Source organism: Suncus etruscus, chromosome 6, assembly GCF_024139225.1.
Source record: "Suncus etruscus isolate mSunEtr1 chromosome 6, mSunEtr1.pri.cur, whole genome shotgun sequence".
Lineage (NCBI taxonomy): Eukaryota > Metazoa > Chordata > Mammalia > Eulipotyphla > Soricidae > Suncus > Suncus etruscus.
This window is the reverse complement of record NC_064853.1, coordinates 13143044-13286649: the sequence shown is the minus strand read 5'-3', so window position 1 is coordinate 13286649 and position 143606 is coordinate 13143044. Positions and strand designations below refer to the sequence as shown.

The 143606-nt window shown below is 45.5% G+C and overlaps 1 protein-coding gene and 1 pseudogene across 1 annotated transcript; both read left to right on the top strand.

Annotated features, from left to right (window-relative positions):
- The first annotated feature begins 60811 nt into the window (after positions 1-60811).
- AK4 (adenylate kinase 4) lies at positions 60812-139789 on the top strand. The gene is made up of 6 exons (XM_049774418.1): positions 60812-60903; positions 61332-61558; positions 112396-112515; positions 135144-135316; positions 138307-138425; positions 139187-139789. Exons 2-6 carry the CDS (start codon positions 61414-61416, stop codon positions 139299-139301), a joined length of 672 nt encoding a protein of 223 aa, XP_049630375.1. The 5' UTR covers positions 60812-60903; positions 61332-61413; the 3' UTR covers positions 139302-139789.
- LOC126012470 (uncharacterized) lies at positions 96977-97186 on the top strand (annotated as a pseudogene).
- Positions 139790-143606: the final 3817 nt, after the last annotated feature.

Genomic DNA, 143606 nt, shown 5'->3' with positions numbered 1-143606 from the left:
CTAGGCAAATGCCCTATTGCTGTGCTCTCACTCTGGCCCAAGACATACATTTCTATTTCTCTTTGTTAGATGCACAGAAGTTCAATTCCCCAGGAACCAGAGCGATAGCACAGGGGGTAGAGTGTTTTCTTTGTATGCAGCTAACCCAGGTTTGATCCCTGACATTCCATATAGTCTCTGAGCATCACCAGAAGTTATTTCTGAATGCAGAGCCTGTCGGAGTTCCCAAGCATCGAGCGTAAACCCCAAACAAAACAAAACAAACCTTAAATTTCTACCTACCAGTTGTGATTCCTAAGCGTTGAGCTAGGAATAAGCCTTGAGTACCACCAAATGAAGACCCTACCTGATCAAGAATTATTTAGACTTTTTCATTTTTAGACTTAAATCCTTGATGTGATATTTTGGCGATGAAAAAAAAATTTTCTTGAGGTCAGAGTGATAGCACAGTGGGTAGGGCATTTGCCTTGCATGCAGCTGACCCAGGTTTGATACCTGGCATCTCGTATGGTCCCCTGAGCCCTGTAGAAGTAATTTCTTTTTTTTTTTTTTTTTGGTTTTTGGGCCACACCCGGTAACGCTCAGGGGTTACTCCTGGCTATGCGCTCAGAAGTCGCTCCTGGCTTGGGGGACCATATGGGACACCGGGGGATCGAACCGCGGTCCGTCTCCTAGGCTAGCGCAGGTAAGGCAGGCACCTTACCTCCAGCGCCACCGCCCGGCCCCAGGAGTAATTTCTGAGCACAGAGCCAGGAGTAATCCCTGAGTAGCCCCAAAACAAACAAACAAAAAACACCAAAAATGTTCTCAGTGGTGTCATTTGAAGAACCAAAGCTTTAAATTTGATAAAATTCAGTGTATTGATGTTGCTTTTGGTTGTTCATGTATCTTACTATCTAAGAATACACATAGTCAAACCCAAGTAGCCTGTAGTGGTCTCATGACAGTATGCTTCAAGGGTGGAGACACCATGTATTTCTTAGGCCAAGGGAATTTCCCTTCTATTTTCCCCAATACTTACTGTACGTATGCAAAACAAAAACAAAAAACTTGCCACATCAGCCTCCCCTTTTTCTTTTTCTGTTTTTCTTCTTTTTTCTTCTTTATAGCTTCTTTTTTTTTTTTTTTTTTGGATTGGCTTTATAGCTTCTAGACAGGGTCTCCCACCTGCTTTTTTTTTTTAAACAGAACCATAGAACATCTTGTTCTGCCTCATATTTCTTTCTTTTTTTAAAATAAATTTTATTTTGTTTGTTTGTTTTGTTTTTGGGCCACATCCGGTGACGCTCAGGGGTTACTCCTGGCTATGCACTCAGAAGTTGCTCCTGGCTTGGGGGACCATATGGGACTCCGGGGGATAGAACCGTGGTCCGTCCTAAGCTAGTGCTGGCAAGGCAGACACCTTACCTCTAGTGCCACCATGCTGGCCCCAATAAATTTTATTTTGACCAAAGTGAATTACAAAAATTTCACAGTAATATTTTAGGTACATAGTGACATTGAATCAGGGGCATTCCCACCACCAGTGTTGTCTTCCCTCCATCCCTATTCCCAGCATACATCCTATACCCCACTTCTGTGCCCCCCCGGACTGTAGAATAAGTGGTCCCCTCTGTATTTAGCTTGTTGTAGATTGAGTATCAATTGTTGTTGTTGGCTTTGGATTTGGTGTTTAAGTCTGATTATTTTTTTATATTTACTCAATATTCATATGCCTGTTTGGTCTTGGTACCATCCATTATTTCCCCCTCAATTTATGAGGTAGAACAAGATGGTTCAAGTTATGTGGTTCTGTTTGAAGGAAGGGAAAAAAGAGGGGGCAAAAATCCAACAAACAAAAAACTGGGAGGTTTTTTCCTAGAGGTTATACATAACAATTTAAGAGAAGAGAGAGAAAAAAGAAAAACATAACAAAAATACAAAAAAATACCCCAGACAAACAAAAAAACAAAAACAGCAACAACAACAATAACAGAAATAAATCAAACAAACAAAAAAGCACCACAGCAATAAAGACAGCAACCAAACAATAACCACAATCCCAAAATAAGAACAAAACTAAAAACAACAACAACAACAAAACAAACAAAAAATTGCTTGTTTTTTTTTCCCACATAGGCACAAATATTAGGGAGTTTAGAAAGGGAATTCCCTTGGCCTAAGAGATGCCTCATGTTTCTATGGCTTTCTACAAATGAGAAAAAAAAAAAAAGTGAATGGTACCAGGGGCAAAGTGGTGTCATGAGCATTGAATGGAAATAAAAATGATCAGACCTAAATACCCAACCCAAAGTTAATAGCAATAGAATCAAGAGACCCAAACTTCAACAAGCTATACACAAAAGGGACCTGTTACATTAGCAGTCCAGGGGCTAAGGGTGGAGGTACGGGATGCATGCTGGGAACAGTGGCAGAGGGAGGTCAACACTGGTGGTGGGAATTGCCTACTTCATTGTCACTATGTACCTTAAATATAACTGTGAAAGACTTGTGATGCACATTGATCTCAATAAAAATTATTCAAAAAAAAAAGAAAAGAACACACACACACACACACACACACACACACACACACACACACCTTTCCCCAACCCAAGACTGCATGGATGCAGCCCTGCATGTTCTCTATGTGGTTAGCTAAGGTCTTTGATCAAGGTTCATGTGTTTCAACTTCACCTTTCTCAGGTGCTTATTCTACTGCTCCTTTCTGTTGTGAGAACCACCTTTCCCCCACCGTGATCCTGGGCACCTTTCTTGAAAATTACTTGACCATGCGAAGGCCATATTGGACTGTCCTTTTTCATCAATCTCCATTATTTTGTGGTTCTTACAGCATTATACTAAGTTTTCAAATCAAGAAAAGTCCTCTACTTTGTCTTCCTATATAAAATAGTATTTGCTACTCTAGGTTCTTTGTTCCTTCGTATACATTTTCTTTTCTTTTTTTTTTTCTTTTTTGGTTTTTGGGTCACACCTGGCGGTGCTCAGGGGTTACTTCTGGCTTTGCACTCATAAATCATTCCTCGCAGGCATGAGGGACCATATAGGATGCTGGGATTCGAACTGATGCCCATCCTGGGTCAACTGCATGCAAGGCAAACACCCTACTGTTCTACTATCTCTCTGGCCCCCTTTTGTATACGTTTTAAAACAGCTTCAAGTCAGAGAGATCGACCAGGGGGTAAGGTGCTTGCCTTGTATACAGTATTCCCTGAACAATATCAGACATTATTTTTCACCCCACTCCAATAAATCAAAATATTTTGTTTCTAAGCATTCACAAAAAGTCTAAGATTTTTTATAAATATTACACTGAATCAATACATCAATTTTTAAAATTACTATTTGATTAAGGAGGTGGCACCTGTTCACTGCTTGGGAACTTATCCTGGTGATACATTGGGGACCTTGAAGTGCTGGGAATTGAACCAGGGGCTCCTGCATAAGAACCAAGTGTTCCAGTGTCATCTTCCTGGCACAAGAAATTTTTACCAGGGCCAGAGCAGGTAGAGCACTTGCATTACACATGGCTGACTGAGGTTCAACCCCCAGCATCCCATATGGTCCCCTAAGCACTACCAGGAGTAATTCCTGAGTGTAGAGCCAGGAGTAACCCCTGAGTACCATTGGGTGTCGACTAATACAAGCAAACAATCAGGGACCGAAGAGTAGCTCAGCAGTAGGGCGTTTGCCTTGCACGCAGCAGATCCAGGACTGACGGTGGTTCAAATTCTGGCATCCCATATGGTTCCCTGAACCTGTCATGGGCAATATCTGATTGCAGAGCCAGGAGTAACCCCTGAACACTGCCGGGTGTGACCCAACCCACCCCCCAAAATGGATTGGTTGGTGAAGGGGGGTGTATTTTTATGACTGAAATTTAAATACAAATATATTTGTAATCATGGTGCTTAAATAAACATATTAATAAAAAAAAAGAAAGAAATGGATTGTGAGGCCAGAGCCATAGCATAACAAACGGTAGGGTGTTTACCTTGCACATGGCTGACCTGGACCAACCCAGGTTCTATCAGTATTCAATTCTGGGCATCCTATATGATCCCCTGAGCCTGTCAGAAGTGAGCCCCTGAGCATCACTGGGTGTGGCCCAAAAACAAAAACAATAAAAAGGACTGGAAGACAAAGCAGTGATTTGAAGGTCAGGTAGGGATTATACCTAATGATGATTGGAGGGTGACCCTCAGCCCAGGGCTTATGATTTACTTTCAGGGGTGCTTGGAGGACCATGAGGAGAAAACATCAAACCAGGGGTTCCCACATGCAAAGCATATCTACCTTGGAGCCATCTCTCTCCTCCACAATATTGTTAAAATATTTCAGTCCTAGTTTGAGTTGCACCTTTAAAAGATGAAAATAGGGTCAGAGCGATAGCACAGTGGTACAGCGTTTTTACCTTGCACGTAGCCAATCCAGGATGAATGGTGGTTCGAATCCCAGTATCCCATATGGTCCCTAAGCCTGCCAAAAGTGATTTCTGAGCGCAGAACCAGGAGTAACCCCTGAATGCCGCCAGATGTGAGCCCAAAACAAGCAAACAAAAAATAAAATGTAGGGCACTTGCCTTGCATGTGGCTGATCTGAGTTTGATCACCGGCTTCCCATAAGGTCCCCAGGAGGGATTCCTGAGTACAGAGCCAAGAGTGAGTCATCTCTGGATGGTCCCTTCTCAAAACAGTACAAACAAAAGATTTTTTTTTTTTACTTATGAATGGAAAAAGCTAAAGTGAAGAATTTAGTTGTGAAAGTTTGAAATACTCACTAAAGAGCTTTAAATTTTTTCTAAACTGGAAAGACAGCTGAAAGGGCTGGATGATGGATTGGAGAAATAGCACAGCAGAAAATACGGGCTGACCCGTATATGAACCTTGGCATCCATATGGTCCCGAAAGCACCTACAGGTGTGACCAGGAGTAACCCCTGAGTCAGGTGTGCCTCTCTTCAAAAGTTGGGCGGGGGGGGGGGGGGCTTGCTCACATATTTTGTATTTGGGAGGCATGGATTTACTCTCCAGCAGCATCAAGAGTGGCCCCTGAGCAAGACCAGAGTTGATCCCCAAAGTTAAAAGCTGGTACCTAGGGGATTGGAGTGATAGCACAGTGGGTAGGGAGTTTGTCTTGCATGTGACCAATCTAGGTTCTATTCCCGACATCCTATATGGTCCCCTAAGCCTGCCAGGAGCAATTTCTGAATGAAGAGTCAGGAGTAACCTCTGAGCATTGCTGAGTGTGGCTCCAAAACCAAAAAATAAAGTAACGGGGCTGGAAAGATAGCACAGCGGAAGGGCATTTGCCTTGCATGCAACCGATTCAGGACAGAAAATGGTTCAAATCTCGGCATCTCACATGGTCCTCATTGCCTGCCAGGAGCGATTGCTGAGCACAGAATTCCTGAGCACCAATGGGTGTGATCCAAAAAGCCAATAAACAATAAAATAAGGGGCTGGAGAGATACCATAGTGGTGTTTGCCTTGCAAGCAGCCGATCCAGGACCTAAGGTGGTTGGTTCAAATCCCGGCGTCCCATATGGTCCCCCGTGCCTGCCAGGAGCTATTTCTGAGCAGATAGCCAGGAGCAACCCCTGAGCACTGCTGGGTGTGGCCCAAAACAAAAAAAATAAATAAATAAAATAAAAATAATAAAATAAAATTCAGCCATTTTGGCTGGTGAAAAATTCTGTCTCCTGGTTACAGCTGACGTTTGATTAATAAATGAGGTACTTGGAAGAACCATATAGTATTTATACTAATACTATTTAATTTGCTTGTTTTGAGGACATACCTGGTGGTGCTTAGATGTTATCCTGGCTCTGTGCTCAGGAATCACTCCTGGAAAACTCGGCCACCATCTGGGATGCCAGAAATTGAACCTGGCAAGGCAAGTACCTTACTCTTACTGTCTCTCTGGCCTTTAAACTAATACTGTTGCTTATAGTATCATGTACCTGATTTGAAATGTCTGTTTTGAAATCAAGTGTTTTCTTCATAAAAACATAACCAGGACGGAGAGATAGCACAGCGGTGTTTGCCTTGCAAGCAGCCGATCCAGGACCAAAGGTGGTTGGTTCGAATCCCGGTGTCCCATATGGTCCCCTGTGCCTGACAGGAGCTATTTCTGAGCAGACAGCCAGGAGTAACCACTGAGCCGGGTGTGGCCCAGAAACCAAAAAAAAAAAAAAAAAAAAAAAAAAAAAACACATAACCAGGGGCCAGTGTAATAGCACAGCAGTAGGACATTGGTCTTGCACGTGGCTGACCCAGGACAAAAACCTGGCTTCGATCCCTGGCATCCCATATGGTCCCTCAAGCCAGGAGTGATTTCTGAGCACATAGCCAGGAGTAACCCCTGAGCATCACTGGGTGTGGCCTAAGAAACAAAAAATAACAGAGCAAAACAAAAACAAAACAAATGACCCCCCCACACACACACAAGACCCCACACAACCAAAATGGGCTGGAGTGATAGCACAGTAGGCTGAGTGTTTGTTTGCCTTGTATGTGGCCAACCCAGGTTCCATTCCTGCCATTCCATATGGTCAGCCAGTAGTAATTTCTGAGCACAGAGCCAGGGGCAACCTCTGAGTGCCACTGGGTATGATCCAAAGACAAAACAAAACACAGAGTTGGTAGCTGGAGAGGTAGATCTGCCTTACTTATCCCTGGCATTCCCTGGAGTTTGCCAGGAGTGATTTCTGAGTACAGAGTCAGAAGTGACCTCTGAGGGCTGCTGGTTGTGTCCCCCAAAAGAAAAACAGGACTAGACACACACACACACACACACACACACACACACACACACACACACACACACACACACCACCACCACCACCACCACCACCACCACCACCCCTGGAGAGAGAAGCAGTAGCAGCAGCATCTATTAGCAAGCTGGGTATGCAGAAGGCTGAACCATCCCCAGCACCAAATAGGATCCCTGAACCCTGATGGGAGGGACCAGTTGCTACCTTGCTTTCGTCAAGCCTTTGTGAGCATCACAAGGAAGCCAAAGCCCATTAGAAATAATGTAGAAAAACATTCCTCTATTTAGATCACACAAAACTGGATATTATTACACAAAAATGAAGATACCAGAGGCTGAGACACTTGAGGGCTATCTGTCACAGACACAGCCTGCCTTTTTCTAAGCAGGTCAGAGAACTCATCAATGCTCCCCCTTCTCCCTTGCTGAGAACCCACCACAGGTGGCAGTGAATCTTTTTTAGAATCTCTTAGAACAGAGGAAATCCAGCTGTGCTGCCATGGAACACCAGCCCACTTGTTCCTGGTTCCCCTCAGCAGTCTTTGCTGCAGTTTCTTTATTTTATTTTATTTTTATTTTGCTTTTTATTGGGCCACACCCAGTGATGCTCAGGGGTTACTTTTGGCTATGCGCTCAGAAATCGCTCCTGGCTTGGGGGACTATATGGGATGCTGGGGGATCAAACCACGGTCCGTCCTAGGTCAGCCGCATGCAAGGCAAATGCCCTATCACTTGCTCCACTGCTCCGGCCCTTCTGCTGCATTTCTTAGGTTACAGATACAATAAGTGAACAAGGGCTGGACTGTAGGGGTTGAGGCATGTATGGCTTAAGTCTTATTATTTTGGGATCCCAGTCACTGCTATCATGAACAGATCTGCTGATCCTCAGATCCTGCACGGTCAAAAGCAATGAAAACCCAGCAACTCGAATCCTCTAGGCTACGTAACCAAAGCTGTCTGTTCCTTGGGGGACACAATTGAAACCCCAATTTAAAATTTATCAACTGCCTGTGCGCTCAAGGGTAATTCAGGCCTGTCAAATAGTCTTTTGCAAAGCAAAATGATAAACAAGTTTGCAGGAGGAATTTCACCCCACTGAAGAAAACAGTAAGATGAGAGCTTGGGGGAGATCACGAGAGGTTTCCGGTTTCTTCCATAATGGGCCTCAGGCATGAAAATACAAGTCTGGCAAAGTGTGTTTTGCTGGTCTCTTTCTCCTCATTAGAAGGGGAAGGAGGGTGGAGGGGGTTGGGGGTGGGGGGTGGGCTGTGGAGAGCAGAGCAGAACTAGCTTTTATGAAGTAGACCCTGAGGACCTATTAGCTAACTGGATAGAGCAAGCACTTACCTTGCAAGTGTTGACCCAGGTTCAATCCTGGGGACAGCTATAGTGCAAGGTCGCTGATGGTACCAGGGATGCCAGGCGACAGAATTGTCAGGTGTGTGGGGGCATTGAAGAGTCAAAATCATTAAACTCGCGGGTTTATAACATCCTTCCTTTCTTCTTTCTTTCCTTCCCCTGCACCTTCCCTCCCTCCCTCCTTTCCTCCCTCCCTTCCTTCCTTTTCTTTTTCTTTCTTCTTTCTTTTTCCTTTCCTTCCTTCCTTCCTTCTTCCTCTTCCTTCTTTCTTTCTTCCCTCTTTCTCTTCCTTCTTCCTTTCTCTTTCTTTCATTTCTTTTTCTTTCTTCTTTCTTTTTCCTTTTTTTCCATCCTTCCTTCTCTTTCTTCCTTTCTTTCCCTTCCTTCCTTGCTTTTTTCTTTTTCTTTCTTTTTCTTTCTTCTTTCTTTTTCCTTTCTTTCCTTCCTTTCTCTTTCTTCCTCTTTCTTTCTCTTCCTTCTTTCTTTCATTTCTTTCTCTTCTTTCTTTCCCTTTCCTCTTTCTTTTCTTCCTTCCTTTCTCTTTCTCCTTCCTTCCTTCCTTTCTTCCTTCCTTCCTTCCTTCCTCCCGTCCTTCCTTCCTTCCGTCCTTCCTTTCTTCCTTCCCTTTCAGGTTAGGGCTGTATCTGGGGATATTTGGGGCTTTTCTCAATTCCATACTTGTGTGACTATCTGTGTTCCTGGGGATCACCCCATGATCAGCCACATTCAAGGATAGAGCCTTCATTCCTGTCCTATATCTCAATGTAATCTCTTGTTTGCTTGTTTTGGTCACACTCCACAGTGCACAGGACTTACTACTGGCTCTGTGCTCAGGAATACTCCTGACAGCTTGGAGTACTGTATGGGATTCTGGAATTTGAAGCCAGGCCAGCAATGTGCAAAGCAAGTCCCTACCCTCTGTACTCTTGCCCTCTGTTATATTAAAATTACAGTTTTAAAATATTTGATGTAACCTCTTTTTCTTTTTTGTTTCTTTTTTTTTTTTTTTTTTTGCTTTGGTTTTGGGGCCACATCTGGTGGTGCTCAGGGGTTACTCCTTGCTCTGCAGTCCGGAATTACTTCTGGAGCTGCTCCAGGGACTATGTGGGATACTGAGGATTGAACCCTGGTAAACCACTGCCTTCCCTACTATACTGTCACTCATTTTTGTTGGTTTGTTTTGGGGCCACACCTGCTAGTGCTTATGGACTGAATTGTGTGGGCATCCCCCTTCACCCCACCATTCATATATTGAAAGTGCAATTCTCAGCCCTATTACATTTAAATAGGCCTTATGCAATCTAACCTAGTGTCCTAAAGAGGAGAAAATCAGACCCATAGAGAAACGGGGGGGGGGGGGGGCAGCATACACAGAGGCGCCCAAAAGAGAGAGGCAATGGAAAGCTAGCAACACCACCTCAGGATGATAGAGAGGAAAAGGCAGTGGAGCACAAAAGGATCCCCAGGATTGTGGGCACCCAAGGACCATTTTCTCAACAGTGGTGGATACAAAGACTTCCCAAGTAACGCCTAGAATCCAATTTGAGAGGTAAGTGAAGATACAGATCAGAAACAGCCCAGAGACTAGGGAATGTGGAGCCAAGTGTCTCTGAATGTGACCCCCCAACCCTACCCAAATAGATCAAATGGGGCCAGAGGTATAGTACGTGGGGAAGCTTGACAGCCAGCCTACCTGGATTCAGTCCCTAGCATCATATGGGACCCCAACAGTGTTGACTGAGACAGAACCAGGAGTAAGCCCTGAGCACTGCCAGGCATGGTCCCTAAACAAACAAGCAAAATTAGTGTACATCAAATGTTTTAAAATATTGGGGAGTGGGTGGAGAGATAGCACAGCAGGTAGGGCATTTGCCTTATACCCAGTCAACTCTGGTTTGATCCCTGACATCCTATTTGGTTCCCAAGCCTGCCAGGAGTGATTTCTGATCAAAGAGCCAGGAGTAACCCCTGAACATTATTGGGTGAAACCACAGGGGCTGGGACTGGGGCACTATTACAACAGGTAGGGCACTTGCCTTGGACACAGACAACTGAGTTTGATTTCTGGCAACCCATATGGTTTCCTGAATCTGCCAGGAATGATTCCTAAGCACAGAGCCATGAACAACCCCTGAACACTAAAAACTAACAAATAAAAATAACAGCAACAAATCACATTAGGGGCTAGAATTTTAGTATAAAGAGTAGGACAGTTACTTTGCATGTGGGTTTGAATTCCAGCATCCCATATGATTCCCCAAGCTGTCAGAAGTGACCCCTGAGCACAGAGCCACAGGAGTAGCTGGGAAGGGAACCATGAATGAGGCATGCTCACTTCTAACAGATACCACCAAGAATGAGCTCCTCTGGAGCCAGGATCACTGCTCGCTTGCCTTATCAGGCCTGTCATTATTCCAGGACCCTCTACCCTTATGGCCTTTGGATCCCTCCAGAATGGTGTCCATGGCCAGATAGCCCCTCGGGTTATAAAGGTTGAAGGAGAATAAGCCCCCAAATGCTCCATACATGCAAGGCTGTGCTCTGATCTGCTTTGAAACCCAGACCAAGAAAAGAAAAATTCTGGGGTGGGAGTTATAGCCCAATGGTAAAGCATTTGCCTTGCACACTGCCAACCCAGGATGGACCCGGGTTCACTCTCCTGCATCCTATATGGTCCTCTGAGCTTGCCAGGGGTGACTTCTGAGCACAGAGCCAGAAGTAATCCCTGAGTGCCATAGGGTGTGACCCAAAAACTAAAAAAAAAAAAAAAGAAAAGATACCCAGAAGTCCCAGATCCACCAGATTTTAGATTATAACCCATATACACACATACCTGCTCAATCCAAGTGTGTGTCCCCACCTTCACCCCATCACCCCATTATCACAACCACAAAAGGGAGATGAAGAAAGAAGATTTTAGGATGAGGATGGTAATTTTAGCAAACCATAGAATCTCTAATATGGTCTCCATGAGGGGCACATCCCTGAGTACTGCCAAGAATGATTCCTAAATGCAGAGCTAGGAGTAACCCCTAAGCATCACTGAGTGTAGCCCCCATACAACAACAACAACACAACAGCCCCACCCAAACAAACAAGCAAAAAAAAAAAAACCAGTTGTACAAGAATAGATGACTAGTGGGCTGGAGAGATAGCATAGCTGTAGGTCGTTTGCCTTGCACATGGCTGACCCTGGATAGACCAGGGTTTGATTTCTGGCATCCCATATGGTCCCCTGAGCCAGCCAGGAGTGATTTCTGAGTGCAGAGCCAGGAGTAACTCCTGAGCGCTGCTGGGTATGGCCTCCCAAAACATAAACAAATAAAAAAAGAATAGATGACTAAAAACTGTGGTACATATGCACAATAAAATATTACTTGAATATGAAAAGACCAAATCATAAAATCTGCTGCTGTATGGACATATCTGGAGAGTATTATGCTGAAGGAAGTTAGCAGGAGAGGAATAGACACAGAATTATCTCTCATGTACGATATAAAGAAACACCATAGGAGAGTAACAAATGCCCAAAGGCAATAGAAATGAAAACTGGTCTCTAGTAGGAAGTTCCCCAATCCTGGGGAATTGATGGATGGAGGAGGCAGAACAATGGTGGAGCAAAGTGGCACTCTGAGGGAGAGGGTGTAGGAGTGTGTTATGTGAAAAACCCTACATTAACAGTATTGAAAGCCATAGTGTATATTGTCATCTATAAAATTCTAGACACCTTGGGCTGGAGCGGTGGTGCCAGTGGTAGGGCGTTTGCCTTGCACGTACTAACCTAGGACAGACTGCAGTTTGATCCTCCTGCCTCCCATGTGGTCTCACAAGTCAGGAGCAATTTCTGAGCACATAGCCAGGAGTAGCCCCTGAGTGTCACTGGGTGTGCCCCCTCAAAATAACCCCCCCAAAATTATAGACACCTGTAAAATCACTTTTTCCTTTCACTTTTTCTGATTTAATTAGCACAAGTACCCTTAATTACATCAACCCTGTTCCTTTGGTGATTTATGTTAAATTCTGACTAAGAAAAACAGCTCAGGGGAGAAGCAGAGGTAGAACAGCAACAGTAAGCAAGAAGAAGACAGCTAGATCCTAGAGGCTGTTCAACCCCCTGGACCTTTTTGCACCTTCTCTTGTGACTCGATTTATATTTTTCTCGTGCAACGCTGCTTGCTGCTGACCCATCTGTCTCAGGGTCAGCATGAACACAAACAGAAAAAAATACCATGAAATGTTACTTGAAGGCAGCCATCACCTGTTACCCACAGGAAGCCAGTGAGTCCAAATTCTCCATAGTGCATAACATACAATCTGAAAATAGGAAAGATTAAAAAAATTTTTTGGGAAGCAGGCAGACAGATGAGTGTCTAGAGAAGAAAGTCCAGGATGGTGAGAAATTAAAGAGGGGATTTTAAAAGAACTGAGGACAAATGACAGGAGACCTAAAATTCAGATGCTTTCTGAATGATGCCTAAAGGTGCAAACCCAGCCAACTGTGAGAGGGCCAATGCATAGAAAAGGAAGACTGGGGCCAGAAAGATAGAGCAATGGGTAGGATGTCCATCTAAGTTCGATTACACCCCATATGGTCCCCTGAGCCCTGCCTGGAGTGATTCAGACAGAGAGCCTGAAGAAATATCTGAGCATTGCTGAGTATGGCTCCAAAAGCAAGCAAACAAAAAGAAATGATACAGGGGATAAGGGGTTTGCATTGCAGGCTGCTGACCTGGGTTTAATTCCCAGCAGCCTAAATGGTTCCTTAAGCCTGCCAGGAGAAATCCCTGTGTGTAAAGCCAGGAATAAAAGAAGGCCTTCTGAGTGTGGCTTCAAATAGGTAGGTAGGTAGGTAGGTAGGTAGGTAGGTAGGTAGGTAGGTAGGTAGGTAGGCAGATAGGCATATTAGATAGATGATATAGATGGATAGACTAAAAGACTGATAGATAGGCAGATTAACTAGATAGAAGATAGATAGAGAGCCGGCACGGGTGGGCAGCTGGCAGGCCTCCGCATGTGCCAGCGGCCTGTTGGCCCGGCCCAGGGTAGGGGGGCCCGGACATGGGTCACCCGACCCCCCTCTCCCCCATTCCTCCAGATCTCCAGGTGGGTTCCTGGAAAGAGTTGACGGGGCACCCTGGGTTTTCCCCACTCCCAGGCCGGGTCTGTCCGGAGACTGGCCTAGGGTGTGGCTGAGGGGGTAGAGTTTGATCTGGTGGGTGGCAGATAGCTGCTCAGCTATACTCAGGCTGTCACTGGCAATTTCATACCAGTCTACATTTTGCAAAGCCCCCGCGTGAACATATGGTCCTCCCAACCATCAGTACCCCAGATTTACCCTTCTTAACTTCAGTAACACACAGTTCTAATCTCTGACCTAAGACATACAGTAGATCTAACAAATCCTAGAACTATTTACAAGGACACAAATTGAACACATTTTGAACTCATATATCTTTTGTATGTTTTATGGGTATTTTCTTTAACTGATATAACTCTCTATATATTCTTCTACCATGATGTTTCTATCCACTTTTCATCTTGTCTTTTCTTTGTAAGCTGTTCAGTAAGGATTGTTGTTGGAACTGTCCCTCAGTTTGATGCCTATGATTGAACTATGTCATGGAAATTGCTGGTCTTGTTCCTATTGATTTCAGATGCACCAATAATGCTTCATGGCATTGATCCTTGTTTGCATAGACACATTAAAATGGGAAAACACCATACATACAGATAAGTTCTTATCTAATAAATCTCAGTACAATGTACCTTACACCCTGAACATTGATATAATGACCTGGCACAGGCCTCAGAAGAATGGGCATCCTCCATTCACGCCAGAACCAGGCAAGCTATCTACGAAACATCCAAGGTCTTATATAGCAACAGCCGGAAGCAGTCCTCTACCAGGAAAGACACTACCAAGGGTCTGAGATCGACCTCCTAAAAAAAGACTTCCGTTTACACTGAGAAGACTTGACAACAACAATGACCTGCTCTACAGGACATGGTTCTCTCTAGTGCCCCTTAAGTGTGAGGGGAAACGAGAGGATGCTCTGCACCATCCTGACTGCAATATGGGATATGCAGACTCCAGGATCTTTAATACAGAAGCATGATACCAACAACAGAGACTATGTGAGGAATGGAGGTGTATTGCCACTACAGACGATGACTTGAATTGGACAAACTAGTTTGCCTGGAGCCTAGAGTCAGTCCTGTGCCAGGAAACTTCAGGGGTAGGGTCTCCTTGTATTTAGACCATAATTTGTCTTTCCATGTCCCTTATGTTTTGGTGGGCCTATGCAAACAAATGCCACTTTAATACCGTTTTTTTACTATGTTCCCTTGACTCCAATCCTTAAGAAAAACAACCCACTAAAACTTTTGAGGTTAACTTAAACTAGTAAGCATGTGCATGGAACTAGAGAAATGTACTTTGCCCTCAATGTTTAAGGAGTTACATAAATCTAATGTCTTTAGATTATATTGTGTGCTGCTAAGAATTAGTATGTACTACATCTGGGGATTTGAGGGACAAAGTAATTGTATTGTACATGGGTTCAGTTTTGTTTTTCTTAATGTTCTTTGGCTGAAAGTTCAAGGCTGGGATATCATCGATGGGACTACCGAGAATTCTGTTTATGGGTGATTGGGCTTCCACTGTAACTTTACCCTGTCCTCTTTCTTTGCATCTTTGTTGTCATAATTAAAGTAAAATAAAAAAAATGTAAAAAAGAAAAAAGATAGATAGACAGATAGATAGGTAGGTAGGTAGGTAGGTAGACAGGCAGGCAGACAAATAGGCAGATTAGATAGACTGATAGATAGGCAGATTTGATGAGAGAGAGAGAGAAAGAGGGAGAAAGAAAGAGAAAGAGAGAGGAGAGAGAGAGAAAGAGAGAGAGAGAGAGAGAGAGAGAGAGAGAGAGAGAGAGAGAGAGAGAGAGAGAGAGAGAGAGAGAGAGAGAGACTCAAGGGACTAGAGAGGTAGCACAGGAATAAGGCACTTACAAGCAGCTGCAGTGGCTACTAGCTGAGTTTGAATTCCTGGCACCAACTCTCTATGCACCTCCAGGAGTGACTCCTGAGCACAGAGCACAGGTGACTCTGAGCAGCACTGGGTGGAGGTAAAAATTAAAAGGAAAAGGAAAAGAACAAAAATCTGTTCCATTGGCTGGAGCAATAGCACAGTAGATACGGCATTTGCCTTGCACACGGCCGACCTGGGTTCAATCCCTGGCATCCCATCTGATCCCCTCAGCACCTCCAGGGGTGATTTCTGAGTGCAGAGTCAAGAGTAACCCCTGAGCTTTTCTGGGTGTGGCCCAAATAAACAAACAGATAAACAAAAACATGTTCCTGCAGGGCCCTCAACAAGATGGGGTGAAGCAGGAGGCCCAAGTTTCCTGACTGTGTGGTCCCAAGAGCACTGAACCAGGAGTAGCCACTAAATACTGCAGGGTGTGACCTAAACAACAAAGAACTTCCTAATAGGGAGGGGGGGGGACTATTACAGAGATTAAGATCATTTGCCCTGCATGCAGCCGCTTTCTCTATGACCCTGGTTCAAACCTTGAGGATTACATAAGATCCCTGTTGATGTGGCCCCCCAAACAAAACAAAAATAATGGAAAACTGCCCCTGAAGCTATCCAAGGGGCTGTCTGTGAGGATAAAAAGAGAAATGCAAATCTATAATATTTCATCTTTGTTTTGTTGTGATTCATGTCTGTACTGAATCAAATGATGGCTCTGCATGCCATTTCTCTTGGATGGGTGTTGTTTATTTTGTTTTTGTTTTGGGGATATACCCAGCAGTGCTCAGGGCTTACTCCTGGTTCTACATTCTGAAATCACTCCTTCATGTCCGGGACTGGGGGCCATATGGGATGCTTGAGCTAGACCCCTGCTTGGTCACTCTCTTACTATACCAATCTATACTATCTCTTTACTATATCGATCCTTAATTTATTAATATTTTTTGCTGTTTTGTTTGTTTGTTTGGAGGCCATCCAGAGGGTGCCCAGGGCTTATTTCTGGCTCTGTGCTCAGGGGTCACTCCTGGCAGAGTTTGGGTACCATCAATATTAGAGATTGAACCTAGGGTCTGCTGCATGAAAGGCAAAAAATGCCCTATCCACTGTGTTATAGCTCCAGTTCTTAAATTTATTTTTTATGGGGCCACATCCTGCAGTGCTCAGGGGCCTGTGGGTCTGTGATGCTCAGATTTATAATGTTGGAGGTTTAGGTCATCATGTGGTTTTGGGGGTCAAATCTGGCCTGGCCGACGCCTAGTCCTTTGAGTTCTCTCATATCCCTCACCTCCATGCCTTTTAGGCAGAAAGACTTTCAGGATTGATGGTGGAAAAAAAGGGGGTGAGTGAGAGAAAAAAAAAGAGGATTTCTCTGGGAAAAGGTAGAGCCAAAGCCAGCAAACATGCTTCTGTTATGAACCCAAAGGGCTTGAGAGCAACCTGGATAAATAGGCTTTGCCCATAGGAAATGTGAGCCTCTGTTTCCTCTTCCTCTGCCATGGAAAATTCCACTCCCACTGAGCCAGACCTCGGCTTCTTCTAGCTGCAGGGCTTTCCTGCTGCCTTTGCTGCTTTGCTCCCTTTGCAGACTTCTGGGCGCTATTTTTGTTGTTGTTGTTCTTTTATTTTTCCTTTTTTTTTTTTAGGGGGGGGCGCTATTTCTGAGCCCGGCTTTCCTCTCCCCAACCTCTTAGGCTCTCCCCAGCAAGCAGTTGCTTTCAGGAGGCTCCTGGGAGGCCAGCCAGAGAGAACTGTCTCTGTGTTCCCCTTTCTTCCTTCCCCAGTTTCCACTTTATAAGGACCTCACCAGGCCCCTTCAGGAGCTCTCTAAAGGTTGGTACCTGTCAGAGGGGTCTGAAGACTGATAGCAGCGAGCACTCTTCTCCTTAAAGCATGTGCACAAACTTTTAAAATCTAGATCTGGGGACCGGAGAGATAGCACAGCAGTAGGGCGTTGGCCTTGCACGCAGCCGATCCAGAACATACAGTGGTTCAAATCCTGACATCCTATATAGTCTCCGGTGCTAACCAAAAGAGATTTTTGAGCGCAGAGCACAGGAGCCCTCAACTCCTCCAGGTGTGACTCAAACCCCTCCCCAAATAAATAAATAAATAAATAATAAAAGAAAACCTGAATATTGGAGGTCTGTGTCAAGATGTGGACATCTGTCTCTGTTCCTCAGAAAGGGGCTTGTGAAAGTCATCAAGAATAAGGCAGGGGCTGGAGAGATAGCTCAGCAGTAGGGCGTTTGCCTTGCACGCGGCTGATCTAGGACAGATAGTGGTTCGAGTCCCGGCATCCCATATGGTCCCCTGTGTCTGCCAAGAGCAACTTCTTAGTTTGGAGCCAGGAAAAATTCCTGAGTGCAGCCGGATGTGACAAAATACGTAAATAAATAGATAAAGAAATAAATAAAATTAAGCATTCTTTGAAGTCAGAGAGATATTTCAATGGGTAGGGAGGCTTGCTTTGCACAGCTGACTTTGTTCCATTCCTGGCAACTCATATAATCTCCTGAGCCCCCAGGAGTGATACCTGAGTGCAGAGCCAGGAGTTACACCTCTACACAGATGGGTGCGGCCTAAACAAACAAAGCATAAGGCATACTTCAGGGCCAGAGAGATAATATAGAGGTAGAACATTTGCCATGCAGGCAGTTGACCTGAGTTCAATTTCCAAAACCCCATGTGGTCCCCTGAGCCCTGCCAGGAGTGATGAAGCTTCAATCCCTGAGTGCAGCACCAGGAGTAACTGCTGAGCATTGGCAGGTGTCATTCAGAAACAAACAAACAAACAAACAAAATCAAAACAAAGCCCCTCCAAATCACTAAGTCTTATTTCAAGAGATATCAAGTGAAATTTAGAAGAAAAAATGGATGACTATATCAGAAAAGTTGGGTGAACCATGATAACAACAAACACAGCAAACCCCAAAACAGGAGAATAATTCACAGAATCAACAGAGGCATCAGTAGTCAGACTGTTTATGCCAACGTAGGAGATGGAATCACTGGTGCAGCGAATGTTCCTTATCTTCCGAGGGAGAGTGTGAAGTTTGGCTTCTCAGACGATGCTGCAGCTCACTGCACTGACCTGCTGCTGGCTTGGAGCCTTTCCAATGGATCTAGCATGGACAAGATTGATAAAGGCCAAGTGGAGGTTGTTGGAGGTGAGTCTGATGGGGAAAGCATTGATGATGGACAAGCTGCTGTCTTCACCCGCTATTTGGATGCAGGACTTGTCAGTGCTGCTACTGGAAACAAAGTTTTGGGGACCCCGAAAAGGGCCCTGGAGGGAGTCCTATCAATCCCCCACAATACCATATGGTTCCCTGCTTATGACTCGGAGAGTAAGAAATTTAATGCTGGCTTATATGCAAAACACATTAGGGGCAGTGTGGGGAGCCTAGCTGATGAAACCTGGGACATAGGACACCTCAGTAATTCCTAATCTGGTCACCCACATGACCAAAAGGCCCATGCCTTGAGAACAAAGGAAATAGACAAAAATAAAGTAATTCAGAGCAGCCCAATATATCCAGCCAGAAAGAAAAATATAGAGTTTGCCTTTGTGTTAGCAAACATTATTAAGAACTCTGTTTGAATCTTATGCCTTTTAGTAAAACGTGCTCAGGTCTACCTCTTTGCCCCTCCCTACTACCTGCCCCAGTTTATGCTAATGAATGCTTGTAACTGTGATTGGTGTAAAACTTGTAACACCCCTGACGTGTTTCAGCCCTTAAAAGCTGATCCCCCAACAATAAACTTCCCTTTTTGAACAGCATGCGTTGTCTTGAAGGCTTCTGTTACTAATTTCTCTAGTTCTTCTTTACAGGTCGGTTCTGCTCGAGTGAACCCACTAATAACTAGCAACTTTCATCTCCACACCCCCGCGGGTCGGGGGACTCCCACGGAAGTTGCAGGGCAGGACATTGCAGACTGTATGAGTGGCCTAAAGGAAGAAGATGGAATTATATAAGAAATAATGTTCTCAGGACATAAAAAACAACATGGAACCAAAGTGACAGCACAGCAGGTAGGGCTTTTGCTTTGTACGTAGCCGACCAGGATTCAATCCCCTGCATCCTACATGGTCCTTCGAGCCTGCCAGGAGCAATCTGTGAGTGGAGAGCCAGGAGTATCCCCTGAAATCTGCCGGGTGTGGCCCCAAAACAAAACAAGACAAAAAAAGAACAACATAGGGTTGGAATGATTGTACAGAGGGGAGGGGGCTTGCTTGATATTATCTCACTGGATCCTAAATTATACTTATACATGCACTTTAAAAAAAATAATCTAAAAAAATTTAGTTTTCATGGGATCTGAGTGGTAGCACAGTGGGTAGGGTGTGTGTGTGTGTGTTTGTTTTTTTTTTTGTATGTGGTCAACCCAGGTTTGATTCCTGGCATCCCATATGGACCCCTGAGCACCTCCAGGAGTGGTTCCTGGGTGCAGAGCCAGGAGTAACTCCTGGGCACTGCTGGGTGTACCCCCCAAAAAAAAAACACATAATTGGGGCTGAAGGGATAGCACAGCAGTTGGGGGTTCACATCCAACCTGGTTCAATTTCCATCATCCCATATTGTCCCCCGAAAACTGCCAGGAACAATTTCTGAATGCAGAGCCAGGAGTAACTCCTGAGCGCTACTGGGTATGACCCAAAGAAAACAAAGAAGGGGCTGGAGAGATAGCACAGCGGCGTTTGCCTTGCAAGCAGCCGATCCAGGACCAAAGGTGGTTGGTTCGAATCCCGGTGTCCCATGTGGTTCCCCGTGCCTGCCAGGAGCTATTTCTGAGCAGACAGCCAGGAGTAACCCCTGAACACCGCCGGGTGTGGCCCAAAAACCAAAAAAAAAGAAAAAAAAGAAAGAAAGAAAAACCTAGGAGAGGAGCTAAAAAGACATGAAACTGTTTTAAAATATCTATTGTCCCTCCAAAAATAATAAAAATAAATGTCTCTTGCTCAGTAGAAAGATTGACTCACCCAGATGAAAACAAGTTTCCCCAGAACTCAAGAGAGAGAGAGAGAGGGGGGAGAGAGAGAGAGAGAGAGAGAGAGAGAGAGAGAGAGAGAGAGAGAGAGAGAGAGAGAGAGAGAGAGAGAGAGAGAGAGAAAGAGAGAGAGAGAGATAGAGCTGCTGGGATCGCAACTCAAATCAGGGCTTTTTATGGGGAATTTTTCAAAGTCAGTAATAAACTTATTGACCAAATAGTGATTTCTGTGTAAAGCTCTTGTTCATGAAGTGCTAGGGGAAAAGACTGAAAAAAATAAAATGGGAATTGCTGATGTCTCTTTTTCTCAGGGGAAAACATTAAAAATAAGATAAAATCTAGAGTTCTGGATCTGGAGAGAGAGTATACTGGGTAAGGAAGGCAGACCCAGATTTGATCCCAGTTATCCCATATGGTCCTCCAAGACCACCAGGAGTGATTTCATACTAGGAGTAAGTCCTGAGCATCATTGGGTGTGGCCAAAATATAAAATAAATTAAAAATTGGAACTTCCTTTAGAAGTTCAAAAGTAGGGGCTGGAGCAAGAGCACAGTGGTAGGGTATTTGCCTTGCATGCAACCTACCTAGGTTCGATCCCCAGCATCCATATGGTCCCCGGAGTCTGCCAGGAGTGATTTCTGATCACAGAGCCAGGAGTAGCCCTTGAGCCCCACCCAATGTGACCCTCCCCCCTAAAAGAGGTAATGTCAGCTCAAGTAATGACCCCAATGCCGTTGTATAAAAGTCAACTATAGGGCCCGGAGAGATAGCACAGCGGCGTTTGCCTTGCAATCAGCCGATCCAGGACCTAAGGTGGTTGGTTCGAATCCCGGTGTCCCATATGGTCCCCCGTGCCTACCAGGAGCTATTTCTGAGCAGACAGCCAGGAGTAACCCCTGAGCACCGCCGGGTGTGGCCCAAAAAAAAAAAAAAAAAAAAGTGAACTATAGGCATTCTTCTTACTCTGCCCTGCACCTCCAAAAAACTACTGTGAGGGACTGGAGAGATAGCACAATGGGTAGGGCACTTGCTTAGCATTAAATGCAGCTAACCTGGTTTTGATCTCCAGCATCCAATATGGTCCCCTGCGCACCACCATGGGGGTAATACCTGAGTGTAGTGCTAGGAATAACTCTGAGCATTGCCAGAATGTGACCCAAAACATAGAAAACAGCCCAAACAAACGTGAATATTTGAACTTCAGAGTGGGAGTTACGTCACACACAGCAGTGCTGGGAACAATTCCAGGCTCTGTGCTCGAAAGTTGCTGGGGAACTGTATATCTATATGCTGGGGATTAAAGCTAGGTCAACTAGGTTTGACTGACCTAGGTCAGTCCTTCCCCACTGCATAAGCTCTGCAGCCCACAATGATGAACATCTGGGCCTAAAATCTCATGCCCTTACTTTACATCCATGTATAGTCTCTTGTTTAGAGATATTTTTGGCATATATTTTATTTTATTTTATTGTTTGTTTGGTTTTTGTTTGTTTGTTTGGGGGCCACACCCTGCGACGCTCAGGGGTTACTCCTGGCTCTTCACTCAGAAATAGATCCTGGCAGGCTTGGGGAACCATATGGGATGCCGGGGATCGAACCTTGGCCCATCTCACAAGGCAAACGCCCTATACCACTATACTATCACTCCAGCCCTGTTTGGAGATTTTTGTTATATTCTGAAACTGAGACTGCATAAACTCAAAAAACTTGCTCTTTTTACCTATATTCCTCTCCATTCCCTGCAAGCAAAGACATCTGTTTCTTATTTTTCTGCACAATGTCCATATCTTGGGATGAATCATACTTCATAGAATCCCTCAAAAATAATCATCTATCATATCTAGCTTTTTGTGCTCTGCTACCTCAACTAATTTTTTTCTAAGCGAGGCATGTCTCCGTGTCCTCATTTATTTACACATTAGGCTGAGTTGAAGAGATTTCCAAAGGTACATTTCTGAATTCCCTGAGGATTTTCGATGTCACAAGGGAGAGAGAGCTCGGGCGAGCGAAAAACACAGACCGCTTTGGCGGCAGCTTTTACTTCTTTGTTCAGAAAGAAACCTGGAAGAATAATAATATCCTTTCCTCCCTCTCTCCCCTCACCTATTATTCTCCCGCAGAAGAACAGGCAGGGATAATATGTCCTTTGTAATTCAGCAAGGAAGAAGAAAGATCAGTTTGCTGGGTTATTAGAGGCGACAAGAGAGGCCCTAAATTAAACAAGCACCACTTCCCTCCTGCCACCCTTTTGTTCCTTTTTCTATTTTCCTGCATGAAAAGGCAGATGGGAAGGAAAAGAAGGCCAAAGAGATTGGGGGGTCTGGGGGGTGACTTCTGCCCATTGCTGGGCTCCTAATAGGGAAAATGGCAAATGATGGCCCTGCAGTCTCTGGGTTTCTCCTTCCTTCAGTGCCTGTATGCATCTTTCTTCTCCTGTGGATCAGAGCAGGGGCGAGATGAAAGAGATGAATCACAGCCACAGTGCTCTTTCATGATTTCTTTGGTGCTTTCCCTTCAGCACCTCAGCAGTGCTCAAGGCTGGAGGGTCGCCAGGTCACAGGTCTGCTCTGTCTGTCACACGTGTCTGTCTCTTCTAGACTCTCTTTTCTGGGTTTTTCCTTCACACGATTGGGTTTGGTGATTTCTTGCTCCATGCTGCACCTCCAAACAAACAATAGAGTCAGAGTGAGAGGGGACAGACATAGAGTGATCACACTCATTAGTGGAATTAAAAATAAAATGTTAGGGGCCCAGAGTGGTGCCACAGACAGTAGGGCTTTTGCCTTGCAAGCGCCTAACCATAGGACGGACCATGTTCGAAGCCCCTGTGTCTTATATGCGTCCCCAAGTCAGGATGTGATTTCTGAGCGCATAGCCAGGATTAATCCCCTGAGCATCACTGGATGTGGCCAAAATAAATAAAATAAAATAAAATAAACCAAGCAAATAAAAATAATAATAAAAATAAAAAGTACATAATACTCAAAGACAATAGAGATGAAGGCCAGGAGGACCAATTCATGGTAGGAAGCTTACCACAAAGAGTGGGGAGCGCCAGTCAGGACAGAGAAGGGGCCACTATGACAATGAGAGATGGAAATGATCACTCTGGACAAGAACTGTGTGCTGGGTGGAGCGATAGCGCAATAGTAGGGTATTTGCCTTGCACATGGACAATTCAGGACTGAGCTGGGTTTGAACCCAGCATCCCCATATGGTCTCCCCAGAGCCTTGCCAGGGAGTGATTTCTGAGTGCAGAGCCAGGAGTAACCCCTGAGTACTGCTGGGTATGACCCAAAATCGCTCCCAAATTATGTTAAAGAAAACAAAACCAAAAATATCCCATGACGTAAGTTACTTAGTGTGAGGATAAAATAAAATGGAAGCAAAGGACCGGAGGGATAGCATGGAAGGTAGGGCATTTGCCTTGCATGCAGAAGGACAGTGGCACCCCTTATGGTCCCCCGAGCCTGCCAGGAGTGACTTCTTTTTTTTTATTTGTTTTTTTGGGTCACACCTGGCAGCACTCAGGGGTTACTCCTGGCTCTACGCTCAGAAATCACCTCTGGCAGGCACGGAGGACCATATGGAATGTAGGGATACGAACCACTGTCGTTCTGCTATGCAAGGCAAATCGCTTTACCTCCATGCTATCTCTCTGGCACCCCAGGAGTGACTTCTGAGCGTAGAGCCAAAAGTAATCCCTGAGCACAGCCAGGAATCACCCCAAAAAACAAAACAGCAAACAAACAAACAAACAAAAAAAGGAAGCAAAGGGGAAGACAATATCCTGGTATACATCTATACAGCTGTAGGGCATTTACCTTGCACGATGAACGACCGGGATGGACCCAGGTTCAATCCCTGGCGTCCCAGGGATGCTTAGGGATGTTCCCTTGAGCTTGCCAGGAGCGCTTTCTGAGTGCAGAGCCAGGAGTAAACCCTGAGTACTGCTGAGTGTGACCCCCTCAAAAAAAAAAAAAAAAGAGTTATCAGGGTTAGTGTGATTGTATCAAGCAGATAGAGCATTTGCCTTGCACATTGCTGACCTGGGTTCTATCATTGGTACCCCATATGATTCCCTCAGCCCACCAGAAGTGATCCCTAAGTAGAGAGCTAGAAGTGAGCCGTGACTATTTCCAAGTATGACTCCTGCCTCTGTGTTCAGGGACCATTTCTGATGGGGTTCAGGGTATTATTATATGGGGTCCCTGGGAATCAAATTAGGGTAGAATACACACAAGGCAAGTGCCTTAGTCCCTATACAATCTCTCCAGCCCCAGGAAAAATGAATCTGAGGGGCTCAGAAACTACAGATGGAGCTAGTTTATGGGATCACACGTATGAACATAGCTGGGAGAAGAAACTTCTCACTGAACAAATGAAAAGGGCTCATTAGGGAAAGGTGGAATCAACGTACTCTTCATCATTATTCTACAATTCACAGACTTAAATCCTCACACATTTTGCCCATCAGACCTTTATAGCAATCGATAGAATCAAAGAAAAAATTAGGTCAAGGATGAACCACTCCTTGGCAAGTGAGAAATGGAAGAAGAGACAGGGAAAAAGCAGGGAGACTAGGAAACCACAGGTTTGAAGTCAACGGCGAAAGCATTTTCCAGAAGGAGGGAGACACCAACAGCTGGCCAGAGTTGCAGAGCCAATTAAGGGTAAGACTGAGAAATGACCTTTTAATTGGGTTTGAACAACTTGAGAGGCATTTTCTTTCATCACTTAGTTCTTGGTTCCAAGACCTTTGTTCTCTTTCTACAATCCCTCCCTCTTAGAAAGCTACATGTTTTCTTTCCTAACTTTTTCCAGGTACCCCACCACCTTTACCCTTCTTCTTCTTTTTATTTTATTTGTTGTTGTTGTTGTTTTTGGGTCACATCCGGCAGCACTCAGGGGTTACTCCTGGCTCCGAGCTCAGAAATCGCTCCTGGCAGGGGATGCCGGCATTCGAACCAATGACCTTCTGCATGAAAGGCAAACGCCTTACCTCCATGCTATCTCTCTGACCCCAACTTCTCCTTTCTTACCTGGTGGGACATCTGTCTTCAAAGCCTGAGCTCTCGTCCTGATATGGCCTGATATTTGTGATCACATTTTGCGGCAGGACCTGATTTCTTCTCTTCATGTCTGTGTGGGCCCCTTCCACTGACAGGCCATATTCCTGCTTCAATTCCCTGCTGCCTGGCCTGTGGAACTGGATTATTATTGGAGAGGGGAGGTACACTTGGTGGTGATTAAGGCTTATTCCTGCCTCTGTGCTCAGGGAATCATTCCTGGCAAGGCTCAGAGGACCATAGTCAGTGCCAAACTGAAGTTCATATTTATGTGCAAGCCATATTCAAGCCAAACCAGAGTTTGTTCATGCAAAACACATACCTAAACACCTGTACTCATCTCTTTAGTCTGGAATTGAATTATTTATTTATTTATTTATTTATTTAGGTTTTTTGTTTGGGGATCACACTCTGCTGCGCTCAGGGGTTACTCCTGGCTCTGTGCTCAGAAATCGCCTCCAGAGGCCGGAGAGATAGCACAGCGGTGTTTGCCTTGCAAGCAGCCCACCTAAGGTGGTTGGTTCAAATCCCAGCATTCCAAATGGTCCCCCGTGCCTGCCAAGAGCTATTTCTGAGCAGATAGTCAGGAGTAACCCCTGAGCACAGCCGGGTGTGGTCCAAAAACAAAAACAAAACAAAACAAACAAAAAATAAATAAATAGCCTCTAGCAGGCTCGGGGGATCATATGGAATGCCAAGAATTGAACCCAGGTCTGTTCTGGGTTGGCTGAATGCAAGGCAAATGCCCTACCACTGTGCTATCGCTCTGCCCCCCTGAATTTTTTTTTTTTTTTTTTTGGATTTTGGGTCACACTTGGCAGTGCTCAGGAGTTACTCTTGAGCTTTACAATCTGGCTCTACGATCAGAAATCACTCCTGGGGTGATCCGGGCTCCGGGGATCATATGGGATGCCGGGATTCGAACCACCATCCTTCCGCATGCAAGGCAAACGCTTTACTTCCATGCTATCTCTCTGGCCCCCTGAATTATTTTTTTTTAATGAGAGAAATAATAACTATGATAGTGCGTTTATTTATGCACTAAACTTTTTGTTTTAGAGGGGGGTTTGGGGGCCTCACCTTGAGGTACCCAAGGCTTATTCCTGGCTCTGTGTTCAGGGACCACTTGTGGAGGGACCATATGAGTGGGTGCCAAGGATCAAACCAGGGGTGGCTAAGTGCTAGACAAAGCATCCTATCGGCTCTATTATTGCTCTGACTCCAATACTTAACATCTATGATATGATTGCAGTTGAGAGAAGTGGGGATCTGGCTTTGAAGTGACTGAGGATAGTTTTCCAGAGAACATTTTAAGAATGTGGAGCACAGGGGCTGGAGAGATAGGATGGAGGTGGTGCATTTGCCTTGCATGCAGAAGGACGGTGGTTCGAATCCCAGCATCCCATATGGTCCCAAGCCTGCCAGGAGCGGTTTCTGAGCATAGAGCCAGGAAGTAACCCACTGAGCACTGCCAGGGTGATCCAAAAACCAAAAACAACAACAACAACAACAACAAAAGAATGTGGAGCACAGGGCCTGGAGCAGTGGCACAAGTGGTAGGGCATTTGCCTTGCATGTCCTAACCTAGGACAGACTGCTGTTTGATCCTCTGGAATCCCATATGATCCCCCAAGCCAGGAGCGATTTCTGAGCACATAGCCAGGAGTAACCTCTAAACATCACTGGGTGTGGGGCCCCTTTCCCCCCAAAAAAAGAATGTGGAACACAGGGAAATTTGGGATAGTTAAGAGATCCCAGGAGCAGGTTTAAGGACTGTGACTGCTTTTTACAAGTATATTGGAAACAGTGGTGATGGTGTCTGGTTAGGCCAGGTGAAGGGACATGCAGTATAACCCACAAGCTGCTTTAGAAGGGATTTCTCACCTCAAAGGACATAGTGCCCAGGATACAAGAGCCACCCCTGAGTGGGAGAGAAACTATTCACCCCAATACCCCCCATCGATAAGGGGCTAATATCCAAAATATACAAGGCACTGATGGAACTTTACAAGAAAAAAAAACCTAATCTCATAAAAAAAAATGGGGAGAAGAAATGAACAGACACTTTGTCAAAGAAGAAATACAAATGACCTAAAGGCACATAAAAATGTTCCACATCACTAATCATCAGGGAGATGCAAATCAAAACAACTATGATGGTACCATCTCACACTACAGAGATTGGCGCACACATCATGAAGAATGAGAACAAGCAGAGCAGGCAGGGATGTAAAGAAAAAGGAACTCTTATTCACTGCTGGTGGGAATGCCATCTAGTCCAACTTTTATGGAAAGCGATATGGAGATTCCTCCAAATACTGGAAATTGAGCTCCCATACAATCCAGCAGCTATACCATTCCTAGGGTGTATACCGTTGGAACACAAAAATACAATACAAAAACCCTTCATCACACCTGTATTCATTGCAGTGCTATTTACAATAGCCAGACTCTGGAAACAAGCAAGATGCCCTTCAACAGATGAATGGCTAAAAAAAACTGTGGTACATATACACAATGGAATATTATGTATCCATCAGGAGAGATGAAGTCATGAAATTTTCCTATACATGGATGTGCATGGAATCTATTATGCTGAGCGAAATAAGCCAGAGGAGAGAGATAGACTGAGAATAGTCTTACTCATCTATGGATTTTAAGAAAAATAAAAGACATTTTTGCAATAATTCTCAGAGACAAAAGAGAGGAGGGCTGGAAGCTCATGACATGAAGCTCACCACAAAGAGTGATGAGTGCAGTTAGAGAAATAACTACATTGAGAACTATCATAACAAAGTAAATGAATGAGGGAAGTAGAAAGCCTGTCTAGAGTACAGGTGCGGGGGACAGGGAGGAGGGAGATTTGGGACTTGGTGGTGGGAATGTTGCACTGGTGAAGGGGGCTGTTCTTTACATGACTGAAACCCAACTACAATCATATTTGTAATCAAGGTGTTTAAATAAAGATAGTAGTAAAAATAATCATAAAAGTAAAAAAAATTTATCCCAGAAAAAAAAAAGAAAGGATTTCTTGTTTTCTCCATTCCTTTTATATATTTATTTATTTTTATTTTGGGCCATACCCTGTGGCAGTCAAGGGTTATTCCTGGCTCTTCACTCAGAAATTGCTCCTGGCGGGCTCAGGAGACCATATGGGATGCCAGGTATTGAACCTAGGTCCATCCAGGGTCGGCCACGTGCAAGGCAAATGCCTTACTGCTGTGCTATCTCCCTGGCCCTTGCCCATTCCTTTTTATGAATCTGTTAAATAGGAAATTCTAGTAGATAATTTTCTCTTGGGTTCTGAGTTCATGTTAGAACCAGATTATAGGGATTGTTTAGCTTATTATTTTTACCCCAATATGTACCAATAGTATCATGTAGCATTTTCTCTTTTTCTCCTAGGCACATTAAAATGGGGGAAATCTTTAAAAAAACAAAAAGAGGGGGCCCGGAGAGATAGCACAGGGGCATTTGCCTTGCAAGCAGCCGACTCAGGACCTAAGGTGGTTGGTTCGAATCCCGGCATCCCATATGGTCCCCTGTGCTTGCCAGGTGCTATTTTTGAGCAGATAGCCGAGAGTAACCCCTGAGCACTGCTGGGTGTGGCCCAAACACCAAAAAAAAAAAAAAAAAAAAAAAAAGGATTTCTTGGAGCTGGAGCAATAGCATAGTAGGTAGAGTGTTTCCTTGCACGCGGCCAACTTGGGTTCAATCCCTGGCAACCCATATGGTTCCTCGAGCCTGCCAGGAGTGATTTCTGAGTGCAGAGCCGGAAATAACCTCTGAGCATTGCCAGGTGTGGTAAAAAAAAAAAGGATTTCTCAAAGCCTGGTGCCTATCAAGAATGAAGAAAAGGGGTAGAGCAATAGCACAGTGAGTAGGGTGTTTGCCTCTGCCAGATCTCAATTCCCAACAATCCCAAATAGTTCTTCTTGGAGCCTGCCACGGGGTGATTCCTGAGTGCAGAGCCAGGAGGAGAAGTAATCCTTGAGCAACACTTGGGTATGGCACCCAAAATCCCCACACACAAAAAAAAAAAAAAAATGAATGAAGACAAGTAGGGAGGGCTAGGTATTAAAAAAAATGCTTCAATAGGAAATCTTGTTCAGAAACTACCATAGGTACACTTTGCAAAAATAAAAAAAAATAGAATCTACTATTGATGCACAAACAATAAATAATGTGTCAGTAAAACGAGATAGTCATTCCTGAGATCTTTTATCACTGCAGCTTTGTTTTTTGTTTTGTTTTGTTTTTATTTCACTGGAAGGCATGTTGTACTGAGTTGTCAGTGGGGGCAATTATATCCGAAAATACAAAGTTCAGGAATTAACTGTCCTTTCCATCTCCCCCCAAAAATGATGCAACATTGTGACCGTGTCAATAGTCACCGCACTTGGGAATACTAACCTTTGTGAGGGAATTAATGATTAGATGTTCCAGAAGTCGATGTAAAAGGCAAATATGTGGGGAGGAAACTAGTTCCCTAGGCCAGTGCACGGGCTGGAGTGAAAAGGTTTAGAGGCTGTGGACAGGCATGCATCATAACATCCCTGGGCAAGCCACTTCCTCTTTAGTCTGGGTTTCTCCTCTGTGAGTGCTCTCATATAATGGAGCCCACTTTACAAGGAGGATTATGGCAGAGAGAAGAAATATAGGAGCCGGAAACATGATGGGTCCTCAGGAAATATTGCCTCCTTTCTCCTTCCATTCTTGCTGAAAATAAGTTCTCAATGACCTCCTTTCCTGGTTACACCCTCTACCCATCACTTAACTGACACCAGAAGCTGAAAATAAGGCAATCAAGGGTCCTAGGCATGGCTGAAAGCAAACCTTTTGGGGCAGGTTTCTGGGTTTGAACTCTACTCTTTACCTAGCTGTGTAAGTCATCGAACACTTACTTAAGGTGTCTCTGGGGGACGGAGAAAACAGTGATAATAATAGTCCATTGAGACATTGAGGGTCCCAAGTGGTGGCGCAGCGGTAGGGTGTTTGCCTTGCACACTGTTGACCTAGGACAGACTGTGGTTTGATCCCCTGGAGTCCAATATGGTCCCCTAAGCCAGGAGTGATTTCTGAGGAAATAGCCAGGAGTAACCCCTGAGTGTCACTGGGTGTGCCCCCCCCCAAAAAAAAAATTTGTACCTTGAAGTAAGCTGTTGAATGTTGAACTGTTGGCAAGAGTTAGCAGCAGAGATGCCGGTCAGTCACTGCTTGTTAATAATGTCCTTCCGGAAGTTTGCAGTGTCCAATGGAAAAGAGGGGTGAGTATATTTACCTGCTTTTAACAAGTAAAGAAACTGAGGTTCATGGAGGTTAAACAAACCTCCTAAGTCAACAGGCAAGAGCAGAGGGGAAGTGCCTTTGTTCTTTTTCTACTGTTTCCATACTTTTCTTCAAACTGGGCAGAGTTCATCCTTCTGACCCTTTCATCCAGGACATCCTTCAGGACAAATTCAGTTGATGGAAGGGATTGTGATTTTTTTCTAGTTGGGAACCTTAGGAGGAACAAGAGTTCCTGGATCCTACTCTTCCTGATCTCTACACCCTGCAGATTACAGCTTTCTCTCTGTGGGAACCACCCCAGCATCCTTCACAGGGGCAAAGAACCTCTTGGAAGGACTCAGCATGAGTCTCAGGGAGGATTCAATCTCGCTCTCCATTAGGATACCCACAGACCTGGTATTTGTTTCCAATTTGGAAATGGTCTCATATTCCAGATCCTGTTCCACAAAATGAGGTTATGAGGTCACAGGAAAGAGTAAGTGTCCTCACCCTTGGCATAGTACAACACAGGAAGAAAGGACAGTTCCCCAACCCCAAAAAAATGTCACGTGAGACTCTCCTAAAAACAGCCGACCTGGGTTCAATCCTCAGCATCCCATAATGTTTCCCGATTCTGCCAGGAGTAACTTCTGAGTGCAGAGCCAGGAGTAACTCCTTGAGCATCGCTGGGCGTGGCCCCCCAAATAAACAAATAAACAACAACAACAACAACAAACTACCCCTGAGACCTATCATAGTGGAGGAGGTCTCTAGTCAGAAAAGTGGGAAGAAGAATCAGATAGAATTAGATAGAAGGGGCTTGAATTTCCCTTGTAGGAAGGGATTCTGTGGTGAACGAGAGAATATAGATACACGAAGGGAAGGATTTTCCCTGATTCATATGGTCTGAGGCCTACATGCCAGGGACACCTTTGGTTCTGAGTCCTCAATGTTTTGCTAACTTAATGCTACAATCCTGTATCTAGGGACTGAGATAGTATAAAAGGGAAGGTTTGCCTGTAACCTGCCAGCCCCTCTTTATAATCCCTGGTATTGCCAGGGGTCACTTCTGAGAGCAGAGCCTGGAATAGTTTCGGGGCACCACTGGGTGTGGCCCAAACATACCTCCCTTTTTTTTTTTTTTTTTTTTGGTTTTTGGGCCACACCCGGTAATGCTCAGGGGTTACTTCTGGCTATGCACTAAGAAGTTGCTCCTGGCTTGGGGGACCATATGGGACGCCGGGGGATCGAACCGCGGTCTGTCCAAGGCTAGCGCAGGCAAGGCAGGCACCTTACCTCTAGCGCCACCGCCCCGCCCCATACCTCCCCTTTTTATGATCGCAACAAGGATGGAACTTGAGGTGATTATGTGAACTAAGGACATGAAATCAGTTGATTTTATCCATATGTGTGATAGAAGTAACTAAAAGCAAATGAACTGGTATTACCTGCCAAGACAAACTGACAAAAATAATAGAAGTGGAGGCTGAGCCATTGCACAATGGGATGTTTGCCTCAAGTGTGTGTTCTATTCCCAGCATCCCATATTGTCTTCTGGACCAGTAGGAGTGATTTCTGAGCGCAGAGCCAGGAGTCACCCCTGAGCGCTGCTGGATGTGTCCCCCCAAAAAAACAAAACAAAAAAGTAACTCCTAAATTTAGGGAAAACTGGGATAAGGAACTGGTCAAGGAATCTCTTGATGATGAGATGAAGCAGCAGTGGACATGGTGACAATGTGAAATATGAATGTAAAGCCTTACAGATCTCTGAACTTTGACAGCATACCAAACCTGTGCTGAATCAATAGAGAATCACACAAACATGGACACACAGCATGGCCTCAGAGAAATCCTTTCTAGCTTTCATATGTGAAACTCAGACATTAGGAACTGGGACCAAGGAATTGGCTCCAATCATTGCAGTGTATGCTCTGTTGCTAGTGCGCAGAGTTTGATCCATAGCACTGCATGATCCCCTAGGCACCCTGGGTGTGACCCAAAGCAAAACAAACAAAACCCAACCAGAAACAGACTTCCTGTGGCTGGAGAGATAGCACAGTGATAGGGCATTTGCCTTGCAAGCGGCCAACTTGGGATGGAGCCGGGTTCGATCCCTGGCATCTCATATAATCCCCTGAGCTTGCCAGTAGCAATTTCTGCGTGCAGAGCCAGGAGCAACTCCTGAGCACTGCCGGATGTTACCCAAGCCCCCCCCCCCAAAAAAAAGAAAAGAAACTGATTTCCTTAAAATTCTCTGTGCCCTGGAAGCTGGAGCAATAGTAAGCAGGTAGGACAATTGCCTGGTATGCGGCAGCTTGGGTTCTGCTCCTGCCTAGTTCCCTAAACTCTGTCAGAAGTTCTAAGCACAGAGCCAGGAGTAAGCCCTGAGTACTGCCAACTGTAGCCCCCAAACCAAACAAGCCAGTATCATCTGTGTCATTTTTTCTCTTTAGAAAGTCTTTGTATTGTTAGAATCCAGAATTCAGGATCCACCACTCTCAAGACCACTCGGGAGTCAGGCAGCAATGTAATTGCAAGGGAGTTTATTTCAGCATGCTGGGGTCCAACATCTCCTAAGAAATGAGGACCCCGAGAATGGCTCACATATCAAATTTAAAGGGGCACCTAGGCCAGATCCAGGGTATGGCATCATCTGGCCATCTGGCCATTGCTGTCTATCCTTAGATGGATGTATTTCCTAGCATTTAGCCCTAGAGCCTCCAGGGACTGGCTGTTTTTCTGGGCCTAGTTCTTTTGCCTTAAAAGTGCAGCCTGGGGCCGGAGGTAAGGTGTTTGCTTTTCATGCAGAAGGATGGTGGTTCAAATCCCGGCATTCCATATGGTCCCCTGTGCCTGCCAGGGGCGATTTCTGAGTGTAGAGCCAGGAGTAACCCCTGAGTGCTGCCGGGTATGACCCAAAAACCAAAAAAAAAAAAAAAAGTGCAATCTGTCAGGGGCCGGAGAGATAGCATGGAGGTAGGGCATTTGCCTTGCATGCAGAAGGACAGTGGTTCGAATCTCTGCATCCCGTATGGTCCCCCATATGGTCCTTTGAGCCTGCCAGGAGCGATTTCTTTTTTTTTTTTTTTTTGGTTTTTGGGTCACACCCGGGGGTGCTCAGGGGTTACTCCTGGCTGTCTGCTCAGAAATAGCTCCTGGCAGGCACAGGGGACCATATGGGACACCGGGATTCGAACCAACCACCTTTGGTGCTAGATCGGCTGCTTGCAAGGCAAACGCCGTTGTGCTATCTCTCCGGGCCCCAGGAGCGATTTCTGAGCATAGAGCCAGGAGTAATCCCTGAGCGATGCTGGATGTGACCCCCCAAAAACAAACAAACAAACAAAAAGTAAGGCTCATAGCAAAGCCAGGTTTACAGCAGTTAACTTCCTCAAGCAAGCAAAGTACAGAAGCCAAGACAATGTTTTTCTAAGCAAAGGGACACCATATTCTATCCTCCACATTTAAGTTATAGTTAATTCTAAATCTTGGATTCTAACATGATTCAGATGATTGATAATCCTCCCACCAGCATTGAAGGTTTGGACTGTAAAACACCTGTTTAGATGTCTCTTTTCTCATGGGTGAGAGACCAAGACACAGACATCACCCTGGTCACTCAGGAACACTTGTGTCCAGTTGATAGACCATCTGGCCTTTTCTGCTCAGCTCCAGCAATTCAACCACTTCACCCAGCACTATTTGCCTTTCTACTCAGAAGGCTGCTGGACTAAATGACACTTTCTCTCAGTTTCTCATGGGCACTCTGGCAGTTCTCTCTGGGGCTCAAGCCAGTTTTCCCTCAACATTTGATTCAGAGGAAAAAATTAAATACATCTAAGTTGGGGCTGGAGAGATAGCATGGAGGTAAGGCGTTTGCCTTTCATGCAAGAGGTCATCGGTTCGAATCCCAGCGTCCCATATGGTCCCCCGTGCCTGCCAGGAGCAATTTCTGAGCATGGAGCCAGGAGTAACCCCTGAGCACTGCCGGGTGTGACCCAAAAACCACAAAAAAAAAAAAAATACATCTAAGTTGAAAATAAAAAAGAAGGAGCTGGAGCAATAACACAGCGGGTAGGGCATTTGCTTTACACGCAGTGTACCTGGATTTGATCCCCGACATCCCAGAAGGTCCCCCAAGCCTGCCAGGTGTGATTTTTGAGTGCAGAGCCAAGAGTAACCCCTGAGCACCACTGAATGTGGTCCAAAAACCAATAATATATAAAGCAATAAATAAAACTGTTTTCTTTAAAAAAAAAAAAAAGAGAGAATCAACCCACTTATAGACACCTCTTGATTCTATTAATATTTTAGGTGTTTATAAACCCACCTGTCAGATTTATTTTGAAGCAAATCTTCAGCAGCTTCCTTCTTTGGAAAACAAAATATTATTGAGCTTTCTCTCTTCATCTCTCTCTCTCTCTCTCTCTCTCTCTCTCTCTCTCTCTCTCTCTCTCTCTCCCTCTCTCTTGCTCTCTCAACTCTTAAGTGACTTGGTTGTCATGGGGATGTGTCTTAACATGTTTATGTGAATAGCAAAATATATTAGATCTTTCCAACAGAGAAAAATATCTGATTTGAGGCCCAGGTACTTACCTGGCACATGGTCAACCTGGGTTTAATCCCCAGCACCGTGTATGGTACCTGAAGCCCACTAGGAGTGATTTCTGAGCATAGAACCAGGAGTAAACCCTGAGCACTGCCAGGTGTGTATCAAAAAATGAAAAAATAAATCTGGTTTGGGCAGTTAGGTGAAGATGAAACCTGATTTGACCAGATAGGTGTTATATCCATAATCAATTGAGCTAAAAATATAGCACCAAGATCTTTGCATAAAATAAAATCACATGATGATTTGAGAGGAAAAATAACCTCTTTTCAAGGTTTTTATGACTAGTTTAATATTGAATGCAGTTTTCGTTTTCAAATCCTTTCTGAATATAGCAAGTTAATCAAAATGCCTCTAGGTAAAAAAGTAACAGGTATGATTTAATGAGCATTTGATCATTTGGAGCAAGCCTTTCTGATCGACCTTCCAGAAATCCATAAAGGAAATAATTCTCTCGACTGAATAACAAACCTGTCTTCAAAGCAAGTGTTTTCTAATTCTTTGTCCATAACAGAATTGAGCAAAAAAAAGCAATTTTCAGCTAATAGATGATTTTTAAGGGTATTTTAATGATAGATTGCTCTGTGATTTTTGGAATATGACTTGAAAGGAGTTCAAAGGGGCCCGGAGAGATAGCACAGCGATGTTTGCCTTGCAAGCAGCCCATCCAGGACCAAAGGTGGTTGGTTCTAATCCCGGTGTCCCATATGGTCCCCCATGCCTGCCAGGAGCTATTTCTGAGCAGACAGCCAGGAGTAACCCCTGAGCAACATTGGGTGTGGCCCAAAAAACAAAAACAAAAAAAAAAAGGAGTTCAAAGAATTGAATGAGGGGGCCAGAACAATTGCACCATGGATAGAAAGGGCCTTTGCTTTGCAAACGGCCAACCTAGGTTGGATTACCCAGCATCCCATATGGTTCAGCTCACCCTGCCAGGAGTAGCTCCTGATCTCAAAGCCAGAAGAATCCCCAGAGAACTTCCAGGTGTAGCCCCAAAACCAAATATAAATACTAAAGAATTGAATGATATTGCTATAGGAAAAAACTCTACTTCCACCTTCAGATTTGTGTCATCAGGTGTAATGAGACATTCTTTGGGAGTTGGGTTGAGGTCTGGTTATTCTACAGTTCCCAAAAGGGACAGGGATATCCCATACTCCTATCCAGAGAGGACAAGAGAAGATGGTTCGCTAACAATTCTCTGCAATAAGTAATCCACACAGATATGTAGAATATAGCAGGCAAGAAAACTCACACTGCAAGCTGTTTGTAGGGTTCTGGAGCCCCTGGCAGGCTCAGCAGACCACATGAGATGCTGGGAATTGACAGAAGGTGGTCTGTCCTGGGTTGGCTGCATGCAAGGCAAACATCCTACTGGTGTGCTATCTTTCTGGCCTCCTAAATCACATTTTCTGTATCATCCCTTCCCCTGTTATTTCTGTTTTATTTATTTATTTGTTTTGGGGCCACTCCTGGCAGTGTCCAGGGGTTATTCCTGGCTCTGCATTCAGGGATCACTCCTGACAGGCTCAGGGGACCATTTGTGAAGCCTGGGTAGCAATGGAAGTGTAGGGTTCTGGCACCAGGGTCCCCCGACGAGGCTGATGCAAGGGTGGGTAAGGGTCTCTTCCAGCCCATGGCCTCCAAGCCGGACTCAGGAAAGAGTGGGAAAGCTGTGAGCCACAGACCTCTCACAGCGAAGCATTGTCAGAGCAATGGACTTTGTTTATTGAAGGTAGCAACAAGCTTTTAAGGGTAAACTTTAGGAGGGAAACAGAATATGGGTAATACAATTTAGACATTACAACATAAAGATGGTATGCAGAGACAACAGTTACAAGGTACATGGCATCATTGATTTGGATGGTATGCAAAGATAGCAGTTACATTGCCTATGGCATCATCAAATTAGGAAGCATGTAAAGATAGCAGTTGCAATGTTTGTGGCACTATCAGCCTAGACAGGTTGTTTGACCTGGAGACTTTCTCCTGTACTCAAAACTCAGGGACACAGTCTCTAAACAGAGACTTTCTTTTATATTCAAGGCCAGCTTGGAGTCCTTATTTCCCAGTCTCTCTTCCCACACTGTTCATCCACAAGTCAGTTGCTCCAACACAAGGAACCACAAGCCTAGGTGACAGCCCCAGCTAAGCTCTCCTGCCTTCCCTTTATTGAAATCCAATGCAAGCCCCTTCCCAAAGGGAAGGGGAAAGCCAGATGAAAGGCAATGGGGAAACAAAATCAACAGAAAATAGTTGAAAATAATTGAGATACAGGGACAGAACGGTGGCACAGTGGTAGGGCGTTTCTTTTACATGGCTGTTCCAGGACAGGTCTTGGTTCGATTTCCCAAGCCAGGAGTAATTTCTGAGTGCATAGCCAGGAATAACCCCTAAGTGAAACAAAAAAAAAAAAAAAAAAAAAGAAAGAAAGAAAAAAGAAAATAATTGAGATACAAATGAGAAATATTTGATACAAATGGGAACTATTCCAAAGGTCTCAATTTATCTCTTACTCAGGCATTCTCAGCACTTACATCTAGAAGCCAGAGAGGCAGAACAGAGGTTAAGGTCCTTGCCTTGTGTACTGCCAACCAGGTTTCACTTAGTTTTTGGGGAACCATACTTAGGGTCAGAAATTCGAATTGGAGCAAATGGGATGCAAGGCCCATGTATTATCTAATCCTTTATTATCTTTCAACTCCGAATTAATTAATTATTTGTTTATTTATTGAGTTTTGAATGTTAGGGTCATGGTTAATATTAGGGTAATGTTTAGGCTTAGGGCTTGCTTGGCTTAGGGCTAGGTTTAAGGTTAGGGTTTTATTTATTTATTTATTTATTTATTTATTTTGGTTTAAGGGCCACACCCAGCAGTATTCAGGAGTTATTTTTGGCTCTGCACTCAGAAATCATTCCTGGCAGGCTCAGGGGACCATATGGGATGCCAGGAATTTAACCCAGCTCAGTCCTGGGTTGAATGCATGTAAGGCAAACGCCCTACTGCTTGCTATCTCTCTGGCCCCCATAGAGTTTTATTTCTTTAATTTTTTTTTATTTAATCACCGTGTTTACAAACATTTTCATACTGGGGTTTCAGTCATAGAATGTACACCACCTTTCAACAGTACATTCTTCCCACCACCAATGTCCCCCCATTTTCTTGCTCCACCCCAATCCCTGCCTGTCTCTCAGACAGGCATTATGCCTCTCTCCCTCACTATTATTGTCATGGTAATTGTCACTGAGGTTAGTTTTCTAGCTGATTTAACCGCTCTTTATGGCAAGCTCTATGTCATGAGCTGGTCCTCTATTCAGCTCTATTGTCTCTGGATGATGATGATGATGATGATGATTGCCATTCTGTCTTATTTTTCTTATATTCCACAAATGAGTGAGACTTTTTTTTGTTTTTGTTTTTGGGCCACACCCATCAGTGTTCAGGGGTTCCTCCTGGCTCTGTGCTCAGAAATTGCGGCAGTCACAGGGACCATATGGGATGCCAGGATTCGAACCACAGTTGGTCCTGGGTGGGCCGCTTGCAAGACAAACGCCCTACCTCTGTGCTATCTCTCCGGCCCCAAATGAGACTATTTTATGTCTCCCCCCACTCCCTGTGACTCATTTCACTCAGCATAATAGTCTCTATGTCCAGGTCCATCCATGTATAGGAAAAATTTTATGACTTCATTTTTCCTAATAGCTGCATAGTATTCCATTGTGTCCATGTACCACAGTTTCTTTAGCCACTCATCTTCAACCCTGAATATTTTTAAAAAAATTTATTTTTTGACAACAATGCCCTCTTGCTGCTGGTTGTGCTTTTGGTGTGTTAAATTGCACCCGTAAGCCCATGTCGTGCCTTTGGAACTGGGTTCCTCCTGGAGGTTCACATACCACGATGCGGTGCTTGCACACTAGGTGGCGCTCTCTGAGCTTGGCGCTCCTTAGCGCCAGCATCTGCACTTGCCCGCCAGAGGGCGCTCTCCTAGACCGAGGCACAGGTCACAGTGGCGATGCTCACCAATGGTCCCTGCGGTGCTCATACAAGGGCCTGCCCACAGTTGCATAACCTGGTTGTGGTACTCACATATCTTTCAGATTGTGGGGCCCACACCCGCTTTTGGTGGTACTTACTCACCTGGCTGGTGCAACTGGGAATCACTAGTGAACCCCTGGAGCACAGGTATTAAAATTTTCAGGATCATGCTCAGTGCACGTGGGACACTGGGGATTTGAACTTAAAACATGTGCCCCAAGCCATGGCGCTATCCCTCAGGGTCAGTATTGTTACTTCTCTTCTGAGGAAAGGAACAAATACAAATTAACTATCGGATCCACATCGTCTATTTATAAATGCTAATTAAGGCCCCTTGACAAAAGCTCATTCTTTAATGATTTTGATTTCTTCTTCATTTTTTTTTTTGTTGGTTTTTGGGTCACACCTGGCAGGGTGTTAACTCAGGGGTTACTCCTGGCTCTGCGCTCAGAAATCGCTCCTGGCAGGCTCAGGGGACCATATGGAATGCCAGGGTTCAATCACCGTTCTTCTGTGTGCAAGGCAAATGCCTTAAGGCTGTGCTATCTCTCTGGCCCCAATGATTTTGATTTTATTTAGTTTTATACTTGTCTTTTTTGGGGGGGGGTGTCACACTCTGTGATGCTCAGGACATATTCCTGGTTCTGTGTTCAGGAGTCACTTCTGATCTCCAGAGACCACATGGGACGCCACAGATGGAACCCACGTTGGCTGAATGCAAGGCAAACACTCTATCTGCTGTACCGTTGTGAAACCAGGTAGGTGGCTCAATTTGAATGGTACTACTCAGATCCTGTGGTGTTGGGGACACCAGACCCTCCCACCAGGGATTCCAGGGTAATACCAGTGTCGTGATCAGAGGACCATGTGGTTCAGGGACTGAACTAGGTTAGGTGAATATTAGGCATGTACTATCTCTGTACCTGTTCCTAAAGCCTGGAAATCAGAGGATGTAGGGTATTTGTCTTGCATGAGGTCTTCAATCTTTAGTGCCACAAAATATAGAAATGATAAATAATAGTAATCTGGATACTTCATTTATGTCCTTCCACTTCGGATTTTTGTTGGGGGGGGGCATTCCTGGCTCTGTGCTCAGAAATTATTCCTGCCAGGTTCAGAGGATCATATGGAATACCAGGGATTGAACTTGTATGGCCTTGTGCAAGACAAACGCCGTACCCACTGTGCTATGGCTCTGGAGAGGACATGCTTGCATTTAGGAACTCAGGTTTGATCCTTACCAAACCATGGTTCCCCAAGCACTGTTGGGAGTGACCCCAGAGAACCAACTGGAGAGTAGCCCTAAATTCTTCTCACTTTGGCTCAAACATGCATATGTACGCATGCACACACACGGAATAAATAGTCTATAAAACATACATCTGGCTTTGAAATTAGGGAACACTCAAAAATGTATTTAATTTTGGCCAGTGACTAGGGTCCACTCCTCATTCTGGGGTCAGGAGCCGCCTCCTGGTAGTGCTGGGGTGAATCTAACTGGGTCTCCAGCATTCAAGAAATTGCTTAATTCCTTCTTGGCCCCTAAAAATAATCATCCTTTTCTTTTTTTTTTTTTTTTCTTTTTATTTGTGTCCTATCTGGTAGGTTTAAGGCTTAATACTGGCTCTGTGCTTAGGGAATATTCCTAGTGGGCTTCAGGAATCCATATGGAGTGTCTGAGATAGAACTGTGTGCCAGCTGTCCTATCTCTCCATCTAAAGATCTTAATCTTTATAATTGCCTCTACATTGATGTATCAGAGTTCTAGAACTTTCCAGCACAGTGCTTTCTTCACACGTGTTTTGTTGTTGTTATTTTGGAGTCACACCTGGTATTACTCAGGGTTTACTCCTGGTTCTGCCCTGAGGAATCACTCCTGGCCGGGCATATGGGATGCTCAGGATCAAACCTAGGTCAGCTGAGTGCAAGCAAGTGCCTTATCTACTGTACTACCACTCTGGCCCTTTTCATGCATGCTAAGGACACTCAACAAAAAATCCATTTGTTGGGGCTAGAGTGAGAAAGGTACTTGACTTGCATGTGGCTGATTTCAGCATCCTATATGATCCCTAGAGCCTACCAGGAGTGATCATGCCAGGCCAGTGCCTTGCCCACTTGCCCACTCTGTTCCTGATTTACGGGGCCTTTCTTCTCACTGAAAGAAGAAAAAAAAAACTCCCATAAGGGGCAAAAAAACAACTTCATTCATTCATTCATTCTTCTATAACATTTGATTATTTGGGGATTTTAGGTTTATACTCCATGTGCTCAGGGAATATTTCTGGCTCTGTGCTCATGAGTGAATCTTAGTAGTACTTGATAAATCATAGGCAAGGCAATGTTGTCTCTGTATGAGAGAAAGGGAGAGAAAAGGAAGGAAGGAAAGAAGGAAGAAAGAATAAAAGAAGTGGGGCAGTAATGATAGCACAGTTGGTAGGACATTTGCCTTGCATGCAGCAGACCCAGGTTTGATCCCCCAGCATCCCATATGGTTCCGTGAACCTGCCAGGAGTGATTTCTTAGCGAAGAGCCAGGAGTAACCCCTGAACACTGCTGGGTGTGGTCCAAAAAGTCAAACAAACAAACAAACGAACAAAAAGAATGAAAGAGGAAAGGATAGAAAAAAAAAGAGAAAAAGAAAGATTGTGACCAAATCCAACATGGCGTCACTTATGCCAAACCCCATAAACCTGACTACCTAATTTTACTGCTTTTTCAACCTCTCCCAAAGGTAGATTTTTAAAGGAAACAATCTGGAATTTCCTGGTCAGCCCCTCAGAAAATCATCTGCATGATAAGCACCCCAGCCTTCCTAAACCAAGAGGGCCTCCCTCGAAACAATTGCTCTTTTTCTCTTGCTAATAGCCTTGTCCTACCCCCCTGACTTCCATCTTATCCAACTCCCCGGACCACCCTTTGGCTCGCTCCTTAGATGAGATCCAGCCCGATTCATGAATCCGTGAATGGAGCCAATTAGATCTTCACATTTACTCAGCTGGACATTGTTTGGAACAATACCGAGCTGTATGGAAGCTAAGATGAATAAGATGAAGCAGCAGTGTTCAAGGAGCCTATAGTTTTCATCAAATACTACTCAAGTCAGCCCGATAGCTGGGCAGAAAGACAGAGGGAGAGAGGGGAGTGAAAGAATGAGGGGTTCAGCGTTTGAAGAGGGATCAGTAGTAGTCCCTCTGTGAACTGCAGTTGGGGTGATCACTTCATTAAAAAAAAGGCCTGGTGAGTTATAGCAAATTCCATTTCAAAGGTGAGTTGTGAGGTCCTTGAAGTCCTTGTGACAAGCATCCCGAAAGAGGCCGGACTTGGTGCTCAGGAGATGGCGGTGGAAGTGGCTTAGAGAACATAAAACTGAATATTAAAGTATTCTCAGTCTCCCCATCTAATTCTGTTTTGATTTATGTGATGACAGTTGGAGAGAAAATTGCATTTAGAGGCTGTCTTGGACACTGCGGGAATACTTGGTAAACAAACCCCCTTCCTCCTGGCTTTGACTTTTATTTCAAGATTAAACTTAGGGCCTCAGGGCCTTTTATCTATCCTGGGCTCTTGATTTTTTTTTCCCCAAGCACCACTGGGTCATATCCTGCCGCCCCTCCACACCCCATACTGTCCCCCCCAAAGCGTAAACTCAGGATCAACGCTTAAGAGACTTGTGCTAAAATTTTGTAGTCTTATTTTTTTTCTACATGCCTCCTTTTCTTTTTTTATTTAAAGAAAAAGCATCAAAGAATTGACATAGTGAACTATAATACATTTGTGTCCAGATAAGTGAAAGCAAGGCTGTTGAAAAAAAAAAAAAAGAAAGAAAGAAAGAAAAAGGAAGAGAAGGGGCCAGAGAGATAGCATGAAGGTATTGTGTTTGCCTTGCAAGCAGAAGGTTGGTGGTTCGAATCCTGGCATCCCATATGGTCCCCTGTGCCTGCCAGGGGTGACTTCTGAGCATAGAGCCAGGAGTAAGCCCTGAGTGCTGCCGGGTATGACGAAAGGAAGGAAGGAAGGAAGGAAGGAAGGAAGGAAGGAAGGAAGGAAGGAAGGAAGGAAGGAAGGAAGGAAGGAAGGAAGGAAGGAAGGAAGGAAGGAAGGAAGGAAGGAAGGAAGGAAGGGGGAAGGAGGGAAGGAGGGAAGGAGGGAGGAGGGAGGGAGGGAGGGAGGGAGGGAGGGGAGGGAGGGAGGAGGGAAGGGAGGAAGAAAGGAGGGAGGGAGGGAGGAAGGAAGGAAGGAAGGAAGGAGGAGGGAAGAAGAAGAAGAAGAAGAAGAAGAAGAAGAAGAAGAAGAAGAAGAAGAAGAAGAAGAAGAAGAAGAAGAAGAAGAAGAAGAAAACAAAGTGGTTTTTTTGTTTGTTTGTTTGTTTGTTTTTAATTTGGGGCAGAGCGATAGCACAGTGTTAGGGAGTTTGCCTTGCACACGGCCGGCCATCCTGGGACAGACCTGGGTTCAATTCCAGCATCCCATATAGTTCCCCAAGCCTGCCAAGAGCAACTTCTGACCGCAGAGTCAGAAGTAACCCCTGAGCACCTCCAGATGTGCCCCAAAACCCAAAAATAAATAAATAAAATTAAAAAAAAATAGAGGGGCAGGAGAGATAGCATGGAGGTAAGGCATTTGCCTTTTATGCAGAAGGACAGTGGTTCAAATCCCAGCATCCCATATGGTTCCCCGTGCCTGTCAGGGGCGATTTCTGAGCATAATGCCAGGAGTAACCCCTAAGTGCTGCTGGGTGTGACCCCAAAACAAAAAAAAAAAATAGAAGATCCAGAACTATAACATAGCAAGTAGGATATTTGCCTTATGGTTCTCCAAGCCTGCCAGGAGCAATTTCTGAGCACAGAGCCAGGAACACTGCCAGTGTGGTTCCAAAACCAATATATATATATATATATATATATATATATATATATATATATATATATATATATATATATATATATACATATATATATGTATATATATAAAGCAAAAACAACTTAAAATGAAGGAAATAAATGATAAGAAAAAAGAAAAAGTACAGTAGCAAGCACATTTGTGGAAATTAATGTATTTCCAATGAAGTCATTAATACAATGGCAGAAGGTTTAGTAAGTTTTTATTGTCAGCTGTCCATTCTGTTAAATTCGGGTGTTCCTCTAGAGATGACAAATGAAGTTGTCCAGAGATTCACAGCACTATGACAGATACTGTGGCTTTTAAGGGTATGTTCTCAGAAGCCAGGCCTCCTAGAAGGAAAAGGGGGGGGGAGGTTTATGCTCATCCCCTTTTATTTATAGTTGGTGAGCTATAGGCAGTTTCTTGGTTGAATAAATTATTCAAGTGAATTGAGTCGATGTAAAGAAACAGAAGCAAGTCAGAGCCAAGGTGGGCCAAGGTTGTGGCCAGAGGTGAGGGTTCTCTGGGGCTCTCTCCTATGCTGGGCTCAGAAGAAACCCAGACAATTTGCCCTAGCTGAGAATCTGGGTCTGGGTCTGTGTTCTTTTTTTTTTTTTTTTTTTTTTTGGATTTTGGGCCACACCCGGCAGTGCTCAGGGGTTACTCCTGGCTGTCTGCTCAGAAATAGCTCCTGGCAGGCACGGGGGACCATATGGGACACCGGGATTCAAACCAACCACCTTAGGTCCTGGATTGGCTGCTTGCAAGGCAAACACCGCTGTGCTATCTCTCCAGGCCCTGGGTCTGTGTTCTTTAGGTCAGGGCCCCATCCCAGGAACTTATTCTCTTTGTGACTTTAGTGGGTTTTAGTTGGCTACTGGGCCCAGTTTCTCACTCTCAGCTTGAGGATTGTTCTAGCTTTGTTTTTGGGCCACACCTGGAGGCCCTCAGGAGTTGCTCCTGGCTCTGTGCTCAGAAATCACTCCTGGCAGGCTCAGGGATGTGATGCTGATATGGAACCAGGGTCGACTGCCTGTAAGGCAAATGCCTACCCGTGGTGCTATCACTCTGGCCCTGCTTGAGGGTTGTTTTTGGCAGTGCTTGGGGTACGGTGGGGTGCTAGGATCATAGCCAGTTCTCAATGCCAAGCCTGTCTCCACCCATTTGAGTTCTTTCTGTTCCTCAGAGCCTTTGTTTTCTCATCCATAAACTAAGACGATGAACCTCTACACTACTTGTCTAGAACTGTTGTTTTGTTTGTTTTATTTTTTTTTCTGATTGCTTCTTTTGGTTTGGGGGGCACACCTGGCAGCACTCCTGACTCTATGCTTAGGAATCACTCCTGGCAGGCTTGGGGGACAATATGGATCAAACTCAGGTCAGCTGTGTGCAAGGTAAACATCCTACCCACTGTGCTATCACTTCAGTTCAGAATTTTTTTTAAATACATTAAAGTTTTTTTTTGGGGGGGGGGGTCACACCTGGTGGCACTCAATGTACTCAGAAATCACTCCTGGCAGGTTCGGGGGACAATATGAGATGCCAGAGATTGAACCCAGGTGGGCTGTGTGCAAGGCAAATGCCCACCCGCTGTACTATCGTTCCAGTTCCTACAGTAAAGTTTTTTTGTTTTTGTTTTGTTTTTGGGCCACACCCGGAGATGCTCAGGGGTTACTCCTGGCTGTCTGCTCAGAAATAGCTCCTGGCAGGCACGGGGGACCATATGGGACACTGGGATTTGAACCAACCACCTTAGGTCCTAGATTGGCTGCTTGCAAGGCAAACACCGCTGTGCTATCTCTCCGGGCCCTACAGTAAAGATTTAATAAGAGTAGTTAAGTAAGAAACACGAAAATAGGGGGAACAGTAAATAGAACCAAAACTATGAGAAAAATATGTGAAATAGTATTTTCTTCCTAGTTAAAATGCAGGGTTTTTTTTTTTGTTTGTTTTTGGTTTTTGGTTTTGGGGTTACACCCGGCAGCACTCAGGAGCTACTCCTGGCACTATGCTGGGAAATCGGTCCTGGCAGGCCCGGGGGACCATATGGGATGCTGGGATTCGAACCACCGACCTTCTGCATGCAAGGTAAACACCTTAACTCCATGCTATCTCTACAGCCCCTTAAAATGCAGTTTTGAGGGAGATGTCTTTTCATTCATATTATACTTAACACAGGGGCCAGAGAGATATCTGGAGGTAGGGCATTTGCCTTGCATGCAGAAGTATGGTGATTCGAATCCCAGCATCCCATATGGTTCCCTGAGCCTGCCAGGAACGATTTCTGAGCATAGAGCCAGGAGTAACCCCTGAGGGCTGCCAGGTATGACCCAAAACAAAACAAAAAACACTTAACACTGAGGCTCTGAGCAATAGCACAGCGAGTAGGAAATTTGCCTTGCATATGGCCAACCTGGGATTCACCCAGGTTTGATCCCTGGCATCCCATATTGTCCCCTCGACTCTGCCAGGAGCAATTCTGAGCACAGATCTAAGAGTAACCACTAAGCACCATGGTGTGGCCCCCCCCAAATACCAAAAACAAACAAAAATCTCTAACACTGTACATAAAGATTTTAATGCCATAAAAATGGGTTCTCCTATGAAATTCTTTATTTTTTTATTGTTTTTGTTTTTAAGTCATGCCCAGCGGTACTCAGGGGTTACTCCTGGCTTTGCTCTCAGAAAATACTCCTGGCGGGGCCGGAGAGATAGCATGGAGGTAAGGTGGTTTGCCTTGCATGCAGAAGGTAGGTGGTTCGAATCCCGACATCCCATATGGTCCCCTGAGACTGCCAAGAGTGATTTCAAAGCATAGTGCCAGGAGTAACCTCTGAGTGCTGCCAGGTGTGACCCAAAAACAAACAAAATAAAAAAATAACTCCTGGCAGGCTCAGGGTATTTATGAGATGCTAAGAATTGAGCCCTGGTCTGCCACATGCAAGGCAAACTGGCTGTGCCACATGCAAGGCAAACAGCCCTACATTTGTAAAATTCTTTTTTTTTTTGGGGGGGGCCACACCCGGCGGTGCTCAGGGGTTACTCCTGGCTGTCTGCTCAGAAATAGCTCCTGCAGGCACAGGGGACCATATGGGACATCGGGATTCAAACCAACCACCTTTGGTCCTGGATTGGCTGCTTGCAAGGCAAACACCGCTGTGCTATCTCTCCAGACATTTGTAAAATTCTTGATAGCATTTTCTCTTTTTTTCATCTTTGGGTCACACCTGGCAGCACTCTGGGGTTACTCCTGGCTCTACACTCAGAAATTGCTCCCTGCAGGCTCAGGGTACCATATGGGATGCTGGGATTTGAACCACCATGCTTCTGCATGCAAGGCAAATGCCTTACCTCCATGCTATCTCTCCAGCCCCTTGATAACATTTTCAAAGCAGACATAACTGTGAATGAAAACAGCCAACAGGGGTCGGAGAGATAGCATAAAGGTAGAGCGTTTGACTTTCATGCAGAAGGTCATTGGTTCGAATCCCGGCATCCCATATGGTCCCCTGAGCCTGCCAGGAGCGATTTTTGAGCATGGAGCCAGGAGTGAACCCTGAGTGCTGTCGGTGTGACCCAAAAACTAAAAAAAAGAAAGAAGGAGGGGCCGGGCGGTGGCGCTAAAGGTAAGGTGCCTGCCTTGCCTGCGCTATCCTTGGACGGACCGCGGTTCGATCCCCCGGTGTCCCATATGGTCCCCCAAGCCAGGAGCAACTTTTGAGCGCATAGCCAGGAGTAACCCCTGAGCGTTACCGGGTGTGGCCCAAAAAAAAAACAAACAAGGGGCCGGGAAGGTGGCGCTAGAGGTAAGGTGTCTGCCTTACAAGCGCTAGCCAAGGAACGGACCGCGGTTCGATCCCCCGGCGTCCCATATGGTCCCCCCAAGCCAGGGGCGATTTCTGAGCACATAGCCAGGAGTAACCCCTGAGCGTCAAACGGGTGTGGCCCAAAAACCAAAAAAAAAAAAAAAAAAAAAAAACAAACAAAAAAAAAATCAAAACAGAAAGAAAGAAAGAAAGAAGAAAGAAAGAAAGAAAGAAAGAAAGAAAAAGAAAGAAAGAAAAAAGAAAGAAAGAAAGAAAGAAAGAAAGAAAAGGAGAAGAAAGAAAGAAGGAAAGAAAGAAAGAAGAAAGAAAGAAAGAAAGAAAGAAAGAAAGAAAGAAAGAAGAAAGAAAGAAGAAAAGAAAGAAAGAAAAAGAGAAAGAAAAAAGAAAGAAGAAAGAAGAAAGAAGAAAGAAAGAGAAGAAAGAAAGAAAGAAAAAAGAAAGAATAAAGAAAGAAAAAGAAGAAAGAAAGAAAGAGAAAAGAAAGAAGAAAAGAAAGAAAGAAAAAGAAAGAAGAAAGAAAGAAGAAAAGAAAAGAGAAGAAAGAAGAAAGAAAGAAAAAAGAAAGAAAAGAAAGAAAGAAGAAAGAAGAAAGAAAGAAAGAAAAGAAAGAAAGAAGAAGAAAGAAGAAGGAAAGAAAGAAGAAAGAAGAAAGGAAAGAAAGAAGAGAGAAAGAAAGAAAGAAAGAAGAAGGAAAGAAAGAAAGAAAGAAAAAAGAAGAAAGAAAGAAAAAAAAGAAAAGAAAGAAAGAAAGAAAGAAAGAAAGAAAGAAAGAAAGAAAGAAAGAAAGAAGAAAAAGAAAGAAAGAAAGAAAGAAAGAAGAAAGAAAGAAAGAAAGAAAGAAAGAAGAAGAAGGAAGGAAAGAAGGAAGAAGAAGGAAAGAAAGAAAGAGAAAGAAAGAAAGAAGGAAAGAAAGAAAGAAGGAAGGAAGGAAAGAAAGAAAGAAGAAGAAAGAAAGAGAAAGAAAGAAAGAAAGAAAAGAAAGAAAGAAGAAGAAAGAAAGAAGAAAGAAGAAAGAAAGAAAGAAAGAAAGAAAGAAAGAAAGAAAGGAAGGAAGAAGGAAAGAAAGAAAGAAGAAGAAAGAAAGAAAGAAAGAAAGAAAGAAAGAAAGAAAGAAAGAAAGAGAAGAAAGAAAGAAGAAAGAGGAAAGAAAGAAAGAAGGAAAGAAAGAGAGAGAGATAAGAAAGAAAGAAGAAAGGAAGGAAGGAAGGAAAGAAGGAAGGAAGGAAGAAGGAAAGAAGGAAAGAAGGAAAGAAAGAAAGAAAGAAGGAAGGAAGGAAAGAAGGAAAAAGAAAGAAAGAAAGAAAGAAAGAAAGAAAGAAAAGAAAAGAAAAAGAAGAAGAAAGAAAGAAAGAAAAAGAAAGAAAGAAAGAAGAAGGAAGGAAGGAATGAAGGAAGGAAGGAAGTAAAGAAGGAAAGAAGGAAGAAAGAAAGAAGGAAGGAAGGAAAGAAAGAAGGAAGGAAAGAAAGAAAGAAAGAAAGAAAGAAAAGAAAGAAAGAAGGAAGAAAGAAAGAAGAAAGAAGAAAGAAAGAAGGAAGGAAGGAAAGAAAGGAAGAAAGAAAGAAGGAAAAGAAAGAAAGAAAGAAGAGAGAAGAAAAGAAAGAAAGAAGGAAGGAAAGAAGGAAAGAAAGAATGAAGAAAGAAAGAAAGAAAGAAAGAAAGAAAGAAAGAAAGAAGAAAGAAAGAAAGAAAGAAAGAGAGAGAGAAAGAAAGAAAGAAAGAAAGAAGGAAGGAAAAGAAAGAAGGAAGGAGGAAGGAAGGAAAGAAGGAAAGAAGGAAAGAAAGAAAGAAGGAAGGAAGGAAAGAAAGAAGGAAAGAAAGAAAGAAAGAAAGAAAGAAAGAAAGAAAGAAAGAAAGAAAGAAAGAAAGAAAGAAAAGAAAGAAGGAAGGAAGAAGGAAGGAAGAAGGAAGGAGGAAGAAGAGAAGAAGGAAAGAAAAAGAAAGGAAAGAAAGAAAGAGGAAGGAAGGAAAGAAAAAGAAGAAAGAAAAAGAAAGAAAGAAAGAAAGAAAGAAAGAAAGAAGAAGAAAAGAAAGAAAGAAAAGAAAGAAGAAAGAAAGAAGAAAGAAGAAAGAAAGAAAGAAAGAAAGGAAGAGAAAGAAGAAAAGAAAGAAGAAAGAAGGAAGGAAAGAAAGAAGAAGAAGAAAGAAAGAAAGGAAAAGAGAAAGAAAGAAAGAAAAGATAAGAAAGAAAGAAAGAAAGAAAGAAAGAAAAAAGAAGAAGAAGAAAGAAAAGAAAGAAAGAAGAAAGAAGAAAGAAGAAGAAAGAAAGAAAGAGAAAGAAAAGAAGAAAGAAAGAAAAGAAAGAAAGAAAGAAGGAAGAAGGAAGGAAGGAAGGAAGAAAAGGAAGAAAGAAGAAAGAAAGAAAGAAAGAAAGAAAGAAAGAAAGAAAAAAAGAAGAAGAAAGAAAGAAAGAAAGAAAGAAAGAAAGAAAGAAAGAAAGAAGGAAGGAAGGAAGGAAAGAAGGAAAGAAAGAAAGAAAGAAGGAAGGAAGGAAAGAAGGAAAGAAGGAAGGAAGGAAAGAAAGAAAGAAGAAAGAAAGAAGGAAGAAAGAAAGAAGAAAGAAAAGAAAGAAAGAAGAAAGAAAGAAAGAAGGAAAGAAGGAAGGAAGGAAAGAATGAAGAAAGAAAGAAAGAAAGAAAGAAAGAAGAAAGAAAGAAAGAAAGAAAGAAAGAAAGAAAGAAAGAAAGAAGGAAGGAAGGAAGGAAGGAAGGAAAGAAGGAAAAAAAGAAAGAAGGAAGGAAGGAAAGAAAGAAGGAAGGAAAGAAAGAAAGAAAGAAAGAAAGAAAGAAAGAAAGAAAGAAAGAAAGAAAGAAAGAAAGAAAGAAAGAAAGAAAGAAAGAAGAAAGAAGAAAGAAAGAAAGAAAGAAGAAAGAAAGAAAGAAAGAAAGAAAGAAGAAAGAAAGAAGGAAAGAAAAGAAGAAAGAAGAAGAGAAAGAAGAAAGAAAGAAGATGAAAGAAGAAAGAAAGAAAGAAAGAAGAAAGAAAGAAGAAGAAGAAAGAAGAAAGAAAGAAAGAAAGAAGAAAGAAAGAAAGAAGAAAGAAGAAGAAAGAAAGAAAGAAGAAAGAAAAGAAAGAAGAAAGGAAAGAAAGAAGAAGAAAGAAAGAAAGAAGAAAGAGAAGAAAGAAAGAAAGAAAAGAGAGAAAAGAAAAAGAAAGAAAGAAAGAAAGAAAGAAAAGAAAGAAGAAAGAAAGAAGAGAAGAAAGAAAGAATGAAAGAAAGAAAGAAGGAAAGAAAGAAAGAATAAGAAAGAAAGAAAGTGAGAAAAAAGAGAAAGAAACAGACAAAGAAAGAAAGAAAGAAGGAAAGAAAGAAAGAATGAAGAAAGAAAGAAAGAAAGAAAGAAAGAAAGAAAGAAAGAAAGAAAGAAAGAAAGAAAAAGAAAAAAGAAAGAAAAGAAAGAAAGAAAGAAAGAAAGAAAGAAAGAAAGAAAGAAAGAAAGAAAAGAAGAAAGAAAAGAAAGAAAGAAGAAAGAAAGAAAGAAAAGAAAGAGAAAGAAAGAAAGAAAGAAAGAAAGAAAGAAAAAGAAAGAAAGAAGAAAAAAGAAAGAAAGAAAGATAGAAAGAAGAAAGAAAGAAAGAAAAGAAAAGAAAAAAGAAAACAGCCAACAAATTGCCTATAACTATAACCATAACTATAAACGAAGACTCCAACCTCTATGCCACCTGCCTAGAGTTCTCAACTAGAGCTTCTATGCTACCTGCTTGCAGGCTGGTAAAAATCTCAAGTAGGATTGTGTAAAGTGTGTTCAAAGGCCAGGGCTGGAGCAATAATGCTGCAGGTAAGGTGACACATTGCATGCTGTGGATTTGGATTTAATCCCCTGAATGCCGTATGGTCCCCTAAACCTTATGGGATTAATCCTTGAGTACAGTGCCAGGAGTAGACCCTGAGCACCATTGACGGTGGCTAAAAACCAAACCCCGGAGAGATAGCACAGCAGCATTTGCCTCGCAAGCAGCCGATCCAGGACCAAAGGTGGTTGGTTCGAATCCCGGTGTCCCATATGGTCCGCCGTGCCTGCCAGGAGTTATTTCTTAGCAGACAGCCAGGTGTAACCCCTGAGCAATGCTGGGTGTGGCCCCAAAACAGAAACAAACAAACAAACAAAAAACCCAACCCAACCAAAAGAAGTGTATTCATCAAAGACATAGACTTTGGGCTGGAGAGATAACCGCAACCATAGGGCATTGGCCTTGCACGCATTCGAACCAGGACATATGGTTCGAATCCCGGCATCCCATATGGTCCCTCGTGCCTACCAGGGGTGATTTCTGAGTGCAGAGCCAGGAGTAAGCCCCGAGCACCGCTGGGTGTGACCCAAAAACTGAAAGAAAAAAAAAAAGAAAAAAAAGAAAAAGAAAAAGAAAAAAGAATGTAGACTTTGATTTACCTACTGGTTAAGCTACAGTGTGTGTGTGTGTGTGTGTGTGTGTGTGTGTGTGTGTGTGTGTGTGTGTGTGTGTGTGTGTGTGTGTGTGTATGTGTCTGTCTGTCTGTCTGTCTTAGGAAAAGGAAGTTTTTTTTCCTTAGTTTTTAGGCCACGCATGGCAGTGCTCAGGGGTTACCCCTGGCTTTGCACTCAGAAATCACTCCTGGCAGGTTGGGGGAACCATATAGGATGCCAGAGAATGAACCTGGGTTGGCCTTGTGCAAGGCAAATGTCCTACCTGTTATACTATCTATCACTCCGAACCTAGGGAAGGAGATTTGCAAACATTAAGTCCTTAATAAGCGCCAGGTTGCTGGCTGTTTTGTTTTTGTTTTGGTGCTCAGGGGAGACTCCCAGCTCTGTGCTCCTGTTATTCCCAGCGATGAGAGCAAAGCCTGAGGTGCTGAGGTTGAACTCAGGCCTCCTTCCTGCAGAGAATGCACTCTGCCCAGTGAGTTATCTCTGGATCAATACAAGGCTGGAAAGATAAGTGAAATGTGGCCTCTGGCCCTCAGAATTTTAGTCTACCAGGAGACAAGTGCATAGACATATATTATTTTCTACATGATAAATAATATAAAAGGTTTCAGACTCTTAAACAAGGGTTGGAGAAACAGTACAGTAGGCACGTGCTTCCTTTGAATGTGGCCAACATGGAGGGTCTAGACCTAGGAGCAGTCTCTTACTATCTCCTGGCATGGTTCCCAAATCTTTCTCCTTCATTATGACACTGTCATTCCTGCCCTTTCAGAGTGTCTTCTAAGGACCAGTGTACTGTGGATAGGGTGGTTGCCTTGCACACAGCTGCCCTGGGTTTGAGTCCCTGGTGTCCTATCTAGTTCCTAGAAACCATCAAGATTAATGCCTGGGCCCGGAGAGATAGCACAGCGGTGTTTGCCTTGCAAGCAGCCGATCCAGGACCAAAGGTGGTTGGTTCGAATCCCGGTGTCCCATATGGTCCCCCGTGCCTGCCAGGAGCTATTTCTGAGCAGACAGCCAGGAGTAACCCCTGAGCACCGCCGGGTGTGGCCCAAAAAACAAAAAAACAAAAAAGAAGATTAATTCCTGATGGGCCGGAGAGATAGCACAGTGGTAGGGCATCTACCTTGCATGCAGCCAATCCAGAGCAGACAGTGGTTCGAATTTTGTCATTCCATATGCTCTCCTGAGCTTGCCAGGAGTGATTTCTGAGCACAGAGCAGGAGTAACCCCTGAGTGCTGTGCTGTATGGCCTCAAAAACAAAACAGAAAAAAAGGAAGATTAATTCTTCAGTGCAGAGTCAAGAGTTGAGCCTGAGTAATGTCAGGTGTGCCCCCAAAATGTAAAAGACAAATGTAAAAGAGCTGGAACCTGAGAGAAAAACAGCTAAATAATTGAGCCACAGTTTGGAATGGTGAAGAGGGACCAGAGTGATACTGTATCGGGGAGGGCATCTGCCTTAAGAATGCTGAAAGAGGGGCCGGGCGGTGGCGCTAGAGGTAAGGTGCCTGCCTTGCCTGCGCTAACCTTGGACGGACTGCGGTTCGATCCCCCGGTGTCCCATATGGTCCCCCAAGCCAGGAGCGACTTCTGAGCACATAGCCAGGAGTAACCCTGAGCGTCACTGGGTGTGACCCAAAAACCAAAAAAAAAAAAAAAGAATGCTGAAAGAGGGGCCAGAGAGATAGCATGGAGGTAAGGCGTTTGCCTTTCATGCAGGAGGTCATCGGTTCGAATCCCAGGGTCCCATATGGTCCCCCGTGCCTGCCAGGAGCAATTTCTGAGCCTGGAGCCAGGAATAACCCCCGAGCACTGCCGGATGTGACCCAAAAACCACAAAAAAAAAAAAAAAAACACAAAAAAAATTACAAAAAAGAATGCTGAAAAGAGGGGCGGAGGAATAGCACATGGTAATTGCTTTGCATACAGCCATCCTGGGTCGGACGTGGGTTCGATTCCCAGCATCCCATATGGTCCCCCGAGCTTGCCAGGAGCGATTTTTGAGCACAGAGCCAGGAGTAATCCCTGAACACCACCAGGTGTGGCCCAAAATCCAAAAATAAATAAATATTATTTAAAAAATAAAGAATGCTAAAGAGGAGCCATAGTGATAGCACTGTGGCAGGGCATTTGCCTTGCACACTGCCTTTTTTATTCTTCTTCCATTTTGGGGGGCTTTTGGGCCACACCTGGTAGTGCTCAGGGGTTATTCCTGACTCTGTGCTCAGAAATCCTTCCTGGCAGGTTCAGGGGACCATATGGGATGCCAGGGATGGAACCTGGGTCTGTCTCTGGTGTCTGCATGCAAGGCAAATGCTCTACCGCTGTGCTATTGCTCTGGACCTCCAGGAGTGATTTCTGAGCACAGGGCCAGGAGTAAACCTGAGTACTGCTGGGTGTGGCCCCAAAACAAAACAAAAGAAAACAAAAAAAGGAATGCTGATGAAGTTCGTGATTGAATCCTTAGCAGGTATCTCCAGCATAACTCTGGATCCTCTGATAAGGGTTATCTGTTATAGATAAGCAAAGAGGCTCTCAGAGCTGCAAAGGCTGGCTGAGTCCTGAATAGTGGAGCTAAAAGTGGGTGCCCCTTTCTTCACCTCCAACCTTCCCTGGGCTTTTTTATGTTCACCCAAGAGAAACTTCCTGATGAATTCACATGAAATAGCTGGAGCCTACAAAGGCACCAGCTGTGCTCTAGGATACTTGATGGTGACATTGGTACAGACCATTCAAAAGCAAGCCCCAGTGGGCTGGAGTAACAGTACCTAGGCTAGGGCACTTACTGTTCAATCCTCTGCCCTCTTGGGACCCCTGGAGCCTGCCAGGAATGATTTCTTTTTTTTTTTTTTAATATATTTTTTATTTTAATCATAGTGGCCTACATATCATTGACAATAATATTTTAGGTACATATTAACATAAAATCAGGGGAATTCCCATCACCTAATTTTCCTCCCTCCACCTCCGTTCCAGTCCTACCTCCCATATCCTCCTCCCTCACTCCTGGGGCTGCCAGAATAAGTGGTCCCCTCTGTGCCTAGCTGACTACTTAGTGGTCCTACACCTGTTTGGTCTTGGTACCTCCCTTATTTCCCACTCTAGTTGGAAGGCGGGACTAGATAGTTCAAGTTATGTGGTTTTGTTTGAAGAAGAGAAAAGTAATAAACTGGAGGAAAAAAATCAAATACGCCGAAAATGGGCGGAGTCCTTCTGGAAGTTCTCATCCTAGTTTTGAGAGACGAAGGGGAAAAAGGAGGTGAACACCACAACAGTACAAAAAGAGATGTCAAATAAAACATCCAGTGAACACTCTAACAATAAAGATAAGCACCACATAATGGCCATGGTCTTGAGATAAAAAAAACATGGCAGAGCACATAAAGGAAGAAAAGAAGAAAAAAAACTAAATATGAATGGAGACAACAACTGCAGTAACCACACCAAAACAAATAAATTGGCAAAAACTAGATAAAAAAAAATTAGTGCTTTTTGCCTTCTTTCTTTTCTTTTCTTTTTTCTTCCCTCCTGCACAGGCACAGTAAATATTGGGGTCATTCGAAAAGGAATTCCCTTGGCCTAAGAAAAATAGGGTTTCTCCACCCTTGAAGTATATTGTCATGGGATTAACTATAGACTCCTTTCAGGTTCATTTACTCTCCCCTTGGTGCTTTTGTAGTGAATGGAAGACTTCTGCTCTGTCCTGAGTGATAAAATCAGACCTCTGTATCTAGAGATCTCGGTATCTGCACAGGTCAGGGAGTGGAACTTATGATGAAGTCTTTCTTTGTGGTTCAAGAAGTTCTGTTCCGTCTGTGTCCTTTTAATCCATTTTCTGTGGTTCGTGGTCTTAGTTTTTGCGCTGATCCTAGGACGGGGCCTGGGATAGCATCTTTCTTTATGTTTCAGAAGACCCATTCCGTTGCAATTGTCTCAGACAGACCTCTGGAACTAGAGATCATGGTTGTTGTGCAGGTCGTAGCTCAAACCCTAGACTAGGGCTTTTTTATTGGTCCCAGGATACATACAGTTCAGTCATGGTTCTTTCAGCCATTCATCTGTAAATCGAGATCTTGGCATTTGGACAGACCGAAGGGTGACAAGTCTTCTGATTTTGTCTTATCGTTAGCTGATGAGGTAGGATAACCTGCTCTTAGGTCAAGTTGTTCCCAGTTTCCTCGTTGTCAGGATATCTATTGGAGCTGGGCCATGTTGGTGTCTGAGCAGTATTGAGGATGTCCCGATGGGATTTGTTTCCTGTGGCTGTTGTGAAGAGCTGTGTCATTTCTATGTCTAGGATCCAGCGTTCAAGGCTGGACGGTTGGTGTCTAATCACCTGGAGTCTAAGATGGGTCCATGTGACATATTTTCAAGGTAGGAGATGCCCCTGTATTGTAAAGAAGTATGAGTTCTTATCTCTAGCAGGTAAGATCTCGTTTTTATACATTAGATTTCCCCTTTTTTTAGTGAGCCTTTGCAGGAAGAAATGGTGCTACATTATATTGCCAGTGCATTTGAGGGTGAAAAGAGAAGAAAACAGAAATAGGTCACATACCCAAAAAAGATAAAAATAGAAATAAAAATATATGTGCTCATATATATATATATATATATATATATATACATAAAGAAAAATATTTAAAAAATGAAATAAAAAAGTGATTAAAGGGACAGAGTGATGCAAGAGACTACCTTACATTTTGGGGAAAAGCAGGTAAAGAGGTGGTGTAATACAGGTCTTATACTTATGATGGAAGTATAGGTTTCCCCATTGTCTTTTGAGATTTTCTTGTGGTGTGTGGGTTCCCGGGCACCTTTTCATCATACAACCTAACCCTCTTGAGAACGGCAAAAGATTTGCTGCAGGGAGGTCTTGGGAAGGGTTTTTGCACTGGGGCCAGGAATGATTTCTAAGCACAGAGCAAAGAGAAAGCCCTGAGTACTATCAAATGTGGGCCCAAACCTAAAAACTAACAAAACAAAAACAAAAGTAGGCCCAGAAACCATACAGTGGGCAATGCGCTTGCCTTGCACAGGGCTGACTGGGGCTGGTCCCCCAAAGTACTCTGTAGGGTCCTTCAAGTCTTCCAGAAGTGACTTCTTTTTGTGGGGGAGTCACACCCGGCGGTGCTTAAGTGTTACTCCTGGCTTTGCATTCAGAGATTCCTTCTGGCAGGCGCGAGGGTACCATTTGAGATTTGAACTGCCTCATGTCCTGTGTTGGCTTCGTGCAAGGCAAATGCCCTACAGCTGTGCTATCACTCTGGCCCCAGAAGTGACTTCTGAGTGCAGAGCAGAAACAGGGGAAATAGCATTTGCCTTGCACGCAGCCAATCCCGGACAGATGATGGTTTGAATCCCAGCATGAACCGTTGTTCCATCCCGTGTGTTCCATATGGTCCCCCAAGCCTGCCAGGAGCAATTTTTGTTTTTGTTTTTGTTTTTTGTTTTTTTGGGCCACACCTGGCGGTGCTCAGGGGTTACTCCTGGCTGTCTGCTCAGAAATAGCTCCTGGCAGGCACGGGGGACCATATGGGACGGGATTCGAACCAACCACCTTTGGTCCTGGATCGGCTGCTTGCAAGGCAAATGCCACTGTGCTATCTCTCCGGGCCCCCAGGAGCAATTTTTAAGCATAGAGCCGGGAGTAACCCCTGAGCACTGCCAGGTGTGACCCAAAAAACCAATAAAGCTAGGTGATCAGGGAACTAGACAAAGGATGTTTTTTAAAAAATTTTTCTGGGTGGGGGGCACATACCTAGTGGTGCTCACGGCTGACTCTGACTCTTGGCTCTGCACTCAGGGCTCACTCCTGGAGGTGCTTGGGGGACCCTCTAAAATGCCAGAGATCAACCTGGGTTAGCTATGAGCACAACCTGTGGCCTGCCCACCACTAGACCCTCTTTCTGGTGCTCACAAAGGATGTTCTTTTTTTGGGGGGGCACACCCAGTGATGCTTAGAAATTGCTCCTGGCTTGGGGGACCATATGGAACACGTGGGATGGAACAACGGTTCATCCTAGGTTAGTGCATGCAAGGCAAAAAACGCCCTACCGATTGCACCACCACTCCGGTCCCAAAGATGTTCTTTTTGTTTTGTCTTGTTTTTGTTTGTTTGTTTTTTTGGGTCACACCCAGTGATGCTTAGAAATTGCTCCTGGCTTGGGGGACTATATGGGATGCGGAGGGTTTGAACAACGGTTCATCCTAGGCTAATGCACACAAAGCAAATGCCCTACCACTTGCACCACCTTTCTGGCCCTAAAGATGTTCTTTTTGTTTTGTCTTTGTTGTTGTTTTCTTGTTTTTGTTTTTATTTTGTTTTGTTTTCTTGGTCACAACCGGCAGTGCTCAGGGGTTACTCCTGGCTCTACACTCAGAAATCGCTCCTGGCAGGCTCTGGGGACCATATGGGATGCCGGGATATAAATCACCGTCCTTTTGCATGCAAGGCAGACACCCTACCTTTATGCTATCTCTCTGGCCCCTGGTTTTGGTTTCTGGACCACACCTACTGGTGCTCAGGATTTCCTCCTGGCAAGCTTGGGGGACCATATGGGATGTTGGGGATTCTGAGTTGGTCATGTACCAGGCAAAGGCCTTATTGCCATCAAAGAACGCTCTAAGCTCTGAGGATCACACAGCAGCTAGCATGAGCAGCTAGACATGAGATTGCAATTATGCCTGAGATGTGGGGCTACATGCTCCCTAGTTGGGTGGGTGACTGGGTGCATGTCTCCAGGACTGCACTCAGATGCTGGGGGGCCATGTGGTACCAGGGAGCTAACTGGGTCTACCTCCCGCATATAAGCCATGAAATATAACTCTGTACAGTCTCTCCTTTCCCCAGCCCACTTTGCTCCTCAGCCTGCTGTTCATTTTGGGGTCAGGCCACCAGCTATGCTCAATTCTTTTTTGTTTTTGTTTTTTTGACCATCGCTGATGAAATTTAGAGGTTACTTCTGGCTATGCGCTCAGAAATGTCTCCTGGCTTGGGGGGCCATATGGGATGCCGGGGGATCGAACAATGGTCTGTCCTAGGTTAGCGTATGTAAGGCCAACGTCCTACCGCTTGTGCCACTGCTCTGGCCCTCACACACACACACACACACACACACACACACACACACACACACACACCATAACCCTCCCATAGAAGTTTATTCTAGTTTTTTTTTTTTTTTGCAGGTGAAAAACTCAGTTTAGCTGTCTCTGTGCCCTAAGCATACGCTGGCACTTTCCACTCAGGCAGGACGCAAAGGAACAAATTGTGCGTGTGTGTGTGTGTGTGTGTGTGTGTGTGTGTGTGTGTGTGTGTGGTGTAGTGTAGTGTAGTGTGAGTGACTGGGTATGTAGTGTGATCCTGGGAAACCTCTCAGCTTCCAGATCTCCTTTGCTAGCCTTCCTTAGAACCAAAGGCCAGAGCCAGGGCACGCTACAGACTACTTAAAGCATATGGAATACTAAGAAGTGCTTTGGGAGTTTCTACCGTCGAACTCCAAGCAGTCTCCGTGCACACACAACGCTCTCCCCATTGAGCTCCAACCACGTCCCTGCAGGAAAAACAAAAACAAAAACAAAAAAACTTTCCCCAGGGGCCGGGCGGTGGCGCTAAAGGTAAGGTGCCTGCCTTGCCTACGCTAGCCTAGGACGGACCGCGGTTCGATCCCCCGGCGTCCCATATGGTCCCCCAAGCCAGGAGCGACTTCTGAGCGCATAGCCAGGAGTAACCCCTGAGCGTCACCGGGTGTGGCCCAAAAACCAAAAAAAAAAAAAAAAAAAAAAAAAAAAAAAAAAAAAAAACTTTCCCCAACTAGAGTGGAAAGGGATTTGGAGGAGCTCGATCAGTATCTGCCACAGTTGTGTACAGGAAGGGCCTGCAGGGGGGGGGGGGTGACCCTAGGGAAAATGCCGGGCGAGGTGGGTACAGATTTTAGAGCTGCGTTTGGGGGCCTGCGGGGAGGACAAGTTACCTCCATTGGTGCCAGTTGAGCGCAGGTAGACATCCTGATCCCAGGCCAGCAACCAGCTGGCTGGAAGGTCTTGGCTGCATACAGGTGAATGAGTGGCCAAGCGCTCCAGCCGGCAAGCGGGGTTCAAAGCTCTAGCAGGACTGTCACCTTCTCAATTCCCAGCCCTTTCCCTAGTGCCCACCGCAGTGCCAGGTTGGTACCTGGATGGGCACTCTGCAAACCCCCCTGGATGAATGAATGAATGCATGTATACAGGAATGAATAAATGCAAGAATGCATGTTCCAAATCCTTTTTTTCCAGGCCCAAAGGGATTGGGGTGAGAAGAAAACCTCTTCACCTTGCACTTGGGGGGCTCAACAAGTTGCAATTGGCCTTCCCCAATTCCCCATCCCCGGGGACCTGGGGCGACCCTGGATCAGGGGTGGTGTCCATCCCTGGGGAGGGGGGGATCTCCTCCATCTTCGCCCGAGGATGCAGCGACGGGGAGAGAAGAGGGGGAGCCCGGGGGCTGGCATGAGCCGGGCTCCCCGCTTACGTAAGGCTGAGTGAGTCCCCGCGCGGCCGGTCGGCCGGGGCTGGGGTGGAGGCGGGCGCGGGCGCAGGCGGCGCCGCCCAGCGCGCAAGGGGCCGGAGCCTTCTCCGGAGCGCTTCCCCCGGCCGGCCGCGGTGTGTGTGCTCGGGGGGCGCGGGGCCGAGGGGGTGCCAGTCGGCCGGGAGAGAGAAAAAGGGGGGCCGAGGATCTCAGCCCCGCGCAAGGCCCGTCCGGTGCCTGGGGAGCACTGGAGAGCGCGCCCGGATCCCCCCAACCGTGCGCCCCAGCTCCGTGCCCAGGGGCGCGCGGGGAGATGCCGCACGCAGCAGCTGGGGGAGCGATCGGGAGACAGTCTGGAGGTGGAAGAGGGCCGGGAGGATCTCAGATCGCCCCCGCAGAGGCTGAGCCAGCTCGGGGCGGGGGTTCGGGGCTGGACTGGGCTGGACTGGCCGGCGTGGCACCTCCCTCCACCTTCCAAGCGGGCTGCGGGTGTGCATGTGGAGGCGGGGTTTTGGGTGGCCTGAAAAGTCTCTTCTTCACCTCCCCACCCCAAACCCCCTGCAGAGGCGCGATCCAGAGGTCATCTTGGAGAAACAAAGTTCCAGGAGCTCCTTGGGCCCCCCCTTGGACCTCGCCAACCCTCCCCATGGCTTCCAAACTCCTGCGCGCGGTCATCCTGGGGCCCCCCGGCTCGGGCAAGGGCACCGTGTGCCAGAGGATTGCCCAGAACTTTGGCCTCCAGCATCTCTCCAGCGGCCACTTTCTGCGCGAGAACATCAAGGCCCGCTCGGGTGAGAGGCTGCGGGTGCGGGGGACGAACCGGGGTAGTGGGGGCCCCGAGTGGGGAGAGCGGTTCTCGAACCCCTGGCCTTTCCTTTCCCTCTCCACCTCCTCCCCAAGCCGGCTTGTACGTGCCGGGGCGCATGCAACCCCGCGACCCGCCTATCGTGCGGTTTAACCGCGCCCCGGGACGGGCCGGCGGCTCCTGGGTGCTCGCTGTGGCTTTAGCTCGCCACCCCCGGCTCCTCCTGTTTTTTTTTTTGGGGGGGGACCAGCTTGCAGAATCCCCCCCTGGAATTCTGGGGTGCTTTGCCCCCTCCATTCACCCTCTAGTGCCCGGCCCGGTGCTATCCCGCCCACCTGTGGGATTCGAACCTCTTTGCGCACCCAGGAACCGTGGAGCCTCGGGGTTCGCACTCAGCCGTGCTCCCCGACTCCAGTGACTCTCTCCGGGCACGCTGTCCTCTGGATCGCTTCTTCCAGGCCGAGGGAGTCTTGCTCCCCAAGCTCGGGGGACACGCTGAGTCGTGACAGTTTGCATCCAGACTGTGGCCAACTCGAAAAGGCCTCCCTGAGCTGGCTTGGAGAGTTTGGGGGTCTCCAGGTCTTGCATTCTTCCTGAAACGGCTCGATTCTTCTTCTGCACCCCTTCACCTCTCCTTCCAAGGCCCCAGGGCCACCTTGGAAGAAGAGTTCGAAGGCCAGAGGGCAGCAGCCTTCTTGCACGGTCAGGCAGCCAGACAGCAAACACCCTTAGGAAATCTTGCTAGTTTGCAAACGGGCTGCCTGTCTGCCTGCCTCTGCCTTCTCTTTTGGGGGGCGTGGGGGTGGTTTGAAGTGTTTTTCATCCACCGTGGGTTTGTTGATGTAGGATCTTTCCAGAAGCCCAGGTCAGTTTGAGAAAGTGGAGGATTGTTCTGGAAGACAAGAGGGAAGCTTCAAGTCTGGATTTAACAATTGGGATTTAGGGATTCTCTCCCCCTCCCCCCCCTTTCTTTTGGGCCACACCTGGTGGTGCTCAGGGATTCCTCGTTCTGTAATTCAAATTACTCAAGGCCGGCTGGGGGTAGGGGCGGATCCTCTGGGATGCTGGGGATCAAACTTAGGTGGGCTACATGCAAGGCAAACACACAAAACTATCCACTGTACTTTTCCTCTAGTTCCACTTCTTTTGAGTTTCAAGAGGATTGAACTCTCCCAGCCTCTGTGGGAAGAGTTCTAAGTACCAGATTGAATCTCTGATTTTTATTTGGGCAATTTAATCTCCAGTGAGACTATTGTAATTTTAATCAACTGAATTTGGATGCAGGTGTTTTTCTCCCCCTTTCCTGGGCGTGCGTGCAGCTTTGGGGGTTGGTGGGGAAGAAGAGACAGCATGGGCTGGTATTGAGTTGGTATTGAGTTAGGGTTCAAGCTTGAGGGTTGGAATCCCTATTTTTTTTTTTTTTGGTTTTATTTTATTTTGGGGCCACACCTGGTAGTGCTCAAATGAGTGATATGGGATGCCAGGGATCAAACCCAGGTCAGCAGCTTGTAAGGCAAGCGCTCCTACCGCTGTGCTATCTCTCCAGCCCCTTGAGCCCTATTTGAACATCGGCATACTTCACAGGTGTTTTGATAGGAAGGGCTTCACATAGTCTGCCCTGGCTGGATTAATAGTACTTTGCAAAATTTTTTTTTTTTTGGGTTTTTGGGCCACACCCGGTGATGCTGGGGGGGGGGGGTGACTCCTGGCTGTCTGCTCAGAAATAGCTCCTGGCAGGCACGGGGGACCATATGGGACACCGGGATTCGAACCAACCACCTTTGGTCCTGGATCGGCTGCTTGCAAGGCAAATGCCGCTGTGCTATCTCCCCGGGCCCCTCTTTGCAAAAGTTTTTGGGGATGGCACACACCATGCTGTGCTCAGGCCTTGTTCCTGGGGACCCTGAACCAAGACATCCCCATTTTATCTCTATCTGGCCTGGAGTTTATAATTTGGGGGGGCACACCTGACCTTGCTCAGGATCCTGACAAGCTCAGGGGACCATATCAAATGCTGGGGATGGAACCCCAGGTAGATCACTTGTAAGGGAAACGCCCTACCTGTTGTGCTCCGGCACCATGGACTTTGTAATTTTAAGAATGTGAGGGGGAGCATATTTCTGTTCTTTTTGGAGGCTTTAAAACTTTCCGCTTCCTGTTTTCTCTTAATCTCATTATAATAATTTTTGCTCTGAATTTTTTGTTAGTATTCTTTCAAATGCCATCATTTTGAGGGTCGGGGCACTGAGCTAGTAGAGGGACTGTAAGGCACTTGCTTTATGCAGTTGACCCCAGTTCAAATCCTGGCATCAGGCATGGTTCCTTGAGCACCTCCAGGAGTGAGCACAGAGCCTGGAGAAGAAGCCCTGAGAACCTCTAGCTGTAGCTCAAAAGCCCTAGAAAAAATAAAAACAAACTCCAAAACAAGTCTCTTCATTTTCCTGCTGGTGTTTCCCCAGAAGATACAGTGAAAATGTCTAATTTTGGGCCAGAGTGGTGGCACCGACGGTAGGGCGTTCGCCTTACACATGCTAACCTAGGATGGAATGTGGTTCGATCCCCGGCATCCCATATAGTCCCCCAAGCCAGGAACGATTTCTGAACACATAGCCAGGAGTAACCCCTGAGTGTCACCAGGTATGCTCCCCCCCCCAAAAAAAAAAAAAAGGAGAAAATGTCTAATTTCTGGGTAATAAACTGGCCTGGTTCCCACCTGGTATCTTCAGAGCTGGTAAATGAGACATTATTAGTCTCATTATGTGATCAGGGAGATATTTGAGGTGCTTTTCTGTTATCTGCTACTGGCTTTGAGCTTCCCAGAGAAGCGCAGTCATGGCACTGGGGACCCTTCTAGAGTTGAAGGTTTGGAGGTGACCAGGTGGCACCAGAAGTCCAGGAACAAGGCCCTGGGCAGGAAGTGCAGTAGGGAAGTGTTTCTGACCATCTGTTCTGCCTGGATTCCAGGCCTTGGCGTCTACGTGACCTGAGTGGCGAAGGGGCTGCTCCCTGCCTCTGCCAAGTCCTTGCTGACACCACCTTGCTGTCACATCCACTTAGTTCACAGGGAAGCAAATGTCTGTTGGATTCAGCCAAAGGGAAGTGCTGACTTATCTGCAGGGCTGTGTTCCTGAGCCTTGCAAAGAACTCCAAACTGGATAACCCATCTGGCTCCTGTTTGCCTCAGGTCAGGGGTCTGGCAAAGTGCTGATAAGGGAGTTCAGGAATCTGTTGAAGACTCTGGTCTCAGATTGCACAAGGTCTAGGGAGGTGGCTCAGGGGTCTCCACCTGTTGTTCTACTGGAAGGAAACTCAGGGCATCTCCATACTCAGACTAACGGCTTCCAGGGTGGTGGGAGGCTGCCCAGCCTCCTAGCTGTGATTTACGGTGAAAGTTTGTACTTCCTGTGGATCTGCGATTAGCCCTGATGTCTCTCCATTCACTCCTCCCTGGCTGCCTGGGGCAATGCAGGTTGAGACTTAGCAAAGGTTTATTTGAAAACCCACTCCCAGATCTTTGGCTTGCAGTTTGTTTAGAACTTGGCTCACTTCGGGGACTGAGTGATAGTAATGCTGGTAGGGCATGAGAGGAGGGGCTTGATGATTGGTATCCCGGCAAGACCCCATATCATCCTGAGTGCAACGGCAGTGATCCCTGAACCCAGAGCCAGGAGTAAGCCCTGAGCATTGCCAGCTGTGGCTCCAAGATCAAAACAAACAAATAACCAAAGAAACAACTTTGAGTAAATAGGAAGAGTTTGCTCGGGGATGCAAAAAAAGTTGGGACTCAATGTACTTTTTACCTGGGCCCTAAAGTGGTTTATATGTTTGGCTTATTTATTTATTTGGTTTTTGGGCCACACCCAGCAGCGCTCAGGGGTTACCCCTGGCTCAGCACTCAGAAATAGCTCCTGACAATTGCAGGGGGACCATATGAGATGCTGGGGATCAAACCCGGGTTCATTCTGGGTTGGTAGCATGCAAAGCAAACAGTGCTGTGCTGTTGCTCTGGTCCCTGGTTGTTTTTTTTTTTTTGTTGTTTGTTTGTTTTTTTAATTTGTTTTTGAGCCATAAATGCCCGCTGATGCTCAGGGGTTACTCCTGGCTTTACACTCAGAAATCACCCCTGGCAGACTCAGGGGACCATATGGGATGCTGGAGATAGAACCCGGGTCTGGCTTGAGTCGGCCATGTGCAAGCCAAATGCCCTGCCACTATGCTATTGCTCTGGCCCCTATTTATTGCTTCTTTATATTTATGTACATATATATATATATATATATATAATATTTCTGTGTATGTGTTGAGAAGAACCAGACCCTGCATTATTTAGTGTTTAGTGCTCAGGACTTTTTCCTGTCTCTGCTCAGGGGTCACTCCTGGTGAGTGCTCAGGGAAACTTACATAGTGCTCTGTGATTGAATAAGGGTCAGCTGCATGCAAAGTGAGGTCTTTAAGCCCTGTATTATCTCTAGCTATTTTTTTTTTTTTGATATGTTTGTTTTCTTTTTGGAGGGGGGCACACCTGGCAATGTTCTCTTGGTTCTATGCTCAGAAATCACTCCTGGCAGGCTGGGGGACCATATGGGATGCCAGGGATCGAACCAGGGTCAGCCACAGGCAAGGCAAACACCCTATGCAATTGCTCCGACCCTTATTTCTCTATTTTGGGGGCCACTCCTTAGGGAGACTCTATCCACATCTGTCAAACCCAGGTTGGTTGTGTGCAAGGCAGCGCCTGACCTGTGCCTACATGCAGTAGCTACTGTTGTGAGTTTCCAGTAGCGTTTTTTCTCTTCAGTGATATGAGTGATAGGTGATCTAGGAATGTGAGAATCCAGTTCTTGAGGTGAAACTAGCAGCCAGAGTGTTGTAAACTGCATTATCCTGTATTGAATCTCCCATGGCAAGTGCGGGGAAGCTGGCAGCTTTCCATTTGCAAGCACCTGGATGCAAGCCTTCAAGAACCAACCTGTTTCCACACTTGTATGAATGCTGGCTGGGGGCATTGTGGATGGACCCGGTAGGCATTTCCAGCGAGTTTGTGGGCCCGGCCTCTCTTCTGAAAAATGACCTAGTTCAGGAGTGCTCGGGCGGTCGCTGGCTACTCATTAAGTATAAATGTGTGTTATTTCTTATGTAAGAGAGAAAACTTGTAAGAGCTGGAGAAGACAGAGGCTGCTGTTAAGAGCCCAGGGCCCAGTGTTTACTGCTTTCATAGAAACTCACTCACTGGCAAGCCAGGAGCCCTCACAGGGGACACTTGTTTCAGTGCTGGGCTGGGTGGTATTGAGGTACTACCCAGGGGCTCCCCTAGAAGGTAAGTGCTTCCTCTTGATGTATCTCCCCAGAAAAAAATTACTTTGGGCAGTGCCAACCTAGAGAAGGGGCAGAGTTGATTTAAGCCCAGCCCCAAATATCCCCCAAACCCAAACTTAAGTACAAAAAAATTAGTCTCTGAGAGAAAAGTACCTGGGGGTTTTTGTTTTCAGGCCACATCTGGCAGTGCTCAGAAATTAGTATTTATTTATTTACTTATTTTGGGGGGCATACCTGGCCCCACTCAGGGGTTACTCTTGGCTCTGCATTCAGAAGTCGCTTCTGGCAGGCTCAGGGGACTAAATGGGATGCCAGGGATCAAACCCAAATCCATTCCAAATAGGCCATGTGCAAGGCAAATGCCCTACCACTGTGCTATTGCTCTGGCCCCACAGAAATTATTCTTTGTTTTTGTTTTTTTTGTTTCTCGGCCTATCTGGTGACACTCTGGGGTTACTCCTGGCTATGTGCTCAGAAATTGCTCCTAGCGTGGGGGACCATATGGGATGCTGTGGGATCTAACAGCAATCCATCCTAAGCTTGCGTGCACAAGGCAGACGCCTACTGCCCTGCGCCACCACTCTAGCCCCAGGAATTATTCTCGACTGTGCTCAGGGATCACTCTTGGTGGAGTTTAGGAGACCATCTGAGGTGCTGGGAACTGGGTCTGGGTTTACCTTGTGTAGGACCAGTGCCTTAAACAGCTGTACTATCTCTAGCTCCTTTCATGATACTTTTTGAGGGGGAAGTGTCACTCAGTGGTTAGACAGTGGTACTCAGTCGTTACTCCTAATTCAGCTAAGAAATTACTCCTGGTGGGACTCAGGAACATATGGAATACCCAGGATTGAATCCACGGTGTTGGCCTTTTATGAGGCAAGAGTCCTATCCACTATACTATCTCTCTGGTCCTCATGACTCATTTTTATTTTAAGAATGGTAGTAGGGCACTGTCTTCATTAAATAGCTTCCTGCTAATGGGAGCATTTTGGTCCCTGGTGTATTTGGTATTTGGGCAGGAAGAAGTGAACCATTGGGGGCTGTTGTATCAAGCAAAGATTGTTTTCTTTGTGGGGACAGAGCTTTGGAGAAAAGTTTGGGCAGAGATGTAAATAGTTAGGTAGCAAAGCTTGATCTCCAAGCTAAAGTTTACTGCTAAGGGCTGTAAGATTTTCATCAGGACCAACCTCCTCTGAGACATGAACTGAGTCAATTTCTTTTTTGTTTGTTTGGTTTGTTTTTTGGTTTTTGGGTTTTTTTTGGCCATACCTGGTTGTGCTCAAGGCTTATTCCTAGTTCTGTGCTCAGAAATTACTCCTGGCAGGGCTCTGGTGGGGCTTAGGGGGCCCGATGTGGTACTTAGGTGAAACCTGTCTGTGTGCCTGCAAGGAAGGCATATTATCTGCAGTACCACATCTCTGGCCCCAAACCAATCATGGCAGTGGGAGGGGCAAATCAAATGATGTCTTTATTTTGTTTGTTTTTTTGTTTTGTTTTGTTTTGTTTTTTGGTCACACCCGGCAATGCTCAGGGGGTTGCTCCTGGCTCTACTCTCAGAAATTGCTCCTGGCAGGCTCAAGGGACCCTATGGGATGCCGAGATTCGAACCATCGTCCTTTTGCATGCAAGGCAAACATCCCACTTCCATGCTATCACTCCGGCCCTCAAATAAAGTCTTTTTTTTTTTTTTTTTTTTAGTTTTTGGGTCACACCCAGCGGTGCTCAGGGGTTACTCCTGGCTGTCTGCTCAGAAATAGCTCCTGGCAGGCACAGGGGACCATATGGGACACCGGGATTCGAACCAACCACCTTTGGTCCTGGATCGGCTGCTTGCAAGGCAAACGCCGCTGTGCTATCTCTCCGGGCCCCAAATAAAGTCTTAACCTGGGTTTGCAAGTCTTGGGGTAGAGAAGTAGCACTCGCCTTTAGGAAATTCTTTTTTTTTTTTTTTTTTAATTTTGGGGCTGGAGAGATAGCACAGTGGTAGGGCATTTGCCTTGCATGCAGCCGATCCAGGACAGATGGTGGTTCGAATCCCAGCATCCCATCTGGTCCCCGAGCCTGCCAGGAGCGATTTCTGAGCGCAGAGCCAGGAGTAACCCCTGAGCGCCTCAGGGTGTGACATAAACCCCCCCCCAATTTTTTTTTATTGAAACCAACATGAATTACAAGTCTTTCACAGTTGTATTTCGGGCACAGAGTGACAATGAATTAGGACCATTCCTACCACCTCCCTCTGCAATAGTTCTCATATGCATCCCATACCAACTTAGCTCCCTGGACTGTTAGCGTAACAGGTTCCTTTTGTGTATAGTTTGTTATAGTTTGGATCTCTTAATTCTATTGTCATTGACTTTGGGTTGGGTATTTAGGTCTGACCCTTTTTGGGGGGATGGGCCATACCCTGTGACACTCGGAGGTTACTCCTGGCTATGCGCTCAGAAATCGCCCTGGCTTGGGGGACCATATGGGATGCCAGGGATCAAACCAAAGTCCATCCTGGGTCAGCTGCGTGCAAGGCAAATGCCCTACCACTGTGCTCTCCCTCTGGCCCCAGGTCTGACTGATTGGCTTCTCCGTCCCATTTACTTTATTTTTTTCGTTCCCAATTTGTAGGAAGACATAGAAATATGACGCAGAACAAGATGATTCATGTTTTATGGTTCTGTAAAAAAGGCAGAAGCCCTTATCTAGAATCTATAAATAAAATTAAAAGAAGAAAAAGGAAGGGGAAGATGTGGCAATGTTTCTTTTTTTTTCTTTTTTCTTTTTCATATACACTCAGTAAATGTTGGGGGAAATTAGAAAGGAAATGCCCTTGACCTAAGAAAGAGATACCAGGGTGTCTCCACCCTTGAAGCATACTATCATGAGACCGATTACAAGCTCCGGGCACGCTGGTTGTCAAACCCCAAGGTCTTTTTTTTATGGTCTCAGGGAAAGTTCTGCTCAGTGGCAGTTGTCAAAGTCAGTCTTCTGTAGTTAGAGATATTGAGGAAATTCACTTTTATGTGTGTGTCGGGAACACACCCAGTAGTGCTCAAGGCATATTCCTGGCATGCTTAGTGACCATTCCCGGTGGGGCTCAGAGGACCAGATGGAATGCTAGGGACTGAACCCGTTTCAGCTGTAGGGAAGGCAAATATGCCTGCTGTACTATATTTCTGGCCCTAGAAATTTTTTATTTTTTTATTTAAATTTTTAAAATTCTATTTATTTATTTATTAATTTAATTAATTTTTTTTGGTTTGGGCCACACCCGCCGGTGTTCAGGGATTACTCCTGGCTATCTGCTCAGAAATAGCTCCTGGCAAGCACGGGGGACCATATGGGATGTCGGGTTCGTCCAACCCGGGTTCGTCCTGGGTTGGCCACATGCAAGGCAAATGCCCTACTCTCCGGCTCCTATTTTAATATTTTTTAAACAGGAAAAAGTCAAATGGCAATTTTAATAGACTTGTAAAACAATGTATAAGTTTAAAACACTGGTTTTGTGTTTCAGAAATTAAAAGGAAGATATCCTGCCATTAAACAGTCTACAAAACATGTCTGGGGGTTGGAGTGATAGCAGAGCAGATAGGGAGTTTGCCTTGCTTTTGTCCTACCTAGGTTGGATCTCAGGTATCCCATATGTTCCCCTGAGCACTGCTAGGAGCGATTTCTTTTTTGGGGGGTGGGATGAGGAGTTGTGCCACACCCGCCAAAGCTCAAGGGACCATATGGGATGCCTGGCTCTGAGCTCAGAAATCGCTCCTGGCAGGCTCAGGGGACCATATGGGATGCTGAAGATCGAACTGGGTTGGCTGTGTGGATGGCAAACACCCTACCTGCTTTACTATCACTCTGGCCCAATCAGGAGTGATTTCTTTCTTTCTTTTTTTTTTTGTTATTGTGTTTTATTTTTGGGGCCACACCTGGCAGTGCTCAGGGGGTTACTCCTGGCTATCTGCTCAGAAATAGCTCCTCGCAGGCACGGGAGACCATATGGGACGCCGGAATTCGAACTAACCACCTTAGGTCCTGGATCGGTTGCTTGGAAGACAAACGCCGCTGTGCTATCTCTCCGGCCCCAGGAGTGATTTCTGAGTGCAGAACCAGGAGTACCTCCTGAGTGCTGCTGGGTGTGGCCCAAAACAACAAAACAAAAAAATATGCCAATAAATTACATAAAAGACTATGTACAATATAAAAAGAAAAGGCTGAAAACAATCTCTGTAAAAATAATTTAAAACAGAAAGTTTTGAATATGGAGTAGTCTATAGTGTTTTGGGGTACACTGGGTATAGAGTGGGGGATTGGCTTCAGGGCCTTACACATATGAACTTGAGTTATCTCCTTGGCTCAATTTCCCCACATTATCCCCCACTCCACACACTGCTTTTACACCAGCTGCTATGTGGCCAGAAGTGGTCTGTGCTTCAGTGATTGCAGAGAGAACTGACAGAATAGCACACTGTTTGTTTGTTTATTTTTGATTTTTGGTTCACACCTGGCGATGCTCAGGGGTTACTTCTGGCTATGTGCTCAGAAATTGCCCTTGGCTTGGGGAACCATATGGGATGCCAGGGATTGAACCATGGTTTGTCCTAGGTTAGCGTGTGCAAGGCAAATGCCTTAATGACTATGCCACTGCTCTGGCCCCAGGAAAGCACTTAGAACTGGGCATTCAACTCTTGCCCTCATATTTGCACAGCAGATAGATGCGTTAGCATGAAGGCCATTTCCTGGCACCAGCTCTGTTTTTTTTGAGGTTAGTTTTTGGGCCATGCCTGCTGGTGTTAAAGGGCCCCTTCTGGGTCTGTCACCCTTGGTACTGCTCAAGGGGCCAATCAATGGTGGTGCTTCAGCTCAGCCTCCAATTTAGGCTCAGCCTGTCAGCCATCTCTCCAGCCCCTTTTTTTCACCCAGTGGTCTGTTCTGACCATGACAGTCCTGATCTTGGACCAAGGGCAGCTGAGAAGGAAAGTTTCTGGATGGACTTGCTAGCAGGAGTTCATGTGAGTGTTGGAAAATGAGCCTACCCAATATTTCATTTTATTCAATTTCACTGAAATTTCCCCAAAGATGGTGGGGAAATTTGTAAACTCTTGGAGGGGTCTAGCTGTATTGTCTTTTGTTTAATGGGCCACATCTGGGGTTGCTCAGGGCTTACGCCTGGCTCTGAAATCAGGGGTCTTTCCTGGTGGTGCTTACCATATGGGATGCCAGGGATTGTTCTAGGGTCAGATGCTTGCAAAACAGAGGTCCTACGTGCTGTTGTTCTGGCCCGGCTGGGAACCATTCTTCAGGGATCTTGCATGATGCAAGGTGTGTTCCACAAATTCCTGTGTTCCTTGAGCACTAGAATCTTCATCCCTCAAAGAGACTGTTGGGGCTGTTCACCCCTAGTTTTATTTTGTTCTCCCCTATTTATTTATTTGGTTTTTGGCCACACCCAGTGATGCTCAGAGGTTACTCCTGGCTCTGCACTCAGAAATTGCTCCTGGCTTGGGGACCATATGGGACACCGGGGGATCCAACTAAGGTCCATTCTACATCAGCACATACAAGGCAAATTCCCTACCGCTTGCACCACCACTCTGGCCCCATCCCCTGTTTATTTTAAGTTATCAAATTAAACTTATTTTATTGGACTTGTGGAGTATGTGCTCAGAGGTTACTCCTGGTGGTTTTTGGAGTGCCATGTGCAAGGGTCATTTTCATCCAAGACAGGTGCCCTTGGACATACTGTTGCTCTGGGTCCCATAATAAACAGCATGGTAACCTAGTGAACAGGCCAGTCAGGAAAGTCTTCTTTTTCTGGGTCCCAGGCTCCCCATACTTAGTCATCTGTATGTTTAGTTTTTGTGTGTTTTGGTTGCACCCAGCTTTGTGCTTGGGGATGGTGTAGGGGATTGAGCCTGGTGACCCCATCTGCAAAGCATGTGCTTCAGGCCTTGGAGCTTTTTCCTCAGCCCTGAACTTAAATTTTTTTCTTAATTTTTATTTTTTATTTATTTTGGTTTTTGAGCCATACCTGGCAGCTTTCAGGGGTTTACTCCTGGCTCTGTGCTCAGAAATCGCTCTTGGCAGGCTTGGGAGACCATCTGGGAGATTGGGAATCAAACCAGGTCCCTCCTGGTTGGCCACATGCAAGGCAAATGCCCTACTACTGGCCTCTTAAAATGTTTTTTTTTTTTTTTTTTTTTTTGGGCCACACCCGGTAACACTCAGGGGTTACTCCTGGCTATGCGCTCAGAAGTTGCTCCTGGCTTGGGGGACCATATGGGACACCAGGGGATCGAACCGCGGTCCGTCCAAGGCTAGCGCAGGCAAGGCAGGCGCACCTTACCTTTAGCACCACCGCCCGGCCCCTTAAAATGTTTTAATATAGGGGCTGGAGAGATAGCACAGCGGCATTTGCCTTGCAAGCAGCTGATGCAGGACCCAAGGTGGTTGGTTCGAATCCTGGCTTCCCATATGGTCCCCCATGCCTGCCAGGAGCTATTTCTGAGCAGATAGCCAGGAGTAACCCCTGAGCACTGCTGGGTGTGGCCCAAAAAAGATTTTTTTTTAAAATATAAATTACTTTATTTAAAAACCATGTTTCAAGGGCCGGAGAGATAGCATGGTGGTAAGGCGTTTGCCTTTCATGCAGAAGGATGGTGGTTCGAATCCCGGCATTCCATATGCCTGCCAGGGTCGATTTCTGAGCATAGAGCCAGGAGTAACCCCTGAGTGCTTCCGGGTGTGACCCCAAAAAACAACAACAACAAAACCCCCCAAAAAATCCATGTAGCACATAGTTGACATAATTGATCAAAAAAGAGTTTCCTTTGGGGGAGGGTGCGAAACTTGGCTTTCTTCAGGACTTATTCATGGCTGTGCGCTCAGGGTTTATTTCTGGTGGGGCTCAGACAACCATATGTGATGCCAGGGATTGAATCTGGCTTGGCCTGGTGCAAGGCAAGAGCCCTTCCTGCTGTACTGTTGCTCCAGGCCCCCACCCAGCCTTAGACTTCTTGGCTTATATGATGAAATCTCTGGAGCTGGGGATAAGGCTCAGGGGTAGAGCACTACGGAAGCATGTTACCAGACTTTCCTGTCAGCTTTGTTCTGTGCTTCCGTGGGAAGCTGCTTTGGCGGTTGCTGGAGCTGGAACCACCATTGGGAGACACAGCACTTCTCTGCCGACCAGAGGTCAGACAGCTACTGGGCTCTGCCTTCTATTTACATGTGGATTGGCATTTTGCATTCCCCAGGCAACAGGTTAATCGAGAAACTGGATTCATTGCTCATGGCACAGAAATCCAAACACAGTGAGCAGAATTCCATGGGTGGGGGGGAGAACGGACTTATTTTTAGGAAGCACTGGTCCAAGAAAACAGTAGAGCCTGTAGAGCTAAAATAAAAGTCAAAAAACAAAATCATTTTTCATAGTGTAAGATGAAAGGATATTTTGGCTTCTTTTTATTTTGGGGCCATGCCCAGCTGTGCTCAGTCTCTTCTGGCTCTGTGCTCAGGCATCACCTTCTGGCAAGATCAGTGGCCATATGGAATGCTGGGATTGAACCCAGGTCAGCTGCCTACAAGGCAAGCACCCACTCGCTGTCCTATACCTATATCTCCAGCTCTGCAAAGGAATTTTAAAGGGGTTGAAGATCTTGGTGAAAGAGGTCTATGGGGGCCCGGAGAGATAGCACAGCGGCGTTTGCCTTGCAAGCAGCTGATCCAGGACCAAAGGTGGTTGTTTCGAATCCCGGTGTCCCATATGGTCCCTCGTGCCTGCCAGGAGCTATTTCTGAGCAGACAGCCAGGAGTAACCCCTGAGCAGCGCCAGGTGTGGCCCCAAAACCGAAAGAGGTCTATGGCTTATAGAAATCATGGAATGAAGCAGGCCTGATTTTTTGGGGGGGGGGGAAGAGGAGAGGGTCTACCAGGCTTATTCCTGGCTTTGCAGTCAGATCACGCCTGGCATGATTTGGCAGGGGGATCATATGAAGTGCTGGGATTAAAGCTGGGTCAGCCATGTTCAAGGCAAGTGTTCTGCCCTATCACTCCAATCTCATTCTTTCCTTTTACATCAGTTTGACTGATGAGTTCCTTGACTCAATTGCCTGTGGTGGAGGCTCAGCTCTTTATCAGCTCTGGATTGCAGGAACAAAATTCTGAAAGATGATTATAAGGAACAGATGGCACTATAAGCTGTAAACTGTAAACTATGGCCTGGGGTGGGACACTGAGTTTGGTTGTTTGGGCCATGAAGGTCTCTTTCCTGGCTCTTTGCTGGGGGCTGGCTCATCTGATTTGTTCTAATTTGAGTACTTAGGGTGCTATCTTTAACTTGAATGAGTTGCCCTGTTTCCTATCACTTTTCACCTTTTTTTTCTGGACCATATCCAGTAGCACTCAGGGCTTATTCCTGGCTCTGGCTCTTACTCAGGGAACATTCGTGGTGGTGCTCGAAGAATCATATGAGATATGAGAGATCAAACCCAGGCCAGCCATGTGCAAGTCAAGCATCCTATCTGCTGCACTTTATCTCTGGCCCCTTATTTATTTATTTATTTTGTTCTTTGGGCCACACCCAGAGGCAGCCAGGGGTCACTTCTGGCTCTGCATTTAGAAATCGCTCCTGGCAGGCTCTGGGAACATATGGGATGTAGGGGATTGCGTAAAAGGCAAACACCCTACTTCCTGTGCTATTGCTCTGGCCCCTTCCTAGCCCCTTTAATTTATGACTTTTTGTTTGTTTTTTTGTTTTGGGGCCACACCTGGTGACAAGTAGGGGTTACTACTGGCTTGGGGGACCATATGGGATGCTGGGGATCAAATTCAGGTGGATCCTAGGTCAGCCATGTGCAAAGCAAACGCTTTACCGCTGTGCTATCGCTCTGGCCCCTAAAGTATGTCTTAAAGATGAGATTTTGCTCATGCACACTCTTGTTTTCTACATATTGTAACATGTATAAGTACGTGACATTTACTAAGATATTTTATTTTTTGAAGTAACACCCTTTTGCGCTCAAGAGTTACTCTTGACTGCACTCAGAAATTGGTCCTGGCAGGCTTGGGGGACCATATATAAGGCTGGGGGTGCTGGGGATCTAACCCTCTGGTCAGCCTCATGCAAGGCAAATAAATGCCCTACTGCTGTGTTATCACTCTGACCCCAACATTTATTAAGTTTTTATTGTTTTTTGGGGGGCTATACCTAGTGGTATTGGGGGTTACTTTCTGTATAGTGTTCAAGTGTTATTCCCAGCAGAGTACTTTGTTTTGGGGGTCCATGAGTTCATTGCTGGGGATTGAATGTGATTCTGCTATATGCCAGCCTTTATAACCAGGGTGACCAGTAGTTTCTCTACTATCTCTTCAGTCCTTCCTCTGCTTTGTGAGGAGCTCAACTCCTGGAATTCAGGGGAGCATGACTGATTGTGAAACCATAAACCAGACTGCGCTACAAATCCACCCATCATAAAGGCATATGGGATCACTTTAAAGTTGACTAGAGAAGTGTTTAATGGCATTGGGTCAATCAGTCTGGTTTTTTGGTTTTTGTTTTTTAATTTTTTTTTTTTTTTGGTCAAGTTGGCACAGAAAACTCAATGGACTGTTTCTGACCACCAAACTATCCTTTCCTGAAGCACCAACAGATAGGATCTCTCTCTCTCTCTTTCTCTCTCTCTGCCTCTCCCTCTCCCCCTTCCTCTCTCTCCCTCTCTCTCCCTCCCTTCCCCTCCCTCCCTCTTCCTCCTCCTTCCATTCCTCCTTCTCTTTCTCCTTTCACTCCCTCTCCCTCTTTTCCTCTCTCCCTTTCTCCTTCCCTCCTCCTCCCTTTCTCTTCCTCCTTCCCTCTCCCTTTCCCTCCCTCCCTCCCTCTCTCTATCCCTCTCCTTTCTGCCTCCCTCCTCTTTCCTTTCTCTCCTTCCTTCTCCCTCTCTCTCCCTTTCTCTTCCCCCCCACCCTTTCTCTTTCTCCCTCCGTCTCCCTTTCTCTCTCTTCTTCCTTTCCTCTTTTCCTCTCCCACCCTCAGTCTGTCTCCCTTCTTTCCTGTCCTTCCCTCTCCCTCCTCCCTTCCCTCCTTTCCTTCCTCCCTCTCTCCCTCCCTCCCTTCCTCTCTCTCTCCCTCTCTCCCTCCCTCCTCCCCCCCTCTCTTTCTCCTTCCTCACTCCCTCCCTCCGTTGCCTGATGGCTGCATTTTCAGGTTGGCCTTTAAGACAACAGTACAAAAGGTCCCAGGAGGAAGGAGGCTGGTGTTACATTTTAACAGTCTCCCTTCCAAGTTCCAAGAGTCCGAGCGCTGGTCCAGTCCCAGGCCTGGCAGTGGCCATTCGGATTGAGCCAGAAGGTGCTGAAACTGTGGTGTGAAGTCCTGGGAGTCCAGGGAGCCGGAAATCAGCTCTTTTCTCTTCTTCAGCACTTTCTTGTAGGACGCCAGCAACTTGAGGCCCAGGCGCATTGTCCTTGTGACTGGGCCATGCTAGCCTTGGCAGAGGGTCAAGTAGGTTTGACCCCTGGCTTGTGTCTCTGGCCGCCACCCTCCACCCACCTCTGATCATTTGTCATCTCCATAGCAACTCCCACCCCTCCCACTGTCCTCCGGGCTTGCTTTCCAAGACCCCCAGTGGAGCCCTGAAATTGGATAGTTCTGAATTTCACATATTTTATTTTCTATCCTGACTTTCACATGTTTTATTTTCTTCTGTTATCCTTAGCTGGGATGGGTTCATGAGCTAGGCTTATTATGAGAGATGACACTGACATTCCAGGTTCTCCTTGGATATTGGGGGTTCGGTTTTCAGATCATCTCCAAATGAATAATATTATGAGACATCACAAAGCTTTTGACTTCTCAGTGTGCAAGGAGTGTTGGATTTACATGCCATTGGAGTATATTGTGTAAGATACCAGAGTTTTTTTTTTAATGTTTTTTTGGTTTTTGGTGTTTGGGTCACACCCGGTAATGCTTTGGGGTTACTCCTGGCTCTGTACTTAGGAATCACTGCTGGCAGGCTTAGGGACCATATGAGATGCTGGAGATTGAACCCGGCTTGGCTGCGTGCAAGGCAAATACCCTCCCAGTTGGTCCCAGGCCCACCCAATTCTTTTTTTTTTTTTTGGTTTTTGGGCCACACCCTGTGACGCTCAGGGGTTACTCCTGGCTATGCGCTCAGAAGTTGCTCCTGGCTTCTTGGGGGACCATATGGGACGCCGGGGGATCGAACTGCGGTCCGTCCTAGGCTAGCGCAGGCAAGGCAGGCACCTTACCTCCAGCGCCACCGCCCGGCCCCGGCCCACCCAATTCTTATGATTAGTTGCAGCACCAGCAAGATTGAACTTGTATACAAGTCAAGTGTACACATTTAGTGGCTTTTGGTATATTGTACAGAGCTGTGTCACATCCAGTGTGGAACTTCAGAATAACCCCCAGAGAAACCATGTAACCCTGAGCAGGCCTTCTTCAGTCTCTTTTCTCCAGTCCGTCCCAGCATCCTTCATGGGTGCTTGGGGCTTCTTTTAATCTTCCTTCTTCTATTTAACATCTTTTTGAGATTCATCTATATTGTAATATGTACCTCTACTTTATTTATTTATTTTTGGGTTTGGAGCCATACCTGGCGATGCTCGAGGTGTACACCCGGTTATGCATTCAGGAATTACTCTTGGTGGTGTTAGGGGGGACCCTCTGGGATGCCAGAAATCAAACCTAGCCAGATACTGTGCAATGCAAGCGCCTTACCTGTTAACACTGTCTCTCTGCCTCATTTAAAAAAATTTTTATGTACGCTTCTTCCCTCCCTCCCTCCCTCCCTCTTTCCTTCTCTCCTTCCTTCCTTCCTCTTTCCCTTTTCTTTCTTTTTCCCTTCTTCTTCCCTCATTCCCTTCATTATTTTCTTTCTTCCTCCTTCCCTCCCCTTTTTACTTCCTCCCTCCTTCCCTTCCTATCTTGTTCCTTTCCTCTTTTCCTTCCTTTCCTCCCTTTCCCTTATTCCCTCCTTTATTCCTTCCTTCCCCCTCCCCCTTCCCTCCTTTCTTTTCTCCTTTCCTCCCTATTTCCTTCTAGACTTTTCTTTTCTTTTCTTTTCTTTTTTGTTTTTTTGGTTTTTGGGTCACACCTTGCGGTGCTCAGGGGTTACTCCTGGCTGTCTGCTCAGAAATAGCTCCTGGCAGGCACAGGGGACCATATGGGACACCGGGATTCGAACCAACCACCTTTGGTGCTGGATTGGCTGCTTGCCAATCAAACACCACTGTGCTATCTCTCCGGGCCCTCCTTCTAGCCTTTTCTCCCTCATTCCTTCTCTTTAAAAAGAAAAAAATTAATTTTTTATCTTTCTGGTTTTTGAGCCACATTTGGTGTTCCTCAGGGGTTATTTCTGGCTCTGGATTCAGGAATTACTCCTGTTGATGCTCAGGGGACCATATGGGATGCTGACGAAAGCAAGCACCCTGCATGCTATGCTATTGGCTCAGCCCCTACACATCTCTTTTCTATTTCTGTTTTATTTTGGGGCCATAGTTAGCTATGCTCAGGGATTTTTTTTCTGGCTCTGCACTCAGGAATTACTCTTCATTGAATTGAATCCGGGTTGACTGCATGCAAAGCAAACTAACCTACCCACATGTACTGTATTTCTGGCCCCAATAACTCTTTTTTTATGAGTGTGTGAGGGTACCACCATTAAAAATCAGTCATTAGTTGTAGATTCTCAGATTGTTTTCAATTCTAAACATTGTGGAGTTTTATATTAGAGTTTTGATATGTGTTTAATTTAATGGGAGATGCAACATATATATGCATATATGTTTAAGTGTGTGTATAATGGGTATGTGACTAGTAGGTCACTTAAAACTGCTTAACATTTTGTATAATTACCACACTATTTCAAAGCTATTATAAATCCTACATTGCCAATAGCAGTAATGAAAGAGAGTTCTAGTATCTTTCAGACTTGGGGATTGGAGGAATGTTGGGGCCATACCTGCTGATACATAGGGGTCCCTTCTGACAGTGCTCAGGAGACCAGCAGTGCTGGTGGTAGAACCCAGTTAAATCAGGTGGTCAGCCCCTTGAACTCTGTCCAGTCCGTTGTCTTCATTGCAGAAGGAACATATCGGAAACCATGGTAAGCAGGGTCAGTGGGGGACATCAATAAAACAACTCAGAGGTTTGAGCATAGAAGGTGGAATTGCCTTTTGCTAGTGACTGAGCACTCTATGCAGGGATGAAGGAGAGAAGGAGCTGCTTCGGACAAGATGTGCAGTTCCCCTTTCCATCCTTCAGACAAGTTGGTCAGTAGAACAAAAGAAGCCCCAGGCTTATTACTTAGATGACTGGAGGAGGAAGAGCAAGAAAGGGACCAGTTTACCTCTACAAGACAGGAAACTTGGAACTTATTATTTTTTTTGTTTTGTTTTGTTTTGTTTTGTTTTTTGGTTCACACCCAGCAGCGCTCAGGGATTCCTCCTGGCTCTATCTATGCTTAGAAATCGTTCCTGGCAGGCTCAGGAGACCATATGGGATGCCACAATTCGAACCAACGACCTTCTGCATGCAAGGCAAATGCCTTACCTCCATGCTATCTCTCCAGCCTTGGGACTGATTCTTTCCAAAATAATGTAGTAGGTGTTGGTTCTCAGATTTTATGTTGTTTTTTTTTTTTTCAAGTAATCAAAATGAGACTGGAAAGATCAAATAGCCAAATTCAGAAAACGAAGGGAAACCTGGCAGAGATGATGGGTGGGGCTCTCATTAAACAGGATCCCTCATATATATGTCCCCAGCACTCCTATATATATATATATATATATATATATATATATATATATATATATGTATGACTATCAATCTATCTATGTATCTAAACTGAAGATGGGGCTGGAGAGAGAGAGAAAGAGAGAGAGGTGAAGAACTTATTTATATAAATTCAGTTAGTTCTTTTTTGAGGGGATACACTCAGTGGTGTTCAGAGATCACTCTTGGTGGGCTTTGGGGACCAAACGGGATGCCAGAGATCCAATTTGGGTTGGCGGCATGCAAGTCAAACACCCTACCACCTGTCTTATGACTCTGACCCTTGCTTAGTTTACTTTGTATCTCCAATATAGTCAGTCCTTCCTATTTGGTGAGGCTGTTTTGGGGAGAATAGAGTAAATGGAGCTTTATGAGAGATGAAATTAGAAGAGAGCCTTCAAGAAGGGCAGTCCCAGCAGATGGAAAAGCAGGTGGAACCATAGATAGAAGTATGTGATGCATATGAAGAGTATTTGAATTTCTTTTTTAGATTAAAAAATTGGATGGGGGCATACCTGGTAGTTTTTAGAGTTTACTTCTGGCTCTGTGCTTAGAGATCACTCCTGGTGGATTTGGGGGACCATATTGGATGGTAGGGCTTGAACCCTGGCCAGCTGCTGGCAAACCAAGTGCCCTACCTACTATGCCACCACTGCAGATATTTTTGGGGGGTGTTTGGGCCACACCTGGTGGTGCTCAGGGGTTACTCCTGGTTCTGCGCTCATAAATCACTCCTGGCAGGCTTAGGAGACCATATGGGGTGCCAGGGGATCAAACCCAGCTCAGTACTGGGTTGGCCATGTGCAAGGCAAATGCCCTATTTTCTGTGCTATCACTCCAGCCCTCATCCTAATAGTGTTTTGATTGATACTTTAGAGTTGGAGGAAAGGGAGCTAGGACGTTGGCTTATCCCTTGGTTTATGTGTAATTTCAGTTCGAGTTTATAACTGAGTGGAAAACCAGGCCAGCCAGCGCTTTCCTCACACAGTTTAATGGTGTGATGTGCATTTTTCAGAGTGAAGGATGGAGAGTGGATGAAAGAGAGAACAGGGAGGCAAAGCACTTGAGGTTTAGTCCAACCTGTCATGTTTAGTTGACACATCCTGGGAAGAAGGGACAGGGTGAAGCAGAAGGATCAATGCAGCCACCAGCTCCAAGACTTAGGGTGAAAGCCAGGAGGAAAGGGTTGAGGCAGGGCTGCCCTTTTCAGTGCTGGCCTTCCAGATTGGGGGGCACGTGAAACAGAAGTGAGGGAGAGTGAATTCAACATGGGGGCAGTAGTGGGGAGACCCACGGTGAAGATGAAGGTGAAGAGTGGAGTGGGCTGTTGGCTTAGAGGAAGCTGAGCTTTGGAGCTTGCACACTTCTGTTTCTCTCGCTTATATGCTTGAAGGGGAAAGGGTGTCACTTGATTCCTCCTCTCCAGGCTCCACTCTTGCCTCCTGGGTAGGCTCAGACAGAAGAAAGCCTGGCAGGCTGTGAGGATTTTATTGAAAAGCTTCACTAATTAATGAATGTGCTGCTTTGACTAGAATCATGAACACAGTCTCTGTACATAAGGGTGTGTGTGTGTGTGTGTTTGTACACACCATACCTACTCAGCAGAGGTTCAAACACTGTGTTTAAGTTCCCTATCATGTTCTTCTATTTTTCTTTTAAGGTTTTGGGATATTGTTTTTGTTGGGGGAGCAGAATTTAGGACTTCAATCCACATTGTTAGGATTTATTCCTTTTATTCCTGGTTCTGTGCTCAGGGATCACTCTTTTTTTTTTTTTTTTTTTTTTGGGGGGGGTCACACCTGGTAGTTCTCAGGGGCCACTTCTGGCTCTAAGCTCAGAAATCGCTCCTGGCAGGCTCAGGGGACCATATGGGATGCTGGATTTGAACCACCATCCTTCTGCATGCAAGGCAAATGTCCTACCTCCATGCTATTTTTCCAGCCCCAGGGATCATTCTTGGCAGGCTTGGAACATAAGGGGTGCTGGGGCTCAAACCCAGTTTAGCCTTTTGCAAGTCCTATCTTTTTTGTTGTTGTTGTTTGGGATTTTGGGTTACACTCGGCATCGCTCAGGGATTCATCCTGGCTCTGTACTCAGAAATCACTCCTGACAGGCTCAGGGGACCATATGGGATGCCGGGATTTGAACCTCCATCTTTCTGCATGCAAGACAAATGCCTTACCTCAATGCTGTCTCTTCAGCCTCGTAATATCTATCTTTTTTTTTTTTTTTTTTTTGGTTTTTGGGCCAGACCCGGCAGTACTCAGGGGTTACTCCTGGCTGTCTGCTCAGAAATAGCTCCTGGCAGGCACAGGGGACCATATGGGACACCGGGATTCGAACCAACCACCTTTGGTCCTGGATCGGCTGCTTGCAAGGCAAACGCTGCTGTGCTATCTCTCTGGCCCTGTAATATCTATCTTTAGAGCTTCTTTTTTACCACTTTTTACAAACTAAAATACTTGCACTCAAGTTGTACATCTCTATTGGGAGGCTTCTTGAACCCCAAATTGCTTTCTAAAAATAGTGTCATGAAGTCCCATAAGTGTGTCTTATGGGACAGTTCAGAAGGCTCCAGTTAGATCTGATTTTCCTGTTATATCTCAGTTCTGTTTTTTGTTCTCTTCTGTATGACTTGTAGATCTTGATAAGAAGAGGCATCGTGTTTGCAGGCATGCTATAAAACATTGATTGCATTTTCTCTTAATGAAAACTATAAATATTGTCTCTGGGCATGATCTAGCTTTTATCCAAGAGAACTGGATTCTTTTTATTGGGCTGTTGTTATGGGCCACACCTGGTGATGCTCTGGGTTACTCCTGGTTCTATATTCAGGAATTACTCTTGGCAGTGCTCAGGGGACCATATGGGCTGCTGAAGATTGAACCTAGGGAGTTAGCCATGTGCAAAGCAAGCACCCTACCTGCTGTACTCTCTCTAGCCCCTGGATTCCTTCTTTATTTTATTTGTTTTAATTTGGGAGATAAATTTCTAACTAGAATTACTTCTGCAGTCTATGTTTAAACACATCAGAGTCTAGCTGGGAGGTAAGATTAAAGCTGGAAGTAAGATGACCTCTTTCTATTGAGTTTTTCTAGTCTTTGTTTCCTAGGGCTGAAAGAAGCTAAAGGCCGTGCATGACAATGAGCATGTTGAGTGCAGTTGTTTGTTCCATTTTTTAGAATTGGAAGGATGTTGGGTCCTTCTGGCCAAGTGGCCAACCTCACTGCATCTCTTCTCCAGCTGCTGTCAGCCAGCTTACCGACTCAGAGGCAGACTGCCTTGGAGCTGGACAGGGCTACTAGTTGGAAGATTTCACGCCCCAATACTGGGAGGAAAAGAAAGGCAGCTCCTTGAAACTGTCATCTGCTGAATTTCCTCCATTTATTCAGTTCACTTGATGTCACTGAAAAGAGCAGCTTAGTATTAAAGCCATATTCCCCACATACTAGACCTTTTTTTTTTTTTTATTTTGGTTTTTAGGTCACACCCCCCATGTCGCTCAAGTGTTACTCCTTGCTCTGCACCCAAAAATCTCCCCTGGCAGGCTTAGGAGACCACATGGGGTGCTGGGAATTGACAGATAGTGGTCTGTCCTGGGTTGGCTGTGTGCAAGGCAAACGCCCTACCACTGTGCTATCTTTCCGCCTCCTAAACCACATTTTCTGTATCATCCCTTCCCCTATTACTTCAGATTTATTTATTTATTTATTTATTTATTTGTTTGTTTGTTTGTTTGTTTGTTTTTGGGTCACACCTGGCAGTGCCCAGGGTTTATTCCTGGCTCTGCATCCAGGGATCACTTATGGCAGGCTCAGGAGATCATTTGTGAAGCCTGGGTGGCAACAGAAGTGTAGGGTTCTGGTGCCAGGTCCCAATACCCCCATGCCAATGCAAGGGCGGGTAAGGGTCTCTTCCACCCCAGGGCCTCGAGGCTGGACTAGGAAAAAGAGAGAAGACTGTGAGCCACAGACCACTCATAGGGAAGTATTGTCAGAGCAATGGACTTCATTTATTGAAGGTAGGACAAGGCTTTTAAGGGTAAACTTTAGGCGGGAAACAGAATGTGGGAAATACAGTTTAGACATTACAGCAACAAGATGTTATGCAGAGACAACAGTCACAAGGTACATGGCAATATTGATTTGGATGGTATGCAAAGATAGCGGTTACAATGTCCATGGCATCATTAAATCAGGAAGTATGTAAAGAGAGCGGTTGCAATGCTTGTGGCACTATTAGCCTAGACAGGTGGTTTGACCTGGATGATTTTCTCTGCGCTCATAACAGCAGGGACACAAGTCTCTAAACAGAGACTTTCTTTTATATTCAAGGCCAGCTTGCAGAAATCTCCTTATTTTCCAGCCTCTCTCACCACATGAAAGCACCCTACCCACTATACTATCATTCCAGCTCCTCTGTATCATTTCTATATTAAAATTTTCCAGACTGGTTTTACTATGGCCATACATGGGACTGGGATGGCCACCATCGCAGATAACTGTTTAAGTGTGATGGTAGCTAAAGTGGGTTTTCATCCACGTCTGCTTTCTAAATTAGCCCATCATTTTGAAGGTATTTTTAAACATTATCTGGCAGATTAAAGTGTAGCTCTTTTAGCCCTCTACAGTTTATAGTAATTGAGGGTATGGCATCATTTATACCTTCGTTGTCTCAGAACCTGAGGACAGCCAGGTAGGACTTTATGGTATTCCAGTATTCCGTTTTCCCCCTTTGTGGCCTTGTTCTTTGAGTTTGTATTTGTGTGTGTAAGATCTGGTGGGCACAGATCTCTCTCGACATACTCTGAGGGTTAGCATGGCTGTGATGCCATGGACCTTCAGGAACTGGAAAGAAGCGGGTCTGGAAACAAATGCTGATGCAGGAAATAATCCACACAGTGAAAGGGTGTAAAAACGGGTTCAGAAACTCCAACACACAAATTTTTGTTCCTAAGAGATAGGTAGCTCTGTGGAGGAAGACCAGTGAATGCAGAACTTTCTTGAGAGCTCCCCCCCCACCGCAGGCAATTTATTAGCAAGAACCAGACCACACCCTAAGGTGGAGAATGAATACTGAGTAAGGTAGGACCCAGTTAAGGTCATAGATGGCCAGAGATGGAGACATAGCAGAAAGGTTCCTTAGCAGGACCGGAGAGATAGCATGGAGGTAGAGTGTTTGCCTTGAATGCAGAAGGACGGTGGTTTGAATCCTGGCATCCCATATGATCCTCTGTGCCTGCCAGGAGTGATTTCTGAGTGTAGAGCCAGGAGGAGCCCCTGAGCGTTGCTGGGTATGACCCAAAAACAAAAACAAAAAAAATCAGGTCTGGAGTGATAGCACAGCACAGAGGGCATTTGCCTTGTATACGGCCGACCTGAGTTTTATCCCTGACATCCCATATGTTCCCCAAGCCTGCCAGGAGTAGCTTCTGAGTCCAGAGCCAGGAGTAACCCCTGAGCACTGCCAGGTGTGGTTAAAAAAAAAAAAAGAAAAAAAGATGAAATGAACCCTTAGCCTAATTGCAGGCCACCTATGAGCCTCAGAGAGCCTGCCACTTTGTGCATTAGCTGAAATTGTTCTGAATTACTGCTGACTTTGGGGGGGGGGTGGCCACACTCAGTGACACTCAGGGGTTACTCCTTACTATGCACTCAGAAATCACTCCTGGCTTGGGGGACCATATGGGATGCTGGGATTTGAACCACCGTCCCTCCTGGATTGGCTGTGTGCAAGGCAAATGCCTTACCAGTGAGCTATCGCTCCAGCCCCACAGCTGACCTTTAATTGTTTTGTGCATGCTATTGTCTGAAATCCAGGGCCTTGTAAATCGATGCTGACTATTGCAGCCGTGCTAAAAAAGCTCTGAGTGGTAATTTGGCTGAGAGTTTGGGCTCCAAGCCACAGGGTTCTGACTTGGCCACTGTGTCTTATGGTGTTGGGTGAAGGAGCGACCTTTGTGTATTCACTCTTTTCGAATAGGAGGCACCACTCTGAGTCTCCATGCGAGAACGGAACAAGTCCCTATGTGTTAGCACAGCTAAGGACAGGCTGAAGAGAGGCATTATTTTTCTTGAGTGGGACTATAAGGGGAAGCCGGAAAAAAAAATCGACCAACCCTGCAGTATCCAAGACCAATAGTAGCTTAATGAAGTATCAACATAAAGATAAAGACCCTTTAAAATAGGATAAAGGTTAAGATGAGGTAGATGAAAGTATTGATGCAGGTGTAAAGTTGGATTCTAAACAGTTTTTCTCAGCAGTCCTCAGGGATTACTCCTGGCTCTATGCTCAGAAATTGCTCCTGGCAGGCTCAGGGGACCATATGGGATGCTGGGGATTGAAGCAGGTCCGTCCCAAGTCAGCAGCATGCAAGGCAAATGCTCTATTGCTGTGCTATTGCTCTGGCCCCCTAAACATTTTTAAGAGGGGCAGGAGAGATAGTACAGCAGGTGGGGTGCTTGCAGTGGTGCTCAGGGGCTATTTCTGGCTCTATGCTTAGAAGGGTGCTGGGGGGGCAGCAGAGAGATTGCGTGGAGGTAGGGCATTTGCCTTGCATGCAGAATGATGGTGGTTCAAATCCCAGCATTCCATATCATCCCCGAGCCTGCCAGGAGCAACTTCTGAGTGTAGAGCCAGGAGTAACCTCTGAGCGCTGCTGGGTGTGACCCAAAACCCAAACCCCCCCTCAAAAAAAAAATAGAAGGTTGTTCAAGGGGCTATGTATGGTGTTGGGGATTGAATTGGAGAGGGAGGACTGGAATAGAACCAGAATAGGTGAAATGCAAACCAAGCAAGTGTCCTACCTACTGTACTATCCCATCCCTCTAGCCTGCAAGTGCCTTTTAAGATCCGGTGGGAAGATTTTTTTTTTTTTTTTTGATTTTTGGGCCACACCCGGCAGTGCTCAGGGGTCACTCCTGGCTGTCTGCTCAGAAATAGCTCCTGGCAGGCACGGGGGACCATATGGGACACCGGGATTCGAACCAACACCTTTGGTCCTGGATCGGCTGCTTGCAAGGCAAATGCCGATGTGCTATCTCTCCGGGCCCAGAATTTTTTGAGTAAGTGCTTCTTTTTCAGCCTCTCTCTATATCCAGTCTAATCCTCATCATCCACAATGTAGGAGTTTCAGGCTCCTACTGTCAGGACACACTCCTCAGTGGGTATAAACTGTGATATCACTTATGATTAACAGAGCCCAGCCAGACCATACATTCCAAAACTTCCCCTCTCCCTCCAGGCTGGCTGCGAAGAATGTGGGATAGCCCCCCAAAGCTGTTACTGCATTACCCGCTGTTGGCCTGGGATGATCTGAGTGACAAAAGCCAGGAAGTCAGGAGAGGGATGAGCCTAAAAGTTGCCTTATCACTGTGCTCTCTATTTCTTAAATTTATGATTGCTGTAAGAGAGTGTATTGGGGAAGGCACTTGCCTTCCTCCTAGCTGACTCTGGGTCAACCCCGTAGTCTAGCGCCACCCACAGTCTCTCAAATACCACCTGGAGTGATCCCTGATTTGAGCCTGAGCCAGGAGGGAGCCTGAACACCGCTGAGAATGAGCCCAAACAGAACAACAACAATAATGAAGTTTTATCCATTTATTTGGTTTGGGGGGCTACACCTAGTGGTATTATTTCTGCCTGGTGCACAGGGATTATTTTTGGCCTGTGGTATCAGGGATTGAACCCTGAGATTCCTGCAAGCAAAGCATGTGCTCAGTTTATCAAGCCATTTCTGGTTCCTTGGTTCCTTGGTTCCTTGGTTCCTTGGTTCCTTGGTTCCTTGGTTCCTTCCTTCCTTCCTTCCTTCCTTCCTTCCTTCCTTCCTTCCTTCCTTCCTTCCTTCCTTCCTTCCTTCCTTCCTTCCTTCCTTCCTTCCTTCCTTCCTTCCTTCCTTCCTTCCTTCCTCCCTCCCTCCCTCCCTCCCTTCTATTCTTTCCTTATAACTTCCCTCCTTTCTTACCTCCCTCCCTCCATTCCTTCCTTCCTCTTTTCCTTTCTTCCTTTCCTTCCCTTCCTTCTTCCTTTCTTCCTTCTTCCTTTCTTCTTCCTTCCTTTGTTCCTTCTTTCCTTCCTTCCTTCCTTTCTTCTTCCTTCCTTCCTTCTTCCTTCCTTCTCCCCTCTACTTTCCCCTCCTCTACTCTTTCCCCCTCCTCTCTCCTCCTTCTCCTTCCCTCTTTCTCCTCCTCTCCTTCCCCTCAGCTCTCCTCCCCTCTCTCTCCCTCCTCTCTCCTCCTCTTTCCCTCAACCCCCCCTGTTACAACAAGTGGCAGTCTGGGAAGGCAGTTTTTTTTTTCTTTGGTAAGACTCCATTCTATTGTTATAGCCTTTCTCTCTTTTGATCTTCCTCCTTCAATTGGGGGTTTATATCTGCTTTTGCTTTCAACACCAATAGCTGCTCTTCTAAAGGGCCCCCTTCCCGCCTTGGCTGTTGCTGATGCTTTGGTATAAAATATGCAGAGCTGAATAAATTCCCACCCACTTCACAGTTAGCCCTGGCTTTGAACTGAGCGGGTGTAAAGTTACCTGGAGACTGGATTCTTGCCTTTTGTGATTCCAAGTGGAATCTCAGGATACTTGGGGGATGTTTACTGCAGTGTGGGGTTAAACTAAAGCAGTGTTGTTGTTCATGGGTTGTGGTTGACTTTATTGCTTGCTCACTCTGGCCAAGGGCTCCATGCAGAGGCTGGTTCATCTATAGGACTCCAGTTCCTTTGCCCAGCATGGAAGAAGGGGGTGAGATTCTCCTGCCAGTGTCAAGGAACAGGGGTGATGGCTACCATCCTGTACACCTTGTTTTCCTTCTGCATCTTGCAGATTGCAGACAAATGCTTGGAAAAGAGCTTAATGGTGGAACTTTTGCTTTAAGTGTCTGCTTTTGGGCACAGCACATAAGGCTCTCAAAGGTTGAGAATAGGTCAAACCCAGGGCCAGTGTTCCACCACTGGGCCACCTCCTGGACCTGTTTGGTTTCTTTTTCTTTTCTTTTTGTTTGTTTTTGGGCCACATCAGTGAAATTCAGGGGTTACTCCTAGCTGAATTCAGGGATCATGCCTGGATGGTGCTTGGGTGACCACATGGGATGTCAGGGATCAAATCTGAGTTGGTTGTGTGCAAGGCAAGCTATACTGTGTGTAAGTACCTGCTGTATTATGGTTCCAGCCTATTTTGTGGGTATTTATTTATTTATATATACATATTTTGGTGTTTGGTTTTTGGGTCAAACCCAGCAGCACTCAGGGTTTACTCTTGGCTCTATGCTCAGAAATAGCTCCTGGCAGGCTCAGGGGACCATGCGGGATGCAGGGAATCGAACCACTGTCCTTCAGCATTTAAGGCAAATGCCTTATCTCTGTGCTATCTCTCCGGCCCTTATTTCTTTTTTTTTTTTTTTCTTTTTTTTTTTTTTTTTTGGTTTTTGGGCCACACCTGGTAACGCTCAGGGGTTACTCCTGGCTATGTGCTCAGAAGTTGCTCCTGGCTTGGGGGACCATATGGGACACCGGGGGATCGAACCGTGGTCCGTCCAAGGCTAGCGCAGGCAAGGCAGGCACCTTACCTTTAGCGCCACCGCCCGGCCCCCCCTTATTTCTTTTTTTAAACATTTATTTTGGAGGGGAGATTTGGGTTCCACCTGGCAGTCCAGGGAACATACATAGTACTGGGGACAAATATCTCACCTCCTGTATTCTTTCTCCAGACCCAAAGGAACATTTCAGGGGATGTGCCAGGATCAATGACCATTTCTCTTTTTGTGAAGGAGTGTTAAGTTGAAATGCTCAGGGCTTATTGCTGGCTCACACCTAGAGGTGCCTGGAGGCCATATTTGGTGCCAAGGAGTCAAATTGGGGTCAGCCACAGGCAAGGAAGGCAAAGTGCTTAAGCAACTGTTCTGTTTCTCTGGTCTCAGTTTGCTATTGCAAGGAAGCCTGCTCAGATCGATATCTAGAACTCACATGGGAATAGAAACAGCTGTGGAACTCAATTCTGAAGGCAACCCTTAATGATGGGTGGTAGGGGCCAGAGAGATAGCACAGCGGTAAGGCATTTGCCTTAGACGCAGAAGGACAATAGTTCGAATGGTCCCCCGAGCCTGCCAGGAGCGATTTCTGAGCATAGAGTCAAGAGTAACCCCTGAGGGCTGCCGGGTGTGACCCAAAACAAAACAAAACGAAACAAAATGTTGGATGGTAGCTCAGTGAACAAGCAAGAGGAAATCGTCTGCTTTTGTCACTTCTGCCTGCTGCTGCTTTTGGCTCAACCTGGCTTATGGTTTTTATCATTTTTTGGGGGGGCCACACCCATGACACTCGGGTTACTCCTGGCTTTGCACTCAGAAATTGCTCCAGGCTTGGGGGACTATATGGGACACTGGAGGATCGAACCACAGTCCGTCCTAGGTCAGCTCATGCAAGGCAAATGCCCTATCGCTTGTGCCATTGCTCCGGATTTTCATCATTTTTTATTTATTTATTTATTTTGTTTGTTTGTTTGTTTGTTTGTTTTTTTGGTTTTTCGGGCCACACCCATTTGATGCTCAGGGGTTACTCCTGGCTAAGTGCTCAGAAATTGCCCCTGGCTTGGGGGGACCATATGGGACGCCGGGGATCGAACCTCGGTCCTGATCCTTGGCTAGCACTTGTAAGGCAGACACCTTACCTCTAGGGCCACCTCGCCGGCCCCAAAGATTTCTTTTTTTTTTTTTTTTTTTTGGTTTTTGGGCCACACCCGGTGACGCTCAGGGGTTACTCCTGGCTATGCGCTCAGAAGTCGCTCCTGGCTTGGGGGACCATATGGGACGCCGGGGGATCGAACCGTGGTCCGTCCGAGGCTAGCGCAGGCAAGGCAGGCACCTTACCTTTAGTGCCACCGCCCGGCCCCTTTGTTTGTTTTTTTGGGGTCACAACTGGCAGCGCTCAGGAGTTGTTCCTGGCTCTATGCTCAGAAATCACTCCTGGCAAGCTCAGGGGACCATATGGGATGCTGGGATTCCAACCACTGTCCTTCTGAATGCAAGGCAAATGCCTTACCTCCATGCTATCTCTCCAGCCCCATTTCATCATTTTTTTAAAATTTCATTCTTTCCTTCCCATTTTGTGTTGTGCTGTATGGACATTTGATGACACTCCTTAGAAGGCAGGGTGTCACACTTGTTTTATAGTTTCACTCCCTTAACCTCGGTAGAGCAATACATCTCTTGTGGTTCTGGGGATCCCGGATGCCAGACTTATGCCCAACGCATGTGGGGCCCCAAGGCTTTGAACTTAGACCTTATACTTGCAAGACCAGGTGCTTTGAGCCCCAACCCCCTCATATCTGTGTGGTCTGAGTTTGAAAATGTTGTCTGCACCACAAATCCTGGGGAATCTGGTGAGTCAGTTGCTGGAGCTGGAAGTGACAGTGGAAAATCAGTGAGTTTGAAGTTGATATGTGATTGTCGGGGATGTGACCTGTGTTCCTTGGCATTGTATGTTGGTTTTGAGACTCCGGCCTTTGTTCCCTCCTAGGGGGCATGGTTCTCTGTGCTCCATTACCCCTTCTCTGGTCCATGCCTCTCTGGAACCGCTGTCTGCCACTTTTGGACCTTTCCTGCTGGGCTCTGTTCTCGGTGCCTACTTGCACCACAGATTGGAGAGAACATCTGTGTTTCTTGCAAATGTGCCCTGGTGCAGGTGGTTATGTGGTGAAATTTGGGGAGCTGGGGGGGGCTGGAATCCAGTATATTTGCACCCACTGTCCTCCCATCCCTGCTGTTCCCACAGCTCTCCAGTCCCCACCTGACCCAATTCAAGTTTAGGGTTTAGTTTGCTGTTTTCTCAGCTCATTTCCCTGCTCAGAGATTAGCTTTATTTATTTTTTGCGTGTGTGGGGCACACTGGGGGTCTTTAGGGATCACTCCTGGCCCTGTACTCAGGGGTCATTTCTGGCTGTGCTTTGGGGGAGACCATATGGGGTTCAACCTGGGGGCTGCATGCAAGGCAAATGCACTACCAACGGTGTTATTGCTCCAGCCTGTTTTTTCTTTTTTAGAAGGGATTGGGCCACATCTGGGGTATTCAGACCTTACTCCTGGCCTTGTACTCATGAATTCTTCCTGGCAGTGCTTGAGGAGGGACCATATGGGATCACAGGGATCAAACCTGAGTTAGGCACATACAAGACAAATGCCCTACCCACTGCGCTATAGCTTCAGCACCCTCTTTTTGTTTTTTGTTTTTTGTTTTCTGTTTTTATTTTTGGGTCACACCTGGCGGCGCTCAATGGTTACTCCTAGCAATTTGCTCAGAAATCACTCCTGGCAGTCAAAGGGGATCGTATGGGATGCTGGGATTGGAATCACCATTCGTCCTGGATCGACTATGTGCAAAGCAAACGCCCTACCACTGTGCTATGTCCTGTCCTCCCCCCTCCATTTTCTTTGTTTTTTGTTTTTTGTTTTTGTTTTGGGACCATACTCATTGATACACAGAGATTACTCCTGGTTATGTACTCAGAAATCCCTCTTGGCTTGGGGGACCATATGGGATGCTGGGGGATCGAACCACAGTCTGTCCTAGACTAGCACTGGTAAGGCAGACGATTTACCCTTAGCGCTACCACTCCGGACCCCCCTCCTTTTTTTTTTTTTTTTTTTTTTTTAATCTTACACCAGGTTGTGCTCTGGGCTGCACCTGATTCAATTCTGGTTGTACTTCCACTGAGTGATTTAGACTTCCTGAAGTAGCAGATCTACTCACAGTTATTTTTATTTTTTAATTTTTTATTATTTATTTATTTATTTATTTTTGGGTCACACCCGGTGGCGCTCAGGGGTTACTCCTGGCTCTGTGCTCAGAAATCACCCCCGGCAGGCTCAGGGAACCATATGGGATGCTGGGATTCGAACCACCTTCAGTCCTGGGTCGGCTGCATGCAAGGCAAACACCCTACCGCTGTGTTATCTCTCTGGCCCCACTCACAGTTTTTAGACTGGAGACTAGATTTCCAAGTGCAAGGTTTTTGGAAATATTTCCATCTATCACCGGTTTATGATGAAATACAGTAAAGGAGCCTGGGACGGGGGAACTGAAGGGAAAGGGGCCAAGGGGACACCCCACAGTAAGTAGCCTTCATCCTGTTGAAGCAGATGGTACCAGAGAAAACCCTGTGCCAAGCTACAGCCTGGATCCTGCCTGGAGAGGGGGCCTGCAGCAGAGAGCCTGGCACTGCCTCCTTTCCACAGTGTTTTATGTGTGAAATTTCTCTTCATCTCTGGGAATGGAGGGGGAAGGGAGAGCATGGGTCTAGAAGGATCTAGAAAAAATCTAGAGCCCCTGAAAGTCTGGAGAACCAGAGTCTAAGGCTGGTGGCAGAAAGGCCCAGAGGAGAGGGACATTAGGGCTGGGAGCTTGCAGAGAAAGCTGGAGTCTCAGCTGAGAACTCAGTTCTGGGTTATTTCCCATTGGCTTCCTCACCCCACTTTTGGCCGCTCTTTCTCTGGCTGGCTGGTGAAGGCAGCCAGATGCTTACCAGACGAGTTGAGCGCTCTTGATCTGAGCCAAGACATTTTTCCTTGGCACATCTAAAAATTTTGGATCTTGGGAGATGCCAGTTATTTTTTCACCTGTAGGTTTTTTTGTTTTGTTTATTTGTTTGTTTTTTAGTTTTGGGGTCACACCCGACGGGGCTCAGGAGTTACTTCAGGCTCTGCGCTCAGAAATTACTCCTGGCAGGCTCGGGGGAACATATGGGATGCCGGGATTTGAACCATCGACCATCCTGAGTAGGCTGCGTGCAAGGCAATTGTCCTACTGTTGTGTTATCTCTCTGGCCCCTCACCCGTGGTTTATTTTAAAGGTTTCTTTTTTTTTTTTTTTGTTTTGGTTTTGGTTTTGGTTTTGGGGTCACACCTGGCAGCGCTCAGGGGTGACTCCTGGCTCTATGCTCAGAAATTGCTCTTGGCAAGCTCAGGAGACCATATGAGATGTTGGAATTCGAACCACTGACCTTCTGCATGAAAGGCAAATACCTTACCTCCATGCTATCTCTCCGGCCCCTATTTTAAAGTTTTCAAAGGAAGCTATTGGTGGGAGGAGAAAGATGGAGAAGCAGAGGCTGCTGGGTCCAACAGAATCCAGGACCACCTACCTGCAGGGCCCCTCTCCCCATCCCTGGCTCAGCACTGCTAGCTACACATCCGCTGCCAGCATGTTTCTGGATTAGGGGTGCAAGACTGGACAGAATGAGTGCACTTACTGTTGATCCATTCTAGTCAGAGTGAGCCACAGGCCACAGTACAGCGTGGAGGGCGTTTGCCTTGCACAAAAAAACAAAACTGAGAGCAATAGCACCGTGGTAGGGTGTTTGTTTTGCATGTTGCTGACCCAGGACGGACCTGGGTTTGATTCCTCAGCATCCCATATGGTCCCCCAAGTCTGCCAGGAGTGGTTATTTTTAAGCAATTTGTTTATTTATTTATTGAGTTTGGGGCCACATCTGATGTTGCTCAGGGGTTACTCAGATGCTCAGAAATTGCTCCTGGCAAGCTCCGGGTACCATATGGGATGCAAGGAATCGAATTGGGCCCATCCCATGTCAGTCGCATGCAAGGCAAACACCACACCGCTGTGCTATCACTCCAGTACCATAAACCTAGATTTTAGAGCCAGATCAAATCCTTGAGTGTAGAGAGAAAATGGAAATGATATCACCCAAGATGTTTCTCAAACTGTATGCAATGAGTACGTGGAAAGGATGCTTCTGGGCAGATCTCATTCAAGAGCATGAAATTAGGGGGCCGGACTAATAGCACAGCATGTAGGGCATTTGCCTTGCACACAGTAAACCCAGGACAGACCGTCGTTCAAATCCCAGCATCCCATATGGTCCACCAAGCCTGCCACGAGTGATTTCAGAATGCAGGACCAGGAGGAACCCCTGAGCACCACTGGGTGTGGCCCAAAACCCCCAAATAAGGAACATGGAATTAGTAAACAAGTACTGACACCTATGAACCAGGTGTTTTTCTAAGCAATTTTCTACACATGAGCTCATTTAAAAGAACATTTTTTTTTGTTTCTTTTTGGGGTTATTTTTTTGTTTTCTGTTCTTGGTGGTTTGTGTGTGTGTGTGTGTGTGTGTGTGTGTGGTTTTTGGGTCACACCCGGCAGTGCTCAGGGTTTTTTCCTGGCTCCGTGCTCAGAAATTGCTCCTGGCAGGCACGGGGGACCATATGGGATGCCGGGATTCGAACCGATGACCTTCTGCATGAAAGGTAAACGCCTTACCTCCATGCTATCTCTCGGCCCCTCTGTTCTTGTTTTTGAGCCACATCTCTTGGTGGTGTTCAGAGGTTACTATTGGTTTGGCACCCAGAAATTGCTCCTGGCTTTGGGGACCATATGGGATGCCAGGGATTGAACCTGGGTCTGTCCCAGGTCGTCTGCGTGCCGGGCAAAAGCCCTACCACTGTGCTCTCACTCTGGCCCCAAGAGTAAATATCTCTGGCCTCCAGGAGCGATTTCTGAGTACAGAGCAGGAGTAAACCCTGAGCACCTCTGGGTGTGACCCAAAAACAGTTTGGGGGCCCACACCCAGCAGTGCCTAGGGCTTTCTGCTGGCTCTGTGCTCAGGGATCACTTCTGTCAGTGCTCAGGAGACTTTCTGAGGTTCCTGGTATCAAATCTAGGTTGGCCATGTGCAAGGCACGCACCTTAATCTCTATTCTCTCTGGCTCCTGAATTTTTTTTTTTTTTTTTTTTTGGTTTTTGGGCCACACCCGTTTGACGCTCAGGGGTTACTCCTGGCTATGTGCTCAGAAATCGCCCCTGGCTTGGGGGGATCATATGGGACGCCGGGGGATCGAACCGCGGTCCTTCCTTGGCTAGCGCTTGCAAGGCAGACACCTTACCTCCAGCGCCACCTACCCGGCCCCACTCCTGAATTTTTATTTAAAATTTTTTTTTTTTTTTACTTTGGGTCACATCTTGCAGTACTCAGGCCTTACTCTTGGGCTGTACACAGAAGACCATTTGGAGTACCAGGGATTGAATTCAGGTCAGCCGTGTGCAAGGCAAGCACCTTGTGTGTGTGTGTGTGTGTGTGTGTGTGTGTGTGTGTGTGTGTGTGTGTGTGTGTGTGTGTATGTGTATGTGTGTGTCTGTGTCTATGTGTACATATGTGTGTAAATGTGCGCTACTCCCAATGATGCACAGGGGATGCTCCTTACTCCTGGCTGTGCTAGGCAGACATCTGGGATCCTGGAGCTAGAATCCCAATCAGCCACATGTAAGGCAAGTACCCTACCTGCAGCACAATTGTTAAAGCCTGAGAAATTTAAAAAGAAGGAAATTTAACATCTTTGGGAGGAAGCTGAAGCATGACTGAATTCACTGGCAGTTTCCCTCCAGAGCTCAAGGGCACTGTGGCCACAGTGATGGCAACTGGTAGTGTTTTATCAGCGACAGCAAGAGAAACCTCAGGGCAGAATACTGTGAAGCAGATGGAGTGCTTTTCTGCTGGACACTAAATGCGGCTACAATTTAAAATAAGTGTATTCTTTTTTTGTTTGTTTGTTTTTATTTTTTAACCACACCCGGCTGTACTCAGGGGTTACTCTTGGCTCTGCACTCAGAAATCGCTCCTGGTAGGCTCGGGGACCATATGGAATCCTGGAGATCAAACCCAGGTCAATCACTCTACTTGCTGTGCTATTGCTTCAGCTCTTAAAATCAATCTGTTCTTTTGGTTTTGGGCCACACCTGGTGGTACTTAGAGGCTTTTCCTGACTCTGCGCTCAGGAATCACTCCTGGTAGGCTCAGGGACCATATGGGATGCTGGGGATCGAACCCGGATCGGCCTCGTGGAAGGCAAGTGCTCTACCTGCTATGCTATTGCTCCAGCCCCAAATATAATTTTCTGCTGTGTGTGTGTGTGTGTGTGTGTGTGTGTGTGTACTAAGCTGTTCCCTGACCCATCCCACTTGCTGAGCAGTAGTTTCAGCCCCCTGAGCGACCCTTGGACTGTCCTAAGGAATGTCCAGGTCATCCTCAGGCTGGGGAATTCATTGCAGGCAGCAGGGAGCAGCCTGTGGGTTTGAAACTGGGCGTGGATGGGGCCCAGGAGGATAGGGGGAGTCTCAGTGGAGTTGTGCAGTATCCCCTTGGAAAGGCAGCGATTCTAAAGAGCAAGGAACCTTGTATTTCCCCCTGGGGCATCCTTAACCGTGAACACTTGCTCTTGCCAGAGTTCCCCAAGAAGCTTCTGCCCTTTGTCCTGATGTCCTGATGATATTCATGGCACCCTGTGCGAGAGGCTGAGAATATGGACTCTGCCATTTGCTTGAGTTTTAGTCCCAGCTCTGCCCTTCATAGTTGAGTTACTTTGGGCACATGATCTACCCTCTTGGTGCCTCTGTTTACTTTTTTTTTTTTTATGATCTTAGGGCAGTGCTTACTCCTGGCTCTGCACTTAGAGATCATTCCTGGCAAACCCAAGGGATTAAATGGGGTGTTAAAGATAGAACCCAGGTCTGCCTTGAGCAGGGCAAGCACCCTCCCTGCTGCATTCCAGTTTTCTTCTCTTTCCTTCTTGAAGACTGAAAGACATTTCTGACCTCAGAGATATTTACTCTTGGGGCCAGAGTGAGAGCACAGTGGTAGGGCTTTTGCCCGGCACGCAGACGACCTGGGACAGACCCAGGTTCAATCCCTGGCATCCCATATGGTCCCCAAAGCCAGGAGCAATTTCTGGGTGCCAAACCAATAGTAACCTCTGAACACCACCAAGAGATGTGGCTCAAAAACAAGAACAGAGGGGCCGAGAGATAGCATGGAGGTAAGGCGTTTACCTTTCATGCAGAAGGTCATCGGTTCGAATCCCGGCATCCCATATGGTCCCCCGTGCCTGCCAGGAGCAATTTCTGAGCACGGAGCCAGGAAAAAACCCTGAGCACTGCCGGGTGTGACCCAAAAACCACACACACACACACACACACACACACACAAACCACCAAGAACAGAAAACAAAAAAATAACCCCAAAAAGAAACAAAAAAAAAATGTTCTTTTAAATGAGCTCATGTGTAGAAAATTGCTTAGAAAAACACCTGGTTCATAGGTGTCAGTACTTGTTTACTAATTCCATGTTCCTTATTTGGGGGTTTTGGGCCACACCCAGTGGTGCTCAGGGGTTCCTCCTGGTCCTGCATTCTGAAATCACTCGTGGCAGGCTTGGTGGACCATATGGGATGCTGGGATTTGAACGACGGTCTGTCCTGGGTTTACTGTGTGCAAGGCAAATGCCCTACATGCTGTGCTATTAGTCCGGCCCCCTAATTTCATGCTCTTGAATGAGATCTGCCCAGAAGCATCCTTTCCACGTACTCATTGCATACAGTTTGAGAAACATCTTGGGTGATATCATTTCCATTTTCTCTCTACACTCAAGGATTTGATCTGGCTCTAAAATCTAGGTTTATGGTACTGGAGTGATAGTACAGTGGGAAGGACATTTGCCTTGCACACAGCCAACTCAAATTCGATCCCTGGCATCCCCTATGGTCTCCAGAGCCTGCCAAAAGTTATTTCTGAGTGCAGAGCCAGGAAGCATTGCCAAGTGTAGCCCCAAAACAAAAGCAATGAAGTTTAGGTTTAGAGTTTCTACTTTTTTGTGTGTGGTGGTGGGATTCTCCTAAGTGGGGCTTAAGATTCCAGGATATAACCCTCTAGGGGTTCGAGGCCAATAAGGCATTGCTGTTTGGACCACACAGCCTTTGGTGTTAAGGAGTCTAGGAGGTGCTGAGGACTGAGTTGGGGTGGGCTGCATGCAAGGCCTTAACTCTTCTGCTGTCTCTCAGCCTCAGAAGTGTCTTCAGTAAGTGTCAGGGAGAGAGAAGTCTTTTTTGAGGGGGCGGAATCACACTCAGAGATGATCTTGGATTATTGCTGGCTCTGTACTCAGGGATCATGCCTGGTGATGTTCAGAGGACCCTATAGATTACCAGGGATCAAACCTATGTTAGTCTCATGCAATGCCAAGTGCCTGGTACCTGCTGTACTGCATCTCAGCTTCCAGAACCAAAACATTTTGGTGTAAAGGAGAAAAAAAAAGTTGGCTCTAAGCAAGGTCAGTTGAAGGGCGGAGCCTGGCTTTCCGCCCTGAGCCCTTTAAGTGCCCACATGCCTTGAATTGAAGAGTTTCTTTCAAAATTTGCACTTCTGAAGGACTTTGATAGCTATTTCTGATCCAAGAATTTTTTTTTTTTTGAAACTTGCTTTCTTCCTAGAAGATACCCATCAAAGTAATTTCAGGGATAAGTCATTTCTAGAATAGTTTAACTCAATCTGCTTTTTTCAAGTAACTGCTTCAGTGCCAAAATTGCCTTCTAAATGGGCTGGAGTGAAGCATTTTGTGCTTTGCAGATTCCAAAGCTGTGGTTTAGTTTGCCTGGGGAGTGCAGTGTGGGGTGAGGTGGGGGCTGTGACCTCTGACCTGGAAGCTGTTCTGGGAGGTTCGGGTTGTGTTTCTCGCATCCAACTTGTTGCACTTTGACAAGTCACCTCTGGCATGGACAGTGAAAAGAATGTTAAGCTGTTACCTATTTCTGGTCACTTTGCCAGACCTCTGGGGATAATGGGGGCATTTGTCCAGCTGTCTTTTGTGTCTTCTTAGCCCTCATTTTATGGATAATTTTTATGAAAATAGGACATATCTGTTTTCAAGAATAGCAATATTTTTTTTGGGAGGGGAGGTGGGCACAGCTGGTGATTCTTAGGGGTTATTCCTGGCTCTGCATTCAGAGATCATTCCTGGTGGTGCTTGGGGGACTAAATGGGATGCTGGAGATCAAATCCTGGTCAGTCATGTGCAAGGCAAATACCCTACTTGCTGTACTATTGCTTTGGCCCAGGGAAAGCAGTTATTATATCCACAACTCAGTCTCAGATCGCAAATATTGCTGATGGCCCGCAAGTCCCCAGATGTCCTCTTAACCACCCCAATGCCCCAAGTCTTTTTCCTGCATCTAGTGGGTGATTATTTTTTCTTTTTATGTGTCTGTATCCCTCAACCATATATTGGCTTATTTTTTGGGGGAGAGAACTTTATTTTGCTTTCTGGGTCACATCCATAATGCTCTGGACTTTCTCTTATGCTCAGCTCACTCCCAGTGGGGTTCTAGGGACCATGTGTGGTGCTGGGGATTGAACCCAGATTGGTTGTCTGCAAAGGCAAGTGCCTTATCTGCTGTACTATATCTAATACCTGGTATATTGTTTATTGATTTATAGTCTGTTCTAGACTTTTATATAAACAGGCAGGTTTTTCTTTTTTTGGAAGGGGGGAATATAGGGGTGTGTGTGTGTGACATCCATCGGAGATAGACATTTTTGGCAGTACTGGGGACCATGATGTGTTTGGGTTCCTGTCCTTTGAACTTTCTCTGGCCCCTAAATGGGCAGGTTCTTTAGACACTAAACACCCACACATAATGAAATAAAATCAAGTCTAGGGCTGGAGAGAAAACAGCAGGTAGGGTGTTAGCCTTTGATACAGCCAACCTGGAGTTCAACCCAGGAGTGATTTATTTCTCTCTCGTTTTTTTTGTTTTTTTTTTTGGGGGGGGGGGCACACTCAGTGGTGCTCAGTGGTTACTCCTGGCTCTGTGCTCAGAAATTGCTCCTGGCAAGCTCAGGGACCTATGGGATGCTGGGGATTGAACCCAGGTCAGTCTTGGGTCAACAAGGCAAATGCTTTATTACTCTGTTTCCCCCAGGAGTGATTTTTGAGTGCAAAGCCAGGAGTAACTATTGAACACACACACACACACATACACACACACACACACACACACACACACAGAACAACAACAACAACAAGGATCAAAAGACAATGTTTGCATATCCAACCCCATTCATGGGAATCACACTTTGGAAATTGGATCCTATTCCAGCCTTAGCAGCTAACGTTGCTGCTTTTCCTTGGAAAAATGCACAAGAACAGCCGAATGTCTGAGCTTCCTGTCTTCTGCCAGGTGTTTTATTTCAGTTTGCTGCGGACATTGGGCTTTTGTCCAGCTGCAGACACATTGTTCAGTCCCGTCCTTGCTGGCTGTTGACTTGTCTGGGCTTCCCTGGTAGGAAGCGAGCGATGTGGAAGTTTGATTTCATATCCAAACACAGGAATGCTTGCTCGACTGCTCCACAGAGAGCCAGGGCTGCCAAAAACAGCTGCAAAAGTATGTTGGACTTAGATCTTTTCTTCTTAGTAAATTAGATTAGGACAGTTCTGGAGTCTTCCATGGAGTTATTGTGACCTGGGAATTGCTCAGAGCTGAAAGTCTGCTAAGATCTTTTGCTCTACTGTCTTCCTTGGAGCCTGGCTATGGTCTCAGCCTCTGTGCTTCTTCTAGAGCTGTCTGCCCACTTCTTTGCCATGGCTCTAATCTATACAGGCCATGCATTTAATTGCTTCAGTGCTTTCCATTGCTGTCTCTACATCCCGAAGAAGAGATTTTTGGATTAGGTGACTGTTTTCATTCATTTCACTCTGGGTTTTATCTACAATGTGAATAACTAGTCTTGGCTGGAAAGGATGTTTTCCAAGTAATTTTTTTTTTTTCAGATTAGGTGCCATGATTTACAAAAGTGTAAATAGGGGTTGGAGTGATAGCACAGTGGTAGGGTGTTTGCCTTGCACACAGCCAACCTGGAACAGATCCAGGTTCATTCGCTGGTATTCCATATGGTCCCCTGAGCCTGCCAGGAGTAACCCTTGAGTGGGTCGGGTGTGGCCGAAAAACAAAAAACAAACAAATTAAGAAGAAAAGACTTGGGTACTTAAATGGAGAGAGAGAGGGAAAGAGAGAGAGGAAGAGAGGGAGGGAGGGAGAGAGAGAGAGAGGGGGGGAGGGAGGGAGAGGGAGAGGGAGAGAGAGAGAGAGAAAGAGAGAGAGAAAGAGAGAGAGAAGTATTGAGAAGGTAGGACCCCCCCCCCATGGGCCCAAGGGAGATGTTAAGATAAACAACCAATCTAGAAGTTCTTCCTATGTAGGTGGGTCTTTGCCATATAAGAGGAAGCCATCATTGTTAAGGGTGAAGACCAATAAGGCCATATTGTTTAAGGTAAATGCTGGTTGACCTAACAATGGAGTTTCAGGCAGTGTTCAACACTAAACCCACTGCTAGTGTCAGCTTTCTTCCACCAGTGCCCTCAGGTTCCCACCAGATTCCTGGTGGTACTCAGGGACCTATGAGATGCAGAGGGATTGAACTTAGATTGACCACATGCAAGGTTGCACTTTACAAGCTGTACTGTCACTCTGACCCCAACAGGCACATTATTTTTTTAAAAAGTTTAGTTATTGTGCCCCACCTTCCTACTTCCCTTCCACCCAGAGAGGGCTTCTCATCTAGAGCCAAAGTAAAAAGATGAAAGGAAAGTATTCTTGATAAATGGTGCTAGGAAAGCAGGATGATATCTGCAAAAGAAACTAGATCCTTGTCTCATACTGTACCCAAAAGTTAGTTCCAAATGGATGAAGGCCTTGATGCTAGACTCCAAGTCATAAAACACAGGAAAAAACAGGAAATATAGATCTGACATTCTTAGTTTTCAAATCTGATGTCTTTAGACAATTTGGCTCCAGCTGCAATAGAAACACAGTAATAAATAGATAGATTGCATCAAAACGAAAGTTTCTGCACTGTAAAACAATCCCCATTCCCTGCCAATGCCACTAAATTGAAGACATTTTACTAAATGGGAATAGATATCACTATGCCATCTGGCTAATGTCCACTTTCTATAAAGAACTCACAAAACGGAATAACATAAACATTGAAAAACAAAACATCAAAAAACAGGGACAAAACTGGAGAGATAGAGCAGAGGTTAAGGCCTTTGCTTTGCATGTGGCTGACCCTGGTTCAGTTCCCAGCACTACATATTGTCCCCCAAGCACCACCAAGATCGACCTCTGAGCATAGAACCAGAAGCAGCCCCCCCAATCACTGCTGCATTGCAGCAAAAAACAAACAAACAAAACTAAACTCCAACACCCAAAGCGAAAAAGCAAAGGGGAAATGAGGAACTTAAACATGCTTGGACTAAGGAAGGTATAAGCATGGAGCATTGCTATCACTTAGAACTAGAGAGATGCAAATCACAATGTTCCATACTCACATTGTCTTGAAAGCATCAGAAAGGTCATAAGCCAAAGCATATGGCTATGGGGGAATAGGAATCTTATTCACTGTTTGTGGTTAAGCTAATTTAGCATCAGTAGAAACAGTTCTAAAATGAATCGAAATAGGGCTACTCGTTGATAGCACAGCGGTAAGGTGTTTGCCTTGCACGTGACCAACACAGGAAGGACCAGGTTCGAATCCCAGCATCCCATATGGTCCCCCGAGCCTTCTAGGAATGACTTCTGAGTGCAGAGCCAGGAATAAACCTTGAATGCCACTGGGTGTGACCCAAAACAAAACAAAACAAAACAAAAAAATTAGGGCTACTCTATTGCCCAGTAATTCCTCTCCTAAGAATGGGTTGAAGTGTAGGTTGTTTATTTTTTTGGATTGTTGTTTATTTGTTTGCTTCCTTTTTGGGTCATACCCAGCTGTACTCAAGGTTTACTCCTGGCTCTGTGTTAAGGGATTACTCTGGATGGGCTTGGGTGAGGGGCCATATGGAGTGCCAGGGATGGAACTTGGGTCTGCTACATACAAGGCAAGTGCCCTACCAATTTTACTATTGCTCTGACACTGGAGTATATATAGGTTTTGTATGCTGGAGTCCCAAGTTTGAATCTGGTATCATACAGTCACCAAGCACCTTTAGTTGTGGTCCCACAACCAACCAACACAGAAACGGGATGCAGAGGAAGTATTGGAGGTAAGACATTTGCATGGAGCTGCATTGCCACGACCCCATTTGTGTAACCTTAGTGTTATAAATGGTCCCTTTGAGTACTGCCAAGAATCACCCTTGAGCACAGAGCTAGGAAAAGCTCCTGAGCACCGCTGGTTATGACCCCAAATCAAAGAGCACAGAAGAACACTAGTGCATAAAACCACATCTGCACAGCTACATTACTTGTAGGGCTATTTGAAAATACCCAAGTGCCTGATGCTGGATGAGTGGAAAAGAAGATGTGAAATGACTGTTCAGCTGCTAGAAAAAATAGCCCGGTGCAGAATGAGATAGCATGGATGGAACTGGAGTCATGCGAAGCAAAATAAATCCGAGGGAAGGAGAAATACCGGATGGCCTCACTCATAGAGTAGACCGTTTTTCATTCGCTTTTTTTTTTTTTTTTGGTTTTTCGGGCCACACCTGTTTGATGCTCAGGGGTTACTCCTGGCTAAGTGCTCAGAAATTGCCCCTGGCTTTGGGGGACCATATGGTACACCGGGGGATCGGACCACGGTCCTTTCTTGGCTAACCCTAACCCTAACCTTACCTGTAGTACCACCTCGCCGGCCCCTCTTTCGCATTTTCAAGGACTTGGTGTTGGGGTTTGATTAATGAATTCTCTTAACAACCTGTAAACCTGGTGCAACATTTAATTTCTATTTTTAAGTTTGGGGAAAAAAAAGGGTGAGGAAGGCATAGTGGGGTAGTAACTGAGTTGGTTTTCTGCTTGCAGGGCTTGGGTGAACCCAAGAGGACAGCTGGGGTGATGGTGGGGTAGGGTGGGAGGGTGAGGTTGCAAGCACTGTCTCAAGGCCCAGTTCTCTATCCATTTTCCAGGTGGAGATGAAGGGTTGAGGTGCCAGGCATTGGGGGGGAGGGGGCGCAGAGGCACAAAAACTTCGGCACAAGGGCACTCTGTTTCTGGTTATCAGGGGATACCTGAGAACAAAGCAAAGAAAAACCAAAAAAAAAAAAAACAAAAAAAACCAAAACAGTCCCCTGATAGAACTGAGAGGTAGAGGTGTGTGTGTGTGTGTGTGTGTGAGAGAGAGAGAGAGAGAGAGAGAGAGAGAGAGAGAGAGAGAGAGAGAGGGAGGGAGGGAGGGAGGGAGGGAGGGAGGGAGGGAGGGAGGGAGAGAGAGAGAGAGAGAGAGAGAGAGGGAGAGAGAGAATAAAAGTAATATGGTCCCGTGGATTGCATTGGAGAGATACTCTGGTCTGGGTGTGGGGTGTGCTAACTTACATGTTCTTTTTATAAAACATCACTTCAATTAAATAAAAGATGGCTTTAGTACATACTTATATATGTATATGGAAGATCTGGAGTCTGATTTATTTTTGTTTTTGAGGTAGTTTTATTTTTGAATTTGGGGTCACATCTGACTGCTCAGGGGTTATTCCTGGATCTGCACTCAGGAATTATTACTCTTGGCAGTGTTGGGATGCCAGGAATCGAACCCAGGTTGGCTGCATGCAAGGTAAATGCCCTTCCTGCAGTGTTATGGCTTTGGCTTTCAAGGAAGATCTGGAATTAAAAAAAAAAAAAACAAAACAAAACAGTGCAAAGCAAGATAAGAGATTAGTGGGTGGTGTGTGTATGTGTTTGTCCTTGTGCAATTTTTTTTTAATTTGGGGGCTACATCTGGTGGTGCTCAGGGGACCATATGGACTGCTGGATTCTTTTTTATCTTTTAGTACAATGATACAATGATAGCTTTTATTGGAAAAAATTTACTTAAAGAGTGGGGGATGAAAGAGAGTAATACGTGGTGGGGTGGGGAGAGAAAGAAGAGAGATGAGAGATTCAAGGGAGAACCCAAGCTTGATGGGGCTGGAGTGATAGTACAGCAGATAACGAAGGTGCTTGCCCTGCATGCAGCCGACCTGGATTTGAGCTAGCATCCTGTATGGTCCCAGAACACCAGCTGGAGTAAGTCCTTAGTGCAGAGCCAGGATTAAGCCCTGAGCACCTTCAGGTGTTGCCCTGAAATCCAAAAAACAAGCAAGCAAGAACCAGAGCTTAAAAGAGCAAGACCCCTTGTGCAGTTTTGTTTGTTTGTTTTATGGTCACATCTGGCAGCGCTCAGGGGTTATTCCTGGCTCCAAGCTCAGAAATCGCTCCTGGCGGGCACAGGGGACCATATGGGATACCGGATTCGAACCACTGTCCTTCTGCATGTAAGGCAAACACCTTACTTCCATGCGATCTCTCCGGCCCCCCTTGTGCAGTTTTAATAGAATGCAGATTCTGTCCCTAATCAGAGACCCAAATGAATGCAAATCTTGGCCTGTGTGAAGTATGGGGGGGGGAATGTGGTCCTAGCTGGGGTGGGGGTGGAGGTGAGGGTGGGGGGAGGGGGGGTTGTAAAGGCTATACCATCCCTCAGTGGGTACATGCTCACTCAGGGTCTCCAGGTGCATGGAGCACAGGCTGTGAACAGGGAGATGAGAAAGGGATCAATATAATCTGATCAGTATAATTTGCAGACCCAGGTAGGAATGGGTTTGTTCTTAATGAGATGGACCACCTGTTACTGCAGAGCTGGGGATGGCTGATGTGGCTGAAGGACTTTATGGATGCTGCTTAGAAGTAGAATGAAGAATTGAAAACTCCCAGGGACTCAGAAGGACCGGGGGTCACTTGATCTGGCATCATGGTCCACCATGGACATGGCTATTTCTGCTGAGACCTGTCTGCCTGTATCATAGGACCTGTATCATAAGTGACATTTTCTGCCACATGAGTCTTGGCAGGAAAAAGATCCCTGCTTCTGATTTAGATGATAGCATTATCCTTTTTTTGGGGAATGGGGTTTGGGTCACACCCAGCAGCACTCAGGAGTTACTCCTGGCTCTGTGCTCAGAAATTGCTCCTGGCAGACTCTTGGGACCATAAGGGATGCCAGAGATTGAACCCTGGTCTGTTCTGGGTTGTTCGAGTGCAAGGCAAATGTCCTACTGCTGTGTTATCATTCTGGCCCCAGCATTATTTTTTTTTTCAGCATTATTTTTTAGGTTGAGTGATGTGCAAAATACCCTAACAGTAATTTTGATAAAATGTTTTATTATAATTGAGAGTTTATAATGGTGTTGACATTTATGGTCTTAATGTAAAGTTACTTCATATTGCTTTTTACAGCACAAAGGCAACTGGAATGAACAAATCTTAAAACTACCAGGTCAATTTGAAATGATTGTTCTATCTCTCCATGGTGTCACCTAAGTTAAAGATTTTCTGGGCTGTGATTGGTGCTAATGAAACATTCTGTGTTGACATTTAGGTTCACTGAGCTTGGCATAAATTTCTCTCTATGTAACTCTTCCATCAGATTTCCTGCAGTGCTACAGATATTGAGGCATCCAGGAATTCTAGATCTGAAACAAATTTGGTGGCTTGTAAGTTTGATATGGTTATTAATGTGGGAAGCTGGATCTGTTCTGTCAGGGTATAGGGAATGGCACTGGGCTTCTGTAGTTCATGTAGAAAGGGGAATCAAGTCCCCCTGTCCCAATCCACTTTCTTAGAAGGCCACAGAGGCATCAAACTAGACAGGGCAACCTGGGAAGTATCTGTGACCATTATTTTTCTCCTGGAGCTTAGTGGCAGAGTTAGGGTGTTTTTCCTGCTAGGAAGATGGCCTCAATTGATCTTCCTTGCACGCAGGTTTGATTTTTGTAGCTGTCAGAATCCATGCAGGGAAAGGACTGGTTATGATCACAGCCAGGAGATCTGAGGTCTGTTCTGGCTTTTTGCGTCTGGGGTCAGGTGTCGTCTTGGTTCTGAAGATGACTCAGTTGGATTTGGACCATAACACCCTGTTTCTTAGCCATGAGTTGTTCCTGAGAGCTGCCCACTCCCGTTGCCATGGCAGCCTCGGCAGTCCTGGTCTCTCCCTCCTGGCACAGCTTGCTCTGCCACGGTCTTTCTCTGCTGGGCTCTTCATCAACTAAGAGCCTCTGCGTCAGTCGAATGTCAAGAACTTCGTGTTCAGTCAGATACAAAGAACCAGCGACATGAAGAATCCGGAGACAGCTGGTGTCTAATCTGAGGGAACATCAGAGAAAAAGGATGCTATTGGCTCAGGCACAGACTTTGGGCTGGAACAGAATGGAGGAAAGAGCCAATTTTGTTTGTTATCTATTATTATTTTTTGCAATCTCATGCTGTGTAGCTAGGGGGAAGGGGCTACTCCTGGTTTGTTTAAGGGGCTGTGTAGTGCTAGAAATCACACTCAGGGCATCCTACATATGTGTAAGAGTGTACTCTAGCCCTCCACACCACCCTCAGCCTGCAAAGTCATTCCGGATGTTACAAGTTTGAGCTGTTGAAGGGAGGTGCATACTGGCTCATCTCCCGGAGATAGTCAGAGATGTATGGGGCATCATTTGTGATATTGTTCTTCATAAATTATTCAGCCTAATAAATCCTAATGCCATTACTATCCATCCTATAGGAAGGCCTTTAAACAAGGATAATGTAGCCCAGTCTCTGAAATAGAGGTTTTAAAACACTTCTACGTATTCTTACCGAGGCAGTCATATATTTTCTTTTTATTTATGTATTTTTTGGCTTGGGGTCACATTTCAGCAGTGCACAAGGCTTATTTCCTCACTTTGAACCCAGGAATCATGCCTGGCAGGACTCGAAGGCTATATAGAGTGCTGGGGATGAAACCAGGGTTGGCTGCATGCAAGGCAAGTGTCTTATCTACTGTACTATCTCTCTAGCCCCACATGCTGCTTTTCATTCTATGTATAAGACTAATCCCAGATTTATTTTTCTTTTTTCCTGGCTCTGTGCTTTGAAACCACTCCTGGCAGGCTCCAGCGATCATATGGAATGCCAGGAACTGAACCTGGGTCCATCCCGGGTCGGCCGTGTGCAAAACAAATGCTTTGCCACTGTTCTATTGCTCAGGCCCCATAATCCCAGGTTTCTATTTCCTTTTGGTGGTTCCTAGAATCACACCCAGGACTTCAGACACACAACACACGTGTTATTCCACCAAACTATATATCAAACTATATCCCTGAGCCCTAGGGATAGAATAAGATAATATCTTTTTTTGTTTGTTTGCTTTTGGGTCATACCCAGTGGCACTCAGGGCTTACTCCTGGCTTTACACTCAGAAGTCACTCCTGGCAGGCTTGGTGGACAATATGGGATGCCAGGATTCAAACCACCATCTGTCCTGGGTCGGCTGAGTGCAAGGCAAATGCCCTACTGTTGTGCTATCTCTCTGGCCCATAAGATAATGCCTTGCCATCAAGTTATGGTAAATTGCTGTATCCTTCATTTGGTATTTTCTTTTCCAAGTGAATCATTTCTTTTCATTTTTATTTAAAAATTACTTGGTTTGGGCCCATGCCATTCAGTGAGGCTCAGGGCTTATTCTTGGCTCTGTGTTCAGGGATAATTTCTGGCAGGCTCATGGGATCATTTGGGGTACCAGGGATCAAAACTGGGTCACCCATGTGCAAGACAAGTGCCCCATTGCTATACTTTCTCTCTGGCCCTTAGTTCGGGTGCAGATTTTTGAGGGCAGGGGCATGGGAGAGGCTGCATAAATTTCGGGTAAACTAGAGTGACTGATTCTCATAGCAATTTAGTTCTGGGTGATGTTTTTACAAAAATGTGGTTGACCTGTGAAGAATGTGGCTCTTTCTTAATGATTCATTAGCAGTTCCCTGGAGCGCAGACCACCTCATCTTTGTTTAAAAACACAAAAAAGCTGATTTGTTCTACTGAAACCAACACACAATTAGACATGCAAGAAATTATTTGAGGGCCCAGGGAAATTGCTCAGTGGATTGGAGGATATAATTTTTGCATGCAGGAGGTGAACACTAGCAGGTATATCCTAAACCCCTCTTGTCCCAAATTACTTAAAATTAAGATAGAAGAAAAAAAGTTGTTCCTAGTCCGCCTAGGAACTTGGCCATCCACTGATGATACCAAGTTGCTTTTTCAGCTGTGCCAGCAGGATACCATCTGCTTGTGGTGAGGCTCATCAAAATAAAGATGAGTGACTCTTTGTCTGACCTGGCATTCTTTCTAGAAGGTGGGGGAACCTTTTCAGTCTCTAAAGAGAATGATTGATCCCCCTCTGCTTCCTTTAGCTGCATGTACCATGATCTCTCTACTGGAGCATGTTTTTCTTGTCATGAGGAACCTGTGAGGTTGGGGTGGCAGGAGGTGGGCTGGGGCAGGGATGGGACTCAGTGGTGCCTTGATGTGGTTTTGTTCCCAGTATCAGCAAAAACAAAGAGAAACTTCTGGGAGGCTCCGGCACTCTTTCCCTGCACCTAAGTTTGATTTTGTTTGTTTGTTTTGTTTTTGGGCCACACCTGGCAATGTTCAGGGTTTACTCCTGGCTCTGCACATAGGAATTATTTCTGTCAGTGCTCAGGGGACCAGATGGGATGCCGGGATGGAACCTGGGTCGATCCATGCAATGCAAACATCTATCCACTGCACTATCTTTCTAGCCCCCAACTTTGATTTTTTTTTAATTCTGATTTTTTCCTCATTTATATTATTAATTTTTTTGGGGGGGGTTTAGGGCCACACCTGGTGATGCTCAGGGGTCACTCCTGGCTATGCACTCAGAAATTGCTCTTGGCTTGGGGGCCCATATGGGATGCCAGGGGATCAAACCATGGTCAGTCCTAGGTTAGTGCGTGTAAGGCAAACACCCTACCGCTCCAACCCCTACATCTTTTTTTGTACTTCTGTTTTATTTCTAGAGATTACTCTGTTAACTTGTTTCCCCCCCTGATAATTCTTTCGGGGAACAAGTGGGATAGCTCACTGCTGTCTAGAGAGAAAGCAATATTCAGAAAATGACTATTTCTAAAAGCTTTTCTGAGCCAGTGTGACAGTAAAGTGGGTAGAGCATCTGTTTGTCTTATAAGCCACCAATTCCAGTTTTGATTCCTGCTATCTCATATGGCCCTCTGAGCCCTAACAGGGGTGAACTGTGGGCAGAGAACCAGGAGTAAGTCCTGAATACTGTCAGATGAGATCCCCTAAAACAGAAAACCCAACTGTCCCTGCCCCAGCTAAGGCTGATGTTGGATCCATCCTGTTCCCAAACCACCCTTAGAGCAATTGCTTTGAGGATTCACCTAGAGGCTAAAGCTTCCAAGATACCACTCCAGAGATAGGGAAAGACAGCACAAAGAGAGGAGCCATCTTCCTATGATTAGTGGTTACTCTTAGGCTTAACTCTGGGCCATCCCTCCTCCCTCACAGAGCTCTTCAGATTAGAGAGGTAACAGGCCACTTTATGCTTTAACAACTGTGTTGCTCCTTAGACATTCCTAAGCCCCCCATGCTTTATCTCCTCCCTGGTGCCTCACCACCCCCACCTACCTCGGGCTATGCTTCTGCTATGTCCCTGGTCCTGCCACTCTGCACATATCTGAGTTCCTGTTGTCCTATTATTGGAACGGAATAACATGTCTCTGGTTATCAGCCTGGGACCTGCTCTTTCCAGGTCATCATCTGGGGGACAGTTCCTCCATTTTTTTTTGTTTGTTTTTTTGTTTTTGGGCCACACCCGGTGACGCTCAGGGGTTACTCCTGGCTATGCGCTCAGAAGTCACTCCTGTCTTGGGGGACCATATGGGACGCCAGGGGATCGAACCGCAGTCCGTCCTAGGCTAGCGCAGGCAAGGCAGGCACCTTACCTCTAGCGCCACCGCCCGGCCCCAGTTCCTCCATTTTTAATGTACCATGGAAGTTGACCCTTGCTGGCCCACTGGGTTGGCACAGAAGTGCCAGGGGAGAGTGGGTTTGCAGGAAGCTTTGCTGAGTGTCTCCCTCTCTTTAACAGAGGTTGGTGATATGGCCAAGCAGTACATTGAGAAAGGACTGTTGGTTCCCGACCATGTGATCACGAGACTCATGATGCTGGAGCTAGAGAACCGGCGTGATGAGCACTGGCTGCTGGATGGTGAGTGGGACCCTGGTTCGAGTCTCTGGGGAGAGGCCGTCGTGGTCCTTGGTATATTCCTCAGTGCTGTATTGAGTTCGTTTGATGCTTTTTTTTCTTTAGCCCCTTAGGCATTTCTTTTGATAGCATAGTAGAAACCCACCATGAATCTGGCCAGTCTTTTTTGGGGGGCTGTGTGTTGAGGTCACACCTGTAGCACTCAGGGGTTACTCCTGGCTCTGTGCTCAGGAGTCACTCTTGGCAGACTGGGGGTGGGGGGTGAAAACCATATGGGATGCTGGAAATTGAACCTGAATTGGCCACATGCAAGGCAAACTCCCTATCACGTACTATCACTCTGGCCTCTAGAGAACTATTCTTAAGTTTTAAATAAAATAATTTTTGTTCAATGAGGTACAGAGATAACTACACTTGTCTTGTATACAGTTGGCCCAGATGATCCTGGTTCTTTATATGGTCCCCTGAGCACAGAGGTGGGAGTAGCCCCCAAGTCCTGCTAGATGTAGGGAAACCACCCCAGTAAACAAGCAATAACCTTTTATGGTTTTGGTGGGGTTTTTTTTTTTTTTGGTATGTTTGTTTTTTGGCTATACCTGGCTGTGCTCAGGGATCACTCCTGGCAGGCTAGGGGACCATATGCAATGCTAGGAATGAACTCGGGTTGACCACATGCAAAGCATGCTTTGTCCTTCCCAAATAAACTTCTTGAATTGAGTTGATATCATAGGGATGTCTTACAGAATTAGGATTCTAGTTTTGGGATGTCTGTTGCCCAGCCTCTCACACACATTAGACTCTACATACATGTGATCTGTTTTTAAAGGGATCATTTCAGTGGCAGAGCACAGACCCTTCATGTTTCGTCCCCAAGCACAAACCCAAAGAAAAATGAATAAAAATGAAAGAATACAAGGAGCTGTAGCAATAGTATAGCATGTTGGGTGCTTGCCTTGCACACAGCTGACCTGAGTTTGACTTCCGGTACCCTATTAATTCTTGAGTCTCACCAGAAGGGATCCCTGAGCACAGAGACAGGAATAAGCCTTGGCACCACTGAGTGTGACCCAAAAGCTAAAAAGAGAATACAACAACAACATGAGAATCTTCTACTCGGCTGAGTATAAATTTTGGGGTTTATTAAAGGAGATATATGGGGACCAGGGAGGTAGCTCCAAGAGCTAATATTCATGATTTGTGTGTGGGAACCCCCAGTTTGATCTGAGCACCACTTAGTTCTCAGATACTGCCAGAAGCAATATAATTTTATTTTGTTTGAGTATCCCCTGAGCACTGGAGAGACTGGCTTGTCTCATTCCTGAAGTGCAAGCTTCTTGGTGTAGTTAAACAAAAACAGGCAGAGTCGGGACCGGAGAGATAATATGGAGGTAAAGTATTTGCCTTTCATGCAGAAGGACAGTTTGAATCCCTGCATCCTATATGGTCCCCTGTGCCTGCCAAGGGCGATTTCTGAGCATCAAGTCAGGAGTAACTCCTGAGCACTGCCGGGTGTGATGCAAAAACCAAAAAAACAAAAAACAAAAACAAAAACAAAACAAACAAACAAACAAACAAAAAATACCAGGCAGTCATTCACAGCTCTGAAGGATCACGGAAGACAGAGGATGAGATTTGCCTGTAATGGCCTGTGTTTCATTGCAAAATAATTTTTTTCTTTTGTTTACGTAATGTGCTCCTTATTTTACTCTGTGAAACTGGAGCCAGGAACTGGAGAGAGTTGACTGTGGGTTAGCCTGGAGAGACAAGTCAGAAATTGCCCTACCTTGAAGCTATCCGGTGTTTCTCCTGAGCTCTGAATTCCCATATGTGACAGATAGATGTGGGCATGGGAGTCAGTGTCAGTGTTGACTAAAGTGTGCAGTTTATGTGTATGTATTTGTTAGTTTCTTTTTTGGGGGGGAGTTTTTGGGTTATACCTGGTGCTCAAATGTTACTCCTGGCTCTGCACTCAGAAATTGCTCCTGGCAGGCTCAGGAGACCATATGGGAAACCAGGAATCGAACCGAGGTCTGTCCTGGGCTGGCCATGTGCAAGGCAAATGCCCGACCACTGTGCTATCTCTCCGGCTCAATGTATTTGTTAATTTCTAATTTGTCACCATTTTTCTGAAGTAAGGACATTTATAATACTATTAATCAAATATTTCAAAGATAAGCCATTCCAAAACCACAGTCCTTACCCGAGAGCCCCCTTTCCTCCACCCATGTTCAGGGACATTACCCTCTCCCTGGTCAGATGTGCTTAAAATTATTATTATTTTTTGTAATCTTTATTTAAGCACCATGATTACAAGCATGATTATAGTTGGGTTTCAGTCATAAGCAGAACACCCCCCCTTCATCAGTGCAACATTCTCACCATCAATGGCCCCCCTTCCCCATCTTATCATCTTATGGACCAGAATGATAGCATAGTGATAGACCCGGGACTGACCTTGGTTCAATCCCCAGCACCCCATATGGTCTCCTGAGCCTGTCAGAAGCAATTTCTGAGCACAGAGCCAGGAGTAACCTCTAAGCACTGCTGGGTGTGGTCCAAAAACAAACAAACAAAATTATCAGCTTAGGGGTTGGAATAATAATACAGTGGGTAAGGCATTTGTCTTGCATACCACTAACCCAGGTTTGATCCCCAACATCCCATTTGGTCCTCTAGCACCTCCAGAACTAATTTCTTTTATTTTTCTTTCTTTATTTTTTTGTTCTAGAACTCCCCCTCCCCCCCTTCCCCCCTCCCCACTATTAGTTTAATTTTTTTTGGACCATACCTGGTAATGCTCAGGGGCTACTGTGCTCCAGTGTTGTTGCTGATGGTGCTCAGGGGACAGTACAGTGTCAGGGACCAAAGCATGAGCTCAACCCAATCTGTTAGGGCTATTTAAGTATTAATTTTTTTCCTCTGAGCCACACCCAGTAATGCTAGGAATTATTCTTGGCTCTGTACTCACTCCTGACTCCTGACAGTTCTTAGGGGACCATATGAGATGCCAGAGATTGAACCTGGGTCAGCTGCTTACAAGGCAAGTGCCTTATCTACTGTACTATCTATCTGGCCCCAGTATTAAATTTTTTTATCTGTTATACTTGATATGCAAGATCTAGATAGAAATTTTTTTTTTGGAGGGTGACTGTATACAGTGTTTAAAAATAACTTGCAAAATATTTGCCAAGCAAAGTTGAAAAGCCCGTTCAGTTTTGGAATGTTTGGTGGAGCATTTCAATGTTTTGCCATTGCTGTAGCTTTGTGGGGTGAATGACTCCTTTGACATCACCTCACTGGCCTGGTTTTTTTTTTTTAAGTCAAATACGTCAGTCTCCAAACTAATTTTGCCTCTATGTTTCTCTTTGAACACCCGTCTGGTCACTTTTTTCAGTGAGTGTGTTTTCTTTAAAGCTCTGGGGCTGATCCATGTGCCAAAGAGAAAGGTGCCTGCAACAGCTGAGATGGAAAAGTTGTGTAGACCACCACTAAGCTCAGTGAGTGAAATCACTAGCATAGGAGGCTTATCCAGAACCCAACAGCTAGCAAATCTTCAGACAATGGCTTTTGTAACATCATCATGAGATAATGTGGTAACAAGCAATATAAAGATAATTTCATTCATTCGTTCATTCATTCATTCATTCATTTTTGGGCCACACCCAACCATACTTAGGGTTTACACCTGGTCTGTACTCAGAAATCACTCCTGGAAGGCTCAGGGGATCATATGGGATGCTGGGGATTGAACCTAGGTTGGCTGCGTCCAAGGCAAATGCCCTACTCAATGTGCTATTGCTCTGGCCCCTAAAGTAGATTATTTTGTGCCTACTAATGGGGAATAGGCGGGTAAGTGGATATTGGTGGAGGGAAGGTCACACTGGGGGTGGGATTGGTATTGGCATATTGAATTCCTAAAACAGTTGTAATATGAGCAATTTTGTGAATCCCATGTTTAAATAAAGTGTTGGGCATTCAAAAAAAGAGAGAGGGGGCTCCTGAAAGGCCTAGGTTTGTATGTGGTTTTCACTCTTTCTTCCTGGGCCTGTTCTTTGCAGGGATGTACCTGATGAAGGTGTGAAAGGTAATTGAATGGGGAAAGGTCAAGTCAAAAATTCTGCTGATAAGTAACTCATCATTGCTTCATATGGCTCTAGACTAGTAACTTCTGGCAAATAGTGGGTGGGAACCGTGCTGGGGATGAAAGCCAAGGACGAAGGCAGGGGGGCAGTGAATGTAGGGCTGGTACAGAGGCGGGACCCACAAGTGCTCTGAGGTCTGATCAGTTAAGCCCTTGATAAAAGCACTTCAGCACCATCTTGGCTTCACAGTGCACTTTTCAGCTGATTTTGAGAACATGCTGATGTGTTAATCATGTGTGTGAAGGGTTTAAAAACGGGGACATGGATCTTTAGAAGCAGCCATTGATTAGTTTCTGGCCTTTTGTTTAGTTTTGAGTATGCTGTATGCTAAGTGGTGCTCTCTGTAGAGAATTATGAGAAAAGGGAAGGAAGGGAGGAAGGGAGGGAGGAAGGGAGGAAGGGAGGAAGGGAAGAAGGGAGGGAGGGAGGGAAGAAAGAAAGGATGGATGAATGAATAAATGTGTGTTCCCTGAGAGTTGGCTGAGGTATGTATTCTAGCTTTCATGCTCACACAGAGCCCCATGGTCACTAAGAAAAAGGTAGGTGGATGTATGTGAAGCCAATTGGTAGCTAAGCCTTTCCAAATTATTCAACCATAAGGGACTTGCCCTCCACGGTTTTTCTTTCCAAATCAGACCTCTGAAGAGTATTATACCCCAATGGGCAACATGTCTGCATATGAGTCAATAATCGTATATCTTATTTGTTTTTTTATGGGGGTTGTTTTTTGGCCACATCTTCTGGCTTCTGACTCTGCACTCAGAAATCACTCCTGAAGGGGCTTAGGGACCTTGTAGGATGCCAGGGATCAAACCCAGGTTGTCTGCTTGCAAAGCAAACATCCTACCTGCAGTCCTTAAATGATGTTATTTTCTTATGGGCTTATCATTTTATTAAATGTAGTGTTTTGAAAGTAGAATTTGTAAAGGTATTTGTGTACTGTGCTTGTATTTTAGGAGAGACCGATGATTATTTGTTAGCTTGAGTTGGCTGAAAAACATTTTCGATAACCAGAGAGGCCCTTTTTAAAGTCTTTTCCCCCCTCAATTCATACATCTTTGTGTTTTAAAACAATCTTGATTCTATTATTAATTTTTTTTTGGGGGGGGGAGTACCACACCCGTGACGCTCAGGGGTTACTCCTGTCTCCAAGCTCACAAATTGCTCCTCGCAGGCTCGCAGAAGGTTCTATGGGATGCCAGGGATCGAACCGGGTCAGTTGGCTACATATAAGGCAAATGCCTTACCACTGTGCTATCACTCTGGCCCCCTTGATTATATTCTTGAAAAGAGCAAGTATAAAACCTGAGAATGATGGCGAATGGCACTTTGTAACGTGATTGCTAAGCGTTTGAATGTTCTTGGTAGATGGATGTGTGTGGACTCAGCAATCCCTCGGCTGCTACACAGGGAGAGATGAGATCACAAGACCCATGAGGGTGAGGTGTCAGTGAGAGATATAGTCTCAATCTACTTTCATTGAGACCTGAGAGCAGTGTTTTGTCCACAGAACAATAGTGCTTGATCCAGAGGATAAGATGGCTCCTCAGAGGAGTTAGGTGATGAAGGCATTCGGTGGTGGCTGCCTGGGAGCTTAGCATACTCCCAGCTTCTTTGGTTATAGCTGGTTATATCTTATCCAAAGCACATAGTCTGGCCAGACTTTATGTCTAGCTGTGGATGCCATTGAAGCTGTGGTTGGCTATTCCTTTGTTAATGGTCCTAAGTGATCACATAAATTTGTTCAGGTTCCAAGTAAGTATTTGTGAAGCAAGAAATCAGGGTTTATGCTGAAATAGCTCAGTCCCATAATTTGATTGAGCAGGACCCGACCATCTCCAGTCATCTACTAATTAACTAGTGGTTATTCTTTCCTTTGCAGTTACACTTAAGTGTGGCAAGTAGGTTAGCTTAGCTTTGATGTCTGTGACTCAAATCGAGACCAATTGAGTTTTTGTTTTTGTGTTTTTTGCTTTTGTTTTTTGTTTTTGGGTTACACCAAGTGGCTTTCAGGGGTTACGCCTGGCTCTGCACTCAGTAGTCATTTCTGGCAGGCACTGGGACCATATGGGATGCCAGGAATCGAATGGGGTCTATCCAGGGTTGGACGAGTGGAAAACAAACACCCTACCACTGTGTTATTTCTCCAGCCCAATTTTTTTTTTCTTTTTGGTTTTTGGGTCATACCCAGCAGTGCTCAGGGGCTACTTTTGGCTCTATGCTCAGAAATCGCCCCTGGCAGGCTCGGGGGACCATATGGGATGCTGGGATTCGAACCACCGTTCTTCTGCTTGCAAGGCAAACACCTTACCGCTGTGCTCTCTCCGGCCCTCAGCCCATTTTTTTTAAACTTTTTTTGGGGGGTGGTGGTGGTAGTGGTGGTTTGGAGATATCGTTCCTGGCAGTGCTCCAAGGACCATATGCAGTGCCAGGAAATTGAACTTGGGTCAGCCACATGCAAGGCAGGTCCTACACCTGTTCTTCAGCCCTATGAACTAAGTTTCTAGTCTCTGATTTTTCCTGCTTGTGTGTGTGTGTGTGTGTGTGTGTGTGTGTGTGTGTGTGTGTGTGTGTTCTTGTGTATATTTTGGGGGCCACAACTAGCAGTTCTCAGGGCTTATTTCTGGCTCTGGTCACTCAGGAATCACTCTTGGTGGGACAAAGAGGGACTATATGGGGTGCTGCGGATAGAACCCAGATCAGTTGCTTGCATGACAAATGTTCTAGCCATTGTACTTTCACTCTGGCCCTACCTAACGTCCTAACATTTTGTGTTCATTCTGAGCTCAAAGTTTGTGGCTCAGCTCTACAGTAAAATCATGCAACTCTACTCCTTTGGTTGACTGTTTCCTGTGCTGCTGCCCTTTGTCTCAACTGCTGTCAATTTTCTTCCCAATGCATCTGCCCACTGCCCAGAGATGAGGAGCAATATTTCTGACTTTTATTTATTCTGCTTCCAGAGCATCACCAGGGCCTAACATGGAGGCATCTTTTTGGGCTGTGTGTAAATAAGCACATGGACATTTGAACACACCCTAGAAAAACTTGGTTCAAAAATAAAAATGACAAATTGAGTATTTTACATATTTTATTTGTTCTTCTCATCTCAGTGTGGGTCCCTCTAGGGAAGAATTACACACTTTTGACTTTATAGTCCAGGGAAAGCAATTCCTACATTGAGTGACATCAGTATTGGGCCATAGAGAAGGCAAAAGGTGAGAGGTGACAGAAAGAAGACTATTTGGGGGGCTGGAGAGATAGCACAGCAGTGGGGCATTTGCCATGCATGCGGCCAACCTGGGAGGAACCCAGTTTGATTTCTGATATCCCATATGATCTGCCCTGCTGAGGATGATTTCTGAGTGCAGAGCCAGGAGTGACTCTTGAGTGCTGCTGGGTATGGCCCCAAACCAATCAATCAATCAATAAAGCTTAACAAATTAAAATAAAAAGAGATTATTTTGGGGGGTGAAGGAGGCAACTTTTGGGAAGGTATCCTGGGAAGAGGGACACCAGGAAGTAAAGAAAATTCAAGACCAGGGAAATGCAAAGGTATATAAACATTAAACAGTGGGTCATGCTTTGAAGTCCTAAATATGTAAATACATAGATAGTTTATTTTATTTTATTTTTTTGGTTTTTGGGCCATACTCAGTACACTCAGGGGTTACTCCTGGATACGTGTTCAGAAATCGCTCCTGGGACCATATGGGATGCTGCACCACCACTCCAGCCCCTAAATACATAGATAGTTTAGACCCAAAAAATAGGAGCAAAGGATGATGGAAAAATGAGAAGAACAAAGGTTAAAGCAGAGAGTTAAAGAAGCATCAGGGTTAATATTAAAACATAAATAAGGAGGAGATTAAAATAAAATTTGAAACAGCATTTGAAACAGTAAACAACTTCATTTTTAGTTTTCTTTCAACTCACATTTTAAGATTAACTAGATTAGAGCTAGAGTACAGTATGTAAGGTACTTGCCTTTCCACATTTTGGGGGGTGCTTGTATGGTATGGAGCCCCCGATATATATAAATATGTGTATATATATATAAACTAGGATAAAAAGAAATTTATGTGGTCTCCATCATCACACACAAAAAAGTCCCAAAATGGAAATTTAGAAATACTTTTAATATATATATATATATACACAATACTTTCTTGAGGCAGGACTTGGATTGTCCAAGCAGATTCATTAGCCAATTGTAGTTGCTGTTTAATTGGAATTTTATAAAGTAGGGTATGGGATAAAGCCATAATTGTTAATGTTCAGAGAACATGAAGTTGGGTGATTTGGAAGTTGGACACATTAACAGATTTCATTGCAAAGCTTCATCCAAGGTATCTGAGATGAACTTTGGTAGATTAATAACAAAACTGGGGAACAGAGAGATCACTCAGTGGGTTTAATGTAGGCACCAGTTGCATCCCTGGGAAACATTGCAAGGAGTAACCCCCTCCACCCTGTCCCCTTTTTCCCAGTACTTGGATGGTCCCTGAGCACTGTCAGGTGCACCTCCAAATTCAGTTAAAACAGAATCAGTGATTCCATACATATGCATAAAGAGCCACTAAAAAGAACAGTAATGTGGTGGAAAGCTTGGATTTTTTGTTTTTGTTTTTGTTTGTTTGTTTTTAGGTCATACCCCGCAGTGTTTAGAGGTTACTCCTGGTTCTGCACTCAGAAATTTCTTCTGGCTTGAGGGAACATAGCGGATGCCAGGATTCAAACCACTGTCTATCCTGAATCGGCTGAGTGCAAGGCAAATGCTCTCCCACTGTGCTATCTCTCCATCCCCAGAAAGCTTAAACTTTTGAAGCAAAAGTGAATCACACAGCTGGGTAGACCTGAACTAGCAAAGTCAGCTATCTCGGATTCTCTGATCCACCCTGAAATGGGCCTGTGGCACAAGTGTGCCAGGACTGGCCCAAAAAATCACACAGTGGATTTTATGTTTTGGTTTTATTTATTTTTGGGGTCACATCCAGAAGGGCTCAGTCATTATTCTTTTTTTTTTTTTTTTTTTGCTTTTTGGGTCACACATGGCAGCGCTCAGGGGTTACTCCTGGCTCTGTGTTTAGAAATTGCCCCTGACAGGCCTGGGGTCCCATATAGATGCCAGAATTCAAACCATCGTCCTTCTGGATGTAAGGCAAACACCCTACCTCCATGCTATCACTCCAGCTCCCTCAGTGGTTATTCTTGACTTTGTTCTCAGGAATCACTCCTGGTGGTACTTGGGGGATCAAATGCCAGGGATTAAACCTGGCTTGACCACTTGCCAGGCAAATACCCTACTCACTGTGCTATCACTCCGGCCTCCAGACAGGTACTTTTAGTGGAGTTTGTGAAACATGGCCAAATGGATTTTGTGTGTGTGTGTGTGTGTGTGTGTGTGTGGTTTTTGGGTCACACCTGGCAGTGCTCAGGGGTTATTCCTGGCTCCAGGCTCAGAAATTGCTCCTGGCAGACACGGGAGACCATATGGGACGCTGGGATTCGAACCAATGACCTCCTGCATGAAAGGCAAACGCCTTACCTCCATGCTATCTCTCCGGTCCAGGCCAAATGGATCTTAAGGATGTGTTAATTCTTGTCAGTGTTAAGTAAGCAGGTTACTAAGAGATTGATAGAGGCATTAGTAATCTACCAAGCAGTTTAATAAAATATATCATTATAATATATATCATCTTATTATTCCTTTGTAAAATAAGTATGTTTGGGGAAAAGTATAACTAAATGAAATCACTCATTTTCCAGTAAACTGTTTGTTTGTTTTGGGGCCACACCCAGCAGCACTCAGGGGTTACTTCTGGCTTTGCACTCAGAAATTACTTCTGGCAGGCTTGGGGGCCATATGGGATGCATGAGATTGAACCTGGGTTGGTTTCATGCATGTCAAACATCCTCCCCACTGTGCTATCACTCTGGCTCCCTAAACCATTTATTTTTTATTTTTTATTAATTACCCCCACCCCCCAACACTCAGCTCTGATCAGAGCTTATTCCAGGCTCTGTACTTCTAGAGGTCAATTCTGCCTGCAGGTGTTACTATGACATATGAGGGACTGAACCTGGGCTGGCCCCATGTGAAACAGGCACCCTTCTCCAATATCTCCCCATTAAATCTTCTATGCTAGAGGAGTTAAAAGCAAAAAGCAATATTCAGTGCTGCTGATTATCCTATATAATCAAAAACTTTGGAAAGCTAAGCAAATTGACTAGGATAAAAAAAGAAAGGAGGGTGAAAAATACAGAGAGCTTCATTTTATTAATTTATTTTTGTTTTGTTTTGCTTTGGATTTTTGGGTTACATTCGGTGGTGCTCAGAATTACTCCTGGCTCTGTGCTCAGAAATTACTCCTGGATCAGGGGGTCATATGGGATGCCAGGGATCGAACCAGCATCTGTCCTGGGTCAGCTGCATGCAAGGCAAATGCCCTACTATTGTGCTATCGCTCTGGCCCCAGAGAGCTTCATTTTAGATTTTTATACTTTATAAAGGAATAGAAGTAGGCTGGAGCAATAGCACAGTGGGTACTGTGTTTGCCTTATACCAGGGGTCTCAAACTCGCGTCCCGTGGGCTGTTTGCGGCCCTCAGTACATTTTGTGGCCCGCGGCCGGCCTTCAAATATCGCAGTATTCGCGGTTATTTGCTTACCGAATAATCGCAATAAAAATCGCATTAGTAAGAAAAAAAATCGCATTAAACATTTGCATACCCCGAGGAGTTCCATTCGGGGTATGCAAATGTTTAATGCGATTTTTTGCGATTTTTTCTTACTAATGCGATTTTTATTGCGAATATTCAGTAAGCGAATAATTGCGAATACTTTGCGCCTAGCGCAGATGTCATTTCTGCTGCTCCTGCCTGCAGTCCTTTGCATTATCGGATGCCTAAGGAAGAGAAGGGAGAGAAGTTTATTACAGAATTAGATTTTGTCATACCTTCATCATGACTTCATCAAAGCCTGCAGTGAAGAGAAAGATTGATGACGAGCACAGACAATTTCAGGAAAAGTGGGAGACGCAGTATTTCTTTGTTGAGCACAGGGGCATCCCCACATGTCTTATTTGCTCAGAGAAAGTTGCAGTGCACAAGGAATACAACTTGAAATGGCATTATTCAACTAAATATTTTGAGGAATGTGCAAAATATCAAGGAAATGAGAGAGCCAAGCAGGTTGCCAGTCTTAAAGCATGTCTAATGAGGCAACAAGATTTCTTCAAGAAAGCAATCAAAGAGAATGTTGCATCAGTCGAAGCTAGTTACATGGTTAGTGAGATGATTGCTAAGTCAGGGAAACCATTCACAGAGGGAGAGTTTGTTAAAAATGCATGTTACAGACTGCAAGTATTATCTGTCCGGAAAAGAAAGGTCAGTTTAGCAAAATCAGCCTTTCTGCCAACACTGTGGCAGAGTGCATTTCTGACATGTCAAGTGACATTTATTATCAACTGTGTGAGAAAGCCAAATGTTTTGATGCATACTCAGTTGCTCTTGACAAGGGCACAGATATAACAGACACTGCGTAGCTCACAATTTATGTCCGTGGTGTTGATCGCAATTTTGAATTGACAGAGGAGCTGCTCACAATAATTCCAATGCATGGCCAGACCACCGCTAATGAGATATTTCGGCATCTGTGTGATCCCATTGAGAATGCAGGTTTGCCATGGAAGAGGTTTGTTGGAATAATAACCGATACAGCGCCATTGATGACAGGGAGGAAAAATGGACTGGTGGCACTTGTTCAAAAAAAACTTGAAGAGGAGGATGTAGAGAAGGTCATTGCTCTTCACTGCATTATCCATCAGCAGGCCCTTTGCAGTAAATGCCTGCCATGTGACAATGTGATGTCTGTTGTTGTGAAATGCATCAACCAAATCAGATCTAGGGGATTAAAGCACAGGAGGTTCCATGCTTTTTTAGAGGAAATGGAGTCAGAATATGGAAATGTGCTCTATTTCACCGAGGTACATTGGCTCAGCATGGGAAATGTCCTGAAAAGATTTTTTGAGTTGAGAGAAGTGAAAGCCTTCATGGAGAAGGATGGGAATGCTGTTTCTGAGTTGAGTGATCACAAATGGCTCATGGACTTAGCTTTTCTTGTTGACATCACACATAAGCTGAATGTACTAAACAAGATGCTACAAGGCCCGGGGCAGCTTATCAGTGCTGCCTATGACAACATGAGAGCATTCTCCACAAAACTTGTGTTATGGAAATCCCAGCTCTCTCAGACAAACCTTTGCCATTTCCCAGCATGCAAGGAACTTGTGGATGCAGGCATACCATTCAGTGGTGATAAATATGTTGATGCTATTTTTAAGCTAGAGAAGGAATTTCATCACAGATTTGCAGACTTCAAAAAGCATAGAGCCACTTTCCAAATTTTTGTGGACCCCTTTTGCTTTGATGTGCAAGATGTTCCTCCTGTGCTTCAAATGAAGCTCATTGACCTGTAATGCAACTCTGATCTCAAAGCCAAAATTCAGGGAGATTAGTGGAAAAGCAGAAATGCATGGACAATTTTTGAGAGAATCCCCCCCCCCCAACTTCCCTGAGCTTTCCCGAATGTTCAAGCGCACCATGTGCCTTTTTGGGAGTACATATTTGTGTGAAAAGTTATTCTCCACATTGAATTTCAATAAGTCAAAGTACAATGATGATCATCTTCAAGCCATACTGAGGGTCTCAACTGCTTCCTCTCTAAAGCCAAATGTGGTTCAGATTTGTGAGAAGAAGCACTGTCAAGGCTCTGGCAGCAAGGAATAGGCAAAAGATGCCATGTTCAGAAGAACTGCTCATGATCTTCACTCAATGTTCTATTCATGTTCAGAAGAAATAATTAAAACTGTTAATAATGACGTTTGAGGACTTTTTTTTTTTTTGCGAAATCCCTTATGCAGCTTTACCTCATCTGACTTTGCCTCCTGCGGCCCCCAGGTAAATTGAGTTTGAGACCCCTGCCTTATACCCTAGCGACCCAGGTTTAATCCCAAGCATCCCATATGGTCCCCCAAGCCTGCAGGAGTGATTTCTGAGCAGAGTCAGGAGTAACCTCTGAGCACCACCAGGTATGACACCCCCCCCCAAACTTGAAACTCAACAAAAAAGGAATAGAGAGGCCAGGAGCCCGAGATAATATAGCAGGTAAGGTATGCAGCTGACCTACGTTTGACACACATGTATGATAATACATAAGCCCTGAGCTTATGTACGTAGGTATAGCTCAAAAACCAAAACCAAATCCATGAAAAGGAAACCAGCCAGAGAGATAGTAGATGAGGAAAATGCACTTACTTGTAGATATGACTCCAGCCTGAAATCCCTGGTACTACATTTGGTCTCCTGAGCACTTTTCGGTGCCACTTAGGAGAACAGAACCAGGCGTAGTCTCTGAACATCAGTGAGTAAGATCCCCAAACCCCAAATAAAATGAAAATCCATCCATGTAGAAAAATGTAAGGAAAAGCAGCAGATCACCTCAAATTCCATTAGTCATAAATCAGCAGCATGACAAGGGAAACCATCTTTTAGAAATGTATAAGAATGGTATCATGCTTGACATCTTTAAAGTGTTTCTTTCTAATCAACTGTAACAACAGCAGCTAAAGTGAACCCAAAGGAATGATTGCTCACTCTAAAACCCTTCTTTGTCACAATTAGGAATTTGAAGTTACTGTTTAATTGACATTTCAGATTTTGAAAAGAGCTTTCTTGACAGTTTTTTTTTTGTTGTTGTTTGTGGTTTGATTTTTGGGCCATACCTGGTGGTGCTCAGGGGTTCCTCCTGGCTCTGTACTCAGAAATTGCTCCTGGCAGGCTCTGGGACCATATAGGATGCTGAGGATCAAACCTGGGTCAGCTACTTGCATGGTAAATGCCCTACCCACTGTGCTATCGCTCTGGCCCCTCTCTTGACAGCTATAAGGATTAATCTGCTGTCCTGTACCGCGCTGGTGATTTTTTTTTTTTTTTTGGTTTTTGGGCCACACCCGTTTGACGCTCAGGGGTTACTCCTGGCTAAGCGCTCAGAAATCGCCCCTGGCTTGGGGGGACCATATGGGACGCCGGGGGATCGAACCGAGGTCCTTCCTTGGCTAGCGCTTGCAAGGCAGACACCTTACCTCCAGCGCCACCTACCCGGCCCCTGCGCTGGTGATTTTTGTGACTTTTTTTTTTTTGGTTGAAATTTGTTATGCATTTTCTCTTTTTGTTTTGATGTTGGGGACACCACCTGGCATTTGCACAGAGCTTACTCCTGGTTTTGTGTCCTGGGATCCCTCCTAGTGAAGGAAGGCTTGGGAGACCATATGTGGTACCAGAGATCGAACCTGGGCAGTGTGCATACAAGGCAAGTGCCTATCCCTGAACTATCATCTCTCCAGCCTCTATTAGGCATATTCTTCTATTGCTTTCATTTGTCAGACTTCTTTGGTGTTATATTTGTGAACATAATTTTTATTTTTTGGGCCACACCTGGTGACGCTCAGGGGTTACTCCTGGCTAAGCACTCAGAAATTGCTCCTGGCTTGGGGGACCATATGGGATGCCAGGGGAGTGAATCATGGTTCATCCTAGGTCAGCATGTGCAAAGCAAATGCCCTACTACTTGCACCACTGCCCCAGCCCCATAATTGCTTTGACTGAGGTGATGTTGATGGCAAAGACAGGGTACAATTACATACAGTTTGAAGATGAATTTTACTAACATTTAAAATTCATTCTTTGTGTGGAGTCTGCTGTGTTTTTTCTTTTTTTTTTAACCTATTACCAACTATTTTTTTTTTTTTTTGGTTCTTTTTAGGCCACATCTGTTTGATGCTCAGGGGTTACTCCTGGCTAAGTGCTCAGAAATTGCCCCTGGCTTGGGGGGACCATATGGGATGCCAGGGGATCGAACCACGGTCCTTCCTTGACTAGCGCTTGCAAGGCCAGACACCTTACCTCTAGCACCACCTCACCTGCCCCATCCAACTCTTTATTTTTATGAATCTCTTGATTAGACTATAAGAAACCACTAAGCTGTGCATGCTAGATGACTAACTTGCATCTTATGTATTATATCTTCATAAAGTTCCACTATTTTATTATATTGAGATAGACTTTAGAGAACATTAGCTTGTGTTATCCTAGACTGACTTGATGTTAATATATCGTGGAACTTTAAGATAATTATTTTTCTTCAGGGACCACAGCCTGCAGTGCTGGGATGGGAGTGGTGCGGTCACTTCTAGTTGCTCAGGGAATCTTGTACTGGAAATCCACCCTGGGCCTCCTGCCTGTGTTTAGCCCCTTGAGCTGCCTTCTGGTCCTTATTTAGGAGTTATACAAATTAATTTTTAAATTTGAAGCACCATGATTCACAGTACTGTTAAGGACAAGATTTCAACACTACATACTCTTCCAGTATGTCCATTTTATCCTTCATTGTCTCAGTCTTCTTCCAGCCACCTGCTGGCTTTTTGATTACATGCTGTTTAAATTCTGTATAGATAGTTTCAGGTTTTTTTTTGTTTTGTTTTGTTTTTTAGGCCTCATCCAGTAGTACTCAGGGGTTACTACTGGCTATGCACTCAGAAATTGTTTCTGAGTCAGGAAACCATATGGGATGCCGGGGACTGAACCTAGGTTTGTCCTGGGTCAGCCATGTGCAAGGCAAACTCCTTATTGCTTTGGCCCCAAAATCTCAGTTTCTATTGCCTTTGACCATTTATTACTCTCTCCCAATGTTTCTTTTTTCTTTTTTTTTTTTAAGCTTTTTGGGCCACACTGGCAGCAGCGCTCAGGGTTACTCCTGGCTCTGTGCTCAGAAATCACTCCTGACAGGTTCTGGGGACCATATAAGATGCCAGGAATCAAACTTGGGTCTGTCCTGGGTCAGCCGCGTGCAAGGCAGACTTCTTCTGTGCTATCTTTCCAGCCCCCTCCAATGTTTCTTTATATTCCACAAGTGAGTTTGTTTGTTTTTTTTTTGGGGGGGAGGGGGGTTTTGAGCCACACCGAGTGGCACTCAGGAGTTACTCCTGGCCCTGCATTCAGAAATTACTCCTGGTTGGTGTGGGAGACCATCTGGGATGATGCTGGCCATATGCAAGACAAATGCCCTCCCCACTGTGCTATAAGCTCCGGCCCACACGTGCATTTTAAATTTTTATTTATTTTGTTTGGGGCTACACCCAATTGTACTGAGAGCTCATTCCTGGTAGGCTTAGGGGAACCATGGTGGTGCTGTGGATTGAATTGGAATTGAAGTTGGTTGCATGCTAGGTGAATGCCTTAACTTCTGTACTATATTGCCAGCCCCTAAGAGATTATGTATGTATTTCTCTCCTCCTGACTGACCTTTACTCATCATAATACTCTCAGTTTCATCAAGCTGGCTGTAAATCACATTGTTTTATGTTTTCTTACAGCCCTGGTGTGTGTAGAGTCCCCAATTTCTTTATACACTGTCTGTTCTTGGATATTTGTACTGTTTTCAGATCTTGGCCACTGTGAAGAGTACTGCAATAATGCATGTGTCTTTTTGAAATAATGTTTTGAGATCATTCAGATAGTGGCAAGAAGTAGAAATTCTGGGTTGAAGGCCAGAGATATAGTATAGTCGCCCCTCAAACCATGTTTTTGAGAGGCCAGAGAGATAGGATATGGGTTAATGTATTTGCCGTGCATGTGGCCAACTTGAATTTAACCAACTTCATCCTTTATACTACATATGGTTCTCTGAGCCCCTCCTGGAGCACAGAGCTAGGAGCAAGGCTCCAAGCACCACAGGGTGTGGCCACAAAATCAAACCCCACTCCACAAACCCCCCTGATTTTAAGGTTGATTAATTTCTTTTTGTTGTTGTTGTTGTTGTTTTGGGGCCACACTCGGCAGTGCTCAGGGGTTACTCCTGGCTCTGTGCTCAGAAATCGCTCCTGGCAGGCTCAGGGAACTATATGGAATGCTAGGGATCAAGCTTGAGTCTTTCCCAGGTCATCACTTGCCATGCAAATGCTCTACCACTGTGCTTTCACTCCAATTCCAAGGCTGATTAATTTCAACTCACTGTTAAGGGGTCACCTTTGGATGTCTCTGGTCTGCGCAGACCCAGGGTGAATACTTGCTGCTTCCACACTTGTGATGGGCCAAGAGGGGAACAAGACTCTTGTTATCTCCAAAATAGGGAAGAGTTTGAGGCTGGAGGTAAGAGAAACCAGTGGGCCCCAAATTGTAAGAAGGAACCTTATATTGTCTGGAGGACCCTGCTGGAGCCTCCTCTGCCTAGAAGCTGGTGGAGGATGCAGAAAGGGGTTCTGGAATGTCAAAGGCTCCCCAGAGAAAGATTGAATACCTGGTGCCTTCCCCTCTGCAGACTCTGCTCATGGCAGGTACTTCCTCCTGCCCCTGCCAAGATCTTGGCATGGCCGAGCAGAGCAGGTGCCAAGGCTTACAGGAGAACAGTGGCGCACTTGGAAATAGAGTCACTTCTGCTGGGGGTTCTGACAAATAACCCGTGGGTGTTTTGGTTAGCACCAAAGCAGGATCTGAGGTCCCTAGAATGGGATTCTTTAGTAGGTATTGGCAGATGCTAGCGAGAACCCCTAAGGAAGAGTGCCAGGGGTAGTGGCTTTATTGGGCATGCTAGGGCTCAGGGCAGAACCCTTCTCTTTGCAGCCATTGGAGCCTCCTTTTCCCCACAGCTTTTCTGGGATTCTGTTTGTGGGTGTCCTGCTGGTTGGTTGCTCAGCATCGTGTTTCTAGAATCATGGTGAATAGAAATAAAGGCAGAGACGCGCTTCTGGCTCAGTGGAAAAACTCGCCCTGCTGCCACCTGTTGACAAACTCAGGCTGCACATCTGGTCTCAATGATCAGTGATCCCCACCTCCCTCCCTGTCTCTCCATAGCCAGGAGAGAGACTTGGGTCTTTGGGCAGGTGCTGCAAAAGAAACACTGTGCCCACCTTTTGGGGGGGGGTCATAAATGGTTGGGCTCATGCATCATTCCTGGTGGTGTTCAAGGGAACCATAGGTGGTATTAGGGAATCAAACCACCTTTGTGCAAGACACTTGCCCTACCACTGTGCATACTCCAGCCCCAACTCTTTCTTCGTTGCTGTTGGTTTTTTTGGGGTCACACCCAGTGGCGCTCAGGGGTTACTCCTGGCTCTGTGCTCAGAAATCACTCCTGGGTAAGGCGTTTGCCTTTCATGCAGGAGGTCATCGGTTTGAATCCCTGCATCCCATATGGTCCCCCGTGCCTGCCAGAAATAACCCCTGAGCACTGCCAGGTGTGACCCCCCCAAACCCCCCCCAAAAAAGAAATCGCTCCTGGTAGGCTTGGAGGACCATATGGGATTCTCTCTCTCTCTCTCTCTCTCTCTCTCTCTCTCTCTCTCTCTCTCTCTCTCTCTCTCTCTGTTTTTGGGCCACACCCTGTGACACTCAGGGGTTACTCCTGGCTATGCGCTCAAAAATCGCTCCTGGCTTGGGGGACCATATGGGACGCTGGGGGTTTGAACCATGGTCCATCCTAGGTTAGTGCTCGCAAGGCAAACGCCCCACTCCTTGTGCCACTGCTCCCACCCTCATTTTTATCCCAATCCCTCTCCTCTGCAATTCTTCATTTTCTGTGTTTATGCCTTGAATCCCATGCATCATGCAAGGGCTGTCCAGGCATGGAAAACCTCAACATTCTGGAATGATCTTCCAGTTACTTCTAACCCATAGAATGTTGTCTCAACCTCTTTGACTGGAACTCTGCTTTCATTTCCTGCCTCTGTAGTGACTGTGGTTTTTCCAGCTGTTTCGAGAGTGGGAGACCTCTTAGCCACCAGAATAAAGCAACCAGGGGATGGGTGTGATGAAGTACAGTTGATAAGGCTCTTGCCTTGCACTCCACTGACCTGGGTTTGATCCCAGGCATCCCAGAGGATCCCTTGAGCCTTCCGAGAGCCAGGAGTAAACCTGAGCACCACTGGATATAGCAGCAAAACAAAACAAAACAAAACAAAATAACCCAACTGCAAACAACATGAGGTTCCCAGTGATACACCCAGTATGGGAATCCATGCTCAGAATTGAGCTGGTTTTGTTCCTCATTGCACTTCCCACTCATTTCTCTAGAGGGCCCCAGAGTTCAGAAGAGTTGGGAAGCAATCATGAACTTGCTAATATTCTAAGGCCAAGCATGTTGGGAAGATTCAAGTTTGTGTGTTGGCAGAATTATTATTTTAGTTATTTTCTAAAGGTAGTAATAACTGAACAGGAGGCTGGAGTCTCTTGCCTGAATTGTGAGTGCTAAAATTATCTGCACACTGGCCAATAAAAGTGTGGCTTTCATTTTCCATCTGTGGGTACTCATCTTTGCAGGAATTATGTACCCAAACACAATCATGTATGTAATAAATTTGTTTAAATAAAAAAGAAATTATGTACACAGACAGTTTATAACCACTTATCTTGAAAAGTAAGGGCTCTAATAGCAGTCTCTCAAGTTCTCTTTTTGGGACGGAGGGGCACACCTAGCAGTGCTCAGGGGTTATACCTGGCTCTGCACTCAGAAATCACTCCTGACAGGCTCAGGGGACCCTATGAGATACCAGGGATCGAACTGGGGTCAACCATGTGCAAGGCAAACACCCTACCCACTGCACTATCCATAGCTATGGCCCTAAGCTCTGTTAAGTTCTATCTGGTCTTTAGGAAAGGCTAGTTTGGAAGCTATGGAAAATGGCTCCCACCCCACCCCCCAAAAATAAAGTCTGTAAATAGGGTCAGGTCAGGCTTCTTTTTTTTTTTCTGGACCTCACCTAATGGTACTTGGGTGGTCCTGGCCTTGCATTCAGGAATCATTCCCAGCTGTGCTCTGAAGACCATATGGGATGGGATGGGATGGGATGGGATGGGATGGGATGGGATGGGATGGGATGGGATGGGATGGGATGGGATGGGATGGGATGGGATGGAATAAGATGAGATGGGATGGGATGAGATGAGATGGTCTAGGATCCAGGTTGAATGCATGCAAAGCAAGCACTTTAACTGTCGGTATTAATCTCTCTGGCTCCTGGGTACTTCTGATTCCAGCTATACTGGGTGGGGGGCAGAAAAGCAAACTAACCTCCACTGGAATTCTGCTACAGAAAATAACCTTCCTCTTGGCTGGAAATCTACCACAGCATGTGCCAGCCTGCATGCCACCGAAGAACAAGGATGTTGAGACTTGTCTAAAACCCCTGCCCTGAATCTCACCTCTTGGCAGTGTGTGGTATAGGGAAGACAGACTCAGGGAGAATATTAGACTTAGCAGCTCTCCCAGGCCTGCTCCCCAAGTTCACCTTTTCACCCCCCCCCCCCACTGATTTACAGTGAGTTCTGGTGATGGAGCAGGAGGCAGAGAAAAGGTCCCGACTAAGAGTGTTTGTAATAACCCAAAGCATTTCATGAGCTAGAGCTATAGTAGAGAGGGAAGGACACTTGCCTTGCATGTGGCTGAGCCTGGTTTGATTTTGGGCACACTGTATAGTCCCCTGAGCACTACTCGGTGTGAGCCCCTAACCTCTGCCTGCCCCTACCTCTCAAAGTCATTTGGTGAAAATGATGTTCAGAGTATACTCCCAGCTCTGCTGGTTGAAATTGGGGGGGGGAGGAGGGATAAGTTTCTCTTGAAATGCTTGGGGGACCCTGCAGTACTGGGAATTAAACCTGGGCTAGCTTTCTTCTTTTTTCCCTTTCTTTCTTTCTTTCTTTCTTTCTTTCTTTCTTTCTTTCTTTCTTTCTTTCTTTCTTTCTTTCTTTCTTTCTTTCTTTCTTTCTTTCTTTCTTTCTTTCTTTCTTTCTTTCTTTCTTTCTTTCTTTCTTCCTTTCTTCCTTTCTTCCTTCCTTCCTTCCTTCCTTCTTTCCTTCCTTCCTTCCTTCCTTCCTTCCTTCCTTCCCTCCTTCCTTTCTTCTTTCCCTTCCTCCTTCCCTCCCTCCCTCCCTTCTCCCTTCTCCCTTCCTTCTTTCCTTTCTTCCTTCCTTTCTTCTTTCCCTCCCTTCCTCCTTCCCTCTCTCCCTTCCTTCCTCCCTCCCTCCCTCCCTCCCTCCCTTCCTTCCTTCCTTCCTTCCTTCCTTTCTTCCTCCCTCCCTCCCTCCCTCCCTCCCTCCCTCCCTCCCTCCCTTCCTTCCTTCCTTCCTTCCTTCCTTCCTTCCTTCCATCCATCCTTCCTTCCTTCTTTCCTTCCTTCCTTCCTTCCTTCCTTCCTTCCTTCCTTCCTTCCTCCCTTCCATCTCCTTTTCTTTTTTGGGGAGTTTTGGACCACACCCGACTGCTCTAAGGGTTACTACTGGCTCTGCACTCAGAAATGGCTCCTGGAAGGCTTGAGGGATTATATGGGATGCTGGAATCAAACTCATGTCTGTCCTGGGTTGGCTGCAAGGCAAACATCCTAGCACTGTGCTATTGCTCTGGCCCCAAACCTGAACTTTCTGTGCAAAGTCTTCACTTAAACTTGAAGTAGATAGAACTGAAGTAGATAGAAATTATTTTGGTTTTGTTTTTGGACCACACCTGGTGGGGCTCAGAGGTTACTTCTGATTCTGCACTAAAAAATTGCTCCTTAAAGGCTCAGGGGATCATGTGGGATGCTGGGGATCAAACCTAGATCAGCCGCATACAAGGCAAATGCCCTACTCACTGTGCTATCACTCTGGCCCCATAGAGATTCTTGTGTGGGGTGGGTGGGGGATGAAGATCTAGGGTGCTAACAGCTTTGTGGATGAAGGGCCCTAATTGCCCCTTTACACTTAACATTTGTCTGTTTATTATTATTATTTGCTTCATGACCATCCATACTCCCTGTGCTCACTGACTGAGCTCAGGAATCACTCTTGGTGAGCACAGGGGACCACATGAGATACCAGAAATTGAACCTGGGTTGGCTGCATGCAAGGCAAGTGTGCTACCTGCTGTGCTATTGTTCTAGCCCTTTGATAGAAATTCATTTGGGGGGGTTTGAGCCACACCTGGTGACAGTCAGGGGTTACTCCTGGCTATGCACTCAGAAATCGCTCCTGGCTTGGGGGACCATATGGAATGCAGGGGGATCGAACCGTGGTTCCTCCTAGGTTAGCACATGCAAGGCAGATGCCTTACCACTTGCGCCACCACTCTGGCCCCAGAATTTATTTATTTTTAACTTTATTGATTGATTGATTGTTGGGCCACACTCAGCAGTGCTCAGTTGTTGGGCTCTGCAGTCAGAAATTGCCCCTGGCAGGCTGGGGAACCCTATGGGATGCTGGGAATCTAACTGGATTCCTCCTGGGTCAGCTGCATGCAAGGCAAACACCCTACCACTCTGCTATCTCTCAGACCCCAGGGATTTTTGATGTATGTCATGTTCTGCATGGAATATATATTTACTCTGTCATAGAAAATTGGACTTGGGAGATGTCCTGCTGCTTCTAACTGTTTTTATTTTATTTTATTTTTTTGTTTTGCATTTAGGTTTTCCAAGGACATTAGTTCAGGCGGAAACCCTGGATAAGATCTGCGAAGTGGACCTCGTGGTCACCCTGAACATCCCATTCGAAACGCTCAAAGACCGACTTAGTCGACGCTGGGTTCACCCTCCTAGTGGAAGAGTCTACAACCTGGACTTCAATCCACCTCATGTGCATGTAAGATGGAACACACACACACACACCACTTGGCAAGGCAGAGGCGAGAGCATTTTCATGGGAAAAGGGGTGCAAGATGTTAAGAGACTGTTAAGAGAGGCCAGAGAGATAGCACAGTGGTTTGCCTTGCACTCAGCCAACCCAGGTTGGATGGTGGTTCAAATCCTGGCATCCCATAAGGTCCCCCGAGAGCCAGCCAGGAGCAATTTCTGAGTGCAGAGTCAGAAGTAACCCCTGAGTGCCACTGGGTGTGACCCAAAAGTTAAAAATAAACAGAGAGAGAAATTGTTCAGAAAGACCAAAGAGCATAAAATTTCTCACACATTAGCAAATAGTCAGGACTGCAAATGGTAGCATCTATTATTGGGGGGCGGGAGTCACTTGACAAAGAATACCTGTAGGTACATTGCTGCTTCCACAATAGCAGCAAAGGCGCTATTTGAGGGCTGACGGGACACTTGGAGGTATAGTGCAGAAACTTTGCACTAGGGAGGTCCAGTCCAGGTCCAGTCCCCCATGCTTAATGACTCTCTTCATCCCCATGACCCCACCCCCCTCAGTATTGCTGGTAGGGATTTAGGAGCAGTTCTCCAGGAGTAGTAGCCTGAAAGCATCACTTATGTGCCCCCCATAAAAGAAACTGAAAGCCAAACTAAGTGCTTGTCTGGGTCCTTCTCCCACCCAACCACATAAATATACTCTCTAGGGACATGGGTGATGTGGTTCCATCATGTTTCTGCTTTCTTTCTTTTTCTTTCTTTCTTTTTCTTTCTTTCTTTCTTTCTTTCTTTCTTTCTTTCTTTCTTTCTTTCTTTCTTTCTTTCTTTCTTTCTTTCTTTCTTTCTTTCTCTCTCTCTCTCTCTCCTTCCTTCCTTCCTTCCTTCCTTCCTTCCTTTCTTTCTTTCTTTCTTTCTTTCTTTCTTTCTTTCTTTCTTTCTTTCTTTCTTTCTTTCTTTCTTTCTTTCTTTCTTTCTTTCTTTCTTTCTTCCTTTATTCCTCTTTCTTTCTTTCTTTCTTTCTTTCTTTCTTTCTTTCTTTCTTTCTTTCTTTCTTTCTTTCTTTCTTTCTTTCTTTCTTTCTTTCTTTCCCTTCCTTCCTTCCTTCCTTCCTTTCTTTCTTTCTTTCTTTCTTCCTTTCTTCCTTTCTTCCTCTCTCTTTCTTCCTCTCTCTTTCTTTCTTTCTCTCTCTTTCTTTCTTTCTTTCTTTCTTTCTTTCTTTCTTTCTTTCTTTCTTTCTTTCTTTCTCTCTCTCTCTCTCTCTCTCTCTCCTTCCTTCCTTCCTTCCTTCCTTCCTTTCTTTCTTTCTTTCTTTCTTTCTTTCTTTCTTTCTTTCTTTCTTTCTTTCTTTCTTTCTTTCTTTCTTTCTTTCTTTCTTCCTTTATTCCTCTTTCTTTCTTTCTTTCTTTCTTTCTTTCTTTCTTTCTTTCCCTTCCTTCCTTCCTTCCTTCCTTTCTTTCTTTCTTTCTTTCTTTCTTCCTTTCTTCCTTTCTTCCTCTCTCTTTCTTCCTCTCTCTTTCTTTCTTTCTCTCTCTTTCTTTCTTTCTTTCTTTCTTTCTTTCTTTCTTTCTTTCTTTCTTTCTTTCTTTCTTTCTTTCTTTCTTTCTTTCTTTCTTTCTTTCTTTCTCTTCCTTCCTTCCTTCCTTTCTTTCTTTCTTTTTTCTTTCTTTCTGCTCTCTTTCTTCTCTTTCTTTTCTTTCTCTTTCTTTCTTTCTTTCTTTTTTCTTTCTTTCTTTCTTTCTTTCTTTCTTTCTCTACCTTCCTTCCTTTCTTCCTTTCTTTCTTTCTTCCTTTCTCTCTTTCTTTCTTTCTTTCCTTCCTTTCTGCTTTCTTTTCTTGCTCTCTTCTTTTCTTTCTTTCTTTCTTTCTTTCTTTCTTTCTTTCTTTCTTTCTTTCTTTCTTTCTTTCTTTCTTTCTTTCTTTCTTTCTTTCTTTCTTTCTTTCTTTCTTTCCTTCCTTCCTTCCTTCCTTCTTTCCTTCTTTCCTTCCTTCCTTCCTTCCTTCCTTCCTTCCTTCCTTCCTTCCTTCCTTCCTTCCTTCCTTCCTTCCTTCCTTCCTTCCTTCCTTCCTTCCTTCCTTCCTTTCATTTTTTTTGCCACACCTGGTGGTGCTCAGGTATTACTCCTGGCTCTGTGCTTAGGAATCACTCCTGGCAGGCACTGGGACCATATGGGATGCCAGGGATCAAACCTTAGTCATCTGCAAGCAAGGCAAATAAATGTCTTACCAGTGTGCTATCACTCTGGCCTCATATTTCTGGTTTTCTGGAAGCAATGGTCCCCTGAGCCTTTCTAGGAGTGATTGCTGAATGCAAAGCCCAGAGTAATCCCTAAACAGTGCCAGACTTTCCCCTCTCCCCCAAAAGACAGAGCCCTGTGTTACTGTTACTTGCTATATTTTGGGGCCACATCTGGCAGTGCTCAGGGCTTACTCTAGTTCTATACTCAGAGATTACTCGTTTTTTAAATAATATTTTTATTTAAGCACCATGATTATAAATATGTTTGTAGTTGGGTTTCAGTTATAAAAAGGAACACCCCCTTCACCAGTGAAACATTCCCATTACCAATGCCCTCCATCTCCCTCCTCCCCAACCCCTGCCTGTATTCGAGATAGACATTCTATTTTTCTCATTCACTACCATTGTCATAATAGTTGTCAGTGCAGATAGATATTTCTCTAACTGCACTCACCACTCTTTGTGGTAAGCTTCATATTGTGAGTCGGTCCTTCCAGCCCTCATCAGAGATTACTCTTGGCGGGATATGGGATGCTGGGGATAGACTCTGGATAGGCCAGATAGGTAAGTCTCTAGTGCCTTACCTGCTTTGGTCCCCAAATTTCTTCTTTTGTCGCTGTTTCCTTATTACTGCTGTGACTCAGGCCTGATTCAGGCAAAGTGGAGGAAGCAAAGATAAATGCAGCATTTTGCGGTGGGAAGTTCTGATGATCCAACTGTGGCCCAACTGTTGCCTTGATTTCCATGTATTGCAGGGCATTGATGACATCACTGGTGAGCCACTGGTCCAGCAAGAGGATGACAAACCTGAAGCAGTTGCTGCTCGGCTCAGACAGTACAAGGATGTGGCGAAGCCAGTCATGGAACTATACAAGTGAGTAATGGGAGGTTGGGGCCGGGCTGGGGTGTCTGCCATTATGTGTTCACTGTCATTGTTTGTTTTATTTGCAAGGGCTGAGGGTGTCCCACATCTGGTGGTGCTGTGAGCTGTTTCCGGACATGTCCTGGGGGCCATATGGTACCTTGGATTCAGCTAGGGATTCTGGTAGTAAGGAATGCTTTAGCCTTTTGAACTGTGACCAGGCATGCATGTGCCTTTATGTTTGTGTATGTGTGTGTGTGTGTGTGTGTGTGTGTGTGAGAGAGAGAGAGAGAGAGAGAGAGAGAGAGAGAGACAGAGAGAGAGACAGAGAGAGAGACAGAGACAGAGAGACAGAGACAGAGACATTGGTGTGGGATTTTGTTTTGGGGCTACACCTGGTGATGCTCAGAAGTTATTCCTGGCTCTGCCCTCAGGAATCATTCTTAGTAGACTTGGGAGACCATAAGGGATGCTGGGTATAGAACTACTTGCAAGGCAAATACCCTATCCACTGTACTACTTCTCTAGATTAGGGGCCAAAGTGATAACACAGCCAGTAGGGTGTTTATCTTGCATGTGGCCTACCCAGGATGGACCCTGGTTCTATCCCCAGCATCTCATATGCCCCCTCATGCCCGCCAGGAGTGATTTCTGAGTGCAAAGCCAGGAATAACCCCTGAGTGCCACTGGGTATGACCCTCAAAAAAAAAAACCCAAAACCAAAAGAAAAAGGGGGAAACTTTGGACTTGATTGGAGGAACTTTGTTTTTCAGGAGTCGAGGAGTGCTGCACCAGTTTTCTGGAACGGAGACGAACAAAATCTGGCCTTACGTCTACACGCTTTTCTCCAACAAGCTCACACCTGTTCAGTCCAAGGAAGCGCACTGAGTCAGCTGGGGGGTCCAGGAAGGTGTCAGCGTGCTCCATCCCCACGGGACACCCCAGCTGCTTGCTTGTGGCATCTTTTCTTGGTTAAAAGGTGAACTGAACTGAAAACAAGGAGTGGAAAGAGCTGATGAAGAGGCTCTTCTCTGACTTTAGAAGACTCAACGGCTGGGGCTGTGATGCATCTTCGAGCACCCAGCCTGGCTGCACTGTAGGCTGGGAGACTTCTGTTCCCTCTTGCCTGCTGCTCCTTCCTGAGCAAGATAATAGGGGTGATCTCTGGTCCCCCTCATCCCCCGATGTTGGCTTGAGTGCAGCCTCAGTGAGCCTGAGCCCAGGTCTTGTCAGTTTCCATAGTCTGTGCCCTCCTAGCTATAATGAACTTCTCTGACCGAGAGTGGCCCAATTCCTGGTTCTTTTTTTTTTTTTTTTTTTTCTGTTAAAAGTGTCACTAACTTTTCTGTATTTGCTCAATAGAATCGTTCTGTGGATGTTCTGTTTCTCTTCATTTAACAATATCTTCCCTTTTCCCTCTGCTGATTCTCCATCCAGTGACTATTCATGGTTAGTAGCTCTTGGTGAATGGAGCTGAGTGCTAAAGGATACAGCAGTCATTGGGCCCCAAGTGTCTCTCTCTCCCTCCCTCTCTCCCTCTGTCTCCCTCTCTCTTTCCCCCCCCCCCTCTCTCTCTCTCACACACACACACACACACACACACACACACAATTACAAAATTAGAGCGATTTTGTTTTGAGTTTTACTCAGGGCAGAAAAAAATGTATGTGCAAAGTGCTGCTAAATCATATTGCTGGTTGCTTTTCTCCTGTGAGCTCCAAGGACAGACCCTGGGCCTTGTGCGAGTCTGACATCTAAAATCGTATGAAATTTTTCCTCCCTCCCTCCACTTCTCTCCCTCCCTCTCTTTCTTCTTCCCTACCTCCTTCCTCCCTTCCTTTTTCTCTCCCTCCCTCCCTTCCTCCCTCACCACCCACCGCCCACCACAGATTCCAAGAATTTCCTGATGTCTCCAAATCAACACATCTGTGGCACTCTCCCTCCACACCCAGCAGTACTTCCAGGTTACTTCTGGCTCTGCACTTAGAAATTACTCCTGGCAGGCTTGAGTGATCTTATGGGATTGCTGGAAATTGATCCTAGTTCGACCCCATACAAGGAAATGCCCTACTCTCTGTCCTATTGCTCTTTGAACCACACCCAGTGATGCTCAGGGGCTACTCCTGGCTCTGCACTCAGAAATCACTCCTGGCTAGGGGGACCATATGGGATGCCAGGGATCAAACTAGGTCTGTCGTGGTTAGGCTGTGTGCAAGCAAATGCCCTACTGCTGTGCTATTGCTCCACTCCCCTAAAAACTTCGTTTTTTCTGTTCCTAAGATACTTTCTCTTGAGCGGTTATTAAGTCTCCATAACTCAATCACATTATGTGGCCATTCCTTACTGTGTCCTACTATATACCAGTCCAGTCTAGACACTGCTTGTAGTCTTGGTGGTCACCATGTGTGATTTTTCTTCCCCAGGTTGGAAGGACAATGAAATTCATTCCCATTGCCTTAAAAACAAACATGTCCCCTTAATGCATCATGGTTGTCCAGGAGGAAGTGGGAGTGGGGGGTTCTCCCTTCTCTGTTTCTGGAAGACACTTATAAGCTGGTCTGAGCACTATGGTGTTGAAATATACTGGATTTACTCCTTTTTTCTTTCATTTTGGTTTTGGGTCATACCTGGCAATTCTCAGGGATTACTCCTGGCTCTGCACTCAAGAATTGCTCCTGACAGGCTCAGGGGACCATATGGGATATCAGGAATTGAACCCAGGTCCATCCTTAGTCGGCTACGTTCAAGGCAAATGCTCCTCCACTGTGCTATCACTTTGGCCCGTACTCTTTTGTTTCTTTTGGATTTTCTGGCCAGTGGACCATGTGGGCTGACTTGATTCCTGATCCAGGCCTATTTCCTTTTACCATCCCTTCTGGCCCCTGTCTACCAGTGAAACATACCCAGGCTGTAGCTCTCAGACTCCCCTACAATTTAGGCAGTTAGCTCACAGTGGAGCATCACATTTGACCCTAAACTAAACAACTTTGTTGTGGCCTTTGAAGAGGGTAAATTCCAATTTAATCTAAAAGATTGACTTTCAGGCTGGAGAGATAACACAGAGGAAGGGCGTTTGCCCTGCACGCAGCCATTCCAGAATGAATGGTGGTCCAAATCCTGGCATCCCATATGGTCCCCCGTGCCTGCCCCGTGTGTGATTTCTGAGCGTAGAGCCAGGAGTAACCCCTGAGTGCTGCCGGTTGTGACCCAAAAACTAAAAAGGAAAAAAAGTAATAATAAATAAATAAATAAATAAATAAATAAAAATCATCTTCCAGTTTCTTTAAACAGCACTCTAGCTTTTCCTCCAATGATCTGTAAAAACTTTGATAGACTAAGTAAAATTAAAGGGGCTTTTTTTTTCCTCTTGATTTTTCCTTTTACACATCACAGTTTTGTTTTTTTGTTTTTGTTTTTCTTAGATTAGGCAAAAAAACAGTGGAGTTGGGGTTTGAAAGATAGTCCAGGGTTTATGGTTTTTGCCTCGCACCTCACCAACTCTGGTTTAAATCATCAGCACCACACAGGGTCCCCAAGTACCTCTAAGGGTCACTCCTGAACATAGAGCAAGGAATAATGCCTGGACACTGCTGGGTATTGCCCCTTGCCCCCAACAAAAAATAAGGGCAGTTGGATGATTTCCCTCTTTTTTTTGGGGGGGGGGAACACCCTGCATTGCTCAGGAGTTATTCCTGGCTCTACATTCAAGAATCATATAAGTGCTGGGGATTGAACCTGAGTTGGCCCCATGCAAACCAACTCTGTACTATCACTCCAGCCCAAATGGTCTCAATAGTATGTAACTTTTGTCAACTGGGAATTCCTTCTGTTTTTCATGCTTTCCATTATCCTAACAAGCATCTTGCTTAGATCTGAAGATAGCTATGTTTAATATACTCTTGAATATAATGCCATGATAACATAGATGTTATTGATTGGCAGTCAAGTGAACAATCTTGCAGATATAGGGCACATGCAAATATCTCACTGCTTCAAGATTGCGTGATCCAAAGGCCGGATAGATAGCATGAAGGTAGCACATTTGCCTTGCATGCAGAAGGTTGGTGGTTCAAATCCCGGTCCCCCATATGGTCCCCCGAGCCTGCCAGGAGCAATTTCTGAGCGTAGAGCCAGGAGTAACCCCTGAGCGCTGCTGGATGTGACCCCCCTCCAAAAAAAAAAAAAGATTCTATGATCCAGTGGGTATATAAACAAAGGCCCAGAGACATGAACCAGCTTGCCCAGGCTGCTAGTGACAACACACAGATACATACATGAATACATATACACGGACAGGCATTCTCACACATTCAGGATAGCTGAGACTCCTACGCTCACACCAACATTTTTCTGATCCTACTGCCTAAGTTAATCTTGTTGTAAACTTCCTGTACTATCCCTGATGACCCTGAGCCAGGCCTGCTGTATTTTGTTTTGATTTCTTTTTCTTTGTTTTTGGGGCGGCAGGGGGGGCACACACACCACACGTGGCAGTGCTCAAGAGGTTACTCCTGGCTTTGTGCTCAGAAATCACCTCTAGCAGGCTTGAGGGACCATGTGAGATGCTGGGAATCAAACCTGGGTCTGTCCCAGGTTGGCCAGTTGCAAGGCAAATGCCCTACTGCTGTGCTATTGCTCAGGCCCCTTGTTTTGATTCCTGAGTTGCCTCCTGCATAGCAGAATCAGGGAGGCTTCCTTTCTTGCCCTTTGCTGGAGGGAAGGAAGCTACTGGCAGAGAATCTGGTTCTTTGACCATCATCCACCATAGGATCACTTGCAAGTGAAAGATCGAGCAAATAAAATGAAAGATGGGGCCAAGCAATAGTCTAGAGGCAGGGTACTTGCCTTGCACGCAATTGGTCCAAATTTCATCTCTGGCACTGTGTTTGGTCTTCTGCATCCCACCAGGAATGATCTCTGAATATAGATCCAGGAATAAATCCCGAAACCACTGAGTGTGCCCTCTAAAATAAAAAAGCCAAAGTACATTAGAAGCTGAAATAGGCTCCTTTGTGGGGAAGGATAGGACAGCCTGTTTCTGCTTTTTGTCTGTGTGCTATACTCCTGAGGGCATCTTGACACACACCCCCCAGCCCCACCAAGCCTCCATCCTTAGGGCTCATATAAGCCTTCACCCTGGGAACTAGCTCCACTTTCTTTTTTGAGTTCAGAATAAATCACACACCCCCAACT

Coding starts and splice junctions, on each gene's coding strand:
- AK4 (XM_049774418.1), top strand. CDS start 61,414: ATGGCTTCCAAACTCCTGCGCGCGGTCATCCTGGGGCCCCCCGGCTCG. Junction 61,559..112,395: donor GAACATCAAGGCCCGCTCGG/GTGAGAGGCTGC, acceptor TCTCTTTAACAG/AGGTTGGTGATATGGCCAAG. Junction 135,317..138,306: donor TCAATCCACCTCATGTGCAT/GTAAGATGGAAC, acceptor CATGTATTGCAG/GGCATTGATGACATCACTGG.